Source organism: Streptopelia decaocto, assembly GCF_964273445.1.
Source record: "Streptopelia decaocto genome assembly, chromosome: 7".
In the NCBI taxonomy this organism is placed as follows: Eukaryota; Metazoa; Chordata; class Aves; order Columbiformes; family Columbidae; genus Streptopelia; species Streptopelia decaocto.
The window spans coordinates 19,341,093-19,471,723 of record NC_138661.1 but is presented as its reverse complement, the minus strand read 5'-3'; the positions used below and the strand labels follow the sequence as shown (position 1 = coordinate 19,471,723).

General features: G+C 39.0%; 3 protein-coding genes and 1 long non-coding RNA gene across 6 annotated transcripts in view; 2 read left to right on the top strand and 2 right to left on the bottom strand.

Annotated features, from left to right (window-relative positions):
- The first annotated feature begins 16,380 nt into the window (after positions 1 to 16,380).
- Positions 16,381 to 59,500, top strand: SPATA7 (spermatogenesis associated 7). Its single transcript, XM_082059121.1, has 12 exons — positions 16,381 to 16,450; positions 28,021 to 28,101; positions 28,763 to 28,855; positions 30,406 to 30,453; positions 41,187 to 41,320; positions 51,234 to 51,706; positions 52,799 to 52,865; positions 54,465 to 54,535; positions 55,423 to 55,476; positions 56,891 to 56,968; positions 58,298 to 58,355; positions 58,683 to 59,500. The coding sequence occupies exons 1-12, from the start codon at positions 16,411 to 16,413 to the stop codon at positions 59,172 to 59,174; spliced, it is 1,689 nt and encodes a 562-aa protein (XP_081915247.1). The 5' UTR covers positions 16,381 to 16,410; the 3' UTR covers positions 59,175 to 59,500.
- A 2,896-nt stretch (positions 59,501 to 62,396) lies between these two features.
- LOC309442689 lies at positions 62,397 to 67,798 on the bottom strand. Its single transcript, XR_014184653.1, has 3 exons — positions 67,670 to 67,798; positions 63,384 to 63,626; positions 62,397 to 62,611 (listed from the first exon to the last, which is right to left on the bottom strand). It is a non-coding gene; the product is annotated as an uncharacterized lncRNA (long non-coding RNA).
- Positions 67,799 to 69,180: 1,382 nt separating this feature from the next.
- On the bottom strand, positions 69,181 to 115,998 carry PTPN21 (protein tyrosine phosphatase non-receptor type 21). Of its 2 annotated transcripts, XM_082059188.1 has the most exons (20): positions 115,619 to 115,998; positions 111,663 to 112,036; positions 100,398 to 100,567; positions 97,727 to 97,824; positions 95,176 to 95,243; positions 94,659 to 94,729; positions 93,252 to 93,339; positions 92,962 to 93,050; positions 90,616 to 90,703; positions 89,794 to 89,873; positions 88,540 to 88,641; positions 87,814 to 87,874; positions 87,209 to 87,293; positions 84,006 to 85,471; positions 81,556 to 81,693; positions 78,582 to 78,803; positions 77,796 to 77,924; positions 77,252 to 77,486; positions 76,572 to 76,732; positions 69,181 to 75,712 (listed from the first exon to the last, which is right to left on the bottom strand). In XM_082059188.1, exons 2-20 carry the CDS (start codon positions 111,840 to 111,842, stop codon positions 75,584 to 75,586), a joined length of 3,660 nt encoding a protein of 1,219 aa, XP_081915314.1. In that variant the 5' UTR covers positions 111,843 to 112,036; positions 115,619 to 115,998; the 3' UTR covers positions 69,181 to 75,583. The 2 variants fall into 2 exon arrangements, with proteins under 2 accessions (XP_081915314.1, XP_081915315.1); XM_082059189.1 differs by lacking the exon at positions 88,540 to 88,641.
- A 4,391-nt stretch (positions 115,999 to 120,389) lies between these two features.
- The window catches only part of ZC3H14 (zinc finger CCCH-type containing 14), a 20,410-nt gene continuing 10,168 nt past the window's right edge, over positions 120,390 to 130,631 (top strand). The window contains exons 1-8 of one of the 2 annotated variants that reach the window (XM_082058013.1): positions 120,390 to 120,520; positions 121,365 to 121,407; positions 124,717 to 124,831; positions 125,880 to 125,920; positions 126,272 to 126,467; positions 126,818 to 127,238; positions 129,007 to 129,167; positions 129,973 to 130,073. In XM_082058013.1, the coding sequence (XP_081914139.1) occupies positions 120,485 to 120,520; positions 121,365 to 121,407; positions 124,717 to 124,831; positions 125,880 to 125,920; positions 126,272 to 126,467; positions 126,818 to 127,238; positions 129,007 to 129,167; positions 129,973 to 130,073 (1,114 nt within the window). In that variant the 5' untranslated portion in view covers positions 120,390 to 120,484. The remainder of the gene's footprint in view (positions 120,521 to 121,364; positions 121,408 to 124,716; positions 124,832 to 125,879; positions 125,921 to 126,271; positions 126,468 to 126,817; positions 127,239 to 129,006; positions 129,168 to 129,972; positions 130,074 to 130,631) is intronic. The other variant, XM_082058014.1, reaches the window with a different exon arrangement.

The following is a 130,631-nucleotide window of genomic DNA, read 5'->3' as shown; positions in this document are numbered from 1 at the left end:
CACCTGCAGATGTCAGGGTGGCGGGGTCCCCGCTGCAGCCCGGCCCCTCTGCTGCGCCCACCTGACGGGGCACCCGGGCTGGCGAGCCCGCAGCCTTGCAGAGATGGGGGAGTCGGCCAGCCCCCCCGCACGCCCCCAGGACACCTCCCACACGCACACATGCTCAGCCACCCCCCAGAAATGAGCCCACCTCAGTTCAGCCCCGGGCACTACAGGGGTAACAAAAGTCAGCCATAGGCAGTGAGCTGCAGCGGCATGGCTGGGGCGAGGCTGGGGACCACCCCCGTCTGAATGAATGCACCAGCAGCCTGGCTCGTCGGGGAGAGCCGGAGTAGGAAAAGAAGACGGAGGAGGAGGGAGCCACTCTATAGCTTTGGAGGGAATTCACGGAGCCCCTCTCTGCACTGGCTTTAAGAGGGGGTGGGGTGAGGAAGCGAGGGGAAGAGGCTGCGAGTCCCTTTGTACGAGGCGGCGGCGGGGTGCCCTAGGGCGGGGGCAGCTCCGGCTGGTACTTACTAGGTATCTTTTCCCGGAGGAGGATGCAGGCTTGTTTGGTGGAGTTTGCAGCCGGAGACACGCTCGCGTAAGCTACGAGCAGCGGCAGCAGCACATGGCAGGAGTACGGCAGCATCCAGAGGCTCTGCAGCGCAGGGGGAGGGGAAGGGCAGGCGATCGCCCGAGCGCCCGCAAGTTCCGGGGGACCAGGACCGAGCAGCCCGAAAGCCAGGGCACTCCTGCGCCCCTTTCCGTCCGCGCTGTGGACGGGGTCAGACACCTGGCATCAAGGCAAAGGCTGGCACGGCGGAGCTGAAAGATGTGGCCAGGCTGCGGGGAGGGGGCGGGAGGGCTAGGAGGGGATATTTGGCTTCACCTCGTGCAATTACCAGACCCTCGCGATTTGCCAAGTCTGCATTCTTTTCCTGCTCCAGGCTTTCCATCAGACCCAGAGCAGGCTGGTAGCACCAGGAAGGTCTCCACTTCCAGTTACAATGTATGCCCCAGCTCCCCTCCCTTAGCCGGCAAGACAAAACCGAGCCCCTCTGGGGGCCTGAAGGAACACTGTGCGAGGTTAACCCTGTCCTGCCTCCTCTCTTCCACAGTGAAGATCAGCTCCTTGTGTGAAGGGGATCATTGGCTGGGGATGGTTTAGGGGAGAGATCCACAAATGCACGTGGGTCATGGGTCAGAGACAGAATCACTGCTGAGGTCCATAGCCATGATCTTCTGAATTTTCAAGACACATGGTTGTGGCAGGACTTGGTGCCTGAGACAATTTGTCCCTTGCTTTTTGCCTCGTACTCTTTTTTTGTGCAACTACCCTCTCTGTCTTGCCTTTCTATCTGTTGCTCAGATGCTAGTTAACCAAAGGGATACATCTACCCAGGTGAAAAAAAAAACAACAACAGCAGCAAAAACCCAGTCTGAAATGTGTTGCTCTCCTCCGGAAACTCTTATTGTGGAGGCTGGCACACTCTTTTCATATCCATATTCAGGAAGCTAAATAAATAGACATGTTCACGCCTGTCTCCAGTCTTTGTTCAGTCCTAAACTGGAAGGGGAAATCAACATTTGTGAATGCACCGCCTTCATTTAGTGGTGGTGTGCGAGGTCCTGGAAAGCAATATGGTTTGAAGGAACTAGATGGAAGTAGTGCAGCAAGTTTTCTTGGGGGGAGGTGCTCGCTGTCTCTTCTTTGCCTAATCCAAGTGCCCCTGTGGCTCTTGTTTTGTGCTGTACAGGAGGAGGCGGGAGAGGCTGCTCTAAGAGGGGACATGGTGAGAATGATAATGAGCCTGCTCAGTCAGACTTGAATTTGAAATTATTGCAATGATGACATCAGGACCACAAGGTATTTCCCTTGCAAGCAAACCACGATGCATTCTGAATAGGCTTCGGGATTTCCGTTGACGTTACTTCTGCAAACTGAATGGAAACAAAAGTGAGAGTAGGCTTTGCTAATTGTACTGTGAGATGACTTGAATCATGATTAGGAAACCTTTTCAATATTCTAATAACCAAAAAGGCTTCAAAGAAGGCTTCTGAGCCCCACAAAAGATCACTTATCAAATATGTATAAATAAAGAACTACTTACATATTTATACACACAAATATATCACCTATATATGCATGTCTATAACTTTTCCTTTGCATTCAAAACAGATGCAAGTTTACTGGCATCTTCCTTGTACATTACGGGGAAAAACTGACATATAGATATATATTACCCAATTGTGATTTGGAGCTCAGTCACCCTAACACAAGCACTACTTTGTCTTTGTGCCATAACTGTTCACTGATGAGGTTAGTATTGAGCCACAGACACCTGTTCACTGAGAGCTCACCTAAGATCACCAAACATCAAACAGGTTACTAAAAGGCCAACAGCAATAAATTCCTGCTAACATACACAGGAAGTCTGTAGCCTAGAGGTGAAATCTTTAGGTACTTCATTACCAGAAGCAGATCATGATTGTTACTGTCTAAAGAAGAGGAATTTTCATGTGGCCATATGAATCCTCTGTTATTAAACTGATCTTAGAGGGACATCTCATATTTGTTTGACTTACAGTAACATTAAGTAGAGAATAAGGACACAATACCGTATTCCTGTTTCTTGTATCATCTTAATGTTCCCATAGTATCAAAAAGTTAAAAACCTTGTGGCAAATCAATTGTGATCTGTCAGGTACATAAATGCATGACATCATGTAATTGTTTCGCAATTTTTTACCATGTTGTGTTCATGCAAATCTTGCTCAATTATTTCGATGCCTCAGACCTGCAGTTTTATCTAGTGGACAAATTTATTCCCAAAGTAACTCATTTGAAATCAATAGGGTTACTCCAGAGATGGATTTGGCACAATGAGCGCATCTTTCTCTGACAGCACAGCTGTTGCATAGAAACGTAACTGTTATCTTATGCAAATAAAAGGCCTTTCACCCCTCAGTGATGTTGAATTCTCATAATAGGGAGAACTAGTGCCTTGAAGCTATAGTGTTTCAAGCTGTTACTCTGTCAACTTTTATAAATTAAATGGATTCAGTAATGTTTAATATTTAACTGAAAGATCACCAAGAGAAAAAACTAAATATACCATGATCAATCTACTTTAGTACCTGCCTAAGAATTTTCAGGATACAACTTCCTATCAGTAGTTTATCAAACTGGTCTGCCTTTTCATTTAGGGTTTGTTGTTCAGACTTAATGTCCTCAGAGTTGGTATTAGATGAGAATAAGCACCTTAGAGGACTCGGCCTGTGACAGTCACAACAAAATAGACAAGAGGCTTTCTAATACAAGCAATCTCACTGAAAGAAAAAATGAAATGCTAACTTCCCTTTTACCGTTCATTACTAATATGGCATGAGTGACTTAGAAGCTGTTCTGATGTAACTCAAAGAAAGACACAGCAAAATAGATAAATAAATAGTTCTTATACCTACTTAAATCCAGTGAGTAGAAATGGAAAAATGCATCAAGAGTAGACAGAAATCATCTGTAACTTGTATGTTCCACTTTTTGAATGCACTGAAGAGACGAGACATGGTTAGATGAAGTCTAGAAAGTCTTTGTGTCATCACTTTGCAAGATGCTCATTTGTTTATACAACTATTCAGTTTAGGGTGAACTATATGGTTGTTTGAAATCCGGTATTTCTGATTGTGAAGTTCATTCTTCATTCAGTTCATCACCACAGGACTTTTGGTATTTACACTCAGACCAAGAGAGACAGAGAATAACCCAAGTGAAGTGCATCCTGTTCTTTATATTCTATTGACCCATCCCTCAGTACTAAGAATTTGGACAGGATCCAGTGCAGAATCCTTTTATAACTTCTTTACTCTCTAGGAAGCCTTTTGTCTAGGAGGATATTTAAAGCCTTCTCTCTAGGATAACCTGAAGGTCTTTTTTTCAGATGGTTTTCAGAAACTTTAGTATAGTTAGGAATCAAGTTAACTAAGAATCAGGACTACTATGTACCATGTAAGGAAAAGCAGCTTACTATTTTTATTGTCTTCCATTGCATGCAGTTTCTTAGCACTTTTAAAGTCATAGCATGCAGTGCTGTGTCTTTATTCATTCAGGGATTAATCCCCAGAACAGAAAATTTGTTTATTGGCAGAAATGGTTTCAATGAAACCATTGAGTCTACCTGAGGCAACTACACCTCAGTAACAACCTTTGCCACGATGCTATCTTCTCAGATCTCACCTGTTTGAGTTACCACGGCCCGTCTGCAGGTTCCTTTGGTCAGTGACACTGACCAGAATACACTATGGATCCTGCGTCTCATATCCTTACACATCATTCATATCCTCAGACCCACTTTAAGCATCTACCCTCTAAATGCCAGGAGAGGAGAGGGGGTACCTGGTTCACAGTTTGTAATTATCTTCTTCATCCTCAGTTCTTTTCTGGTAGCCATTCCTCATTAGCCAGACTCCATATTTCAGACACCTGCTATATCAATCTTTTTGTATGGCCAGCAAGGACTACAGTACAGTAGTTTACCTCACTTTGTTATTCTATCTGAAAAAGTACAGAACATGCACAGTATTAGTGTAATATGATAATGTAGCATTTTTTTCAGTTAAGATCTGGCATGTAAAAAAGTATTAACTCAAGCATAGTATTGAGTCTCTGTCTGAGCCCACTTACATCTCTTTCACATTAGTTTAATTTGACTTCAGTACAATCACTCCTGAATCATAGTCATGGGAGAATTACAATCTGGTTCTTAGTTTTTTCCATGATGTCCCTGAAGAATCCTCATAAGATCAAAAGCTGATATCTGACAAAAATAGCAAACCTGATTAATAAAAACAAGCCGCCAATTTCATTTTCTAGCAGGACTATTCTCTTCCCACGTGTCATTTTTTTTAAGATTTCTTACTAGATAGATACATGATGCTTTACCTTAGCAGGTTGATAACTTTCCTCTATATTAAACAGGAAATTTGGAGGCTAGCTTTCGCCGATACCCATTTTTCTTTGACATTTTCTCCGCTAAGGGAGGGTGGAGGCGAAGCCAGCCCAGGCTGCTGACGCCGTTCAGGACCCTGGCCAGTTCCGCTCCCGGGCCTCCCCACAGCCGGGCCCGGGCGGACCCGGGGGGCTGGTCCTGGGCCAGAAGCAGGGGATGCAAGAGAACCCGGGTCTGAGCCTCCCTGGTCCGTAAGCTTCCTGGCCCATGTGAGAGCTTGGCCTGCCAAGGCAATGCAGTGTCAATGCAGTGACAATGCAGACTTTGGAAAGGAACATAGCAGCAGGCTCAGGGGAAGAGCAGCACACAAAACGGCCGAGAGGGAAAACGAGGGGCAGCAGATGAAGGGCATTCAATGTCAGGAACATATTGACAGAAATACAGGCAGCCATCCTAGTAACAAGGTAAAAAAGGAACAGGAAAACCCCAACCACAGTGATACAAATTAAGAAGTGAAGAATAGATGGCCTTGACATAAAAAGGGTAAGGGTAAAAAGGTGGGACACACGCTCTTCAGCTTGAAGGCCGAATGGGACATAAATAAATGGAAATGTTTAATGCATGATGGAAATATATTAAACCACACCTGCACATATAGGAGTCACTCAAGGAGTGGTATAAAATTGGACTACTTCAATATCAAGGAAGATGGGGCCAAGGAGTATGTTTTTATGCATATGCTGGTAGCTCTAATGCTCTTTTGTCTAATGCCTCCAAGTGTAAGAAATACACTTACAAAGCTTTGTACTTAGAACATGCCGGAATCTTGGGCAAAGACTTTGGTTTGTTTTATGAATTGCTGTAGAGCCTGACTATTCCCTTCTTAATCTGCAGGACTAGTAGAACTAATCCAGCTACCTGGAAGGATGTTTATCCTGTACTCTGACTTTACTTCCCACAGATATGACAGCAGCCTTATCAGCCAGTGGGGCAGGGTCAGGGGCCCTACACACCGAAGACTTTAATGCTGTCCTCAGCAGCATTGTCTTAGAACCTATTTTACTGAGAACTTTCATCATTTCTTAAAATCATGTATGGCCCTAACTGCAGCTGTTCCTGTCAGTGTTTTTTAATGCAGGGTATCATCTCAGCAGCCGATAAAATGTGAGGATTAATGCAGCTATAGAAAAGTTAAAGTAGGGAGGAACAATCTGCACAGACACAATCCACTGTGTCCAGTCCTCCTATAGCTTTTAGTCATGCCTGTTTCTTTTCTACTCTGAACAGCAGGGGAAGAAAGAAGCTATACTGAGCATTTAAAGGGCTGACTACAACTCTTGCATTAATGATTGCTGTTACAGTACTTAGAAGAGCCTTACTACTTTCTAAATTAGGTAACATATTTCTCACATGGCTCGTGTAGTAAGAAGCTGTTCCCAAAATATGGAATATTAGTATGCAGCTGTGGAATAAGGAATGAGATGAGGCTTCCTATTCAGTTTGACTACGAGAATTCTCCTGCACCTTCCCTCAACTTTGTGGCTCAGGACGTGTCTTTTCAGCCACACAGATGTGTAACTTTTGTAACCAGTAGTTTAGCCACTGTTTGAAAGCCTAACATGCTGAACTGCCTGAGTCTCTGTACCTGCACACCAGTGACACCTCCAGTGCTGGATCTCTCAGGGGAAAATGACTTTGAAATAGGATGCTATTTCAAGCAAAATCGAAACAATAAATTATTATTCTGTTGTAGGAACAATGGGGGGCTATGTTCTCAGTGTAAATTATAAAACATTAGCATTAATTATAGGAACAGTGTGTCAGGTACTATAATAACAATCAGGAAAACAGTTCACAACTGCATGTCTTAATGTAACAGCAAGGAAAAAGCTATTCTTGCATTTGTCAAGATGTGTAGCCTAACACTAGGTGCATCCCAATTTGAGTTTCTACACCAACTATACACACACACACACATATATAGTCATGAACAAGAAACACAAATACAAAGCCGTGAGGGGAATCTAGTGGACTTGGTAAAAAAGAAAGCAATAAAAAGACTGGATCCATCCTAGTACACAGCATGACCTTCTACAACACCTACCCTGATTATCATATTCTACATTTCATTAACTGTTTCATAGTATTTTGTGGGAGCAGATATAGTGGAATTACAACAGTTTAGATGCAACATGGCAAGAGACTGCAGTGTTATTCACACATGACATACTCTCAGCAAAGTGAGAAGCTCACTGTGAATCAACCCATAGGCAGTGGCTTCTTACAGTTAGCAGATCTGCTACAGCCTACAAACCAACAGGTGACATGCATTTCATTCTGTTACCCATGGAAAGAAATGTGTCGCCATATATAATTATAGTAAGCTTCTGGACTATATGTAGTCTGGGAATATAAAGGCAGTAAACAGGTTATGGGAGCTGGGAAGTGTACTGAGATAACATATTTATATGTTGAATAATGGAAAAATGTATTATACATTAACTTCTTATAAGCTAACTGTTGCAGAGTGTCTACAACCAGCCTCTTTTATCCGTTTACATTTTGAACGCACACATTCTTTAAGCCGTTTATGGAGTAATTGAGGAATGCATCCTTACAGCTCTAAACCAGCTGCACTTACTTTTGTATGCAAAACATAGGAAAGTCTTGGGATCTTCTTTTTAAAAGGAGCAATATAAATCATTTTATATATTTTACATCTTTACATTGTATTTGTCCATAAAGATCACGTTTCTAGTTCTATACAAAATAATGCTACACGGATTATCTCTAGTCCCAGTGTCTTAACATGGTTGATGAACAGCCAGATCAAAATAATTTGTACTACAAAATGCATGTACAACTCAGATAAGCACTCTGTGGGTTTGTTTTTTGTTTGTTTGCTTGTTTTTGTTTTTTTCCTATTGTCACAAAGAAATAGTTTCACAAGGCTGTCTATTAAGGGAAAGACCTCTACCTCATTTAGAGCACTTCTTTGAAATACTAAAGAGTACTGGGCATTAGTGACTATTTTTGCTACAGAGGCCGTCAACTAAAGCTTTCAAAAGTGACAAGTGATTTTCCATACCCAGTTGAAGACACCTTGAAAAAAAACAGTTTTCAAACAGTGCTGAGTACTCATTCTGAGAAAAAGTTTAAATCATTAAAGCATCTCCAGTTGACCATTCAAGAACTCCGGGATCCAAAACAACTAGTCCTGATCCATACTTATAAATGAACGTAGCACAAGTTCATGAAGGTATTTAGGCAAGCAACACCGAATGAGTAAATGGCAGTTAGGCACTTATGTACCTTGTGGATCTCATTTTAAGTACACACCACTCAATCCAACAGTATTATAAACATGCTAGTGGAATGAAAGAAGAAAATAATTTAGCACAGAACTATGTTGGTGAGTTTTTGAGTGAAGAAAGGCAATGGAATGAATGATCGCCATCATAATTAGCTCTCTGCACAGAAAGCGATGAAAATGGACTCCATCGCAGAGCTCAGAAGTAGTGCAAAAGTGTACATCTATGGTGCAAGTTTTCTGAATGTCAAGTTGGAACTCAGAGCAGCTATGGTTATAAAAATGTTGACAGAAATTTGACTCTACTGCCATTAGATGCTGCTAAATATATAAAGAGGTGTGGAAGTTTGCCATTACATGTCCTGCTAGATAGATCAATAACTTGCCTTTGCCAATGCCTGTACTTGATATTTCAAAGAGAAACATAACACAGCTAATTGTATTTTCTTTAGAATCTTCCAGCTGAGTATCTGAAAACACTCTACCAGCAAAAGTGAATCACGGAAACCTTTTAGAATAAATATTATTATGGCCATTTACAGATGAGGTAATTGGTGTATAGAATGGTCTAGCATCTCATGTAATTTCATGAGAGTCCTGAATACAGTGAAAAATGAAAATGAGATTTTCCAAAGCCCAGCCACTTAATCAGGAAAAAAATGGTAATTTTATGATGTAAGAAGCCAGCCTGCTATACTGAAAAATATTGCTGTTAAAGAAGTAATATAAGAATCATGACTTATACATATCTGTTACTCTCATATTGCTTGGTAAAAATATACCTCTTATTCCAGTAGTTTATTCCCTAAAAATCTTTGCATAAACCTTGTACGTCAACTCACTCCTGAAATTCTCTTTGTCTTTTCAATCTTTATTCTGCTGTCTTGAAAAGCAGCGGCCAAAACCTGAATGAAATAAAGATGCATTCATTGAAGATATATTGCAATTTTATTTACAAAGGAAACTTTTTTTCATCATTTTCCATGTTTTTCAATATTGTAAAGCATTTTATTTCTTTCGTAACTAGGTAAAGACATATACTCAAGGTAAGCTACAGAAAAGCTGAGATCCTATTGTTTCTTTGTTTCTTGTAGGAATCTCATGTTTTTTCTTCTTCAGAGGTGTGGCATCATCATGGAAGACAGGACCTGGTTTGTTTCTGGTCCACTGTGATTTGGGATGGATATTTAAACAAGTGGGGTTTACCAAACAACAGGTTTGAGATACAGTGGACAGCTGCTTTGTGCATGAAAAATCTCTAAGATTGCGGCTGTTTGTCATGAAATTTTCCAAAATGAATAATATTTCAGTTTTGGATTTAGGAATGATGTCACTAAAACAAACATCTATTTTTGGCTTACTTTATCTTCTACCATGACATTCATTATTCATTAATCAGGGGTTAGTAATAAAAGGCAGTCAACTTCCTTTTGTTAGCAGTTGTTTCTGATTCACACATAGTGGTAGGAGGAAATCCAGCTGTTGCAAAGATTGGATACACAACAGTCTGACAGCCCATAGCATCTTTAGAGCTGGAGAGGCTGCCATGGGAACCAACAAAAGTAAACCAATGTAGCTATACATTTCATTATTTTGGAGAAACAAGTTTTCAGATCAGTGACAGTGCAGCAGCCGCAACACAGCAAACATAAGCTCGTTACCAGTAATGTAATCCTCAAAACCTACAGAGATCCAAAAGAAATGGCCACTGAAATCTTCAAATGAAAAGAAAATTACCAGTATCCAAAAAAGGCAGTCTAGCTCTCTTTTCAGCAAATGAAATTGCAATCATTTTCTCTTACAAAGAAAAAGGAGCAGAATTGATGTGTCTGAACTACCCCATCCCCATTGGTACTTTGTAAATGGAAGATTTTTGCTACTATCTCAACTTCTAATAAAAGAAACAATTTATCTTCAGTCATTTCCAAAGCAACAAGGAAAATATATCTCCATATCTGCAGATCTAAAGACAATGGTCTCACGGGGTGCCTTGCCTTCACCTCCTTTTTGTTTTAGTCATGAGTGCTTTGTTTTACATGTCGTCTTCCTTAGAATCATAGAATCCTTCTCAGATAGTTTATTCCACCTAAAAAACTGCTAATGCTGTTAAGACCAGGAAAAACTGAGGCTATTTAAAACTTACATTAGGGTTTAATCAATCAAGTAACGTGTCTTAAATCGCTATCTCCTCAATCCCTAGACTTAGAGATAGGATTAACAAACACCATTAAGAATCATTTACTACACTTCCAGTAAATTGAACAGAAATTCCTTCCCCATAACTTCTGCTGAGGTGGAAAGAGTCTGACAATATTTTCTAACTCACGGTATTAATTTATATTTGACTGGATACTTGGTGAAGAGCATGTTGCCTCATGGTTGTCAGGTGTGCCAGTTGTGTCAGTCCTTTACAGACAAAGGTGAGGACAATGGTCCTTACCTATCAGACAGTGTGAGCTTGTGAAGTTTCACAACACAATGAAGTTTCTCAAGAAATCCTTCCATAGTTCTGAGAAAACTGAAAAAAAAAGCAAAAGATGGAGGTGAGCATGACTAGCCATAACCAAGTTACCAAGTTCAAGGTGACACCAAATAACTGGAAAATTGTGAACATAGTATCTGTAATCTAGAAAGGAGAAAAATTATTCACGTAGTGACAGGCCTGCTAGTTTGACCTCAACACTTTTCAAGGATGTATTTTTAAGAAAGCAGAAGCCAAGGGCATGTGGAGGTAATTCGTAAACACAACAAAACCTAATAAGTTTTATTAACCAAACAGAACCTGAGAGTTTCTTGAAATGCACTTAGCTAAAAGGGAGACAAAACAGGTTTTCTTGATACATAAACTACAAGGATTGGAGAGAGATTACTGGCGATGATCATGGAAGACCAATCTTGGAAGACTTTTGATACTTTCACAGTATGTTTTGTAAAATAGGTAATTGCGCATATTTATAATATATGGGATGTAGGAATGGCAGAAATTGGAAGGTATTGCCAATACTGAGAAGGGTTGAATTTATGCTGAGTAAGCAAATCAGTTATACAATGCAGAACTAAAGGAAAACAGGACTAGGAAGGGAAGAAGTATTATATATCTCTGCTTAAGTCTCATCCGTATCACGTAATCTGCAGTTTTGATATTTATTATACAAAGGACAGATGTCATTTCCATTGCTTTTGATGATAAGCACAGTGCAAAAAGACTCACCCCAAAAATGCAAGCAAGTGCACTAACTCTTTATCCATTTTTACTATCGATCATGAATCACATTAAGGTGATTTAGACTGCAGCCTACTCAGGCACCTGAACCAGTGTACATAAGGTCACAAAAGTCACTGACAAAGCTATAAACAGACCCTGAGTATCGTGACGCTTGGGCCTGTGAAACATCCATCAAACTGAAGTCCCTTTCTTTTCTGATGCATGTCTGCAGCAAGGGGGGAAAAAAACCCCAAACTTGTATACCAAATTTTAAAACAGTAAAATTCAGGTTCTCTGTAAATCTGAACATGGATATTCCTGAAGTTTTATGATATCAGCACCAACATACACATTTAGTAAGTAGCAGATGCTTTCCTTGGAATGTAACTTTTAGCTGAAGGGAAGGCCTAGGCCATATAACAGAAAATACAGTAATTCTTCCTAAGATTTTTTTTACTATTAATGATTCAACAGAAAAATTATTCTTAGAGGACTTCACTGCAACAGTTTAACTTCACACCCTCCATTTTGTTTTCTGTCATTTTCTTGCCCATCTCTTTCCTTCACACATAGTTATGAGTGGTCAACATGACCAAAATTGCTACTACTTCTCAGTCTGCATTCTTCATCTTCCAGTATGCAAAACCACACAAGCAATGTCATTACAGTGCCTTTATAAAGTGAAATAAACCCCTCAAACTATTCTAGTTGGGAGTTTCAGCCTGTTTCTAGTAAAACTGTATTTCACTTTCATGCAGATACATCAAAGTGCTGTGGAAAATCACAATATATCTATATGGACTTTTGTAGGCAATTCTAAAGCTGCCCACAAGAACTCCTCCTCTTGACCTTGGCAAAGTTAAAGGAAGGCTCTTCAGCACACAGGATCCCATTTGTTCTAGCACACGCATGGATTAATACACTGCTAGGCAAGCCTGAGCATGCTGCGGTAGCCATGCAGAAGGTGGATGTGCCACACAAAGTGTCACACTGACCTTCCCTTGTCTGCCTGCCATGGGCTGGGTAGACATATAATAGATGATCCATCTTGGCCTAAGAAGGAATAGATTCACTGGATTTAATGGGATTGTGTCATTTATATTTATCTAATCAGAGTCCTAGTTTTCTGGTATTAACTGAAATATTAAAAATTTGGTTTCATCCTTTTTCTCATTAATTACTATGATTAAGCATTTCCATGTGGCACACTAGGTAAATCTATTAGAAAATAAAGCATTTCTTCTGGTCTAGACAACTGAATTATGACATTTATGTAGTTTTTCCCCTTTAAAATTCCACTTAATCCATTAGTTACTGCAGTCTCTATTCTTTAATACCTAATAGTTCAAGTAAAGTAATGAGGAAAGAGCAGCTCTCAGCAGTCAGCTAATAAAGGACAGTTTTTCACATACAAGCCTCATCTACAAACTTTCATGGGAACAGTAGATAAACAGAAAATGACACAGTATAAGAATAAATATAAGCAGATTTTGAGTCACTCCAGCTACTAGGTTTTACATTACAGCTGGGAATAATATCTTATACAATTTATAGAAGTTTCTTCCTTGCCATATTTAAAATACTCTTGTACCACAGGGATAGGCACTTTATAAGACTTTGTATAGAACTGAAGAGAAAAAGTAGTTGTACCAGAGTATGCCTGCACCTGAACTTGAATGGGTTTTGGTAGTAGTTATCTGTGTTGCAGGGGAGACTTTTTCTTCTAAGATGATAAATAGCACGGTGGTTTAACACTGTGCTCATATAAACCTTATGTCATTAGATATTCCTATAGTTCTCCTCATCTTCCTTATCACATTCCCTCTTACTTTAAATTAGCTCCCGTATTGCATTCTATATTACAGAGTATTAAAACCTGCAGTTTTAAAGACGTGGACCATCTCCTCTGAATTGTTCCTGCACCATCTTTCTCACTGGAGCCCCAGCTCTACAAAAATCTCTGACTACTATTGCCATACAGACAATAACGTTTCCACAGCAGTTAGGTGCCTACGTTGGATGATACCCATGGCAGAGGCAGTAGGCAAGACAGCGATAGATCTATAGGCCTGTGTCAGGGTAGGGACAGATGCCCACCTACACTTGCCGATGTGACTCTCATATTCCCACTGCTTTCACTCCTAGCCAGTGTAGTTGCATTTAAAATTCCTGTTCTGCTGCAATGCATTCTAAGGAAAAGGGGGAAATGCTCTGCTGAAAGAGATAGAAAACAACAGTCAGTGCTGTGTTTCCTCTTTTGAAATTGGGAAAGGGAGACTGTAGAGGGTTTGTCATATTATTGCTTCTTCAACAATGGTAGGCTCTCTGCAGCAATATGCGTTATTTATTTCTGTATTTGTTCGGGTGGATCAAAGTCCAGGACTTATTCCATTTTTGTGAAGGCTTATTTTTATTTAGTACATGTTACATGACTTAATGTGTTAGCACATTGCTATACATCTGGGTTACTTTTTAATTACACTTAAAATATATACACTCTCACAGACCAAAGGGAGCCAAAGGCCAAAGGACCACAAGTCACACCAATTAGAAATACATACAGCTTTTGTATGTGTTGCTGTTGGAGGTCAAAAATTTGAGAGCCAGGACACCTCCAGCATTCTCTGGCTGCTGATTGAGAGAGAACTAGTAGAAATCACCACATTTTCTCAGTGTTGCCTAGAAACAAGGGCAATAGTTGTGATATGTTTCTAAAAGCACTCATATTTGGGTGTTTTAATTATCTGCATGGTGGAAAAAAATATCGGAATAGAGAGGAGACTATGAGAAATACATCATTTGGGTTGGACAGAACAGCTTACTTACTTAGTGCATGTTGAGTACAACACACTGAGAATTCAGGAACTTGAAATTCAGAATTTGGACAATGAAACAAAAAAAGTATTTTAAAAGTATAAAAATATTACTATGAGCAGCTCATCTAAAAAAAAAAAAAAGAAAGAAAAAAGAGAGAAGAGAGAAGTGTTTTCAGTAGCATAATCTCTGCAGTCAATAAAGCTTATTACAGCTAATGGTTACAATACCACATAAAGGTAAGACTCTTGTACTTACATTCTCTCTAGTATTTTCAGGTGTTTGAAATGGAAGCTATTGAAATCTCTGCCTCTAAAATATACTGATTTAACTATTTGTATTATATCAAAAAAGTATAAACCAGAGACCCTGAAATACAAGAACTATGATAACTAATTTCCTGAAGTCCTTTCCCCAAATCTCTAATTTCAGGTGCAATCAAAAATCTGCTTTAGAGAAAAATAAACAAACAAACTAACAAAAACAGCAAACGAACAAAAAAGGCCAAAAAAGCCACACCAAACCCAAGCCAAACAAAACAAAACCACAGAACTGTTGATTTGGGGGCTTTCTGGATTTGTAAGTTGTGTGTAGAGGAGTGAGAACAGATACTCTCCATGACATTGCCCTCACATCCAAGAGACATAAGAGCAAATGACAAAATGTCATCAAATTATTTTATTTTGACAAAAAGTTAAGGTATTCATGGCATCATGGTTGACAGTAGTTGAAACGCCATAGAAATAAGTTCTTTGTAAAAAAAAAAGTAGTCAGAAAGACAGACAATCACCACAGGATGGAGGATGGACAGGTTTCCAAGGCATATATTCCCTCTCCTGACCTCTCCCAGACATATTTAACACCAACTACATGTACAAATGATTTTACAGAACTGCCAAAAATGATTGCTGCAACATGGAGCAGAAGGACTAAGGCCACATCCAAACAATACTTCATACAACTAATGGGAACATCTGAAATTATAAGGGAAATCACACGCTGACCACCAACAGCTAGGGGTTAGCAAGACATTTCAGCTACTGTGCAATAGTTGACTACTGAAAGTTTTGGGAAGCACTTGGTAGAGCCTACACAAAGTATTGGGGTAGATAAACTACAGGTTTCATGCAGCATGAAACGTTTGTGTGACTTACTGTGAGCTTTGAATGAGGCAGAAATAGGAAAGAAAAATTGTTCTAAAATACCATCCCTTGATTTTGCTGTGATGTTGAACTACACGCAAACTATTTTTCCTGGCATGTAAAGAAGGGTAGCAAATCGCTTAAGAAACTGTATTTAGCTTGTAATTAACAATCATTTCTAGATGGTGAAGGGGAAAGTCGCAACACAGCCTTGTTTGAGGTGTCTGGCCATGGAGGTGACTGCAGTACCCTGGCTGATCAGTGAGAAAAAGCTTCACACAAAAAGGTTTTCCTTCAAAAATCCTCTGAGATTTCACTATAAGGAAAATAGCAACCTGCCTGACAAAAAATACAAGCCTACAGCTTCCTCAAAAAGTTAAAATCCAGCACATCAGCATGAATGCATTTATCAGTGATGGGATCAAATGCTGCTTTTCAAAAGTTTACTTTTGTGTTTCATTTCTAAGCTGCTCTTTATTTTGAAAGATACTGAGAATGGATTTCCTCAGCATAACACACTGGGAATGCTCAAGGCTCTCGATTTGTCATTTGCTTCTTTGAGCTATGAGCAACCCGCCTTAAGTCACTCCCTGGCATCCATTATTCTTCGACTTCCTGTCAAGTTACAGGAAAAAAAGCTTAAATATTTAGGACACCTTTTGCTATCGGGGCGAAAGTTTCGCTGGGCTGTAATGCACCGCTTGAAGAGACATCTGGGGGCCGAGCCCGAGGGGAGAGCGAGCCCCCGCAGCGCCCTGCGCCGCCTCCGCACGCCAGCCCGGGGCTGGGGGAGCGCCCCCCGCGCAGGGCGAGGCCCGGAGAACGCGGCTGCGGCCTGTCCGCCCGGCACCGCCCGGCGCCGCGTTCCCGCGGCCATGGCAACGCGTGGGGCGGCCGAGAGAGGCCGCGGCGGCCCAGGCCCAGCGCCCCGCCCCGCCCGCCGCGGGGGACGAGCAGCCGCCGCGGAGCGGAACGCCGGTTCGCGCCGCCCCTGCGGGCCCGGCCGGGAGCATGGGGCTGAGGATGGAGAGCGGCGGCAGGCGGAGCCGAGGTGCGGGGGGCTCGGTCGCGGCTCCGCTGCTGAGCGGGGTGGAAGGGAGCGGGAGGCGCCGGGGCGGGAGCTGCTTGGGCGGGTTGCGCTGGCGTCCGGCCTCTCCCGGCCGTGCCGGCCGTGGGGTGCCGACAGCGGCCCCTCTCCCCGTCTTCCGCCTGGGGCTGGGGGCGGGCGGGGTGCCCCCCCTCCCCGCCGCCATGGCGGAGGCCGCCCGGGCCATGCGGCCGGCGCTGGGGGTTCGGGACCGGCTCTTTTCACAGCCGGCTGCCCTTCGCTGTGCCGCCCTGTCTGTCACGCGTGGGGAGCCTGGCCCGTGCTGTGGGGCATCCCTGCGGCCGTGAAAACAACCAGGTGCAGGCTCAGCGAACGGGGCTTGGCTGCTGGGGCCGCGGAGCATTACACGTAAAACCCCTAGAAGGATTTTACCCCTAGAAATATGGCCTTACATTGTCCAGCTTACAGCCATCATCACAAACCTGTGTGTGTTTTAACGGGTGCTGCCGTGATGAATGTTTCAGGCTTTCAGTATCAGCCACTTGGTTTTTGAGGCCTAAATTTCTGTGCCATTTGGAGTCAACTTTCTTCATCTCCACAACTGGTATCCATGGATTATAGTGGATTTTACCCTGTGTGTAGAACATCACTTACATGGCATTTGGATGTAGATCCAAGTTTTTTGGTTTGGTGTGATTTTAATGCAAGTTTAGTTGAAAAACTAAAAGACTTGAAAGCTTTGAAGCTCTTATAAAGTGAGGCCTTCCCCAGCCGTGGTCTGCTCTTGGGCTCTATTCGTATGGATAATCTCAAGAGCATTTGTCATTCATGATAAAAATAGGCATAAACTTGTAAAAATGTTCGCACAAGCTAACTCTGGCTGTTGGAAAATACCTAAAATATTTTTAGATGTGAACTGGATGACATGCATAACATAAAACAATGGTAGGAATTATTCAGTGCTGCGCTATAATGTCAAATCACACATCGCTGCGTAAGGTCAGATCCTGTGAGGTAACGTTATGCTTTTATGTTACATCTCAGTGTCAGTTCCAGTCTTTGGAGATGGTGACGGATGTCACTCTGGAAGATGTCTGATATCAAAGTAGAGTTTTAACATGAATTCTAATACTGCATGGGAATATGAAATTCAGAATAAAAGCTAGTATCTCGTGCATCTAATTTTTTATTCTCTCTTATATAGTGTCAAGGCCATTTAATGATAAATTTATCCTTTTTCTGGCTACTCGTATTTTTGATTGTCAAAATATTTTTATGGTCAATCAGAAAATATGCTTGATTGTTGACCGCAAAATTTGAATAAATAGGATGTAAGGTCTGAATTGCATTCAGGTTGCAGCAAGCTTTATGTGAATGAGTCCTGTTTTTAAAGAATTTAAAAGTAGGAAAGAATGAGTGTTATGTCTCTTCACATGGGAAGCAATTGGTTGTCTGCATAGGATGTTATCACAGAGTCAGCAGTGTGTGAATGAACAGCCCCATGTCTAGTTTCATGGACACACAGGAAGAATCCATACAGACAACAGGGATTAGCACAGATAGGGATACTAATTCCTTAAGGTGAGCTAACCTAGGAATGTGTGCCTGAGCAAACTTGGCAGAACAGCTTGCAGACAGTTTATGACAGAGCCAGAACTCATCATGTTTGCGGTTTTGGTAGAAAATTGTCTATCCAGAACATTAATACAGAAGTGGGACATCCTATTTCATGTCGTAGTGTACTCTGCAAAGTTTCTTGTTCAGACCTGGCCTTGTCATTTTAAAGAATGCACCAAAATTTTATACTTATTTTCTATCAGAGTTTCTGTTTTTTTCTAGTGAGAATACTGAGCAGAAATATTTTATTATATATTTTTTTTTTAAATGTTGGATTATATAGGATTTGCATTTAGGACTTTTCAAAGTTCAAATAAGGCTGAGATTTTTCCCTGATAAAAATATTGAAGAATTAATCCTTTGTGTTTTTTCCTAATTCCAGGTATAAACCTTCAAGTTATTTACTGTAGTAATTTTAGGAGTCAGTTAATATAGTCTCAGATTTATAGTATGACCTCAAATAATCTGAATACTGTAACTCTAAACCAGCTTTGTTGTTTAAATCCAGTCTTCTGCATTGGGCTGTTCAATTCCCACAGCCAGTGATTGGCACATAACTGAACAGCAATGAAATCATATGCTTATTGTTAATCAATGACATGCATTTGTGTCACTTTTCTGTTACAATGATGAGGAAGTCATCATCAGTGTTGTATGGAGGCTGCTCTTAAGTTTAGGCAGTTTACACAGACTTCAAAGATTCTAAACCAAAATTAAATATTTTGCGTCATTACAGGCAACACCATCTTATTTAGATTTTCCTTGCATTGCAGGAAATCCTTGCACTGATCTGACAGGAGCTGGAAGGGTGCTAACACGCAGCAATTACTTCCAAGCTGCTTTTTTTTCTTTGTATTCCTTCATTTGCCACTTGAACAAATAGTTTTTTGAAACTCAAGCATTAGTTTGGTAAAACTAATTTGAATTTTCAGAAGGGAGGGAAGCTGGAAAAGAACGTATTTGTATCTTCAAAGAAGGAAGAGCGTTTAGAAGTTATATTTGAAACAAAATAGTACATTTTAACTGCAATTGCGAAATATTAATCTCCTTCCTTAACTTTTTACTAAATTAAAACCTTGGCTCAGCAAATCACTTAAACCTATCATTGATTTGACCATTAATCAAAGAGTCTGTTAAGTGAGTTTTGGTCACCCTATGTGACTAATCCCATCTCCGTTCAGCAAATAATTTAAATTTGTAATAGAACTTAAGTATCTGGTTGGTCCCATGTCATCGAAGATTTCTTGCATGCTTCAAGTGAAATATGTGGTAAACTAAACAGGATTCACATCATTAACCCTACTAGCTGTTTTGCTCTAGATTATATCCTACAACATCTGTGGAGCACAGAGGTTCAAGGTTGCGCTGCTCTCCATTCTGGGTGAGGTTGGTTGTGCATTAGAGTTTTGCTAATGTATTTTTCAGTTAGAAATATGAGAGGGTGGAAGTCCCAACTTGAATGGGGAGGGACTTCCTTGTAGGCACAAATTCTAATAACAATCTCTGAACTGTGATATGAGTATTGATAGTTATACGTGTACCACTTACCAGTAGTATGGTCACTTCTGGAACACAAGCCCTTATACCTGCAAAATCAGCAACTGCTGGTACCACTGTTAACTGTAGAGGTGCTGCCCAAGCAAATGGCAATGGGACTAACTTAGATTCATTTGCTTCTGCCTGCTATTTGTGTCACAAAAGGTGCTGCTGACAGACACAGACATTTGTTTCTGCTTTTGGAGTATGAATAGAGCAATAATCTGCATCTAAATCTTCCCTTATTGTTCATGCGAAGCTTGTAGCTAGGACAGTTGTAACAAACATTTGTCAAGAATTATTTTGTCAAGTATAATTCAATTAGCATATTTTAAGGCTACTGTATGCTACTATTTTATTAGATTTCTTAAATTTATCAGAAGCAGGTTGGACTCTGAAACTGAAGCATAATTTTGGTTAAATGGTTTTAATTTATGCTAGATTTATGTTAGATTATTAGTTGTAAAGGACTGAGAGACCTAGCTTTTAGGCACTGGGAGTAGGTGGAAAGGAGAGCTTTTTTGTAATCCAGTGTAGTAAGGGTATAAATAGCGCCCATCTAATTAGTGGCTTAGAAGATTATGTATGGTGCATACGTCAGGGAGTGATACATTGTATCACGTTCATCATGTTTTTCTTCTGACACAAATGATCCCGTGCAAAATTCAGATGGAACGTTTGTGACTTTATTTCAAAATTGGGGTATTCTAGCTTCCTGGGACTTTATTCATTAAGTTTTGCGTCACAGAATTTATAAAATAACAACTATATTTTTTCCTCTGGTGGATTCTGCCACTTCTTAATAAACTTTAAATTTTATTCTGTTAAAGCCAGTTTCGCATCTAAGACTATGTACTCTCAGAATTGATGTGAGCTTTGTTCCTATTGAAACCAGAAATGGGTCCAAGACACTTCTCTTTTGCTTGCCTGAACTGGAAAAAATACCACTGTGACTATGAAGTGCTCCATTTTGCCCCACTGTAACTTCCAAATAAAATGGAACACAGTGCATTCAGCAACCAGCTAAATCTAAAGTCATTACTGAAGGTCTCTTGTGATTGCACAGGTGCTTCAGAAAAGCAGCGGAGACTTGCCATGTTTTAACTTGGTGTGCTAAAGAAGGAGTCTGTGGGTGGGTCACTGTTCTCTGCCAGCTTTTTCCTCTTTCCAGTTCTGCATCTTGTAGTTGATTTCACCCAGCTGTGAGTAAGAAGTAGGAGTCTTAGTGGTACAAAGGTCAGTGGCTGGGCAGGAGAAAATCCAGCCAATTAACATACGTTTTTTTAAGTGAAAGTCATTCTGGTCTGTGTGCATTTTCAGATACTCATGTAGAGGATAAGAAATAGTCAGCCAAGAACAAGCAATCAGAGAAGCTTAAACTAGACGACCGATTATAACACCTATACCACCTCAGCAGCCACAGCTGAGCAAGCAAGGGAGGTCAGAGTGAGGGAAAGAATGACCATGGAAAAGGCAACAAATTGGGGAAAGTGAAAGAAGTTCAGGGGGTATGGTAGGAAGATGTAAGCTGCATCAGTAGGAAAGGAGACCTCATTAGCAGTGCATCCTATTCTTCTTCTTCTTCTTCTTTTTTTTTAAGTATATAATCGTGCTAATATAAAAGAAAAATAGTTAAAAATATAAAAAAATAGTTTCTAATTGAAATAAAGTTTAAATCCAGTGTGGATTTTCGTAACCAGGTTAATCTCTTAATGTACTTTGAGATAGTGGTGTTTGCTCTGTACACTTCTGTGTTGTATTCATATGCACAACAATTTCCGTAGCATAAAGAGTTAATGGATACTTTGATTTAAAAATTCTCATAGTACCAAAACCAGAGAAACCTACATTTTGGGTCCTAATTTCATTCCTTTAAATATGACCTTTTCAGATGTGTTAGATTAGATGCTTGAAGGATTTTCTGTCACTGCTCCTAAGTCATTTAGAATTTCACATGGGTAATTTAAACTACTTCTGTTCCTCAGGATATGTACAGCATTAGTGCTGTAGTGTACTGTTAGTGTGTGCAGAGTTGAAAGAGTGACTTCGTAACAAGAAGCTCACTGAAAAGATCACTTAACTAGTTGGTAGAATAAGGGTGATAGTGGTAGAGCATCCGTGACTTACATTAAAGTCACAGCACAAACCTCCTTCCACATGTAGTTGCTAGAATTATCCACTTGGACAAAGGTATCTCACTATTTTTGGTTTAGAGCATTGAGGTATTGCAGAAGGCGAGAAAAAAAGGAGGTGGCAGTGGGAAGTGGAAGAAGGAACAACACCAAAACTTTATAAATCTGAGTAGTGGCTGGAGTGGCAAAGCATTTGTCAGCTTGGGTTGAGTGACCTTATCAGCCTCAGGGAGATCAAATTGCCAAATCTCATGCAAATGCTGCAGTTCTAGTCCATTAGAGACAGAGGTGTTTCCTACATTTCCTGCTGTGAAGAGGCCACTGTGCAGCCAGGAATGCAAGAGTCCTGGAGCCACCAAAAATCAGTGCACAAAAGGGTCAGGGTCTTGGAGGGGTGATGAGCATATTCCTCAGGGACAGATGGGGAGACCAGAGGTCTAAATCCACCTGGGGCTGGGGGCTCTTTGAACCCAAGGTAAAGTGTATGAGCTGCTCATCGGAAAACACGGTGTTTGTATATCTCCACACAGTTAAGTGGAGGTTTTGTGGCTTCTAGTGCTGGATTTAGATGCCTGTATCCAATATCCCACCTAAGGTCTCTGTATTTTTTTGTGGATTATCCTTTAAGTAACAGGTCTTGGTGGGTAAGGGTAGTCTGATTGGATTTTTTCAGTATTTTTTATTTGCTATGCCTGAAGTACAGTTTTGTTATAAATATAGTAAGTCTAATATTTGTGTTTAAAATCCTTCTTATGAGAATGGTGTAATGAAAGACCGGGCTTCTTTCCAGTATTTATTCACGTTCCAAATCTGAATGGCTTTGTAGAAAAATAATTTCCATAAATTCTGCGTATCCATTAACAACTGGGAAACAAAGTAACAAATTGAAACCACCAATTTCCATCGTTTTTAAGATTGTAAAATTAGAAATAAAGATAGGATAAGTTTTAAATGAAAAGATAATTTAAACAAAATAACTTAAAAATATATTTGGAATAATATAATTATTGCTTACCCTATATACCAGTTGGAAAGAATTCCAGAGAAAGGGTTTTTAATTTTTTTTTTCTTATTTATTGTGTAGTGTCACACACAGGGAAGCTTACAAGAAGGAAACAGAAGCAGTAATAAGGAACCGAAAGATCTAATTGATTGTTAGAAATATTTAATTTATTTGCTCTCTGTTCTTTAGGACAACACAGAGCATGAGAATCCTGATTTTTATATTCAGTATGTATAGTCCACTTACATCTATGAGGAAACGTATGTTTAGATCACATAGGTACATGTATAGTATATGAAAGATAGGAGTCCATTATATGTCTCAGTTTCCAAGTTTTAAATCTCAGGAAATAATTTCTTAAATGAAATTATCTTGAAAAGTTTGCAGTCCAGTTCTGGAAATATATTTACATAGACCTTTAAATTGTGGCTGAAAGTTTTTTATTGTAAGTAGTGGAAAGTGTTCATTTTAGTCAGGAAACCTAATTGCTAAAACTGCTATAGTACTGCAAGTACTGGGATCAGTTCTGCTAAGTTTGGTTCAGACAAGTACCCCTATTCGCAAATAATGTATTATTTAAGAACCATCAAAATAAGTAGAAATATTTTCTCTGAAAAAATTCTTGCTCTCATGCATGGTTTTGAGAAAATAGGCAAAGTAGGCAAAATGCATATTACTTTCATGCTGCTCCCAGTCCTACACCAATACTGTCCCAGGTTGCCTAGAGAGGTGGTAGATGCCCCATCCCTGGAGACATTCAAATCCAGGCTCGACAGGGTTCTGAGCAACCTGATCTAGTTGAAGATGTCCCTGCTCATTGCAGGGGGGTTGGACTAGACGACCTTTGAAGGTCCCTTCCAATCCAAACTATTCTGTGATTCTATGAATAAAGCTTCCACCACTCCTGTAGCTATCCAGGTGCTCTAATTACTGTGCTTTGTAGTTATCGTCTTTTTGTGAGGTTTATATTTGGTTACTATGTAATTTGATGGAAATCTCGTGTTCTTTGAAATTCCCTTCACATATCTGAGCCTTCAATTTAAGTTTAGTTTCTGCTGTTGTGCAAATCACTTGGAAAACGGAATGAATCTAAACAAATACCTGTTTGAGTCAGAGACAACCTGAAATTATACTTGTGAAACATTTGAACGTTAACGCTTTCAGTTGTTTTGTAGAAATACTAAAATGTACCAGATATCCTCCACATAGCAAACCCTCCACTTTCTCCTCTGACATTAGCAAACGTACGTCTTAATTGTAAGTATTTGACACTATAAAAAGCAGGTTTGAGTTTCAGACTGAATATTTAGGGAGGGTATTATAAGTTGAATTTAGTGTAGAAATTATACATTTGATGGAATGTCCATGTGAAACAGCCTGGGATCCTAAGAAAAGAAAGGTTTCCTTATTATTCTTTGCCTCTTCTATTTTCAATAGTGCTAAGCGTTATTTCTGCCAAAAATATGTCTTTGACCATTTTTCTCTGATAAATTTTCAACATGTTTTGTGAAAAAGGTGGTTTGCAGAGAGAGAGCCTCAAACAGGGTACAAAAATGTCTCAGCCCTTTTGGAATGAGAGTCACAGAGTGTAGGAGCAAGAACTGTGGGACACCATGGGACGACCATAGGAAGCCTTCAGCACAAGTTCTGCCCTTAATGGAAATATTTTTAAATTGAAGACTCTTACATTCTTTAGTTGAAGCCATAAGAAAAATGTACAGTTCACCAGGACAGAGCCCCAAGAATCCAACTAGATATTAAAAAGAAATTAAGCTGTTCAGCATAACATTTTGCCTGACAAGGAAATATTCTAAACAGCAAGAAAATGTCATTTGTTAAAGGTATGAAAGTTTTCAACAGGTCCAGGTACTAAGGGTGCTGCAACCCTGGCATTTCAAGGGCATCCTAAAATCTGACCAGTCAGGAATGCTTTTATTCAAGGTCCTAAACTTCCTGGAAAACGGGTCAACATTGTAACAGCCTAGGAATTTCCTGAAGGAGTTCAGAGATACCTGTGGCAGCAGAGCAGGGAGGTGTTAACCTGCAATTAGCAGGAGTTGGGCTGCAAATCCAGCTGGTTGGATGGGAGACTGGAAACTTCCTCGGTGTCACAGAAGTTCCAGCATGTAGGAGGAGCAGAGGTTTGGGGACATAGCATTGGGGACATAAACACCTGCACAAAGGCAAATGGTGCTGTGTTTCCAGTGCCTTTGTGACTTGTGCTAATTGGGGATTTCTGCATGGATTGGGAGTGATTTCTGTGCTGTCCATGTGTCCATAATCAAAATAGAGGAGGCAGAAATATTTTAATTTCTCCCTTCTGACCATTTCTGACAGTTTTTCTGGACTATGAAATCGTGATGCTGGATGGATGGGGAAGAAAGCTGACTTTATTTTTTCTTCCACCCCACCGTCCCCCAAGCCCATTAGGGATGAATTGTAAAGGACAAAACCAGTCGACAGTCGTTTTTCCCGTGGCGTTTATCCGTGTGCCATCTGCTGGTGATGCAAAGCAAGTGAACATCTCAAAATTGTCTGTTTTTCCCGTAGTGCTCAACAGACGCATCTCCAGCTGAAGACAGTAAAAGCAACAGGTTTCTGAGCATCTCTGATCATCCTTAACTCAGAGCAAAGTAATTTACTTTACCTGAGAAGAGTCAACCGCAGTAGTAACAATGTCTCTGCTTTTTTACAATGCCCAGACTTATTTGTTTATGATTCTGCCACATAAAAATGAGTTAAATGTTGTGTTAGTATAACAGTATCTCATGTGTGTCCTTCTGGAATTAGAGCCTAGCTCTGAAATACAAAAATACTGGGATATTTAGGTTATTTTGAGTAACTGTGAATGAAAACTTTCTGATGCTCGGGTGTCTGCTATAATCTAGATTCCTGACATGTATGTAGGTTTTTTTCAATCATTAGGACAAACTTTTATCTACTGAAATACTACAATCTAACGTGCAAGTCCTCCCAAAGACTTGCATTCTCTAACCCTATGAACATTGTACTTCAGGAAGTCATGGGTTTCAGGGTGGGTATCCAGCTAGACAGAGAATGCCACTCGTATCTAATAGTGTACAGTGGAAGAATATAATACTTAAACAAGAAAGAAAGCTATTATTCACACAGGTTTACAGTCTTTATGGAGACAGTCATTCTATATCTGATAAATTCTTACTGTATGTTTGGAATTTTAATATTTTAAAAGTAATTTAGCATTGTTTGCTCATATGTATGTATAAGTCACAAATCAAGGTTAGGAAGAATTGTACCCCAAGGAAAATTTAAAATGAGCCACTTGAGATTGATACAGATAAGCAGGAACCTTCAGCTTTAAAGAGAACAGCATAAAGATAAAACAACTGCAGGACAGGGTTGAAAAAATCTGCAGTAGTGTTCTCTTTTTTTTTCTCTTTTTCCCCTTGTTGCGTTCCTACTGCTGATGTGGCAACTTCACAGCAAAGAATAGTGAGAGCACTATTATTGCAGACATTGCCTCTAATACTGTAAAGCTGCAGAAGCCTGTGCTATATAAAGGCTGGCTTTTCTAAGTGTGAAATCCTCACACTAATTCAAAATTGCCTGGATATTGTTTGGCTTCATAAGACTGGGGACTGAGTTTATTGATCCAGATTTAGTGTAATTTCACAACAGAGTCCCAAGAAAGTACTTAAAAAATTTCCACATATGCTCATGATTTTTATTTTATTTATTTTCTCAAGACACATTTTGTTGCTTCCCAAATGGATCCTAGTCACTTGAAATTTATAAGGTCTTTTTGTAAGACCTTTGGTGGAATGATGTTAAAACATTATTAAAGAAACTATTTGTTTTGCTGCAATTTCTGTGAATTAATAGTCAGACGCTATGTTAACCATCTTGTGCAATACGCTGTTGCACTTGAAGTGGAGCTACAGAATGTAGTAGTTACATATGTAATTGAAGTAATACTGCAACAGTCATCACACAGCAGTGGGAAATAGGAAAACCTGGAAAGCCAGATGCTGGGCATGGAGGACGTAAGAAGCCATGAGAGGTAGAATAAAGTGGCTTTTAACATGTGTGGTGTAGATTCTTGCCCCCCCCCGCCCCAGTCAGTCTGTAATTATGCCAGCCTTTGTCGACCCAGCTGAAGGACACTGAGAAGAGATTCCCTGTCATCTTGGGCAGGCCCAGCTTGCTTTTCCACCTGATGTAGGGTGGGAAGCTGGAGGGGGCCAGTGAGTGTAGAGCAGAGGAGTTACTGCCCCAGAGCTGTGGTGCCTTCAGTTGCAAGGAGATGCTTACATGGCAATTGCAGACTTTTGAACTGACAGGTGAGAAGTGGGATGGGAATGGGAAGACCATATGCACCTTAATAAAAAGAATACATTTGCAGAAATTGACTGCATGGTTTTATAATTGATGTTAAGTAAGCATGGTATGTTTACTCCATTAAAGAAATCCTGTTTGTTTTGGTTTACATTTTAAGCAGTGTTTTGGAAACCTTAGAGGAATGCTTTATCTACACTAGTATTTGTAGTAATAGGATATCTCTTGTTAAAATTTACACTAAAAATGGTGCAGATTCTTAATTAATTCAGATGCAGATTTTTAAATTGTAGGTTGTGTAACAGACAGTGGTTGTGAGCCTGACAGTACAACATTTATTTTCAAGGAGGAGCCTTTCATTCCCATTCCTTCATGTTTTAGTTAAGTTTTGTCAGCATCTGCTCCCAGTCTATCGAACTGCCAGAAAACTGAATTCCAAACCAAATTCCTCTTGGATTAACAACAGATTTTTGAAATAGTGTGTCCTCATTGATACAATGATTTTCACACAAACATTATTCCTTCAATCTATTAAGCTTGCATTTTAGAGTAATAGTGACCACAATCACTGCCTATGTACAGAATATTTTTCACATTAGTCATTTGATGTAATGATGGAATTCAATCAATAAAACTTTAAAACATAGGTTAGCATAGGTACAAAACTGCGGCCATATTTCTGTGTAGTTTAATGAGCAATGTAAAGTTCAGACTGAAGTAATCTAGTGATTTCTTCTGGTTTTTAACTCTGTGAACCACTGCCTACATATCTTGGTGTTTAGATTGAGTTACTTAACTACAGTGTTGTACTTCAGTAATAGTATAATGTTTAAATACAATTTTTTTCCTCTGTGAAAAAGCTCCACTGCAGTAATTCGTGAGTTCTTTGGTGAAAGATTCTCTGCTTTATCTTGTTTGCCAAAATATATATTTTCTTTTTTCTAATGTTTTGTTTTGACACTTTGTTACAGTGAGTGAATACCCAGCTGTTGGTGTTCCCAGATGTGGTCCAGCAAGTCCATTTAAAGGCCACTTGAGTACTAAGAGTAATGGTAAGTAACACGTGCTTTTATCAGCAGGCAGACATGGTTCCTTTTACATTAATTCATTGATTTTTATGATAAAGATGGTTTTATAATTAAAACCTTTGCATTGAGCTCAATTGGTGAACTTTAATAGTACTTACATTTAATCTGTGTTACTGAAAATACTTTTGAGGAGTGAGTTTTGCATTGACTGTACTACTAGCTAGAAACAGGAAGATATCCAGATATGTATAGATGCCACCTCTTTATTAGCTGGAATATAGGTATGGTTACTGCTTTAAAGAACCCTTGAGGTTAAGTGTATTCCTTTACAGTCAGTAGTTTACATGGGCTCATGTGTTTCTGTGCCGTACTGCCACCTCAGACACTCTTTTCAAAAGAGCATGGAATGGAGAAACAGGAAGTTTCCATGGTGGCATTTTCATAGGCCAACTTCAGCCATTTCTGCAGCTATTGATTGAGTTGATGGCTCAATGGGGAAAAAATAAAGGAGACAAGATGATTTCATGGGATAGTAGTGGCTAAAGAAAAATGACTGCCATTGGGCAAAGAAGTTAAGCACACAGTAATTTAGTTTGTGGCTTTGAATTGCAGCTAATAACTGTTAAAAATGTTAGTATTCCTGTGCCTGCCTTTATAATGTTTAAGTATGTTTTAATCTTAACAGCTTTCTGCATTGACTCCTCCCGAAGTCTAACCAGCCAGTACCTGATCAGAGATCACATGATGTTTCATTATAGTAAAATCCTTTCAGCCAAAGGTAAAAATGTGCATATATGAATGAACTTTCTATTCCCAGATTTAACTCATTCTTTCAGAATAGGCTCATATCAAGGGGGAATTAATTGGATTGTAGGAAGTGTAGTTTACATCCTGTTCCATACTCAGACTGATGTCACCAAGGAGATATGGCTGCTACTGTATAAGATTTTTATGTTATTGGAGTGGGAAGTTTTGTATGAAAACATTTTCCTTAAATGCCACCAAATATGCTACTTTAATTTTGGGGTACTTTATGCTGTGTTCTCTTCATTCAGCTTTTATTGAAATAATGAATTATGAACTAATATGTTGAAATGAAAATTTTGGAGATAGTTACAATACCAAATGTACAGAATTTATTTTAGGAATGAATGCAGAACATTTTCAGTTCAACTCAGACCACTGTGTCTTGTCTTTTTTATTTTAAAAAAGTTCATTATTATTTGTTCATCTTTTGATCAATGGCACTAGGTAGTTTTAAGGACTTTGAAAATTAACCCGTGTGTTTGCACATGAGAAAATCCTGTTACTAATCTGTTACTGAGCACCAAAATGTATATGATTTGTTGCACACATTTTAATGTTAGGAGGTACTTATATTTATGAAAAGACAAATATTATGAAATATGGAAGTTAAAAGCCTACTGAACTTCCACATGTTTGTTTCTTTCTTAGTTATGGTGAGATCCTGGTCAAAAATATTTCTGATTTAGAAATGTGTGTTTACTCCACTATGAACTGCCAATGCGTTGTTGTCAGTGCTACGATTGAAAACAAACTGTATCACAGCCAGAGTTATTTTTTAAAGGTCTTATAAGGAGAATGAAGTACTGTGTTTAAAAAGTTAATATGATGCAGAGAGTTAAGAAATATCTGTAGATAGTTGTTAATGTTGTTTGCAGTTCACAGCCTATTTTCATTCTTCATGGCATAAACTTATCTTGGGGATCTCAGTCCTAGAGATATTAATGCTAGCGTTTGGCTGGAGGTCCTGAGTATTTAAATTAAATGCGTAAAAGTTTGCAGGATATGAGTTACAAATGTCTTTTGAATGACTCCCAAAACACTGTACACTCTTTTTCTAGGTATTTTCAGAAACAGGGTTTTAGAGGTGGTTCTGCTGATTCTCTTCATATCCCTCTTTTTCTTAATATCTGCTTTAAAGGGAGGTACATGGAGGCTTCAATTTTTGCCAGTCCGTCCTCACAAACATACTGTCGTCTGTCTACTGTGTAACATACTTATTATCTTCAGGTGCGCAGTTAAATACCATCTGCACAAAATATATAGAAACCTTTTGTAAGAAATCTTCATTTAAATGATTACTGCTTCAAGTATATATTTTACTTCTACATCTCAAAAATTCTCTGACTGTATTAATATCAATCTAATACCTTAAATACACAGTAACTAGCATATTTTAAAATAGAGAAAAATTGCTGTGCTTTAATTAATCTTTTTTTCTGTGTTGTTTTATTGCTACGTTTTTTCTATCCACCACAAATACTAAGTAAATACTGAATCACTCACTTTTTTTTTTATTTTCAGCAGCCGTAGACTGTTCAGTGCCCAAAAGTAGGTTGACCAGCATCAAACGTAAGTATTTGTGATGTATTAACTTTGCAAAAGCTTCTGTAAAGTAACATAATGAAAGAACTAGAGGAATAGGAGAGTAACAACAGAATATAATCCTTAATAAAGCATACATGCATCTGCTTGTTTCTTCAGCCTTTTGTATACTGCTCCAGCTATTTGTAAGAATCTGCAGTGAATGTACTGCTAGGGAGATGGATCTAGTCTGTCAGTGATTAGCTGTGCTTAGGATCCCAACTAATTTTGCTTAGGATCCTTTTTATCCACACAGTTAATGGAGCACACAAGGAGCATTTCAGCATTTTCTCTTTCCTGTCTTGTGATATGATGTGAGCTTGAACTTTCAAGAGAGCTTACCAGTGCAAGGTCAAGAGGAATTTTGAGAGTGTGGGCACTGGGACTGAAATTTCTTGTTCCATTTCACAGAAAACAGAGCCAGCCCCAAGCACACAGCCCCATAGCCTGGATTAAACTGCAGTTACTTTTTCTGGGAGTTGTCTCATTTCTTAACACTCTTTAAAGATACCACTACTGTAGCCTTTCTTCATAGTGTTAGCTGAAGTGCAGTGCTTTCAAACCACTGATTTATGGAATACTAAGTGAAGTGTATTAGTCAAAGAGGATAAATAGCAGCTGTTTGTTAAAATAACAAAGGTATATTTATGTCTTTAAGGCAATCAGAGAAAGTTTTGTTTTTTTCTCTAATTCAATATTTAGTTAAAACCGCTGAGGTACTGCAAAAAAATAAAGTATTCTTTTCTGATGGAAAGATAAATCTTCTGAGGATGGAATGCTTTGTGGTTATTCTCAAATCCAGTCAAGCCAGAGTGATACTGCCTTGTAAAATGATCAGAGTAACTAGAGGTTATGCAGGAAATCAGTCATCCTTTTGGTAGAAAGACACAATTTTATTAGAATTTTTTCAGTACTTCTGCGTAATGGGTTGAGACTGAATTAAGCAACAAGCTGCACCCAGATCAAAGGTGCTGTATGTGGGCTTTCCTTCTGCTTTCAAAAGGTGCAGCACAAATAGCAACATTATTGCTGGAATATCTGGAGTCTGCAGATTGCAGTAGGAATTTCAGATCACCTGTTCTGCATAGTCATCTGAAAAAAAATTGTCCTTCTTATGCTTCAGCTCTACCAAGGTTTGCTTTGAAACAAGCATGAAAATACAGGGTTGGTGTAAGAAGAAAAGTTTCACCTATGTGTTTGTGTAATAAAACTCTCATGTAGGTTTCCTTTCTGCATCTGCTAGAATCTTTCTTAAGCTCCCTAATTAACCATACCTTTTCAAGTATCGGGTCTTTCTCAACACCAACAAATGCCCATTTATTTTAGTCTGCTGTTTTTACAGATAAAATGCTTCTGAGCTGATAGCTTGTGTATTTCACACCAGAATGACTTTCCCCGAATAATGTGTTCATTTGGGGAGACAGCAGCAGCGCCATAACCTGAACAGATAATTGTTATGACACTAGCAGGTGTGCTTGGTAGTGAGGTAGTTTCCATTTCAGATAGCAAGGCTTTGTGCAATATGTTTCTCTTTGAGTTCATCTTAACTTAGAGTGGTGTCTGAATATGTAACTCTGTCCTGGTCACAGACAGAACACTAATCTCCTGTACAGGCTGTGACGGAAACATTTCACCTTTGTTGTCGCTTCTGTTTTTACCCATCTGTTTGATAAAATTAGTACACTAAATCCTCGCTAAATTGCTCTTTCACCTATTTTCAGACTGGACTGGAAAAAGCTGCTGGTGTGTTTTATCTTGTTAGAATGTGCATACAACCAGCACAGCCCTAGATGATGTTTCCTCTTCACAAAGGAAAAAACCTTAAAGCTAAGGGGAAAAAAAATAAAGCTTTTGATTAAAAAAAAAAAAACACCCTCAATTTACCTACTGTTATTGTAGCCTAAGACTTGAGAATCCAAATTGTTACTTAGTTGAAGTTTATTATATTCCTAAAATAGAGCTAGCTCATAAAGTGAAGCTGAGCATCATAGCTCAAGGATTGGGATCCTATTCAGTAGCACAGAATTTCTTTAGAAGAAATGTTGGACTGACTTCTCCATCTCCTAGAGCTGAGTATGCAGTGTAGTTAGAGTGCTTGATCCTTTGTTTTAGCTCAGCTCTAACATACAGTTTGTTTGCTTGATGTTCTGCACTGAGAGGAACTGAGCAATTATAAAGTGACAACGAAATTCCCATTTTTAAAAATCTGTTTAACAAAGCAGTAAATATTTTGTTTGTTGTTTTGTCATTATTGTTGTTTTTCCCTGAAAGTGACTTTTCAAGACAGTGTTATGTCTCTGCCTGTGTTCAGGTTTTATTTTGTGAGGCGTTTGATGTTCTCTAATAAAAATGAGAGAGTGCCAAGTGAAAGATAGAAAGCAAGTTAATAAAGCAAACATGTAAACACATTTTTTTCATTAGAACATTCCTCAACCTAGTGTTTTTAATTTGCGATGTTGAAAAATGTTCTCAAATACATTTTAATCTTAAATTGTCTGTATAAAATGCTACAAAACCTTTTTTTGCAGTAGGAGATTCCCTTTTTTTTTTTTTTTTTTCTTTCTGCAAGACTGAGAGAAATGTCTCAACATCTGATTTTACTGAAGTTCAGCACTTGCCCCAGGCATAAGGCTGGAAGTTACAGAGCTTGGTTGCTGGTTCTGGTTAGCATTTCAGAAGGGGGTCATTCTACTCAATAGAGGTGAGAGACACAGGTTCATAGATTTCCTGTCTAGTGATTTATCTTCAACAGCTCAGTCTGTATGTATTATTGTTTCTCCTAATGTTTCAGAAACTCAACTTCTGTCACGTACCTGCTTTCATGTAATCACAAAAATGTTGGTTGTAAGGGACCTTCAAAGGTCATTTAGTCCTCCCTGAGCTTGCTACCCAAGATAGGACTTGTGCCAACACCAGATCAGTCAGCCAAGTCTTGGAAACCTCTGGGGATGGAGATTCTGCAGCCTGAGTATCCTGTTCCGATGTTGCAGTATCTGTGTAGCTAATAGATTTTGTCCAGATGTCCAATTCAAACATCGTCAGGATTACAACTGAATTTACTTGAAAGCATTTATCCTGGTAATTCCAGTTTTAAAAGACAAGTTTTGAATGGTGGAGTAATAAGGGGTTTAGATGGCATAGCTGAAATTGTTTCATGATGATCACCCTCAAAAGTATCTGAACTTCAGTAGATCCAGGATTTTCGTGTATGCGTTTGTACCAGATACTTAAGATTATCCTAAGAAAAATCTTTGAGTATTGATACTTAATATGTGCATGTAATTGATTTTTTCCAACCTGTTTTCTTCATATGTTTTGTCACCTGACTGAGATCACTTTATAAACAAGTGAGAAACTCTGCCACACAGGCTGAAATTTGAGTAGTAACTCAAGGGATAATTCCTTGGGGCACATCTACTTTCAAATTCTCCGTTATTGGTCTCACTGCCTTCAAGGCATTTAAGGTTAAGACTACTCAGGCATCCCTTGCCCAGTGGTTGGGTTTTTTCCTAGTATTCTATATATTATTCATCAAGAACTACAGATTTCTGTTCTGTAATAATAGCGCAACCAAGTGTTACATGTTCAGGTGTTAAGCTCAGTGCAAGGTATCATTTGCGGTGTCTCTGGCAATCCACCAGATAATAGTTTTTCTTCCTCTGTCTTTATGAAACATGTGGAGATGACAGCCAGTAGTTCAGGCTTTGAGAGTATTGAAAAAGTACTGAAGAAGCAAGTAAGAGCAAAAGATTTTTAGAATATTTTCAAACCTTTCTTTTTTTTCCTGGAGATAGTAATACATAAATTATCCAGGCACAGTTGCAACATCAATATGACTGAATATCTTTGGAACCTCTATAGTGTCACTGAGATTGAGGGGTTTACAGTTTTATTCTCCCAGTAGTTCTGTGCATGTCACTGCCCCAACTGAAGCATATTTATACTTTTTATTTTTGTTTTCCTTGTCTTATTACTTATTGCATACCAAATAAGGTTTCCGTTCCCTCTCTATTTCCAAAGAGTTTCTCTTCAAAAAGAGAATTTTCAGTTTGAAATGCTAAGATTTATTAACAGCATACAGTTACCAAATAGAGTTCCTGCAGACAGCGTTAAAAACATCCCCTGAGAATGTGCTTCATGTACTGCTAAAATAGCAGGTGAGTGTTTCCCTTTGGGGTTGTTGCCATGAATCAGTCATTAGTGTTCAAGAATTAAACATGATACTGTAGTTGGCATTCTCCCTGCCCAACTGAATGTGTTCTGTCCTTAAAGTGGATTTAGTTTCCACTGTTCTTTTCCTGGTATCTCAGCTGGCAGCACAGCGGGCGAGCTGCCACGGCACTGGGCTCGCAGTGAGCATGCTCTTGGGTATTAGATCAACCTTATTGACTTAAAATAGTTGTTAAAATGTGAAACTTCTTGAAATGTGAAACTTCTATGTTCAGAATTAGTCCAAGCATGTTGATTGATACCAGTGGCCATCAGAAGTCTGTGGTTGTGAAATTTGTGCCAGAAAACTTGATAAAAGCTATGCCAAGTAAGACAGCTGCTGCTACACATGCCTGGTTTCTAACAGTACTAACTTTTCAACCCATGTGTTTAGAGGTTTTTCCACAGGGCATATTGATAGTACAGCCTGATCTCAGTGATTAGTGTGCTTGGGAATGCAGATCTCTTTAATACTGGGGGAGGAGGGGGGAAGAAGAAGCAGGGAGGAAAGTATTCTGAGATGTTACCCACCAGAAATCTGTTCTAGCACTCATGGAACCTAAATACTTAGGGGGAGTGAGGGATTAGGGCAGATAATAATTCAGACTTGTAGGGCTCTTGGGGGTTATGTTAAAGTAAAAATATAAATAAATGTATATTGTTATGTAATTCTGTGTTGAAATTTAATTTTTTTATGTGATCACATACATATTTTACATCATATCTGTCTACTCTTTATGCCATGAAAATCAGAGATTTATGAAAAACTCTCTGACCTATCTTGTTGCTGCTGTTTTACAGGAAGCTTTCAAAAGATCTCCCCGCCTTTGAATCTTTTCTGTTGCGTCTTGTCCCTACATATGCATTTCTGAAAATGAAAGTCATAAGCAACTAAAATAATGTATGTTTTCAGAGTTCACCTATGACTTTGGAAAGATACTCTAGTATATTTAACAAGCCTGAATTTTTGAAGAGCAGGAAAACCCACTGTCTAAAAAAAAATCTTTAGAAGCTTGTACTTTTAACTGTAGTAATTTTTCTTTCTTTTTACAGAAGTTATTTACTTTAAAGTTTTTTCTACAGAAAGGTTTTATTTATTTTTTTACAAGAGGTAATTAATTTTAGATATGTATTCAGTACATCATAAATAAATTTTTCACAGTTTGTGGTAGCAAAGGGCATTAGATCATCCAGTCTGACATCATGGGTTAAGCAGACCAAAAATTTCATCCAGTTGTGCTAATATGGAACTCAGCAGTACTGAGTATGGTAAGCAGAGCACATAAGCAAGAAAGACCTGCAGTCTTGACCTTTACAGGTCAAACACAGAAAATGTAATTGCCTTTTATGGTTGTTTCACTAGTTAGTCATCATTATAATTGAAAATGTCTATGATTTTGAACTGAATTTACCCAGTTTTACCATCTGTCCATTGCGGGGATTATTGTTTTTATACGATTTTCTGCTGTTACTTAGGATCACAAAATAGCTGTAGGATACCCGAGAACAGGGATAAAATTATGCTTTCCACTGATTCTCAGCATTAGCTCAGTCCAATATGTCTAAATTGTCCTTGGGGGCTGGCCCAGTGGTACCCTGAGACAAAATCCACTGTTCAAGCCCACCTAGAAGTCAGCTGGACCTCTCTCTAGGGTGCACAAATGGGGGTTTACCTGAGTAGATTCGGAAGCTTTCCTCAGCCTTGGTGCAGCGTTTCACCATTTCTGTATAGTAGGTTGTGCACGGGCTGCCGTGTTCTTCATGTGGCTGACAGAAGTATCTGCGAGATGTCTGTGGGATGATGATCAGAGGTGGGGGGATTTGGGATAATCCTGTGCTTCTAGCCTCTCCTGGAATTCCTCTGAAGGGTTCATGTCTCACCGTTAGACTTTCTTTCCAAGCTTTAGCAATGGAAATTACTACCCACATTCTGCCATTAGTAGATTTGCCAAGCGGTTTCACATTTCTGAAGTACATACCCTGATACAAACACTACTTTCTGTTTGATACAAGCGAGGCTGTAGTATCAAGCCTTTAATAAATCCTTTGGCACCTTTTTTCATGGTGATTCCTCCCTTATTTGATGAAACAGTGCTACTGATAATAGATGTGAAGAAGGACTACAGAATTGTCTCTTACGATTATGAAAATTAGAATTTCTGTGTCAAGAAATACAGATTTAGATTTATGAGAAACCCCAACTTCTCATCCAATGGCAAAATTGAGTTTGCATTTGATGAGGTTTCACCCCAGGTCCTTAAATCATGGTGTACTGGGGATTTGTGCAAAGCCAATAGGAAAAATTCTTACAGAAGGAATACTTGCTTACAGAATTAACATCACCAGCTGATGTGCTGAACATTTTAATTATGGTCACTGCAGGCACTTCAAGCTCAGCAGAAATAAGGTTGATGTTTGCATTGTTTCTCTAAGAGAATTCGTAAGGGAAATAATAATCAGAAGCGTGTTACTGCAAAAATAGCTGATACAAAAACACAATGGAGAAAAGCTCAGTGTTGAACAATTCTTTTGAGACACATTGTTCTGCAAGCTGATCTCAATTTAAATCTAACTTAGTATTTCATTGTCTGCCATGGATTATTTACAACAAAAATGAAGTAACTTGAAAGTTAACTGCCAATTGCATTGTGATGTGACATGATAAATTTAGAGATTGGAAATTCAGGGCAAAGGACAACCACTGCCATTCCAAATTGTACTGTCCTTGTGAGCACAGAGCTTTCAGGCCGCTTAGGAGTGCATTATGTATGATTGTTTTGTTTCTTCCAGGTTTACGACATTGGTTTTATAACTCCAAGCATGTGTCTAGAAATATTAATACTACTGCAGCTCAGGCTTAAGGGAAAAAGGAGCAAGCCCATAGAGGGAGTATTCTAACAGGGAAATATATCAATGTGATCTCTAGTTTGGAAGTGTTGTGTACTCATTGCGAAAATGGTATTTGTCTAGGCATAAGGGTTACTTCTGTGACAGACTGATCAGCATTTTATAGGTAGCTCTTAATGGGTCTTTTGCTTCCTCTCATTGCTGGCAGAATTAAGAAAACATTCAGTTTCACAGACTGAATTTGTCTGATACACAAAAATTACTAGTTTGTTTATATTCTAATACATTTTCTCTTTACTATAAATCTTTGTGGTTTTGAGCACAGCAGTTAATGAGATTTAATTAATCTCAAAGTCTCTAATAAGGCTTTAAAAGGGACTCATTATTTGGATTTATTTTTTTATTCCTAAACATTTCGCTTTTCCCTTTTTAAAGAGATAAAATAACCTAGTAGTTTTCTTTTTTATTTGTCACAATGTACATACTGTCTTGAACTTTTCCCATGTTTGACTCTACAAATGTGATATGTTTCTGGAGCCAGTGTACAGTAAAAGCTACTTGCAGTGAAATCATTAAGTCTCTGTTAACAAATGCAGTTGATATTAGCTTCCTGCTAGTTTATGACAGTGTGCCAAGGGCACTCCTGTCACATTTAGTTTAACCTCACTGAAAATGAAAGAAGCTGTATCTGTGATTGATTTGAAGCAGAAGATATCTCAAACAGTGAGCAACCTTTCCAGTTAACAGATAAATCTCTGTTTTAAAACTGCACATTTTTTCCTGAATGCTCATCTCCTTCTTCCTGCGTTTGAGATATTTACAGCTGCAGGGCAAGTGGTTATGTACTGCAGCCTTAAGTATCTTTAACACCCATCAATTGTAATATTACTTGTTCGAGCCATTTGTAAGATGCCATTTTCTGTCTGGCTAAAGCCAAACAGAAAGACTGGATTCTCCGGTCCCTGCTTGGGGAAAGGACATGTGCAGCGAGGGGAGGTAGGTCGGTGACATGCCTGTTCTTGTGGCTGTGCCCTTGTCTGTGTTGCTTGGTGGCTCCTCAGGGCTATGCTAACTTACCCCTGTTTACATCTACATTAACTCTGTTCCAGAAGGATTTCTCTGTCTCTGGATTTGCTGGTTTCACAGTTCCTGGCTTTTACAGCAGACCTGGCCTGAAAATTCCTGATTTGCAACACGCTGTGTTGCTGCTGCGATTTTTCTGCCATTCTGTTTTGCATATGTCTGCTCTGCCTTTTAGTGCGTGAGGGACTTCATAGTTTCTGGAACACACATGGTGGATCAGGTGAGCAAAGCTCACTATGTAACTGGTGTCAGGCAAAGACTTTACATTGCCCACGCAGGTGACAGTAGCCCAAATGGGTTGTTCTGACAACCAAAGACAGTCTCAGCGTCCTGACTCGCTTACTGCTCTGGCTTTACGCATGGGCACAAGCCTTGCTTTGGCTGAGGAGAGTTGTAGCGCGCGGTCCTGGAGGAAATTTGTAGTAGTTGGCTTTTACAGCTTTGAATTTCGCTAGTAAAGGCAGAGTCTGTCCATGTATATTAAATCTCAGACTTTATCCTGTAAAAAGCAGTATAAGGACAACGCGAGAACTCAGTTTTGTGTTAATATTCACATTGCTTTGCACCTTGGCTAGAAACTCGCATTAAGCCATGGTATGCAGGTAGAACATGCAGAGAAGTGTTTAAGCCTGTCTTGTCTTAGACAAACCCAGTTTTCACCTAAATACTTGAGTGTAAGGAAATAGGCATCTACTTGCAGTTACAAAATAAGAAGCCCATATTTCTGTATGATTTGCATTTTTGCTGTAGTGCTCTCATTCATTCATCGTTTCCCTAGATATTTATTCAACACTAATTTCAGCCATCACTGTTTTACCTGAGCAGTAGGCAAGACTTTAGTTTAATCAGCTTCCATGCATGTGGACACACACACACTGTTGGCCCAGCATAATTTTTTATCTCAAACATATAAAACTTCTTATCTGTAGCTAATATTGCACGCTCGTCTTTAGCTTTTAAGACAAACACAATTAGAAATAATAGTGATTTAGAATAGCCATATAATAATAAATCAGTGTAGGAAGAACAATATTGAGTTTTAATTATTTAATAGTACAGCATATTTTTTCCGTTACAAGGCCTATTTTTAATTCAGAGTTGTATAAATCTAGCGTATCTTAACTTCAGCTAATGTTTTTCCAGTAATAAAAGCAACTTCATATTCTAGGTTCTCTAATGGAATATGCTGAATAAATCATCAGCCATAAAATAAATTACTTTGTATTTTACATATCAATTGTAAGAATTGAAAGAAAGAGAAAGAGGAATTTCCTTGAGGAATGAGAGCAAGGATTTTGCATTGGAAAGAATAATTTCTAGTGTAAAAGGGGACTAAAGCACTTAACAAAATGAATACACGTACTTAAATAATTCCTAGAGAAATATGTGGCTGTAAGGTTAATGTACACAGATGAATATATTTTAAAGTTTGATTAGATGCCCTCAGATTGCTGCAGTTCCCAGCTATCTAGAAGAATGTACTACACTAATCCACAAAGTTATTTACATTTTCATGAGTTAGGTATAGTAATATGTGTGAAGATTGTACCAGAGTATGATATAAATACATTATGAAACTGAAGAAGAAATCCACAAAGGCCTCTGTGTCTGTATCAAACCATTTGTACACTTTGGTCTGTGTTAAGTGAATGAGGAATGTAGTCAAGAGTTAAAACAGGTTTTGTTGCGTATATAGACTTCAAAATTGTGCTTGCTTATAAATCCTGTTCTCTCCCATTTGGGAAGGAAGTTACTTGTGTTTTTCGTCAGTCTCATTTGGATTTTTCAACTTGTGGACTTCATCTGTGGCACCTCGGTGCTCACCATGTACAAAAACTTTGGGCTGTATTATGCAAGATACCAAATGTAGGTGACTGATAGAAAACTCAAACACAGAAAACTTACCCATCTTTTGGGCTTCTCTCTTTATCTGATGGTGCAGACATGTAACTCATCTTCTGTGCTGCATGGACACTTGAACAAGGTCTGGGACTGCAGACCAATGTAAACTGACAGCAGTTTACCCCCTTGATCTGACAGTGGCCCTTACACAGTGTTTGCCTTCGTTTTTAATATTCTTGACATGAACATGCTTATTTTGCTATGGATTTCTGTACTTGGGAGACTACTCACTGTTTTTCCATGGTGTGATCATGTATTTCTTACCTGTCAAATTTATTAACAGGAAACACTTTTTTTTCCTGAAATACTGGATAAGAATATAGTCAAAGAAAGTAAAAAAAACGAAAGCAAACTTGTGAGCTTTTGGAGCAGAGTGCTCTGTTAGTAATGCTGATCTTGGAATTCCAGCACAGTGGTGTATTTGTTTGTGAGGTGAAAATACTTCAGGGAAGCTGAAGTACAACTTCAGCTATGATACAGCTTCAGCAACCAGCATACTCTTTAATATTTTTCTTATAAGAAGAGAGGTAAATTTTTATAATTGCTCTGTGGTAGACACAGAGCATATCTCAGTGGTCTGCTGACCAACTGGAAACCCCTATGATGTTTTCAAATCACTTAAGACAAAAAAAAGAATAATATTACAGTTTGGATCTGACAAACTTTGTCTCTTTCCTAAGTTGCCGACCAGCAAAGAAGAGAGAAACTGAAAAAGAAGATAGCCAGGTGTGAAGAGGAAATGAGCGTGGGTAAAACTGTCCCGCGATCCAGCTCAAGAGAGAGTGGAAGGCTGCTGCCATCCCCTTTTGGAAAGGTAGATATTTAAATTTGGTTTAGTAGATATGATAGTCTACTTGCCTCCCATAATAACAGCTGATCACTGCCGTGCAGCAGCTCTAGAGGGAGAGCAGGTGTGTTTCAAGCAGCAAAAAATAGCCAAGGGTCTTCCTGGCACATGCCCAACCCCAAATGCACATTTCAACCCTCTGACAAAGCTGCTGAAATCCAGATGGAGAGTGATTGTGGTAAATCCAAGCTCTAGTTACCCATGAATTCTCTCGCTTTCATCTCAGCTGAAATTCCCATGTCCTCTCTGTCATTCTAGAGCTTTCTACCATTTCCTAAGGCAGAACTCTAGTTACCACTAACTTTCCTAGCAGAAGTACCAGGAATCTTGTATTTTTTTTTCTGTATCATGGACATCCTACTTTGGAAATACATTTCATATCCAACAGTGTACTACATACTCAAGTTGCAGTTATTGAAAGTGTAAATAATACTTAAACTATCAAAATAAGTGCTTTTCTGTCTGTATACACAGGTTCACCTGTTTTGGCTGGCATTTCATCCAGATATGTGGTGTGTCTTTCCAAGTAGTAAATAAATAAATAGCCTAATAAATTATATTATCTTCTTCATCACTGTAAGGGAGCAATTGCAATTTAAAACAATGATGTTTTAACTCTGATTTTAACAGCAAATGCTTTGTATGTTGTTTAAATATCTCTAGAGCTGGAGAACATTTCCAAGTAGTACAGAAAACTCGCCACTAGTTTATGTGACTGTTTTTTGCAGGAGGCAGTCTGTGTGTGACCTTATTGCAATGCAGGGAACTAATGCTTTAAAACTCAGTACATGGCTCTTAGTTACGGTGCAGGCATGCATAGGAAAATGAAGGAAATGTCATATTTAAAATCCAAATTTTATTTTTTATTAATACCATGTTTGATCTTCCATGATATTTTCTGCAAACTGGGGACAGGAGAAATTCCTTAAATTATTTTTTCACGAAACCAAGTAAAGTGTGCTCTAAAATCTCTCTCTAATTACTGCATAAATTCTCAGTTTTAAAATGAAAGGATACACTTGTGGTCTTTAGTGTAGCATTATAAGACACTGATGATTTTTTCCTTTGTTTTAATCTTTTGCAAAACAAGGTATTTCTAAAATATCTGTCCCAATTCCTCTAATTACTTACAGGTGCTTTCCGACCAACACTTGTCTTGAAAGCTTGGTCTGTATCACGCTAACAGAAACTGCAGCTTTCTTTGTGTGTGCCAGCCTCAGGGTATAATTCAACAAACTGTCTGAATCTGAATTACTAGTTATCAGCTGAAATGTGTTATTTTAGCAAGTGATGTTGGGAGACTTGCAAATCAATGTTTAATCACTCATAGGAAGTAATCTTTGGATATATACTTCTTTGCCTCTAGTTTGATTTTGGGGGTTGCTTGGTGGTTTTTTTGTTTGGTTTAGGTTGTTTTTGTTTTTTTGACTTTACAAATGCAAAGTGTAATCTTCACTGAAATACTGTTTGACACTTTGTAATCAAATTATTGACTGCTGGCCTTAGAAAATATGTTTCACTCTAAAATATGTTTCACTGTAGAATAAACAAGAGCACCAGTGAGTTAAAAAGAAGTAAAAATCTGTGAGTGAGCCTTCTGGTGTAAGGGTAGGCAGTAGCATTGGGCTGTCATATTTTCATGCTAAAAATGAAACCCTATTTAAATTTTACTTCATTTGCCAAAATATACACTGATTTCCTATGCTTGTTTATATACTAAAGGAGTATTCTTCTACTTCAGTGATTAGATGTTGTCTAATGCATTGTGAGGATTAGTTTGTCATTCTAATTGTGTTTCTCTAGCCATCAGGATATATCAACAGGAGACAGCTGGAAAACAAATTCTAAGGATGCCTATTAAGAGCATATGATAACATAGAGGATTTTTGCCACACATATTGTTTCTGTCACTGTTGCCATTGGGAAAAAGCTGATTATACGTCATCTATTTGTGGAACAGCTCCAAAAACTGTTTCGTTGAATTAGGATATTCCTGGGTTGGGATAAGATTCAGCACAAATTTGAGGCAGTCAGCCCTGGAACACTCCAGGTCTCCAAGGAGGGAATGGCAAGAGTAGCGTGTGGTCCTGTGCTTAATAAGCATCTTACAACATTACAGGAGGAATGTAAGAATAAAAGACAAGTACAATTCTGCTGTCTTTGACACTGTTACATTTAAATGTAAGAATACAAAAGTTAAAGGAATTACTTTGAAAAGGCATAATTTCTTGCCTAATAAAATGTGGGTCTTGCAAAATGTGTGTCAGTTTAAGAGTAACATACACACATATATATGAATATAAAAATATAATAACACTTGTAACTCTGACAGGGTCAATGTCAGACTAGATTATAGGCTAAATACATGCTAACTGGCTTTGATGTATGCACCTGACTTTCTCTTTTCAAAAGGTTTCATTTATTAGCTTTCACTTTTTATGCATTCTGGTAAGTCTACTGCCTTTATTTCATCATTTTAATTTTTCACATACCTGCATTTATTATTATTTAATGCTGCAGTAGAGCACAGGAACTGTTTTCAATTGAGGTTGTGAAAAAAAAAGTATAAATAATTCTTCTAAATTATATAATACAAGTTATACATTCTTAAAGCTTCTGTGATTTAGCCAGTGTGTTTTAGTATACACTGAGCCAACTATAAAACTGAATACCTATAATGTGTCTTGAACATTATAGGGCTGCTTTTTGACTACTATGTACAACAGTTTAAATGCACAAGAGCAGTAAATTCTTTCCCTGTTATATCTAGTTACAAATGTAAAGTTACTGTAATGTAAGAATTTTCTTTGATATATAATGAACTGAGAACGTTATTTGTGTTGTGGCTACCTAGATGTCATTACTGTCTTTTTAAAATAATGATTTTAATAAAAGAGAGTATTTTGATCACAGAGCTAAAAGGATTCCATCTGTGGGTTAAGATGTGGTAGATGTTTATGATGCGTCACACGTTTCTCTGCTTTTAGCAGAAGACCTAGTGAGAAGCTAAGGAGCAGGCTCATTTGCAAATGGCACAACAGAGCAGTCTTTGGATGGGATCTCTAGCAAATAAATTACCTCAAGGATGGTAGTTTATCTCTCACAGTCAAGTAGAGGGGCAGGGAATGCATAAGATGTCCTGGGGCAGCTGTACTTCTCTTCTGCTCCTCTCTTTCCATGTAGAGTAATAATGATGGTTGACACCGTGTGTGAAAGTTAATCAAAATAGGATGATAAACTATAGACATGGACACTGAAAGGACTGCTCACTTGCGCGTCTCTGTGAATATGTCAATTTTGAGTGAGTATTTAGAGACTTACTTAGATTGAAAAGCTTGAGGATGGTTAAGCAGCACATTTGTGGGTATCCACTGGTTTATCTGTCAGGAAATGACTCATATATACTCTTCTTTATTGAATTATTTTAAGTTTTCTCACAATAGAAAAGGCTGTTTGACACAGCATGGAAAATACCATGATGGCTGTGCACAGGATGCCACTACCATGTAGTCTTTCCAACTGCTGCCAGTGATGGAAAGCTATATCGTAGTGAAATCCCTAGATTTTTCACTTTTATTTTTTGTACAAAGCTGATTTGGGTTTTTAAAACTTCATCTGAGTCATTCAGTGGGTCAAACTGCATGAAGATCAATATGATTTATCACTGAAGCTAAAAAGTCTGAATTGAGCTGGCATTGAGTAAAATCTCTGATTTGGGCAAGGCTTGGTATGTCTTATCCCATGTTCAGATAATCCTGTTAATAGGCATTTCTGGCTGCTAAAGAAATTTTTTAAAGAAATTCATGCCACAAGTCAGTTGGGGGAAGGCTGCTCCACAGAAGTGTACATTTTCTCTTTTAACCATTTTAAGTATAGTTGTCATTATCTTGACATTTCAAGATCCATTTCAGCCCGATTCTTGAGATCTTTTTGATTTCTAAGGAATGACAGTTATGACGATCTGCTTGTGCATGTGAAACAGAGATTAGGAAACACCATTAACTGTTTCTAGTCTCTCTTGTTAATTTTGTATGCAGCATACATGCTTACCTATGGGAGTTGCCTACTCAAGTGCTTTATATTTAAAGTTTTATTATACTGTTATATTAACAGTCTGAAGATGTATTGTGCTTGAATTAGTTCTGTCAGAATGAGAGATGTGACTGAGGAAAGCAGAACAACTGTCTGAGCATCAAAGAAAGATGTTTTCATCAGGAATGTTCAGTACAGATTTCCTTTCAGGGTTCATAGAGACAATCACCTCTCATGCTGGTTGTTTGAATTAGTACATTTCCAAATGCACATTCCGGAATACCCTGTATTAATAACATCACAGTATTTTATGAAAGTAGGAATGTACCACATTATACAACTGACTATCACACACACAAAAGCAAAGAATGTAACAGGAACAGAGTTTTGAATGAGAAAAATGGCTATAATTGATGCCAGTTGCAAACTGATTATATTCGTACAGGTCTTATTTGTTCACGTATTTGTGTGAATTTTCTCTTGCCTTTCTCAATTTTTAACTAATTATCAAAATATGCATTGAAATGAACAGATGAGATACAAGGGGGTTATGAGGGCAGCTTGTCACTTACTACAGGAGACCTTTGCGTAAGCAGCACAGAGCAGGCGCTCAGCCCCGTTACAACAAGCTTAAAGTGGCTGTCTCAAGTTAAAAGAATCAGACACTCCTTTATTACGAAATTGGAGCTTCTGTATCTTGCCAGTGCAGTTCATAAAATGTCTCTGTGACTTCATTTTATGACGGTAGATGGCTATTCTATTGGAAGACCTTTTCATACAAGAATAAGTTAATTTCAAGACTTAAGTTCATCTTGGTGTAACTTCAGCGACCCCAATGAGAAGTGCCTTTGGACCTTTTATGTAAAAATAGATTTAACAAGTTTTCTTTTGGAAGCTTGTATTTTATAAGGCAGCTGGTACCTCAGTGGCTTTTGAGTTGAGAAACTAAACTTCTTTTAGAAAGTAAGAATTTGAGATTCTTTATGTTGCTTCTCTTGCGCATCAGATGACAGCCTTATGCTTTGATCTGTTTTTACTGAATTTTCTCTTACACAGAGAACGTGAACATTCAGGAGTCCTCTCCATACAAGCTTACTGCAAGTATTATAATATTCCATTTACCACAGGTTTTGACTAACAAAATTGAAGCATAAATATGTAATTTATGAAACTTTTTCAAGGGGGTTATTATTGCTGAAATATATCACTGAGTAAATTTATATGTTTCAAAACAAATTACAGTTGGTTGAATGAATAGACTAGGAACATATATTGGTAAAAAAGGTAGGTGTCAAGATTCTTGACACCTCATGATGGTGCTAATGTCCAAAGCCATGGTACCTCTGTGGAATAGTTTTTTTTTTTAACTGTATGAAGGATAGAGCTAAAAGTCTTCCAATCAGTGTGTTACTGTGTATTTGTAAGCATGTTTTGGTCTTTCTGATTTTTTTTTTTCCCCCCAGCTGAGCATCTGATGTTTTTATACATACAGGTCAGAGAAGAACATGAACATACCTGCTTGCAGTTTATTGCCTATACCAACACGGGTGTACAAATAATTTTCTGAAAGCTTAGTGACAAATGGAAGACAAACAGCATTCTCTGACACTCCTTCAAATATTTTTTGAAGTCATCAACATAGTTCCATGTTCCTAATATTGGTTTTTTGTGTATCCGAAGGCTGAACTGCCCACCTGTTTGGGCAGTAAAGGTTTATCTTAGGATAAGGGCTTCCAAAGACGTTCTTCTTCCTTAGTACTTGAATGGATACGTCTAAAGACTGATACAAATACAGCTTTGTTTTGCAGTTCTTCTATCTAGACACTATGTTAACTACGTGGTCAGTTCTACTTATGATATTCATTTTAGGAGAAAAAAAGAACTGCCCTAAGCTTACTCATAAATAAGGAATTCTTAAATTTAGGATATTATGGTGTTTACACTGTATGTTTGTCTTGTTCTAGGATCAATTCAACAGATTCCAATGAACAGAACATGCGTTTTTCATGAAGTGTAGTTGTTTAATTGGCTAATATCACTGAGTATTTTTTTACTTATTATTTTGTATATTGCAGAGAAGCAGTCATAGTATGTTCACAAATGCTTCTACAATCTGATTTATATTGCAGTTCCATGAATTGTTGTAAACCATGAGAGTAAAACGTATGCAAGAAGAATTAAGCTGTTTATAATACATACTGAAGGATATGGAATTAGCTTTTCAAAACAGCTATGTAGGTGGATTCTGAAACTTTCCAGTCTTATCTGTTTTCTCTAGTGCTGAGCTACCACTGCAACTACTTTATATGCAAACAATCGCACTGGTAAGCCTTGTTACATGGCTTGCTAACACAAGCATTGTTACTACATGTTACCAGTTCAGCATTTAATTATGCTGTAGTAGTAAAATAAAGTGGACTCACATGAGACACCATCAAGAAGGGCTTATTTTGGCTTAGCTAACTGAAAAAAAACCCCTCTTTGCATTAGGAATCAGCAACTATAAATGTTGTGAGGTACTGGCATAGTATAGGTAGGTCTTAACTGATTTGAGAGAAAGATTTTGTATGGAATTGTTGTGAAGGAAATATATGGTATAATAGCAGTGTGTTCTGTGACTTAATACTGATGGTAAACTATCTGCAAATGTACAAGGATTTCCGAGTCTGTTGGTTTGGGTTTTTTTGGTTTGGTTTGGGTTTTTTTGGCTTGGTTTGTTGTTTGTTTGTTTTTTTTTCTTGTTTGGTTGGTTGGTTTTTGTTTTTTAAATTTCCTACCCCACCTTCCCCAGTTGGAGAATTCTAAAGTCTCACAAGTATTAATTATCTTGCGGAATTCCCACAGGTACTTTCTTTCACAGTTGATTTTGCTGCTTTTGTTGGCATTCAGTCCACTGTGAGTGGTAGGGAAAATCCATCATCCAGCCTTCAATCCACATCTTAATCATCTGATTATTTTAAAAAAGCTAAAGTGTTCTTGAGGATTTTCTCCAGATTTGTGTTGTGCTTAGGCAATGAAGCGCCACTGGAAATCCACTGAATCCATGCTTCAGCTTCTCAAAATAATTTCCACGGGGATAAATTAAAAGATCAGGATGGGCAGCTTGGTGAATCTGGATGTTTTCAGCTGGCAGTTCAGCCTATCGCAGCACTTGTTTGAGTCATATCATACTGGATCTGCTCTTTCTCAGGCTTTCCATAAGGCAGCTGTTCCTTCAGTGACTTCAGTAATGTGTCTACTTAATAGTTTTTTCTCTTGTTTGATAAAAGCATAATAAAGAGATGAAAGGAACATATATGTAAATCCCTTTCTCCCTTTTTTCACTGCGGAGCTTTGTGACCTGCACAGGTCTCTCTTTATCTTCCTGTTATTTGTTCAGATGGTGGAGGTACATCAACAAGTTAATCCATGTTAGCGTATCTGAACCTAAACTTCAGGTTTGTTAAAAGTCTGGTCCCTACTTGGCCTCAGAAATTGAATTTTCTTTTTAGGTGTTTCCTACAGTAAACAGGAACAGTAAAATCATTATTTTAAAAAGTCTGAGTAGTTAGTTAAAAATGAACTGAATTAACTTGGGTTTGTTAGCCCTTGATTTTTAATTGGGTTTTCTCAGATGCCGTTTTATTTTGTTATTTTTGCCTTGTATTGTACTGATTCCACAGTGTGGCAGTGAGATTTTCCAGAATGGCACTGTCCTCAGCTTGTGTCCCTCGGTGCTGCAGGACCTCGGTGCAGGCAGCGTCTCTGGGAGGTGTACACACTGTGTGAGTCACCTCTTCTCCATCATACAGTTCTGTGTAACAGAAGTGAATTGCATAAATAGCTATACATGTGGATGAAATAAATTTGTTTTTACAAAGCTATGATTGCTTTTAGGCTTCTGGTTTAATCTTCTAAATCTGCAATATTGCCATCCTTAGGGATCATAGGATGTTGTACAAGCCTTTCGCTGACTGACAGAATATTCAGTGGATGGCTGTATCCCAGACAGGAAAAGAATATACAACAGCTGTCTTGCTAAGATGCTTCCTATCTTTTCAGACACATTGTAAAGCATGTTCACTAGTGCACGTACCCTGTCCATGTATTTATGCTTTGAACTTGCAAACTTTTCAAAATTCTCTCTAGGACAGAAATAAAATTCCTTTCTATTGAATTGTTCTTTCTCAAAAAAAACCTTAAAATGTCACTTAGATTTAGTTGTGTTTCTATCTTGTCTTTGTCACAGTGTCATAATATGATTCAGGAGTAATGTTGAATTTTTAAGTGGTTGGTTGTTTTTTGGTGTTTTTTGGTTGGTTTTGGTTTTGGTTTTTTTCAGAAAGCAGAAAAAATAGCATGGTCTTTCCAAAGAATTCATTCTAGTTGGCTTCCTCTGTATTAACCACTCTTAATATTTGTTGCATTGCTTCATTTACCTGACTTTGACTCAAGACTTAAAAATAATGTTACAGATCTCTAATGAAAAGGAAGAGATGCATAGATGAGCTTTTGCTCTAAGGTTTCCCATTTGTTGTGGTCGTCCTCCACATCATTGAGGTTTATTGGTTAGATCCTATACCAAATAGATGGTTACTGAAAACTGTAGCTAGGTGTTCTTACTAAGTAAATTTGACACACCTGGACTTCAACCTGCATATAAAATAGACTTTGTGAGGAATGAATTAGCTGACCGTAATTTTAGTCTGAACCACACACTGCCCACATCTTACCGTAGCCACACAACCATGTACCACTGATTTGTCTCTTAGTTTTTTGTCTAACTAGTAGCCTTTTAACTGCATCCTCTTAAAGTAACATTAAATATAAGTTTGCTTCTGAGAACTGAAGTACATTTTTAAACTCTAATGTCTTGAACAGTTAAGAAGCAGGAGCAGTAATACCATTTCTCTACCATCACCTGTAATCTAGTATATCTATTCATAAACTCAGCACGTTGTTATCTGTCCTGTTTAACTGCAGTAAGCTAACCACTTGCACTATTGGCTTTCTGTGGTGTTAGAGGCAAAGTTCCACAGCTGCCTATGTACCTGCTGGGTTGAGAAACCCAAAGGAGAAGAGGATAGAAACCCGACTGTGTCTGCTGGAGAACATTAGGATTGTTTGTATTATCAAAGCAATTAGGACATTTCCCATGGAGCAAGATGCCATTACACAAGGTATCATCCTGTGTTTGTACAGCCCTACCAGACATGTGCATCTTCCACCTGCAGGAAGAAAAAGGTCATACAGGGAATAAACTGTTAGTTACAGTTTTCTTATTCTGTGTCCCAAACCACATTACAGTATTTTCCATGTTGATCTAAGTTGAATCAGTGGGCAGTGCCCCTTAGAGAATATAAAGATAGCCGGTGTGTGATACATTTCAACGCTAATAGGGTTTGGAGAGAGGAAACAACTCCACGCTTGAAGAGAACATACTATGAACTAGCCAGTAGGATAATTACAGATAATTCCTCCTTTACCTTGCCCAGGTGGTATGAACAGAGCATACCCAGCTGAAGTAATTGGCTTCAATGCAATGATTCTGTGACTTTTAAAAATGTGTTGAGCCTCTGGACTCAAATGATTGAAACACCTGGTTTGATACAGCCATCAATACTCTGTGACAAAGCACCAATGTTTTGCCACTGAAGTAAACCATTTTCTTATTACTCTTTTATTTCCAATTACTAGGTTTTAAAATGTGTTAGCACTAGGGCTGCTCTGAAATAAGTTTGATTTTACAAAATGGAAAGTTTTTACATAGAAAATACCTCCAGGTTGGTAACAGTAACAGGTGGAAGTGCCACCTTGAGCAAAACTGGTGACTTGCAAAGCAATCGAATCTTGTTTTATTTTTTTCTAGAGTTTCGTGGAAGCAGAAGACAAAGATGATCTCTTTCGCCGTGCTCAGCAGGCACAGTACCTATCGAGAGTACTGTCTCCTTATGGGGAGCATGGCTTGGTTCACTCCAGTCCAATAAAATACACCGGAAAAGGTTCTCGGAATGCATCTAACGCATCTAACTCAAGTGTTAGTACATCAAGTACACCAAGGAAACGTTCTGGATTTTCATCCAGTGGTTCCACTGATAGTTTTGTGAGCGTTAGTCAATCCCAGAGGCATCACGGAAGCAACTCCAAAGTACACAGTGGGGATCTTCTAGACAGGCACGCTGAATTTTTTACTCATAGCCGAAAACCTTTTACTCCACGCACCTTAATATCAAATGCTAAATCTTCCCTGTCAGAATACAGATATTACACTCCTGCTCGAAAGAAAAAGAAAAATCACTACAAGCAGCGTGTGGAAGCTCAAACACAGACTGATATGATCAGGTACGGAGATTAAAGCTTTATTTTCAAACTGTGGAATTTAGATGTCATCATAACAGCATCTTCATAAAAGCAACATGTTTTGCTCTCATTTACATTTGTATAAAACCAGAGTAATTATTCTGAAATTATTCTAGATATGCCCAGGCACAAGCTAGAATAGAATGCGATTTTTCAGTGGCACATTTTGTCATCATCTCTCTTGAGAGACTGGTTTCATCTAAACAGATTGGATACAAAGTGCCACTAAATCCAAACTGTGGGATCTCGCATGTGCTGGGGATACTCGCTCCCTCTCTCATTTCTTTGCTCTCTCTAGTGTATAGTTGTACTTTCTGTCTTCTAAATAATTAATCCCTATAAGCATGCAGGTAGTTCCCTACCGTTCCCTCGGTAGTATCATACTTTCCCATTCATTAATTAATACATCATGCAAAGGTTTGTTTTCCTTTTTCAATTCTCAAATGCAGCTCTTCATTGTCTTTTTAGAATTTTAATTTAAATGTCTTCAGATGTACCCTACATGAAATATACAGAATTACTGTCCTTCTCTTGCATTGAACTCCTTCTAAGCAAATTAAACAGCTTTGATTCAGTTTTGTTTTTACTGATATTAGCTCATCATGAGAAATCTTTTCTCATTTGTGTCCTGAGTGCCTGCATGTCTAACTCTGGTTTCGTCCTAGAACAAAGTGGGTATTTCATAAGACAGGAATTATGATAGGATAGCTTTGGTTCTGTATTGCAACCATGGATTTTCTGGCGGTGGATCATATATTTTCCTGGTGTACTTTTAATGTAGAGGATCATCTCCATTCTATATTTTGAATAGATCCATATTCCCCTTTGAATATGCAGCCAAATAATGGATTTGGATCACCTCTGTATGACTATTTTCAGCCTTCAAATTGAACTATAACTTAGTTTTATTATGTGAATGGAAGTCTGGCAGAAATTTTCTAAACTGTCCAAGACATTTTAGTACTAGGTCTTGTTCAGATTGATTGGAAGTTTCCACAGTGGCACTGGTATTTTCATCCTGCATATTTCCAAAGTAGCTTTCTTGGAAATCTAATACCTGTCTAAATTTTTTAGCTTTCCATCTGCAGACAAAGCACCTGAGATAAAAGTTGTGACTGAACAACAGAAGATCACCTTGAAGGTAATACAGTCATCATCTATCAATCATCTGCTACTCTTACCACACCCTTCACTGTCATTTTGGAGTATATACTTCATCTCTGCCACAGCAGCGCACAGCTGATTTAAGGTTCATTTTCTTTATTGTCATGAAATGAATTAGTTTTGTAGAGGAGAGAGAGTTTCTGAAGAATGAGTGGAAAAAATAAGAAAAATTACTTTGGCATGTGAAGAGATCTTAGGATATTACAATATTTTTTTCCCAACTTTTTTTATAAGTGCACTATCACTTAAATATCTGTTAAAGACATAGATAATTGGTACATTACTTTTCAGCAGCAGAAGCTCTCTCTTTTTCAAGGATTTTATTTTCTTCATTTTTATATTGGATAACATATTCCAAAAAGCCCTCAACAGAAAAATTGAAACTGAGGTGTCTCTTCCTCTGAGGAAGCACCCAAACCAGCAAGTGGTGAAGTTTTCCTTGATACTGCTTACTCTCTGTCTTGCTGAATGTATCAGGAATGGTTTAATGAAAAATCACACGACTTCAAACTCTACTATCTCTCAGTATTTTTTGTCATAATCTCAGAAATGTTTACATCCATCATTTTGATTTGAATTGCAAAGTATTTCTGACAGTTGAACTTTTTTTTTTGGTTGCTTGGTCTTTCAGAAATTGCCTTAGGGTGTGGTGGTTTAAGATTATTAAATTTTAAAGATGAAGTAAAATACAAGCATCCTTGGGAGGTGGAGGGAAGCAGGCATAAGAGCTGAAATCTTTGTACTAATAATTGCATGGAAGAGTTTGAACAGAAGTTAGGATCTTACTTTGTGCTTTATCTTGTAGCTGCTATACAGACAAGTCCTTAAACAACTCACCCTGTAAAACATAAGTGAAGTATCGAATACCTGTGGACTTTCTTCCTGAAAAAAGGCTACAGGGTCAGATTCTTCATCTCTCTTGCTTAATGAGGCAAATAATTATGCTTTAGTCATTGGAGAGTGGTGAGAGACAATGGGTATTTCTAGCTTTACTGAAAATAGGAGAGAGGTCTCCTGAATTAATATGGATCTGCAGCTGACCTCATTAAGAAAAGGTTAAATGATTTATTCAGAAGGCTTCATTCCAGTTCCATTGGAGAAAAACTGATTTCATTTCAAAACTTTCATCTCTGACTTTTTGTTTGGCTGTTGTGAAAGTGCCAGCAGTGAGTCAGGTAGCTTTACAGTGGCCCTTTCAGAGCATTGTCATTTAAAATGCAGGTAGTCAGCGACTTCACCTTCCATCAGTTTTGTGCAAGCAGCTCAAGACATGTGACTTAAGAGTGCTGGTTCCTGGTTTTGCATACCAAATTTTACTCTTGTTGGTGACATCAATTCCCTCTGGCTTTTAGAGATTCAATCTTTGACACTCTTGTCAGAGGAGGAATGTTCCACAACTTCTGTTGCCCCTGACTACAATTTTAGATGTCAAAGCTGATGACCCTTTCCTGCTATGTGTCTCGAAGACATAAAATTTTTAGGTCTACTACATCACAGGTAGTTATTAGGTTCATTTTAAGGGCAAAATATGCTGTGTATTTGCACTGATAATAAATGTCTTATCTCTGTGTTGTAGGCTGAAGATAGAAGATGCACTGTGGATAAGCCTGTGAGAGGCATAGCTGCTTTTCCATACTCCTTCCTAAGGTGCCTGATTTACAGCAGGAATGAATATATGAAACATTCCTTCTTGCTTTCTATACATCTGCTTCTTAGGCCATAAGTCTTCGCTACTTATAAGTCTCTTCTCACAAGACGTTTGTTTGGGCTTTTTAGATCAATGTTATTTCCCAACTTCAAAATTCATTAATTACTTATGATAAGGTTCCACTGGGAAGCCAGTTAAGAAAGAGAGTTCTGAAATATATGAATATTTTTGTCAGGGGTGAGAGCAATGACACGTTAATACAGCTGTTAGTTCTGTACATCCAAGCATACATCTGAGCTTACAGGCTATACATTTCTCATACCGTACTAGACCTAAATACTGGATTGGTATTCCAGTTGTTATTTCCTTTCAGGCAAAGAGGTCTCTAGACATCCAGCCCTTTGAATCCATGATCTGCAAGAATTGCAGACCAGAGGCATTCCCCACATCTTTTTCTGAAAATGTAACACTGAGATTCAGAATATTGTCTACAACACAAGAACAGGGTTGGAAATCAGGCCAGAACCCAAGGGCTCCCAGCTGATTCTCCTCATTGTTGACCTGATTTGCTCTCTGGCCTTTTCATAGAAAGGCATTTTTAACTGAGGAGAAAATTTTACTCCGAGTAAAAAAAAAAAAAGCACTTATGGCTAGTGGAGAGGTGTGTACGGCATCTGAAGAACACTGAGGCCTTCTGAGGTGTGAGAGCGCTGCATCTACTCAGGTGTTGTAATACTCTTGAACCACAGTCTTTAAGGCTTCAATGTAAGCAGTGGATTTTGCTACTGGAGCAGAGTGGGTTTTTTTTCCAAGTGAGATGCAAGGTAGTGGAAAGGGTTTTTGGAATGTTGCTCTCTTCCCTACCCTCTGATTTTCTTCTCATTAGAGAGACATCGTTGTATTCTCAGCCACCTTCAGCAAGGAGGACTATAGATTATGAGTAAGTATGCTTAGACCACTTTTCTGATAGTTTGCAACATTAAACTAGAAACTCTTCCTCAAAACTGAATTTGAAACAGTAAATATGGACTGAGAATAAACTGGTGTTCACAATTTCCAGTAGAATTGACATGGCTGTGATTTGTTCAATAATACTTAAAAATTTCTATGTGACTCTAAAAATGAAGAAAATTCAGTATAACTTTGGAAGATAGATAGACTTTTCTTCTTGTCCAGTGGCTATACTTGAAACATTTCCAGTTCTTTTTTGGTCTGTAATCTCTGAAGCAATTGTTGGCAAGACAATGTATCAAGTTGAAGAGCATTCTTACCATGCTTCTGCTCTGAAATTTGAGGAGAATTAGAAGAGGTTTGTGTTATATTCAGAAACACTGCCAATGCCTTATTGTGGGACCTTGGGAAAGTAATTTAATTCTTTGGGCTTTAGGACAGGCTTGTTCTTGCGTAACTTTAAGGATGTAATATATAGGTATCAGCTATAGATACCTTTCTTGACTATAGAGGGAACCAAAATTACAATCTTCAGGCTGGATGATGAATTTTACATAATGAAAGCCATGCAAGATGTATCCCATTTTTTATTTTCTGTTTATTAGGACTGGAGGATGATGTGATTGGATTGGACATTTTGGGATACTTTGGATGATTGGATACTTTGGGATACTTAAAAAATGCTATGAAAGAGAAACAGCACTGGAATCTTTTATCTGAGGGGTTTTTTGCTTGCTTTTTTCCAAGCAGAACTCCAAACTCTCCAAACTCTCGGAGAGTCTCACATTTAGAGAAATTGGCATCAAAAAGGCTTTAAGAGGTATTAAAATAGAGAGAAATTTGATCAAAGAGCTGAAAGCCACATCTCACACTAACAAGGGATTTTGTACATCAAAGAGTTGAAGTTTGAAAGGAATAAAGGCTGTCAAATAACCACATTTATTTTTCTGAACTTCCATTGAGGACTAGCAGTTTTCAGCTGCCGTCAGATTCTCTAGGAGCTCAGAGCATCAAACTGCAATTTTACACTTTCTTCCCAGTCAGCACTCAGTGTTCTTGAGTGCCAGGCAGGGTCTGAATGCTTTCCAGGATGTGCTGATTTTCTCACTCAGGATCTCTGTGCTAATTTATACCACAACAAAAAGTTCACATAAACACAAAGCACCATGGCGACCTTTCTAACAGTCTGACATGTTACACGGGGGTTTTTATTATTATTCAAATTGAAGGAAAGGCTTAGTTGGTCATGACAGAATTACCTTTTGGAAAAATAGCAGCTGCAGCCAAGAACTATACAATCTTTTTAATGACATTTCCCATAAAGGTAATTGGGCCTATTGTATTGCATAATATGTGTCTCTATTTTATAACATGTATCATTGGGTTTTCTTTTCTCCCCGCAGAGAAGAAGAGCTTTTATATTTAGCTTTCATGGAAGATGTAACAAATGAAATTCTGAGCCTTGGGCTATTTTCAAACAGGTAGGTTACAGTTGGTTTCAAATTGTTAATGCTGTGTCAGAAGCACATGGACTCTGTAAGAAAGGGAAATAGTGTTTAGTAATAATTTCTTTGCCTTTAAGAATATATAGATACACAGATAGCTCTTGCATTTGTTTTACTTCCTTTTCTCTTTTCGCTTTATGTAAGAAAGGAGAACTAGGAAACACCTGTTGGTCATCTGCTTTGATCTGTTCCTATGTACCGTGAGATAAAGCCTCTCTTAGAAGGTGGAGTGATGCTAAGACGTAATCATTTTACACTGCAATATCTCTTTTGCTAAATAAACCAAGTTACTGACCTTTTATACAACAGATCCTCCGTCTCCCTTCTGCCCTTGTTCCTGTTCCAACATTAACTCAATCTTCAACATGGGTTGTCTGGATTACATACTGTTTCAGATAAAGGTTCACCAGTTGCTAAATCAGATTTTTTTCAATAATTAAACAATAACTTCTGATTCAATTCAAGTATTTCAGTAATAGTCCCAAATTGTTTTCCATACAAGTTCATTCTGATAAAGAAATCTTCATTTATAGCAAAACAAAACAAAAACTGCAGTATTTCTGATACAGAATTTTAATCCATTTCTGTAACTCGATCTTCAGGACAGTCTAATTCCAGCATAATGCACTGATCTTCCTATGTGCTGATAATATTTCCAGCTCTTTTTCTATTCTGTGCAGTCACTTTTTTTATCTTTTTTTTTTTAAGTCAAGGCTAGAAATGAGAAATTTCACAAGCAGTCTCCCTCTGGTTATTTTTTACAAGAATGGTGTCTTCCATTAAAATGCTGCTTGTACTTTTTTTTTTTTAATAATTTCTCATATAAGCTAGATTAAGTTCACTTGACCTTCTGCAAGTCTGGGCTAGTGACCATGTACTGTAGTTGTCACAGAACACTTCCTCTGTGCAGCAAGTTTTTTCCTCATCCAGCTTAAGGAATGGAAAAGAGCTCTTGGGACTGAGGCCTTGTCTCTGAATTTTTTTCTGGAGCTGGATTTAATTCTTTCCCTTTATTTCCACTTGTGTATATCAGCCACTATGGTGCACCTGAGAGATTGCTGGTTTCTCTACAAATCGTCCCATGGTCACCATCTGCTGCCCAAGGCCGCTCTGCCCACTGAGCACATGGCCGGCAGGACACCGGCCTCACACCGGCCTCTTTGTGACACAGCGTAACTGAAACAATCTGAGAGGTCCCGCTCAGCTAAGAAAGAAAAATCAAAAACTGAAGTTGTTAATTTATGTAGATCGGTTAAAAGATTTTTTTTTTCTTCTCCTGTTAAATCTTTTAATTGTTCCTTGTAGAGTTCTGGAACAACTGTTTGAGTGTCATATACAAGAAAATAAGAACCGTTTGGATGAGGTAGGTGCTGCCCCTATAATATTTTCCCTCTCAGTGATGTTTCCAAAGTAGGGTGGAAATGCACTGGTATATTTGCGAGTGCAGCCAACCAGAGTGCTCAGTGGGGAGCATTTCTCACCATAAATGAGACTTGCAGACTCCTGATCTACTGCAATCTATGAGTCAACAAAAAAAAATTACAATAGCAAGTGAGTTTGGTGAAACTTGCTGTATCATTTACTCAGGTGATCGTAAGCAGCTTCTCATGTCAGAACTAAGCTGTGAGTTCTGGGCAGGTGGGGCTGTGGGGCTGGAGAAGTGTCACCTCTTTCTCCCTTCACCCCCCAGAGCAAAATGCGGCACTTGCTGGATGTGCTGAAAGCAGATCTTGGCTACAGTGGCCCAGAGCAAAGCCGTGCGGACTGGGAAGCCTGCGACTCGCTGGATCTGCAGGCGTTTGATGCGATGGAAGAGCTCGAGTTTACCGGTGACAGTCAGAGGCAAAGAAAAGCTACAAGAAGCGAAGAATTCTTGGAGACCATGGACTTACTGTTAAAGGAACCAAACGAATGTGAGTCACCAGTATGTGGGGAAAGTTCAAAGGAGACACAAAGCAAGGGTGACTTTTCGGAAGATGCTGCTGAAATGATGGATGCTGGGACAGAATTGCAAGCTGGTGTGAAATCTGAAGAAGACACAGATGCTTCACCCTCATGTGAGGCAACTTTAAACATGATTACTTGTGATGGTGATTTGGAAGCCAACAGGGAACTTGATGATCTGGAGGAAAACTTTGCAGAGGCCCTTCAGATCTCACATGATGACTCAGCCAAAATTTAGCTGATAAATAGGGATGGAGCTATTTGTGTGGAGAACTGCCATTTGTTAAATAGTAGTAAATTATTTGTTTCAGTTTATTTCTGTTTAAACACTGCTAAAAAAGTCTCTCGAGTAGGGTATTATTAATTGAGCATTAATTAATCTCCACAGTAATGTCAACTGTAAAGGGTAAAGTTTCAATTATTAAAAAATTTTGTATATTTTTGGCTATAATTATATAATTCAGAACTCACTTTTGAGAATATTAAAATAGATGTATATTTTCAGAAAGTTGTAATAGTAAGTTATAAAATATTTATTGTTTTTTATTTATAATAAATAAATTCATTGGCAACACATTGCTAGTGCAGTTGTGGTACTGCTAGAAAGATCCAGGATTTTTGTAGTCTGCAAGAATTTGGCTTATCCACATCAGAGATGGAACTCTGTCCATCCTGGAAGAGGGCAGTATTTTTTTTCCTCTCTTAGTGTTCAGTCTCTTGTTTGATGTTAAATGCCATGGAAACCTGAAGTTTTTATAATCCACATTTTTCCTTTCACAAAACCTGTCCTGAAAAGGACATTTATCTCCAGCTACTACATATGGCAGCTCTCCTGTTTATTTGTTTTTATACACAGCTCTTGAGCTGTTTGATCCTGGTTGTCTGTGATTCAGCTGATTCTTCAGGAACATGAAGACTATAATGATGTTCAAACTGCACAACACTAGAATACGTGGTTCAGTTTCCTGCATTTATGACAACCTTGGCATAGCTTTGAGCTTTGGCTTTGGAAAAAGATTGGGTTGGTTACTGATTGGCAACGAGGACTATCTAGCAGAACAGACACATCAGGTGTCTCGTACAGCAAATGGAGAAAAGGTAGTCTATTTCATGGTTGAATTTTAAATTGAGGTTGGTGCCCGCATTGCACAAAATCACCCTGAAGTCCTCTGTCTAATTGGAGAACAGTTGTTACCTGGCATTCACAGAATCACAGAATGTCAGGGATTGGAAGGGACCTCAAGAGATCATCCAGTTCAATCCCCCTGCCGGAGCAGGAACACCCAGATGAGGTTACACAGAAATGTGTCCAGGTGGGTTTTGAATGTCTCTGGAGTAGGAGACTCCACAACCCCCCTGGGCAGCCTGTTCCAGTGTTCTGTCACCCTCACTGAGAAGAAGTTTCTTCCCATATTTAAGTGGAATCTCTTGTGTTCCAGTTTGAACCCATTACCCCGTTGGTTGCTACCAAGAGCCTGGCTCCATCCTCGTGACACTCCCCCTTTATGTATTTGTAAACATTAATAAGGTCACCCCTCAGTCTCCTCCAAGCTAAAGAGCCCCAGCTCCCTCAGCCTTTCCTCATAAGGGAGATGCTCCACTCCCTTCATCATCTTTGTTGCCCTGTGCTGGACTCCCTCCAGCAGTTCTCCGTCCTTCTTGATTCACGTTACTGCGGAATGCTGGGAAGATATCTTGTCTTGCTGTAGGTGAGGAACTATAAGAAGCCTTAGGAACTGGCTAAAGCATGTCTCCAAAACCTCTTGGGGTCAGTCTTAATCTGCTTCTCCCAAGGACAAACCCAAGTGGTGGCAGCTCATACGCTGAGCTGCCACCACCTGCTCCCCTGTGGCTCATGTCTACCAAAGGCTATTGATTCTAGAAGCTGGATGATTGATCACAGCTGTTAAGTAGCTCCAGTAGACATAGACTTCTGCTTCACTTGTCCATAAACTTCTTTTGGGGGAGGGGTTGTGGGGATAGGAAATCTCCCAAAATCTCTAGAGAAACCAGTCAAACAAAACCAACATTTCTGGCACAGTCATCATCATTGCAGTGTAGAACAGAACATAATTTCCCCCCCCAAAAAAGCAAAAGGCACTTTCCTGGCTGCCTTGGCCACAATAACAAATTACACCTCTTGACAACAACAGCAGACTGGAGTTTGTTTTAACCGTGTACACGCAGCTTTGCAGATGGGCTGGAGCCTGTCATCTGCCACACACAGCTGGTGATCTTGTAAATCTGGACTGCAGCTTGAGTGCTCTGGCTGGCTGAAAAGTAGGGCAGAGAATGGGAAGATTTTCACTTACTCCATCAGAGCTTGTCTTGTCAAAAAGACACACAGACACAGGACTGATGCAGCACGGTGTAGGGATGGATTGTCCCCGATCACAAGTGAGCAAAGCCCTTCTCCCATCCCCAAAGAAACGCCCTCTCTGCTCCTCACGCCACAGGATGCACCAAAGGAACTATTGCTTGTATTGTATAAACAATTTTAACATGGAGGGACTGGTTAGAAAACTAGAGTGTGGTTAGACATGTCCAAGCTTCTCCACTCCTCAGCAAGGACTTCACCTGCTTTGGGGGCCCTACATTCTGCGTTCTCCAGCCTCGGTCAACAGTGGAATTTAGGAGGCTTTTTCCTCCCTCCTGCCCCATCACTACACTCTGGAACTTGCGCATCATAAAAAAAAGATCACTCAGAACACTTCGTCTTGTGGTCAACATGAGTCTGATTAAAGATTAATAAGAATTTCATATTTTAACTCCACAAATTAAAAAAAAAAATAGCACGGCAGTGAAAGTGGTCATGACATGACCTCATGGGTGCAAATAATGACAGTCATTTCCTGTAGTATGAGTCACATGAAAATAAACAAAACCAGTTCCTTGACCATATTTCCTGTTGATGAGCTGTCTGACCATCAATGACATTTTTTTTCTGGGTAGATAGAACTTAAAAGAGTAAATACATTCGTTAAAACAGACCTTTCACAAAGAAAGCTTCTGTCTGCCTAAACCGTAACTGTGCACATTTATTGGATCCAGAGTGAAATTTCTGGTAAAGAACCAGATAATTGCACACTCCAGCATCTTAGCAGCTGGAGCAGTCAGCAGCTGTGATCTGCCATGTAAAGACTTATTTCTGCCTAGATTTATGTGGGCAATGAACAGATGAAGAATAATATCAATTTTTACTTCTAATAGACAAAAGCCCACTATATTTTCCATCGCTCTATAGCAAACTGGTCTCTTTAAACCGTACAGTTCTATCATCACTGCGCTTGTTTTCACAGGTAGGATTCTGCTTATTTACAAAGAAAAGTGGAGCTTTTGGTCATTTGAAGTAAAGATTCATGTGATGAAAGAAAAGGTGCTTAAATGTCTTCAGGTTGACCAGAAAACAGAAGCCTGCGAGTAAAACCCAAGCAACCATTTTATTCCTGATCAGCTCCCATGTCTAAGACACCTATGCATTTTTCATTTAGGTTTAGCTCCAGAATGACTCCGGGGTCCTGTTTCTTTGCATTTCTGTACCTTTTTACATCATTTATGGCTATGCATCAGTAGTTGTAGAATGATCCAACTCACCTGATAACATTTCATAATGCAAGTAGAAATGGCTTCATCGGACAGTGGGGAAGGAAAGGACGCTTCTTCCTTAGCAATGATCTGTGCAAGGTATGTGAACATGAGTGCTGGAGCTTTAACATAAATAAAAATTAGGTCCAGAAACTTCATTTGTAGCAGCTAATGGGGGTTTTTTCACTGCAGTGAAGGCACAGCTTCCACCCAGCGAGACATCCCAGTATCGCCACTGCACTGCTGCTCTTCCTCTGTGCCTGAGCACCAGTGAAAAGTAGCGGTACTGGGACACAGCCCGGGGGGAGGAGAAATAACAATAGAAAATTAATTTTAAAGGGAACTTAGGAAGAAAGGAAAGGGAAAGTGTTATTTATTCCATCTTTAAAAAAATGGTGAGACCTATTATCAAGTAGAACACAGGTGCAGAACTTTAGATGGCACTTGTTAACATTGATCTTCAAACATATTTTAGAGCTCCTTCAATTTTTCCACCTTTGTATTGTAGCATTTGTATTTGAGTATTTGGGACATAAAAATTAATGGAAAAGGGAAAACCCACAAAATCGTAGCTGAGGGTGTGCTTCAGGGAGCTATGGGAAGCTCCAGCATCCCACTTCAGTTTTTGACCACCCAAGGCAGGAGCACAGGCTGACAGGCAAGCGCAGGACCCTGCAGACACAGGATGTCTCCAGAGCCACCAAACCTTTCCCTCAGGCACTTCTCGGGCAGTTCACTGCTGTTCCCGTGGCTCAGGAGCCAACATCTGGTACATACGCAGACTACGGGGCACAGACCAGCAACCAGTGACTTAAATAAAAACAATTTCTCACCTTCCAAGACAACCAAACCAGATACTCACCAGCAGTCCAATCTTCCTGTTGCCTTTATCAATAGTGAAATCTGCTTCATTCAGAAACCACCATCTTCAGTTTCTATTCCAAGTAGCAAAGCAAGTGATACGCAAACAGGTGAGTGGTAAATTAATCCACCACACCAGCCATTGCACCTGCATGGGTCACACCAGTCAAGGGATCCAGTTTCAAAGCCTGAAAGCAGGTCGTGGGCCAGCGGAAGATGAGCATGTCACAGGGATAAAGCATGGCTGGGAAGGGAAAGAAGAACCAGCAGTTATCACTGGCATGATGATTCATCTGTTGAGCCGTAGAGCACCCATAGCTCATCTTCTCAGCCATCTGAGTGAAAACCTAGGAGGATGTCAGGCAATCCATGAGTAGCAACAAAAAGAGTTAAATCATGTGAAGGGAACCAGAATTAACAAAGTTGTGTCTACCGTGCACGGGACTTTCTGTTCTCTGTAGAAAGCCTCCAGAGCAGCTGGGCTCTGTCTTCAGGCCTCCCAAAGGAACAGATTCCTCTAGCTGCCCCGCTGAGGTAACTCCAGCAGAGAGCAAAGAGCCAGAGGTGCGCCCGACACCCAGCAGACAGCACACTGAAGTTACAATTGCACTCCAATTTTGAGCTGTGAGGCTGGCCTGCAAAGGGTGTGGGCTCTCAAACCAGCCCTGTGTTTCGGGCTGGAGGAATGCCCGAGGTGCTGAACACCCATCCCCACCAGGCACGGGCTGCTGCTCTGTCCTGGTTGCTCCCGTAGATCGCAGGCTTCAGCACACAGCGCCCACACGGTCCTTCCAGCTCTACCACATGGGGGAATGAAATTAGACCTTGAGAAGGGCAAGTGAAGGCAACATAAATGGAGAAGGGAGACATCTGAAACTCGAGAAACTCAGACACAGCCTCAGCCTGGCAGGCCACAGAGCTCTGCTGTCCCATTCTCACAGAGGACGGGCAGCGTGATCTGTAGCACGAGGTGCAGAGCTCTCCGCAGTTATCCGGAGAATCCAGCACGCCCGTAGGACTCCCATTACAGTATCTGTGCAAGGGCTGCGGCATGCCTCACATCTACCAGCAGCCAGAGCCCCAACCCAGGAGATGAGTAACACAACTAGGAGGTGACCCCAGCTCTTCCCAGCTGTTTCTCTCACCCAGAAGCAGTCTCACATGCCAAATAAGAAGCGAAGAAATGTGTCAAAGGCCATCAGCTCTGCTGTCAGCCTAAGAATTCCTCACAGGACCTGCAAGGAGTAGAGTCTCCAACCAGAAATTCAGTTCAGAGGCATTTGGCACCCTGATTTTTCCTGGCATTTGACACAGGCAAGACCAGAGATGATACAGATAGCTTAGGTTTGGGAGGTGGCTTCCCAAACACTGCACACAACCATCTCGGGTAACAGTGGACTGTGAAAGGAAGACAGATGAGCTCCTCGAGCTCTCATCTCGGTTTTCCTTTTCCCAGGAACAAAAGCTCGCATGATGGGTCTTCCCCTGCCACCTTGAAAGTCTTAAGCCTTATGCAAGGTCTTTCAGCTCAAACGTAGGTCTGTCAAAGGCCCTTGCAAAGCTTTCAATAGCGTCTGCTTTCCCTATGGCTGTTCCTCAGTGTTGGAACTTCTTGGAGCCTTTGTTCAGTTCACTTCAGGGTGCAATCAGATCTCCCCAAAGGGTTCTTGGGCACATCTCCATGACCAGTTCCCTATTGTCCCTCCCTTCACCTGAAGAAGCAACTGAGGGGTGCGAGCCCACCCCTGCCGCAAAGCACCCATGCTGCAGCCTCAGGAGCGCTCCAGCAGTAACGCAATGGGGCAGGAGAGTGATGGGACAGGCCAGCTCACGGCCCAAGTTGGCTTCACAGGTAACAAGACAATTCAGTCTGTAGTATTAGTGCAGCATTTCCAATTTCTTTCAACAGAGAATGTAAATTAGCCTCAGTTCTGCTTATTTGTCATCATTTAACCACCAGCATTGTGCAGAGGGATAAGGCTGACCTTCTGTCCTCAAAACAGACTGAAATAGAACATTTTATTTCCAGCTGGATGGCACAAATGCACTGAAAGTGCTAAAATTACCTTGCCGGCATTCCTAACCAACACATGGCACTGAGGATAAATTTTGCTCTGACTGCAGAAAGCAAACACTCAGCAATGCTCCTTATCTTAGGTAGATTGCTTTTTTTCACAGTGCACCAAAGCTACTGCATCGAATACCTGTCATTCGGGTTCCTATTGCTCTTCTGATTGAGGAGGCTGAGGAACAGCTGCTTCTGCCATGTAAAGCCTAAGAAGAACATGGAAAGAAGTAAAATCCTTCCTCAATCATCTACTTTTTTATTATTATTTTTTTTTTTTTTTTCTGAACAACTGCACTTTCCTGCTCTTTCCTAATTGCTGATCCTGACTGCTAACATAGTGCAGTTTCTGCTCTCCTTACAAAGGATAAACCAGATGCCCTCATTTGGACAGGGTGTTGCTACAGGAGCCCAGGCGCTCTGGCAAGGGACACAGCACATCTGCAGAAGGTGGCAGGATCATTTTCAGGCAATGCTGCAAGAGCCACCCAGCAGGACAGAGGCGGACAGAATCACCTGCCAGCACCCTGGAAGGAGCAAGTCCCTGGGCCCAGCGTCCCAGGGGGATAATTGGGCACAGCCAGTGGGACCAGCAGGCCTGTCGCATGTGAGCTCACTGCTGCTGGAGCTGCTGTCAGGAGCTGCATCATAACCCTCCATTTTGACAGGCTTGATTCTTGTCTAGACACTTCACTGTTTCAAACCAGAAGCCACCACCAAGGAAAACCTTATCAGAGTTACCAATTATCATAGCTGGTGTACCTCTGCAAGAGAGCTTTTGGGAGTACAAGAATCAGGAAATAAAAATAATGTCATATTTTTAGTGTGCCAGTGAAAGGATGGCTTAAAAAGGAAATCTGAGGCAGTACAATTCCATAAGATTAGTAGTTTCAAATTAAATTGCTCCCCCAAATTCACAGAGAGACGAAAACTTTTGGAACTTTTGGTGCCTGATAGCATTTAAAGTGACAGAGACCTACAGCTCCTGGTCTTCAGGAGACAGTCCAAATTTTTTAAATACAGAGTAAGCATTTGCTCTTTCTAGAGGCTCAGAGACAGTCGCTTCAGAACAAATTCATTTATTTTGCTACTGTTCTCATAAATCTGCTAAAATAATATCTTCCATATTATTAACTTAAAACCAAACTGTCTTCTAATTTCCTGAGGTCTTTTGCTAAAGACTTTGTCAATGCAAAGATATTTTCAGCTTCAACCCGTCATGAACAGCAGAGCATGCAGACAGAAGAAATCAGATACACACATGCACACACCAAGTATGCAGTTCCTTCAAATCACTGATTATCAGTATTAGCCGGGCTTGACAGGGGCTTTCTCCATTGGTACTTAACACCAGTGAAAATTCCTAGTTTGTATCTGGGTATGATAATTCGGGGTCTGTTCGTGGAAGGATTTGATGTCCTTCTAAATTTATGTAAGGCACACAATTGCCATTTTAGAAATGGCTAATGATAATAATAATAACCTGAAATAAGTACCTTAGTTTAAGAAACCTCATCTGCAAGCCCTCCAAGTCTTTTCTGTTTGTTTTGTTTATTACAGCACATACCTTACATCCACAGAATAAGCACAACAGCAAATAATACTGGTTTGGTATGTTGAGGATGGCAGATGTTTCATTTAAACATAGAAGTCTGTTGGAAAGATTGTCATGGAGATCACTTTTGGAGATGCAGTGATTGATCAGAAAGGGGACAGAATTTTTCTAAGCTCTACCCCTTCTAGTTACCACATTTGCTAGCAGAGACCCCAAGAACGTGGATGTGCCCTGAAGTCCTTTCTTCAGAAAAGCTCCCAAAAATGCCACGAACTCAAACATTACAACAGTCTTCAACCCTGTGCACCTCTGAAAGTTAAAGAAGCTTTGTGGTAAAATAGTTCCAGGCTCACCCTTTTCCTACTTAGGCTTGGGGATTTTTTCAAATAATAAGGCTAGTTTAAACCAATTGTAATAACAACAGAACCAGCCTTTGAGTACCAAAGCCACTATTTCGCTGAACATGATGTTCCGTGGAGCAACAGAAATGCCATCGCTCAAACACAAGTGCTGACAACAGAAGGTTCAACTTGCCTGAGAGTCAGACTGTGCCAATGCTCAGTCAATACAATGACACAAAATAATCTTAGTCCAGAGCTGAGGAGCATTCTCTTTTCAGTCCTCACTCAGCTCCAGCTCTCCCACACCCCCATTCTCCTGTCAGTACCTGTGTAAGTGACGTTCCCATCATAGTCACAGATCGTGATCACCCACAAGTAGTTCCTGGGCTGCGGGAGATAAACTGGCAACATTTCTGTGGTACTTGGCAGCTTTTGTCTTCATGCAGAGTCCAGCCTTCCAGGGGATGCTCATAAAAATAGTGGAGAGAAAGAACACATGTTGATATGCTGTCATTGACCCCTCAGGGAAAACGAATGGGTGTCAAAAAACTCCATCAAACAGAGCAAGTGTCACATGTAAAGCTTTCAGCTGGGTACCTAGCATTGCTGAGTTTCATGTTACCTCCGCCTATCCCAGCCATTCCAGATTTAAACCAGCCCAATGGCTGAGTGAGAGCTACTTCAGCTTCCCTCGTCCAGGCACTGGGTGAGGAAGCTCTCTCCTCAATTCCCCGCAGGGTCTCTTGTGCCAGGTCCTGGAGCTCCTGCCCAGGAAAGCTGCTGTGGGACACCCAGGAGCTGAGACGCGTCCCTGCCAGCCAGCAGAAGGCTCTGCTGGGGGTTTACAGTGGCTGGAAAATAACAGCTACAGTTTAGAGCAACTGGCATTTAGGGGAAATTTAGGTTGCTGCAGAGACCTTGGCCTCTGGTCTAAACCCAGTATAGATGTCAAGTCTGAGCAGAACTGCTGGGTGTTTTTACCACATGCCTAGCACCCCGACTAGTCACACTTTCCTCCTCTGATTTTGAATCCATGGCAAATAAGAGAGTTTTGCCTACACTGACCATTCCACAGAACATTCCCCAGGATCTGAGAACTGCTCACACAGCTACATAGCTAGCTGGCATGTTACTGCCTTACCTTAATTAATGCCATCAAATTGAGCATACCTGGAAGACAAATTTTAAATAAAAATCTGGTTGTTTCTGATATAGTTAAGTGGCCAGCACATTAGGCATTTATCAAAGACAGGGGAAATGTAATTGTCCAGTGTGAAATTGTAATGTCCAACATGCAATTCATTTATCATGACATTATGCGGTCTTGTGCTACACCTGGTGTTAATACAGCAAGGATTTTGCACCACCTCTCTTCTTGACTAAATGTCAATTACAAAATGAAGAAAATCTTTACTGTTAGTTATCGGTAGCAGCTGCAATGACACTAAATACACAATCAACTGTATCCTTTCTCACATACTTTTGGACAGGGCTTTTCAACTTTAATTTTTTTTTTTTTTTATCCCTCCTCCACATAAAGGTTGCAGGGAAATGGAATGTTCAATACTAAAAATAGCTCTAGAAAATGCAAAACATTATAACCAATAATTGTAAGGTAGCGGTAGCAGGCGTAAGACTTTCCTGCCACAAAGATGACAGCTATTGGTATTTGACAGCACAACTTTTATCTTTGTACTGAGATGCAGGGCAGTACTTGAAGCACTTGAGAAGCGGGATCACACCTTTGTGTACAGAAGGCCAAGTCCCAAGCTAGAACTACACATTAAAATGAAGTTCACCGATTTTTCTTTTAACAATGGAACAATAAAAACTCACAGTTGCTTCAAATATTTATTTCCATGGCAAAAATAGACTATAATATATTCATTTAACATATATTACATTCAGTAAAACAAGCTTTTCTGTCTATGAAACACAATTTGTACATTGTTTTACAAACCAATTTAAGTTTTACAAGAATTAAAGCTGGTTTGATTATACATTTTTACAGTATTGGTGGCAAGACAGCAAAAATAGACATGTTTACCAATAGCTTAGTACTAGAAAATAATACTTTATTTTTGCTACTGTTTAAACAAAGTCCCCTTTAAATCCTTGCATACTGGCTTAAATAAAAACGGAAGAAAATGGAGCCAGACCCTGCATTCCTCTGACATTAAGTCCTACAACACTGCTGAAAGGACTTCACACCCCCATTTGCTTTAACTGAATGAAGAGATTTCAGCAACGTGCAGGAACATCCATACTTAGCGATTTGACAGGTCAAGCTTTTCAAATTTCCACCCAGGTCCCCCCAGATTAGCCATAAAGAGGACAGATATATTGGATATTTCAAAGCAATTTAAGAAATTATCTTTGTAAAGAGCATATATACCTTGTCTGTCAGAATCCGGGATTAGCAAGGTGACAGACTGGGGGATTTTACATGTTTTTTCCCCGTCAAGTTTCCTACCATTCTAAAAATTAACGGCATTTGCAAAGTCTTTAAAGTATTTTACAAGTCTCCTAATTTTACCCAAATATTTCCAAATGGAAAAACAGCATTTAAATTCCCTTTATAAAGGTTAGGCACCTTCTGAAACTCATAAATATAGTAATTTGGTAGTTTTGATTGCCACATTTCTGAATCAAAATAATGTTACAGTATCCACAGACTTGCTCTCTAACTCACCACAACCTGGATCTGTCCTAAGCTCTATTCATTAGCTTCTTTGCATTTGATTCCCATCTTTGTTCCCTAATTAGAGCTGAAGAATGGACTTTTAAGGAACAAATATACCGGAGGTTATTCTTCCCCACCAAATGCAGCATCAGCTGGAAAACAGCAAAGAATACAACTAAAGTCCATTTAGCAACTGATTTTTTAAATGCTCATTGATGTTAACAAATCTTCCTTTTTCCAGCCCCTGTAGACCTTAAAGTAACACATGTGATGCCAAAAGAATGCACCAAGTTAGCTGGTCCCCAACAGGGTCTTATTAAGATTTCTTTTTTTTTATTAGAGACATCTTTGCAACAGCTGTTAAAAGCTTAAGATTTTCCTCTCTTATCTTAGCCCAGTATTAGAGATCCTCTGAGCTGTAATATCACTGTATTGCAAATGCTGCATTACAACGATTTCTAAGCACATGTTAAATTCCACATTTCAAGGGCCTGATTTTCCACCCAGCCTTATCCTGGTGCAGTTTGTACCTACAGTAAACACCGGGCTGCATTCATGTTCATAAAGTATTTAGACTTTCAAATCATCTAACCTGTGTCCATTAGCAGTTATCGCTGCAAAACTGCACGGATGACTATTCCCTCCGCAGTTTGCAAGTGTAAAACCAGAGGGCATGGTTTGAAAAATGTGACCTTTAATAAGTAAACAGAAACTGAGTTGACAGATTGCATTAAATACACTTGGAAAGGAAGACGTGTAAAAATAACAGAGGCTCTGAAAAATATATTTGGAGTTTCAAAAATCACATTTAAAAAAGCCAGTAAAAATAACACCTATGACTATGTCTGCGCTTACCCTGCCATGCCATGGAAAACATACCACATGAATCAAGTCCTTCTAGCAGCTCTACTGTGGACACAAAATGTTCCAAATCCTCCTCCAAATGCCTTCAGCCATTCCTCAAGTCCTCGCTATTTCCTCCATTTTGTACTTTCACAAGAGAATTTCTTCCATACTATCTTAGCCACTTTTCCTTTGAATGCTGTAGTTCCATGTATGCACATTTCTGCTGCATTCTTTTGGTTAATTCTTGTAATCTGTATTTAAATTTAAAGCAGACATGAGTATTCACGCTTTAAGGGCTCAAACTTTCACTGGCAATAAGCCCATTTTAATTCCTACAGTAGCAGGAAGAACTGCAGGAATTTTGCATCTTGCAGGACTGGACTCAGGCTTTGCAAGACTGAGTATTCAAAAAATAGAACAACCCAAAGCCTAAACTCTAAAGCACAGAGTTCTTGGCAATTGCAGTGTTGCTTCTTTTAAATTAATAATTTGAATTAACAATTGAAACACAGTAATGAGTTCACTACTTTTTAAGTCCAGAGTTTTAGCAACGCTACTGATATTAAAACTGAGGTCTCATTACACAGCTAGCTTGTATGATAAACTACCCTGCAGTTACCAGTTTTGGTCCAGAGGCATTGAAATCTATGAGCCACTCAACTTCAACAGCTGCTCCAACAAGAAAGATGTAGCGGCAGCATCAGGTGGTCTTACTTATTAAATTTAAGAAGCTGCTTTTGGAGATAATTGCTCCAAATGTCATCCACTTCAAAAAAGATACACAGGATTACAAGAGAAGCCAAAAATACGTTTCTCAATATGCCAAAAGTTTTTTTCCATTTTAGTACACATTTATCTTACTTTTTGTCCTAAATTTTGCTGATAACTTCAAGCAGCATTTCATCCACAGAAATAACAGGAACTCTGCCTTGCTCACCTGCTTTGAATTAAGTATATTTCTAGATATAACCCGCATCACCCTGCACTTGCATTTTTTACCATTCAAAAGGTGTCACAGTGAGAGCAACACTACAGCATCAAACTTGTGCTCTTCACGGGGGACAGCAAAGAAAGGCGAGTCCTGCAGGGCAGGCTGCGGGAAAGTCACGCAAAACTCCTGGTGCACCATGGAGCTTCTCCCTCGTGGAACTGGGTGGGAGCGACTTGCTGAGCCAATGACACCTTTGCAATGATGACGGCTCTGACTGATGTTCTTAAAGAGCTGCCAGCCCAAGACTACAAAGATTCACTGGCCAAAAAAATCTCTCATCATAGCAACCATGGAAGAAATCAAATGTGCAGAAGCTCTTACTACAGTTTGTGAGTACTTCTCCCAACTCTTCATAGAATTTGATCCTAAAAAGTATTTTCCACCTAACCGACAAAGGACAGTCAAATCTGCCTCTCAACAGTATATAGCACCTTTATTTATCCCTGAGAGCTCTGACATCCCTAGAGATCAGCATCATCTTTGCCATTTACTGCAAGAACATCTTCATACAACTTTTCTTACTAAACAAAGTCAGCTCAAATCTTGCATGATAATCTGGTTTCATCCCCATAAAAACAGAAGCATATTTGGCAAAATGGACAGGCTTATAGTGGAATTTTAAGCTTCTGACAAATAAATCCACCTCCAATTCACATTGTGACTGGATATGGACAGCAGCTGTTCTTACAACATCCAACACTTCATGAAGCACCCAGCACAACTACATGTAAAAGCATCCCTTTGCAAGGCTCAGAACAAAGTGCTAAAAACTGAGTTTTCTTTTAAAAGTTATCTGAAACACTTAATGATTTTTAAAATTAATTTTGTTCCAGGAGGTTGTGAGGTTTATTTTCATTTGGTATCTTTATAACAGAAATTCCTTATTTTTTGCTTCCATGCAAAAGCAATCCTGCTATCTTCAGTTGGAAAACTCATATAAAGTTGGTTAAGGTCAAGTTTATTAATGCAAAACCAGATTGCTGATGGACAGTACTAAAGCTGAAGTGGAGGAGGTAGCAGTGTTACACTTAGAAAAATAAATCAAGACTGTGACTCCTAGGTTAGAGAGCAATCACTTCTGAAAGTGAACACAAGTTCTTTCAGCAAAACAGAAAAGAAAGCCAAAAGAGAGACATTTCCTCACCCATCTCAGATAATCCCATAAATTTTGATTCAATTGTTTGCTTTAACTGCTCCTTTTAATGCCTCACAGCTGATGTTCTGTCCCAGTAACTACTGAACAGCTACAAATTTTTGCTTGAAGTTATGGTTGCATATGATGTCATTAAAGCTGCATGTATCAGAGTACGAAAATCACAGTCCAAACTTCAGAAATGGAAATGGCACAAGGTACATTTTAGAGCATACCTTTTCATTCAAAAATATTTCTGAAGATAGAAGTGAACTGTGGCAAAAAGTAGCAATTTTTAAAAAATACAGCATGATACAAATAGCTAACTATGTTTGTTTCTTTCAATACTTCTGTTAACAGAGATATGTCTAATTGGTTTGTTTGAAAGTTTTATATATAAAAATCAGTCTTCGGTCACTGGTTTCCTCTGGACTTTCAGTTTCACATTTGGCAGTTAATGCTTCCTGGGCATTTTATAGTTAGGAAAAGAACATTCTTTTCCCTCTTCTGAAATATTCATTCTAATCTTACTGAGAGCAGAACAGTTCGGACTGCCTGAAAGCAGACCAAATGCACTACATCACTGTATTGTACTTCAAGGTAATATATTTTGTATAGAACGACATATCAGCACAATGCCATTTGGACCGTGTGTTTTTCTTTGTAGAAGTAGCTTATTATAGGGGCAATTGAGGCAACCTACTTATAATTCTAAATTAATGTTTTGGGAGACACTTATTATTTTGAAGGGGTTTTAATTATTCATAATCGTTTCCAAACCCTTGTTACGGCTCAGAAAAATAACATAATTTCACCAGTGATAAAAAGGGCTTTCAGTCTCATTTCATTTTGCTAAGCAGGTATCAAGGGAAATGGACACATTAATGTTCCTGCAGACTGCTCTGCCATAGGGGTTTTTTGAAATTAAAGCAGATATCTACAAACTGACAGCTCACTTTTGAATAGGGAGTTTCAATTCAGCAGCTCGGAACACTTGAAGAAGCAGGTAAAACCACATGTGAAAACCACAGAGAGAGGATTATTTAGGGATACCCTGATTAAACCAGACTCATGGGACAAAATGGAAACTACCAAACTTATCTTCAGGTCCACACCACAGCCATTGACTCAGCCACCTTCACAGCTTCTAAAATACTCCAGTGCCACCTCTAAGAGCTCTTACATTCTGCAGGTGTTCCCAAACGGCTTCTGTGGATATTCTTCATTGCAACGCTGCACAGCATTAGCAAAACCTGTTCTAGCACCAACAAAATAATCTGGAGGATTCTACAGAAACTTTAAAGGCTTTCTTGACTGGGAACATCGACATTTTTAATGGTCATCTTTGTGTAAACCAAACCATTTTTAATGGTCACCACTGTGTAAACCAGCAGTCATAGCCGCCACACCTCCTACATTATGTTTCATACAATCATTTCCACTTCACCACTATGCACCTTCTTACTCCGATTTTGGCTCTCTCACTTCATCAACTTTAAAGGCTCTTCCTAAAATAACAGGTTAGTAAAGGTAAATTACCATATGAAACAATGCATGATTATAGTTTCTATGTTTAACTACATAAATAACAGAGGAAAAAAGTGCTTAAAACATTTGCATCCACTTTGATTTCAGCCAGTAAAATCAAACTGTCCTCTAAATATATGAATAATACTGCATACATACTTTCATCCATTTGTTTCCAATAACCTTGTAGATAATTAGAATACTTTTCCCTGGCTCCTTGCCGACAAACCAATAGGTAAACATGCCTCTGCTCAAATGGAACTTATTAACAAGTAACATCATCTTTCACCTGTCAGTACTATTCCACGGCACTACAACTAACTACCAATAGCTTCCCCTAGTACTTTCTGCAAAATTTTTTTGAAAAGTGAGTTCAAACATTGTCAGTCTTCTCCTCTGAAAATATTATGCTGTTAAAAAAGTTTTAGGTTGTGGTGTTGTTTGGGAGGCGGGGGGGAGGAGGTTAATTAAAAAATGCTGAATATAAAAATAACTGTCCTTAAAGCAACAGCTTAAAATATCTAAGAGCTGCTAATTCGCTGAGTAAGCTAGAGGAAACCAAAAGTTCGTTTTAAAAAATATAGATGTATAGTTCTAAATATAAAATTGAAAGCAGAATGAAACTGCATAAGACCTTGACGTTTCCAAGGAGCAGGTTTTTCACCCTATGTGCATGTTACAGATTTCAGCTTGCACACAGTTAAAAATTATGTTTTAAAACATAATGCAAATAAAATTGTGCCATGTACTTCCATTTCATAAGATACTTATTTTGCCCAGAATAAGACCACCCTAAAGAAGTATGCAAGTACTACAGACTGGTATGAGTAAAATCATTCCCTAATATGACTGCAGCTGAATACAGGAAGAATTTAGTCCAGCAGAGATCCTGCTTTGCAGGTACTGTTAGACTGACTCTCATTTAACAGTCAGATTCCAGCCCTAAAAAGGTAACTGTGTGATTCATCACATAAAGAAAATGTCAGTGAGAGCAGGTCTGCCTGGACAACTGTAATTTTCTTTCTGTAAACCACTGCAGTTTCCTGTAGGAAGTGGCAGGATTATATAAGTCTAGAACTTTTGAGAAACTGAATGAGAACTCCATAGACGAACGTGTACTGCGAAAGAGTCTGCACCATCATCATTCTCTGCTGCCTCAACATGTCCAGCACTCGTGGGATGTCCAGCATCTGGAGGAAGAAAACAAACCATTACTAGTGGCTGGGGAGCAAGCAGACTGCTTTGCACTTTCACAGCAGGAGGTTCAAAGCAGTACCAGTGATCTAAGGGTAGAACCAGCTGCTCTGAGTTCAGCTCTGACAACTCACTGCCCACACGGACTGCACTGCCCCACTGATCGCGCCCACCTCAACGTCCTCATCTGTGAAATATGTGGAATGTTAAACTTGCCCGTCTCATGGTGTAATGGTCTTCACAAATCTAATGGCTGCAGAAGTCTGTTGCAGCATTAGGACAGGGATGCAGAATAAACCAATCAGTTTGTGGAGTCTCAGCTGGCATATTATATTATTAATAAACACTTTACAACTGTTCACTTCTGGCTAAAAGCTCATAAGACCAGGTTGTATTCTATTAAACTACTGCTTTGCCCTCTGCTGAGACATATTGCAAATACTACTACACCTAGGAACAAAATATTTAATAACAAGCATAAAGACTGGCTACAAAGCATGTTCTTGAATATTATCCATTAAAACTATGCCATGAACTAGAAGCTGTAAAGTCAGGGCGAAATCCTGAAATAAGCTCAGTAGTCTCGGACATGCCTTGTTCCACTCAGTTATTCAACATCTTACGGAGTCAAGAATCCAAATAAGCAACCCAGTACCCAATGTGTAAGTGGGCAACTCTGGAAGATTATTAACTTCTGTTGAATTGCTGACAGCTCTTTGAACCATAGTTGTACGGGCTTTTCCAAAAGCCATATCTTGGGAAAGCTCAGATGACCAGCCATAAAATATTTATTATGCAGATTATTTACTCTTCCACTACCCAACATCATTTAAAGCATGAGAAAGAAGAGATCACCTCATTATGTTCCAAGCAAGCGATCATGATCTCTGACAGTATGACCACTCCTGTCCGTCCTACACCTGCGCTGCAATGTACCAGTACAGGAGGATTCGGGTTTTTAGGATCCGCAGTGCTGTTCGTATGGCGCCGCACTGACTGTATCTCTTCTAAGTATGCTATTAAGTTCAACAACATAAGAAGAATAAATTCAGGAGATGAAGCCCCATAAGCCATGCTATTATTCTAAATAATGCTATATGCTACAGAAAAGCAGTCATTTAACAAATGACATCCCACAGAAAAATGACACACTGTACAAATCACAAGTCATATCCCAAACAAAGCAATGCAATCACCCAACTTCTGTAAGGCCTTCCTTGCCTTATTCCCCTACTCCCCCACCAAATGTGGCTCATGGCCATCTTGCAACTGCTGGAACACACTCGAATGTGTAGTATGTGATGCAATTATGTTTTAATCTGTATGACCTTTTAGTAAATTATACATTTGACTTTAGACATAAACAATCACTTTATCAAACTGGCAGTTATATCCCTGCCAAAAATAAAATTCAGTATCTCTTGCTGGTGTGAACAAACCTTTTACAGCAGAATCCTTGGTATACTGATGAAAAGGTCATTCAGTTAAAGCAGCCATTTTAGGAGGTATTAAAAAAAATGTTAAATATAACTTACAGAGAAATCCCTTTAAATCCTCTGGACAGCCATGTTCTGGCCAGTCAGTATACTGCAGATGCCAAACTGTTCTCTCCTGCCCTGTGAGAAGATGTTTAATCTTCAAACCCGTAGTTGCATAGCAGCCTGAGTCAGTTCGGAATCGTGTGGTAATCTTAAATCTTCCATATGTCACAGTGTTGTGTCTTGAACCAAGACGCGGCCAGTATCTGAAGCTTTTTTCTCGCCCGCTTTCCTTAAAAGTAAAAAGCTTGCTTAACAAGAAACATGCGAACACTCATACAAGCAATGATCCTGTAACAACTGCATCTCTCCTCTATTAAGTACTACTACAGTTTTTCACTGAGTAAACCAGCCTTCCAGCAGAAAGAGTTTGCAAATTTACATCTTTCTGCCAAGGAAGGCAAGACAGAAGGGCAAGGGGGTTACTAGAAATTTATCTTTAATTGGTCTTCTTGTTGGAGCCAAGATCCCTTTCCTCTTACAGATCATAACAAAATCACTGCAGAATTTCTGGGAGAAACCTGACTCAGTTTATACTCACTTCCTCGGCTGTCACCATAGCTATGATGGCAATCCCTTGTTCCCAGATCATCTGCCAGAAGTCCTGACACGTATTCTGCAAAGGGCCCTGAGTAGCAATGTAATCCCATTCTATGCCACCAACAGAGATCTGCAAAAAGGAAGACATTAGATTAGTAATTATTGAAATTTCCCTTTCCTCAATTCTTCAGGTGCACAAACTTAAAAAAAAGACAGCAACACTGCAGAAGTAGGAGCCCGCTGTGAGTTATGTCTGCCTTCCATTTTTCAGCTGCACCTTGGCACATTAGATGCAGGAAAGACACAATGCTACATTATATAGGCACAGAGCTAAACAAATGTATTTTACATCATAAGTGTAATGTAAAAGTAAGTAGATAAAACTGTATTCCTCTTTTGTGAACTAGCTGTTGTAGGTCTATTCTGAGAGCACAGAAGAGGAAGATATAAAAAGGATTGTTACTGCAGTTCAAAAATATCATTGCAAAAGATCCCAGTTTGATATGAGTGTTCGCCTTCTTAACTCTGGGAAGAATGGACATGCCTTCTGTTAGCACCAATCCACAGAGAGAGCAGATGAACATAGAAACAGAATGCAGAAGACCTCTGCAATAATTTATCCTCCATTATTCTAGGTAATGAGAATAAACAGGTCCCTCCTTTCCCCAAAGAAACCTCTGGAGAAGGAGGGGAAGAGATCACATCCGATCACATCAATATTGATAGCCAAATACATTTTTCCTTACCACAGACCTGGAAAATATTTCTCCAACAGTATTTTTCTCACCTTGATATGAGATGCATTGATGTACCCTGTGTTATTTTCTTTGGTTGGGACTAGCTCTACTCTGGTGTCATCATAAGGAAGGACGTCCTGGAATCGGTTTCTTTCAGCATTTTCAGGAAGCCGAGCTATTGAGCACTCACCATCTATAAGTCTTTTTTTCTGAATGCGCTCATATTCAGTAAACACCATGCCCTGCTCTAATCGTTGTTCCAGAACTTTACACTGAAAGACAGAACACAGGTAACCATAACAAGTCACATTCTAAGATGAGTATATTTTAACAGAGAATTCATGAAGGATAAAATGTATGTATTTTCCTCTCCTACATACTTTTTCAATGCTTTTACAGGTATTCATATTTTTACAAACATACCAGAATAAATTAGAAGCAACTCTAACCAGCACGAATTTTTTTGAGGTGGAAACTAAGAAGCCTGCTATATTTCATTAGGTCACAAAGACTGCGGATACCACTGGTGAAAGTAAAATTACCTCGGAGTGTCTATAAAGACAACCCAGCTGCGCAAAGAAATATTTGGCCAAACCAGGTAGCTATGCTATACTACAAACCACCTGAAATACCTTTGAACAAAAAATACACAATTAATCCTCCTCCTCGATATAGCACATTAGATTATAACATTTGGAAATGTCTCCTCTAGCTTTGTAATTGGGGGGGGGGAGTTGACTTTGTCATTTGTACAGGGAAAACCTCAAAAACATAAAGCAAAACACCTGCCTCAATCAATGAGTTAATCATTCACTATCAATATTCCACATTTTCTTAGGCTGAAAATACTGAGCTGAAATACAGCAGCAAAGTCTTCTTAGAAATTTTTGGTGCAACTGAGGTATAAACCCAGGGTTTTTTCTACTAATATAATTAAAGCTGTTTTATTCAATAAGCTGCTCTGTCCCCTTCCCCCCTTTCTTCTTTCGAAACCAAGTTCTTTCCAAATCATAAGACACTTCTGGAATTCCACAATCTCTTTGCCAACAATAATTAGAGGAATAACATGTAAGATTTCAGCCAGAATATTTCATCTATGTCACATGTCTGCAGCCTCTCACAGCAACTGCTCTGTGGTATCAGATCAGAAAAGTATCTTGTATCAAATAACAGTAATGCCAAATGTTGCAGAGGAACCTCAATCATACACAATTTGCACATCATTACATCAACTGTACAAACTCCTATGTAATATTTCGGCTAAATTCCTTCATTTAAACTGATAATAACATGAAGTTGAGCAATGAAACAGGCATTGAATCAATTTTAAAGTCATCTTCTAAAATATCTGCAGTCTGGACTTTCTTTCATGTCACATGTCTGCTTTGCATTGCCTCTTCTCAACTGCTTTAGGAATTACTCCCATTTCATGATACATATTCTGCCTCTACACGACTGCCTGAAGAGAAAGCGTAGTGACATGCCTTTTTCATAACTTGACTTCATGGGTTTTTCTTTTACCTCAACACTTTGGGCAGAGCTACCCCATTTCCCCAAAAATAACACAGGGTCTTATATTAATTTTTGCTCCAAAACTCATTGCTTTTTTACATGTATAGGTGCCTGGACACTATTTAAATTTACTTTTTTTTAACTGTAACTAGGGCTTATTTTTTGAGTAGGGCTTATATCTTGAGCATCATCAAAAATCCTGAGAAGTCATGCTAGGGCTTATTTTGGGGAAAACAGGGTAGCTGAATAAGAATAATAATAATAGTAATAATAATAATCATAATAATAATACAGCTGAATTCAATAAAGGTCAATCCAGGAAGAGATGATGGCTATAAGCAAGAGGAAATTACCAACACAGATACTAAATGTAGGATTCTATTTAATAACAAAATGTTCATGTCTGTCCCTTAGCATCTTTAAGGAGGATATATAAAGGTCAAAAAGAACTTCGCCTGTGTTGAAAATGAACGGTCCAATCTCCCTCCTATGGATCTCATTCCAAGCCTTCAAACTCCAAGACCGTATTTCTACTGTGTAACCTGCAATTAATTTTCTTGGCCTGTTCCTTATAATCATGGCTGGTGAGAGCAGGAGTGTTCCTCCAGGTTCTAATCCCTGCCCAGTGACTGTCAATAAACTGAGCCAGAGGGATTCTGCAACTGAGGATGCCCAACCACACTCAGAACAGTATTTCAAAGAGACAGAACGTACAATAATCAGTGTAGACCTTGGTGTATGGAGCTGTTGCCCGGTCAGATGTGTGATGACAGCACTGTTCTACACAGCCCTTCACAGGCTGGATATTGACTGTATTTCACTACCCTGTACCAATGCAAAGGTACATAAGGCAGCCTGAAGTCTACTTACTGATGCTGGTAACCCTGATACATGCAGATGGAATAATATATTTCTCAAAGAACAAACCTCAAATTCTAGAACCTGATGTCCTCTCAATGATCTGAGATCTTTTAGTGAATTTAAAATTTCTGCAGATCGCACAAGTTCCACCTATATTGTCAGGAATCACCTGGGGGAATACAATCTGCACAAGTTGTGCCCTGGGGATGCAATTTAACTACAAAATTTATTGTAAAAATTGTATGAACTACTAATAATTACAACGAAGTTCAATCTCACACTCATAATTTTTATTTTCATATGTTTTAAGTCTGCAAAATCCACAAATTAAGAGAGAAGACAGAAGGTCTTGGCACAAAAAATGTATTAGTAGATACCAGTTAATTTGCCTCCTATAGGTTCAAAGGGTAAACTATAATTTGAATCACTGTCATCTTAAATATTAAAGACAAATCTGAGTTACACCTAATACTTCTAGAAATGAAATATCAATCAGAAGTCTCATTCTTCATTTTGTTTCTGTTCTCAGTATTTGAATTGCTTTGAATCTGAAGCATTTTAAAGTCAACACAAAGCACCATTCATATACATTTCGTTTTGAAAAATCACTAGTGGGAAAGAGAAATCAAGCATTAAAAACCTTCAACATACCCGTTCATCATTTGTTGCTCTTGTTGGTTCTTCTTTCCTCTCATCTGGTAGAGGCATTCTAGTCAAAGTTAGTCCATTCAGGGCAGCTAGCTTTAGAGGCCCTATTTTTTTTGCATCATTTTTGTTCTTTTTCATACCCTGCAAAAGAAGAGCTAAAACTCGTAAACATACCTAAACACCTGATGAAGTTATAAAGTAGAAACCAAATGAGTTCAGTTAAGTAAAGGATACTTTTTTGACCCCTTCTGCAAACAGCTCTGACCTTTTTTCTTTGATAAGCACTGCAGTGAGAGATTACGGTGGTGAGACTACATTCCTCCAAGTACACCACACAAGTCTGTCTTCATTCCAGACAGGTTAATGAAACTGCACGAGAATTACAACTATGGTTCCCTACAAAGCTCACAACTGAGGGTGCGACGTGACAACTCTGAACAATTAACATTCTTGGACAGAACTGCAATCACTTTCCACCCTAGAAATACATACAAGTGATTCCTTACTGGACTGTTCAGTGTGCAGGCATTATTCTTCCCTGTAAGTGGGCATAACAATGAGCACATACCTTAAGATATTTGGATATAGTTACATGTTTGAATAGGTTTGCAACAGACTGCACATACAAAATATGAACACAGAACTGCAGACAGATCTGAGCCCTGAACCAGGCCATGAATCTAAATTATTGAAGTCACCATTCATTATTTGAGAAAAATACTAAAGGGGAATTTTTATGAAAGAAAAAAGTCAGATGATTCTTTTAAAAAGTGTAAAAGAAAACTTAATAATTCCTGCAGTTGCTAAGTTTGGTTGTTAACAAAAATACACTGAAAATATGAGCATATATGCTGCTTGAATGATAATCCTTTCAAAAGCTAAATGGTGGTAAGGAGTATGACAACAAAGCTAAGAGGATGAGACCACATTTAAAAACAAAAGAAACACAAACACAACACTAAGAGTTCATTGGAAAGCAAAATGTGCGAATATGGATAGGGACCAGCTCTATTACCAGGATATTTATCTCAATATTGAATACAGAAAGGTAATATTCTCTATTATGCAATAGCACTCCTAAATATTACTGAACTAGAAAGTATTTTACTGAACACTTCCAGTGAAAAAGTTTGAATATCAATTTCATTTCAAAGGTTGACTTGAACATTTAAATAGCTATCAGGAGGAAAAGGCAGGGTATAATTTTGGCAGACACATCTGGGTCTGTAAATGTATCTTTTGGAAAACAAAATACTGACTACCTAAATGTGAACACAAGGAGAAAGGCATCACCTTCTTTCCCCTATATCCACATAATAAGCAGGAAGAAGGAGATTTAGAAAAACATACACAATTATAAAATTAATTGATGCTGATGAAGGTTCACTTCATTGTGTTCAGCTCCATGTACAGGAAGTCTGACAGACAAAAAATTGTGAGAGCAGAAACAATTTAAATACATGGCTTACTCTAGATTAGCTTTCATAGCATCAGCTATAACAGTTACTATAGCAGTAGGAGTTAGATGGTAGTTCCACTGCAGTCCAACTTGTGCAGAAAACTAACACTAACTCAGTCTGGCAAAGTTAACAATAACCAATTTTAAAAGCCAAAATAATAATAAGAATGGTCTCCCTCCATCAGCACCTGAAATATGCCATGGGCTACATATAACTGAACAAAAGTTTAAAACAAAGTGAGTGGTAAGGACTGCCAGTGAAATTGTACAGTCCCATACAGACCTTGATGTTTCTATCAGGTGGGAATTACAGATAAGGTGAAACTTGCAGTTGTTCACTATTTATGGCTTCCTAAGATTGGAGTAGGAGAAAGACACATGACAAGCAAGAAATAGTGAGATAAAAATAGCTTTAAGGCAAGGTAAAATGGAAAGGATATGAAAATACGAAGGAATGGAGGAAAGAAGAGAATACAAGGAAAGAATTTATTGCCTAATGCATCACGTCCCCCCTCGTAGGTCAGAACGAGACAACAAATGAATTTTTAAAAGTAAACATTCAGCTACATCAATTTTTTCAGTGAAAAGAAGATTAGAAAACTTGTACTGAAATGGAAACAGTTGCTTCTGTTCCAGATAAGGATAGGTAGGGCAAAATTCAGGATCTAGAACTGACTTTAAATGAGCTCATTCTACAGTTGCTGTCCATGATAGCTGTATCAGATGGATGGAAGCTGCACAGCTGGATTTGTGTGGGAGGACTATACAAACAGAACTCAGACGTGGCAGAGAAGGGGACAAAAGATAGCTAAGCGAAGATAGCCAGGGCAAAACAGAACAATAAAGGCCAAGCTTAAGGTAGCTTTTAATTCACGTGTTTTAAAAGCATCTCAGACTCATTAAAACAAAACAAATCTCAAACAAAAACCCCAAACAACTGCTGGTACAGAACAAATCAAAACAACCCAAAACAAGAGGAATAATATCCACTTACACCTAGCGGGGGAAGGCCTTCCACAATATTCTTCTTCCCAGACAAAAGATCGGACACAGGTCTCTTCTTTACTGAATCTTTCCTTATTCTGTATCTCCCTGATGTTGTAAGGTCAGATTCTGACATAGATGGAGTAAGCAGTCCTTCCCCTCTTCTCTGTACCTGGCTTTCTACTAGTAAATGAACAGGACTCATATCTTTCATTCTCTTTTCTGTCTCAGTAATATGTAATTTAGGCTCAAGAATATGCAAAGGGCCAGCAGATGAAGCAACAGAGCTATAAGGGTAGTTCAGTACTGAATCATGAGAATAACCACCCATAACAGATGACAGTTGGGTTTGATCTTCAGGGAGTGAAGAAAGACCTGTAGCAGCCTTGTTTTCTTCTTCAAATTCTTCTTCTTCCTCACTACTGTGAATCAGCATAGTAGCATCTGAGAGGGTTTTCTTATGATCACAGTTCACACCTTCTTCTTCCTCATTTTCTTTTTGCTTTGTTCTTTCCATCAGAATGTTGGGCTGTGACCCTTCTGAGATAACTCTTGGAAGAGCCACATCTGCTGCAGAAGCTGACATGGTCCTCTCTTTAATTCTTATTCCTTCAAAGCTGGGAGTCAAGCCTGCTATTTCAATACTGTTCCTTTTCTGCAGCTGAGCATGGTGTGCTGATGTTAGAGGTTCACTGACCTCCTGAAGAGAATGTGCCACGGGCAGGCTGTCTTCCTGAAATGTCTGGACAGAATGGTGCACTCGCCTCGTGATAAGGTCTGGATTGCTGCTGCTAATGTAGATATGTCGTGAAAGGTCTGGAGTACTATTTGCAGGTCTCGGGTAGGGGTATGGGGGAGGTGGTCGGTAGACTTGAGTCTTCATTATATTTGGTGCTGGATAGTCCTGAGCCTGGAGCTGCACGTTTGTCAGCTCAGGCACACTGACCGCCCCGACAACTGGGCGCTTTTCGGCAGGGTAGGGATAGGGGGACTGGCTGTGAAAACTGTAGTTCAGGTTAAATGGATAATGGTTCGATTGTGGAGAAGCAAAGTGAGCATGTTCTCGTATTTCAGGCTGACTGTACACTAAGGCATCAGGCCTGCTGTAAGCATAAGAATTGCTGATGTTAAGGTTTCTCATCGAGTGACTCTGCCTATTGCTGTGCACCATCCCCCTGTTGAGCTGTCTCATCACGGTTTCATAGTCTGGTGTGGGACGATAAGAAGGTGGTATTAGTGCACTGTGTCTATGTGATGGGATGTAATCGGTCCTGAGGACATCACTTCCAGTAATGCTTGGGTTAGAGGACATGGGGGACGGCTGCAAGTAATGTTGTGGGTTGTTCAAGGAGTTTGTGCTGTGTGCGCTATAGACACTACCATTGCGGATCCGACCACTGTAGTCATGAGGGGCTCTATCCAAGCTAGTCTGAGAGTGACAGTAGTATCCATTATGATTGCTCACAAAGAGGTTATCTGAAAGTAAAGTTTAACAACAATCTTTATGTCTAAGACATCATACAAAGATATCCACAATTAAGACGTAGCTAACTCATGTTGGAGATTTTCAAAATCTCAGTTATTCTTCGCTATGTATTAAGTGTGAAAGAAAAAAAAAAACCACCAGATTTTTTTTGTTTTGTTGATACCTAAGGTATGTATAGCAGAATAACCTATTATGTTCATTTAAATGATGCAAATTTCTATTGGAAAACATTGTCTAAGAATGGCTTTTTTTTGTTTAGGAGAGGTTTGCTAAATTTCAGTTCAAGTTAAACAAAACCCATACCAATGGGCAGAATGTCTGCCCCAGGGTTTGCACTAATCTAATGAGATTAGTTTAAACAGAAAACAAGAAAAACAAAAAGCACCATGAATAAAAAATGCACCAAAACCCTAAAATTACCCCACAGCAACCAAACAAAACCCCCTCACTCTTCAACTACCCTTAGGACATAAGTAGGTATAGTACTACAAGACCTTAAAAACAAAACAAAACAGATTTTCTCCAGAAATTTTGGAGACTGTTTAAACCACTATCATATTGTTTGCACATTAATATATATTCATTGTCCTGGGTAAATACACACTTAATAATTTAACTATTACTTAATTGGAGGTACAATCTGCCAAGGTCCAGAAGACAACAATTCAATCATTGCTCTATATACCTTCCAAGACTGAACTCTACAGGTTCACCAGAAGAATTGCCACACATACGTTAATGAATTTGCTGACAAGCAAAAATTATTTTGCTTGTGAAAAATTGTTCAAAAATAGGATATGTGCAGTAGCAAACATCCAGCAATAATTCCAACATTATATTGGAAACAATCCAGCTACATTCTGAATTTAAATACCTGTACCTTCATGAATATTTGTGTAACTCTATTTAGATAGAAAATGGGCTTATTCCATTACCAGTGAGTTGTTAAGAGTATTTTTTTTAAGCAGCTGAGTTGTAGGACATGAAGGTCCCTGTCAAAACTGAGGCAACTTTTCAAAAGTTCAGATTAAGCCCTTCAGGGCAGTAGCTTTGTTAATTAAAGACACAGCGTGTAAGAATAAAAAAAAAAAAAAAAAAGAGAAAGCAGCCATGACTCCACTGCAAACCACTTGGATTAGGAGTGTGCATCCCTTGAGAATTCTAATTAGGGTTTGTTTTAGTGTTTTTGTTCCCTTTTTTGCAAACAAATGTATACCAGTCCCATAACTTGCAGACTTCCTTAGCCTTTGAATTCCCCACCACCCTGTGGCCTAGTGAACTCTGAGAGAAACTGCTCTCTTCCTGCATCCTGGGTTTAATATTTTTCTAAATTTATTTTTGAATTGTCTGAATTGTCTGAGGGCCCAGTTACTCTTTGCAGCAAGGATCTCAGAAGGAAGAATCTCTTTGCAAGGATCTCAGGATGCCATACTGTACAAATTTGGTTCATGAACCAAAAAACAGACCAGTCAGCTTAAACTCACACAAGGGACCACAGTCTCTAGGTGCTGTATATGCTATCCTTACTAACTTGCTCATATCCCATATTTCACATTAGCCTCTATGCCTAGAGTAGCAGCAGGCACTTCAAATGACGGTCGTATTACAAACCTGTTCCATGCTCGCTCAATGAATTCATTCAGCTCTAGCTAAAGTAGCTATAAATGCAAATTATAGCTTTTAACTTCTGAAGTTGTGTAGTGTAGCCTTGGATTTAATGAACTTACCTTGGGAGGACGCATATGGTTCCGTATAATGACCATTGTAATGCAGCTGAGGTGGTGGAGGCATCATATAAGGCTGAGGCTTGGGCTAAGAAATAAAGCATCTTATTGTTAGTTAAAAACTCATGTTTTATTTTCAAAATAAGTCTTGAAGATTTTTTATATATAATACATAATATCTTATACCTTATATCTTATATTTTATATATAATACACACACATGAATCTCAGTCTTAAACCATTTCTCTAAATCTGAAATGTAAGCTCCTCCTGTGAGGTCATACAAGACATAATTAAAAAAAAAAAAAAAGGAAAAACTCAGAACCACACACCCCCAACTCAAGAGTCTATCTTGCCATCTGACATCTAGGAGAATCTCTCAGAGACAGAGCAATCAAACTAAAATATTCTGCATTGCAATTATTAATATTTTAATTCCATTTTTCAGATATTACATACCAGCTTTTTCTACAAGTCAGAAACTGTTCCTCAATACTATACTCATCTTTTTCACTGCTCATTTTATTTCACTGAAGGAAACTAATGTCTGAACCAAAGTCAATTAAAATCCATAAAAATGCAAATATAAAATTTTCTGCTATCCTTACCATAGCCATCCTGGAGGAAGACCGCCTTCTAACAGGATTCACTGTAATGGGCTGGGTTTGTCTACAGAAGAAATTTTATGGAGACAAATGATTCTTAACAACACCAAGACTCATTTCAAACTTTGGAAAGTGCTCAGTTAAAACCACTCTACATTTCTTGGAGCCAGGCCTTGCATTACATAGTCCCCCCCAACAGTCTCAAAAGGAAAGAGCTCTGTGCATAAACCACCATCGCAGACAGTATGAGGAGAATAACAAAATCAGCATCAAAATACCTCAGTTATTTCTTTGCCTCCTTTCAATGCAGCATAAAAAGAAGATGTCCCTGAAGCACTGCAGCAGGGTAGACAAAGCAGTGGAGTAACTGGGGACTTGTTCCAAATTTGAGCCCCATATAAAATCTCATACTCTAAATTACCTGTTCTACAAGACCAGGCATCAGATATTTTACAGAATGTAATGTTGCTCATGTTACGGGAACTGGAAAGCGTGACTCTACTGCATGACCATTTGTTTGCTCGAACATTCAAGCTAACAGCAACAATTTTTCATAATTTGTTGGATTGCCTCCAGGATGTAAGGCTCAGAAACCTTAAGTTCCTTTTTCCCCACCCCACGCTGTGCCTGTATTCTGCATCTTGCAGCACCACAGAGGTCAAAAGACAGCTGAATAACACAAATGCAGGAACTGCCAGATTTCCGAAAGAATATGATTTTTCAGCTCACCCTTTGGGAAGTGAAGGACGAGAAAGGATTGGAAAGCGCGGAAGGGAAAGAATGAGGGAAGATTTCTGAGAGCCCTCCTCAGGTGGAGAGTCCAGGGAGTCTCTAAAGACAAGGTATGTACAGATAAAGAAAAAAAAAAATCGGAACTTAATACAGGTGTGCATAAGACAGTTGTCAGCGGCAGGAACAGATGCCAGGGAATCTTAGAGATAATCAGAAAAGTTTTTTGAGGACTTTTCCTATCAATAAAACCATGTTGTGGTGAAAGGGTTAAAATAAGTAATCCTAGGGACTGGCATTCAACATGGAACTACATATCGAACATTATTCAGACAGCAATGCACAAGTCCCACCAATGCAGTGCTACTACCAATATTTCTTATCCCACTCAAAAGACAGCCTGGTTTACAAGCTTAGGGGTATGAGGTCTGCTCTGAAATTAATCTTACTCTTTAAACACACTAAGAAGTCATTGGTGCTACAAAATATTCCAGTCTTTCCACTGGCCTCAGCAAATTTTGGACCAACCCCTCCATAGCTATCTTCTTGTGTACAGAGAAAAGGAATGGAACACCTGGGAAACATGCTTTTTTATGACAGACTATTCAGTGGGTCAAATTCTCTGTTCTTTGGCTCAAGTAAGTTAATCAAAGGAAAGCTGTACCAGTAGAATAACTCAAATTCCAGCCTTTGATTTACAAGTTGGAGAAGAGCCCATTTAAATTTAATTTGATGAATTGTATTAAATTTACTTTGCACTGGTGCCACTTGAGCTGTACAGATTCCACGGATATCCAAAGGACCACATACCTCTCAGCTGCCAATCCAGCACATTTCAGGAGTGCTTCACATACACTTCCCTCTCTTTTAAAGGCCTCTAGTGTGTCCTTTCAGAGCAGTTCACCCAACCCAGGCCAAAACCCCAGTGATTCCAACAGCTCACAAACATCCTGGCAATAGTAGCCCCCAAAGCCACTGAAGTCTGTCAACAGCACTGAGATCCAGCAGCAGGGGCTAAACACTATTACTTTTGGTAAGATTTCGATGCTTAATATTTTCCTCTGTTAGAAGGCAGAACGTGTTTGAGAAACTAGTCATAAATATTTTCTCAAGAAAGATTAAGAAAAAAGGCCCAAGTCATTAATTACTACCTTCTAAAAATGACAGTGAAGACATTACAGAGGTTATAAAAGATTTCACTTCCCCACAGAAGCTTCAAGGGCACCAAGAGTTGCGCTGATGTATTCTACTTACAGGCTGCATTTATTTAGTCTGTAAAATTTATGTCTAGCCACACACATCCTCCACACATATTTTGCTGTTTCCATATCTTCCTGCCAAAAAATAAAACAAAAATTTGCATATTAGGCCAAATACATATACCCATCACTTGTTTTCAGACAAATCATTAAAATTTTTAATATTAAATTAGCATTGACTGATTTTGTCTTAATTTAATTTCATTACTGTCAAGAGGTTTGCCTTAAAACTGTACTTTGTGGGCCCGAACATGCACTCTATCCTAACAATTGTATTAGATTGATGAAAGTTGAAAGTAGAAGCTTTTTGTTGAAGACACTCTTATCACCTATAATACTAACACAATTTGCAACAAATGTATATATATATATATGTATATATATACACACACATATATATAACACTGCAAGACTGTCAAGAGCTGCCTTCTTGACAAAGGCAACTGGTAGAAGCTACATAAAATTAATTATTCATGGCATGCCATTGCCCACTCCAGCAAAGTTCTAAGACAATATTTATCTTTAAATACCACTGATTTAAAAGTCAAAAAAACATGCCAGAAATTTTACTGGAATGGATGAAAGTTTTTATGACCACCTCAAACAAACCTGTCAATGTACTAAACATAACCAGTCAGATTTTTAATGCCTTCCTGTAGAAAGCCAGCCAGAGACAGTATTGTTACTTTTGACTCACTCATACAGTTCAAAGTTGCTAAATATATAAAAAGTAGCTTTTATACTTTGTGTTAAATCAGCAGTCTTAATTTGTGTTTTTATTTATTTAGTGAAAAAACAAAAGTAAAGATCTACTCACAGTTTGGAATTGGATCGTCTCTTCTTTGTTTGCCAGCTCTAATGTGAAAAAGGATTTATTGTGGGACATGTTGGCAATATCGTGCCACCTACAGACAGAAGGGACAGAACATGACTGGCAAGCCCTGATCTTCAAACCACAGAAAATGCAACTGAAGAACAGAACCACCACCAAGAATATGGATAAATAAAAAGTTCATCAGTCTATCTGAACAAGTTGCAGAGCATCATTAAATAACTGCTGAAAGGAAATATGTACATGACTAACTCTTTACAGGATGCACAATATGTACAGTAATAAGTTTACTACTTCTCTTCCACTTCAAATTCTGCCATATGTGGGGCATTTTTTTATTGTTTTTTGTTTATTTGTTCGTTTTTTAAAGTCAAATTTAGTTATCAGTAAATTATAATGTCCTGACTGCTTGAAAGGAAACCACACTTTTGGGGTGGGGGGAATCTACACTCAACAAAGCCATTAAGACATGATTATACATATTTTCTAGAACTCTCCTGCATATTGACAGATGAGAAAAAGTAGAAGTTAGATTGCAAGAAATATAATACCTTATATTTATTCAGTTTCCTGTTCAATATAAATGTAGCTTGATCCATTAATATTATGTTAGTATAAACAAAGTCTATATCATTGATATATTAAAAGAATATTCTGCAGTGCATAAACACACGGAAAAAGCATGATCTAGAGACAAGATTCTCTCTAAAAGTATTTACGCTACTTCCATTTTCATTATATAGATGTGACTGATAGCATGTCCTATAGCTACTTCACCATCATACGCATGAGGCAGAGAAACAATAATGTCACCAGTGTGATGTAGAAGAAAGATCCCTGAAATTTAAGGTCTTGGTTCACTGGCATTTATGGATGCAGTTACAAAATTACTTGAACCAATATGAACATTACACAGCCTTTGTAATTTGTACGCATGGGTCATCTGTCTACCCTTTTTTGCCACCCAAAGACCACGATGTATCTATCCCTGGTAGAACTGCCCATAGTCATGCAACAAATAAGCAATAGAGCAGAAACTGGATACTGGACTTGGAATACGAATACCTTCTGATGCCCTCCAATGTGCAACTTTTTCCTTATGTTTACAAGAATGCATCCACAATTCTTTGGGTCTCAATATTAAATATTTCCAAACACGTCTGCTTTTAAAAAGGAACTTTGGTTTTCAAACAGCTGGAACCATGATATAGCAAAAAAATAACATGCATAAAGCCACTCATGCTATCCTAAGGAGTAACTCTCTAACAGATAAAAAGACATTTTGCCTTATGTGAAATGCACAGACAAAGATTTTTTCCTCTCCCTTACATGCTTGGAAAGTCAGACAGCAGAGCTGCTCTTGCTTCATTCTGCAAGAAAGCAGAGTGGGGCACTTGTACCACTCTACACAGTTAAAAATAATTTGTCATCAGCTCTCCTGTCAGCAGAAGAAATAGAGATTTTTGTGAAGGACAGTTAACGGTACTGAATTTAAAAATCCTATTAAACGAAACCACTAACAGAAAGAACCTCAGTTGCTACTTTCTCTAAGCCCAGAAATTCACCACAAGTTTCAGTAACTGTTGGTGTTGGGCCATACAATTTCAAGACTGTTAATATTCAGGCCAAAATTCAATGCTAGAAGATTAAAGTTCACTAAGAATAAAGCTTTTCTTGCTCTAGCAATAAATACAGATTACTAAGATTAATTTTTTAAAAAAATCTTTATTTGTATTTTTTGAAATTTATTCCAAATTCTGTCTGAAGATGCCAGAGAAACCCCTCTTGAAGTCAGTAGGAACCGGGACATTTCACATGAAGACTGAATTTTAACTGTTAAGTGAGTTGCAGACACACCTATGTCTACAATTCAACCATCAGAACATTAAATAATAAACTAAAACAATGTATAAATCAAAAATAACGAAACAAATGTTATCATGTGACTCTCCTTTATTTCTTTTATATGTAATATACAAAAGGAACTCATGGATAATTTTACAATTGAATATTTCTGAATAAATTGATGTGCCCATTTCAGGACTGAAGATGTTCTATGTGCAGAGAAATGCTACATTTTTGACTCACTAAATGTTTTGTAACAGTATATTAAATGCTCACCACTTACAATTAATCTGGCTTCAAAAGGATTCATCTTGCAGTCAATACATTGAAAAATTCCCATGGTATTCACTGTAGCATGACTACTACAAGTATGTTCAGGCTTATCAAAAGAATAAATACACGATACCTAACAGTCATTCCTGCTAGTGAGGAACACACAAAAAATGTGAAGTGTGCAAAGATATTTTAAGAAAGAACAATACTAACCTAAATACAACGGGAGGACGACCATTTTTGTGTTTGACAAAGATACCATCAAGACATGCTCCAATGAATATGTCACTTCCTTGGCTGTCCTGTAAAAAGTTGCAAAAAATTATGCAAATACAGAAAAAAAGTCTTTGAAAGCAAAGTTACATAAGCAGCAGTTACTTTTACAATTCTGGGGGAGAAAAAGGGTGGTGTGGTTTGGGGGTTCTATTTATTTTTGGCAGGAAGGAACCCTTTTTACATAGGGGAAATAAAGGAACTGAGACAAAGATCAAAGCCCTGTTTACCTTTGCAGGATAGGTCTCTTCACCGTAGCCCTCCATTCTCTCTACTTCTTGCATATATAACATTTCTGCATCAGGAGGAATAAGGCCTCTACAAATGAAAACAATGATCACATAGTACTGTCAATAAGAAAAAATAATCTTTGTTTTACTCTGATTGACACCGTCAAAGCTTGAAAAGCAACCAAAGACATCCAGACAACCATCAGATCACGCTGTTTTCATTAGTATCAATGGCTGATAAATTTGTCTCAGCCTTCATACTTGGATTCTAGTAACTTCTTTCTCTCAGGCATCTCTCAGGGTAAAGAGCAACAAAGACCAGTTAAAATAATCATGTCTGCTAATGGCAGCCAGTCATCACATCCTTCTTCATATCCACCTTTGTCGCCCTATTTTCTCACTTTATCAGAATTATTATTCTGGTACACGTGTTCAAGACCTGAATTTCTCCTATTGCAGTATGCATGTTTAGGACCAATATGAACTTTGACACTTCTTATTTCAGGAAAGTGAGGCTCATTTTCTAAATGCTGACAAAGTTTTAACTGTAACAGCTTGAAAACATGAGAGGGACAAGATCTGTAGGGAAAAGGCTTTTTTTCATTAGACCAACTGGCAAAGACAGTTTTCTCAGACTTGCAGCAGTGTTACAGGGATTAAAAGTTTGTGCTTCCCCACCTACATGACTTCTCTCATAAAAGACATTATCTCTATATGCAAAGTCCTGTCATGCTCATTCTTATGTCTCTCATCACTTTTTTCAATCATCAATTTCTGTTTCTTTACTTTTTCCTAATGTCATGAAGATTAAGCTTTCTTTGCTGAATCTTAACCATGCAATCCTGTTATGAAAGTATTTCAAAGATAAACGGATTTGAAACTTTCAAACTGTTGTTTTCAAGCAATAAAAATAATTAGTATTACTCGCATACTCACAAACATTTTTCACGGATTAACTGAGAGAGAACTTAACTTGCCTTTGTCTTGGACTACTGCACCTTGGCTGCCATTTACTGAAGACAATAAGCATTCTGGCACAGTGACTGTCTCTGTATTTCTACTGCCCTCAGTATCTGCCAATGTCGTTTATCAAGAAACATCCTTACTGGGGCCACAACTTCATATAAAAAAGTTTCAGAAACATCACATAGGTGAAATCACACTATTTAGTTGTGTCCTGTACTCTTAATTTTCAAGCAGTATCCTGTCATTTATTGTAACTGTCATTCTGTTCTCTTCTCAGTTTCATTCAACAACAAACTTGTAACTTCAGTGCAGATATATCAGTGCAAAACTCATTTAAATGGGAGGTGAAATTAGTTCAACTGTTTCCTGAAATTCCCAAATTCCTGAGCTACTGAAGCAACCACAACAAAATTAAGCAATAAAGAGTTTTAGAAATGTTACCTGTACTTCTGATGTAGCAAGGCAACTTTTTGTGTTGCTTCTTCCAATATTTTTTCTTCTTGTAGCCAACCCTTAATGTAAGATAGCATTTATAGAATGAAATACAAAAAACTCTACAAAATTCAATGGTTACAGTTTTTTTATACAGACAAATCAACCCTCCACTCTAGTCTTGGAGCTCAGATGCTGTAATACGCACACAAACAAAACCAAAAAGCACACTGTTTTGAAGTGATTTTACTCACTTTCCTATACCAATCACAAACATCTTTTCTGTGTAATATACAATAAAATCGAAAAAATCTTGCAACAACTTTTCTTCTGTGTAATATGAAGTATCACATCTCATTCCAGTCTCAAATAAAACCTTTACTGCTTTTGACAATCTAGGGAGGAGTAAACTAGATGGATCATGGAGTCTTTAATAATTATTTGCATTTACCAGTCTAAAGAAAGATTTAAATATAAATGTATCTATTTAATAATTTAAATTTCTCAGTCTAAAGAAAGTACTTACCACTGGAAACAAAGCAAATCTTTGTAGAAACTCCTGAGATTCATACTGATCATAGTCTCCAAAATCAGCTAAAAAAAAAAAAAAAACAAAACTTGGATTCAAACACACTTGTAACAAAATGATTTGATACCCAGTTAACTGGAGCAGGATTTCCAAGTAGCAAATCTCCATCCTGTTGAACTATTATATGAAAGTAAAACAATGGAACAAACTAACCAGCCGTGTTTATGAAGAGGAAAAGTAAAAACACATCCCATCTTTCTACCTTGTTCAGAAAAAATCACAACACTCCTTGTGGACAGGAAAGGAGAAGAAATAATAAAACAATTACAGTGTGGCTCCAAGCTCCTAAGTTCCTCAGGTTTTTATTTGTTTGGTTTTGTTAATCACAGAATGGTGGAGGTTGGAAGGGGCATCTGTGTCTCCCCCCAGCCCCAAGCAGGATCAGCTACAGCCGATTGTCTCAGAGCCTTCTCCAGTCACGTGTGGAATACAGAGGATGGAGACTTTACAGTTTCTCTGGGCAACCTGTAACAGTCTCACCACTCGTACAGCAGAAAACTTCTATTTTGTTCAGATGAAATTTCCTGTGTTGTGAAAAGTCTGGCTCCATCTTCTTTGCTCCCTCCTGTCAGACACTGAATGACGTGCAGCCCAGCACCGGCTGACAGCTCAAACCTGCAGCTGGACTCAAATGCTGCTCAGAGCACCTGGGGCACCTGGAGCAGCCTGGGCATCAGCTCCTTCTGCTCCCTGCACCCACACACGCAGCAAGGGCACCCAGAAGCCGTCCTGGACTCAAGGGCATGCTCAAAAGGGACTTAATGAAAGTTTTGATTTTAATAACAGTTTTGATTTTGCATCATGACAAAGAGCATCCCGAAGAATTTGCCTCTTTTTCTGTTTCCAGGTAAAAACTGGCCAAAGTTTCAAAAAGAAATGAAATGGTCTGAACTGGCCAAGTTATGCACCAATCTCAGAGGAGAAACTGTGGAACAGCAGTCTGTACAGAACAGCTGCTCCCAAATATATAAACACAATTCCCAAGTGTACAGATCCTATTTACATTACCACATATTCTTGTCCATAGTAGTATAATTTTAGAGACATTTAGGAACAAAATTTGTATTAAGCATTGACAATTAATACGCAAGTTATTTATGATGAAAGGGGAGAGCTTGTGACACACTATACCGCCACAGCACTTGAGATAAAGCAGTTTTTGGAATTAGCCTATTGCAATTATTTCAAATGCAGATCATTCTTGAAACCAGTTCATTCAAAACAGCAAATAACTGCTTCTGTTTGTTCCCAGCTAAAATTAACTAACCTACCTGGTATAAGCTACTTCGGTCATCAGAGCACATTAATTTAGAACCTGCATTTTTTCGGAGTTGTTTTTTCACTGTGTTATCAACACATACAGTTTCTCTCTTACACAAGACTGAAAATGGAATGTGAAAGCTAAAAGGATAAATATTTTCCATCTGGAAAGAGGATTATATTGGAAGATTTCTATAAACAACTGACTGAGCAGAGAGAAATTTACACTGTCCAAAGACACGAAAATAACAAAGCACAATTTTTTCAGTTGAAGAGCATTAAATCCTGGCTTGGATTAAACAGATTCACTGTTATATAAACAAGGCACTAATATAATTCAACCTACTTCACTGGTAACTACATTTTCGAAAGCATAATCATCATCTTTAACATGATGCTATCAACAGATATAATTAAAAAAAAAAAGTTTTATCTACTGCTAATGATTTTTAAGTCCCTTTCGCCTTTGGCAGATTTACAATTCCTGTTAGATATACTAGAGTGGCATTCCCTGTGAAGCAATCTATAAACATGCTAAACAAAGCTGTTGCCATTAAAAACTTTTAGAGATTTAAGATCAAACAAGCACGTTAGCAGGGAACACCAGGCCTGATCAGTGCAGACAGACATAGGATTGGTGGTTCTCTGGTGTATACTCTACCCCATCTGATCCCAGCTAGAAAAAACAAACAAGTCATTTTCATGTGGGCATCGCAGAAATGGGTCTTTGGGATTTTTGAACACAGGAATTGTTAACAGACTTGCATGATAACTTGAAATAATTTTAGGCGTTAGGATATTTGGGAGAAAAAGTGGACAAACAACTACTACTGTATATTCAAATTTGCTTATTCATTCAAACATGTCTCTCTTGTTTATGGTGTCAGAAAACAGTCTTAATTAACAGAAACAGACGAAAGGTCTGTCAATGTAAGCAGATGACTAAAGCCTTTGCCGCAAAGGAACTTCGATGTCTAATTCAAACTCAACTCCTGAAAATACATTTGGATACCCAGGTACATCTCTGAGGACTGCACCAAAATACCAGCAAGTTCAGGGCCACTGACCCAACTGTTCCCCCTCCTCAGCATATGTGACGAAGTTCTAAGGAGCAAGCCTTTCATAACTGAATGGAGTCTTTGAACAATAAACAGAAAACATGATAGAAAAATATGTCACCAAAGTTTCTAATGCAACATTAGCTAATTGGCACAATTGCATTACTTACCCTGAACAGCTAAACCAGCCAGATTTATTGCTTGTTCCAGTGTGCAAGGAATGTTGCCCTCCAAGATATCTTTCTTCAATTGCAAATAATACTGATACCTACATGGGAAAAAAAAGAAAAAGCTAACATGGGCTTCTTAATTTAAAGAGAGTGAAGATGAATATGCTGGCATTTCCTATTCCTCCCTGCATTCCCCAGTGTGTGAGTAGAGTAGTCTTCCTCATCATTCGGACCCATTATTTCATGGTCTTTGTTAACTCCTCCCCCAGCTTTCACGTATCACTTCAGAATCAAGTACTACTACTTCTTAAAGAATATCCACAATTTCTACCTATTGCTATAACCTTCTAATTTTTTTTTTACCTCTTCCTTAATATTTTTATTATCTCCTCTTTACAATGTTCAATACACTGCTTCTGTATTGCTGCATTCTCTTGCAACAGATCTAACATTGCACATCCCTTCAATCACAATAGTGACCTTCATTTCTGCATTATGACTTCTGAGTACACTTTGTTCTCACTTTCAAAACACCATTTCTTTTCCTTTAATCTGACCTTTTCCTGGTTCATCTCTTGCATATGCAACCACTACTGGCTGTACCATTTGTCTGCAGTCTGAACCGCTATTTTCTTGCATTCTTCTGCCCCTTTCAGTCATCTATGGAACATCCTGTCTTGAGCCCAAAACACCTCAAAACTCAAAAATATCATTATAATTACACAGACTTTGTAAAGAAGGATATTTGTCTTCTATAAGCCTAGTTTTAAAGGCTTCTTAACTTCCTCATATTGCACGTTAACTCTTGTGAAGTAAGGCTTTATTACTCAGAACATGGAAATGTGCTGCAACTCATTCAGTGATTAGAAAGGTCTGATGAACTCTGCACAAATTTTCATCAGTCTAAAAGACTGCTCTCTTCCCTTACTATGTAATGTCCTAAGAAATTAAATACATGCCATTTTATAAATATTTTTTAGACTCTTTCTGGATCCTACTACAAAAAAAGCAGTATGCCACTAGGACAGCTGGGACTAAACCCAGGCCTTAAAAAAAGAAAAAGGAAAGAGCCACCACATATTAAAGCCTTTGGGGAAATAAATCTCCCCAGTCAAGCAGTAGAACATAAGCTCTTTCCATAGAACTTCTAGTAAAAGTAAACATACAGATGAAGAATTTTCATACTACCTCGTGATACTGCAAGTACCATCTCCTTTGTCTATGACATTTCCATTTCGTGGTATACATTAAACATATAATTTGCTTAAACATGCTCAATCTCATTTATATTGAAAAGGCATGAAAAATTCCACAGATTTCTGAAACTAATCCAGACTTTCACTATCATACATCAAAGCAAGTACTATCTTCCAGAACTTGAGTATAAATGTTGTCACATAAATTCCTGCCTTCTATGTGGCAGCACACTGCAAAATTGCTGTTAAAACTCCAGCATAAACACCATATTCTTTAAATAAATGCCAGAGAAGAATGTTAAAGGTTTTTCAGGCAATTCAGCTATTCAGTGCAACACCATGACATTTATCTTACTCTAATGCATCCTATTACATCAACTGGCACAGAATCTGAACAAAAGATCGGGAGAAGGGAAAAGGGAAAAAGGACCACTAGAATGACTTTTTAAGCCAGTGAAATTGCTGCTAAAAAGCCCCAAACTTCAGAGTTTTCAGAAAGAAAATAATCTTAGAGAAATTATACATAAACCAAAAACTAAAGCTGCCAAGCATTGAGCAACACATTACAGCACCAGTGACTGCACCAAGAGGCCCATTTCCCCAACAACCTTTCACACCACAATTTACGTGAAAGGTGTCTGGCAACGTATTTTAGTACCAAAGTATAGAAAGACAATTTCATGTAACCACAGAATAAAGGAAGCTCAAAGGACCTCTGAGCAATTATGTGGCTCAACTCCATACTCAAAGCACAGCCAACTTGAAGTTACCAGCTTAAATGGGTTAACTAATGCAAGCACATATTTCTGAAGTAACAAATATACGCTTGTAATCCAGTTACTGTTTTTGTACTCATTTGCCTGTTAAAAATAATAATTAAATCAGAACAACTATATACATTAAGACACTAGAAGCCAATGTATAGGCCCATAGGAATAACTGGCCGGTATATGTGCTCAGTTTTACTTTTCCCCTGCAGTCAGCACCCCTTGTGTGTTGTTCCCCTAATTCACATCACAATTCACATCCATCTTCATTGCCCAGTGATACACAGAAAATCACAAGCTGAAGCACAGCCTGTAGTTGCTGATGTATTGTACTGAAAGTACAGAAAGTCCTGAAAGCAAAATAAAGGAAAGCACAGCTCAACAAAATCTGCATGTGCTTTGTGAAGGATGGACGTCCCTGAAAGCAACATATGGTTCTTCAAAGCAAAAGAAGAGACAAACATGTGTGACCATGCAAGTATGCCTGTTATTGAAAAGAGGTTTGAATAGATTCCCAAGATCACCAAAAAGTTAGTTGTTTGCTTAGTTTATCACATATCTTAAATATTCAAAAGCAAAAGAAATAGACAGTTTGAACATAAATTCTACCTAAAGTAGCAGTGGAGGAGGGGAAACCAGACAATTCTAAATAAACCATACATCTCAGAATGCTGAAAGCAAAGTCATAGGCACATGTATGAAGTTCACCTGGTAATTTCCTGCTGAAGCTGAGAAACCGTAGGCACATAGAACACTACTCCAAAGTACACAGTTGGCTCCACGGCATATTTGTCCAGCTGCTTTTTCAGAGGCTTGTCCAAATCTACCCATCTGCGCTGATTCTGCTTATTATAATACCACAGACTGAAATATGTAATCTGAAAAAGAGGCATTTAAATGATGAGAAAAAGTTAATATTGCAATATTGGATAAAATATATTGTATGAAAGACCTGCTACTTAGAAATAAAGGTTTTAACACACTGACTAAGGTTATGGCTTATTGAAAACTTAGAGAACGGAAGAGAACTTTTAATATCAAAAGCAGGCATTACTTCCAGATAAATAATCCACATACATAAGGTTCCTCAACTAAAACAGTACCAAACCTACTCTTGATTTGCAAACAGTCCCTGTCCCTGTTGTGGCAACTCACACACATTTCCGTGCAACAGGAAAACTAAGGAAAGTGGGGAAGGCAAACAGAAAATGACACTGGGCAGCAGGAACACCAAGTATGGCTTCTCCGGGCAACGGGCAGGCAGGTTCACAGGGGATGCTGAGGGACAAAAGAGCACAGGACAGCTGGGCAATCCAAGCCAAGCTCATTAAAGCACATGTACGGCTCATCCCAGCAGCAAGAACAGGAGCCGGTACAGCCACAAGCGACCTTGCCTGAGCAGGCAACTCCTGACCAAGCCAAAATACAAACCCCAGTGTGCACTGAACAGACCACCCCAAGGGGCTGAGGGTTGTCCATCCCAAGAATGTCAAAATGCCACTGGATACATCTTGAGCAACACAATATAACTGTGATTAGATCGCCTCTGAGAAAGAGTTTGGACCAGAATATTTTTCTGTCACTCCACAGTATAGTTCTAAATCCACACCACAGAGCCAATTGTTCAAACTTAAATTTCTCCACTACATTTAAACTTATTAAAATCCACTCCTGCAGGACTTATTCAGTTCTGGGCCAACAAACAGATGTGGAGTGAAAAAGTATTCATACCCAAACTAGAAATCATAATTGCATGGTTTTTAATTGAGGAGGGAGATAAGGGAATGTTACAAACTACCTCTGTACACATGTACATGGAAATTCTTCAAGTCCTTGCTACATACATATTATTGTACGTAGAAATGGTAGAAATACCAACAGCTTTAATCCAACACTTTTCTTTATATATTTTCAGATGTTTTAAACTTACACAAAATAAAACCACTAAGGATCAAGTTTTACAAAAGAAAGAACCATTCATCATAATGATTTTTTTCACTAATTTCTGTGAATTAGATTTGGAAAAATGGTCTACCTAGCAAACAAAGTATTTACAGTTGTTTTCTTAGAAGCTCCTGCACTTGGATGCTTTGGAGCAGAGATTTGAAATTCATTGGCGAGCAACATCTGGTAGTAGAGAAAGGCCACTTCGGTACTTTTCTGTGAAAACTCACCTGTATATACATCTGAAAATTCACATATATACTTCTTAGTTTGTATTCTAAAGAGGATGAAGAGTCTACCCTGATGGGATGCTGGCTGCCCTTACAGCTCCAACAGGCTGACTACACGTCACGACCACAGCCCGCATCAGTGTGCTGCGCCTCAGACTGCACTGATAGCACTGGAGTCAATGCTCCCTATCAGCACAGAACAGCAAGTAACTTGGGGCACATTAAATTAATAATACCTTCTATGCCATAAAAGCATTTTCTCTAGGAAATTTGCAAAACTGGGAAATTAGAGACAATTCTAAGGTATAATGTTCCTTTGACGTTGCATACTGGCAAAATGTATTTCTTTGCCCCTCTCTAAAGTAGCATCAACATAGTTTTCAGTGATTGGTGGTGGTCTTTTCTCCCATTGTTAAAAAAAAAATAATAAAAAACCTCCAAATTAAAATTATTGTTACCATGCAATCGCAAAATCAGTATTCAGAAGATAAAAGAAAATGTTAAGATAAAGTCTGTCCATTTAAACCTTAACTGAGATCCTTTCTGCAAACTAAGATAACGCTGGTCCTATTTGATCAAAAGGTAGGCTGTAATGCAAAAATTAAATTGAATTAAAACTGTTCATAGAAGAAAAAAGCAGGTTTTTCATATAGCAGAAGATATCTGGAGGGAAGGTAGAATGCTGACATATGCAAAATAGTTTCATAGTTCGGAAAGTTTAAAAATCACCACAGAGAAACAGACTGTGTTCCCACATCACAATCACAGTTCTCTTGTAAACTGAATCTTCAAGCCCAATTTTTCACAGGTGGACACTGTGTTCTTCACTTCTGAATTCTGAAAACCAAGAACCAAATTTAAGAAGTCATAAGGCCAAACAAAATATGGCTTTGAATACAAACACTATAAACAACACCTTTTTCTAAATTTCTAAGTCCAGGCACAGTTTGCTTTTACCTTAGGCAACATTTGCTTTTATTTCTGTGCTTCAATCCCCCAACCATGAGAGAGAGCGTGTGGTAACCTCCACTAGCCCACGAGGATACTGAGAAGACATTATCTTAAGATTCCATAAGATGTTAAGAATTACAACAGTAGTACCACACAAGCTCCATTAGGAAAGAAATTGTATGTTCACTGCAACAACACACATGGAAAAGGACAAAATGTATCAAATGACTGCTCCTCAATGGTTTGAGCCAACTGAATAAAAGGAATGCCTCTAAAAAGGTGTATTTCTCTTTCATGACAAGACTTTTACCACCACGTGCACAGTGACAGAAGCCAAAGTCAGACTGTGATGCTGACATCCCGTCACTTCCAAGCGTTACAAATGTAATGTATACATAACGCAAGACGGTAAGTAAACTAGAGGACCAAAAAACGAAAATAACAGTTAAAGTTGAACTATACGCCATGAGCTACTTGATCTCACTTGCTAGGAAGAGCTCAGAAAAGCAAACCCACTGTGCTAGGCCAGCCCCCCAGCCCCCAGGCTGGGCACGATCTGAAATGCTGAACCACAACCTGCTGGGGGGAGCAGCGGCCAGGGCAGAGACAATAACCAAAGGGTAACAGCTATGGAGGCACGCCAGAAAGGCTGAAAACCTTCTACAAAAGATACCACAGAAATACTTTTAGAAACAAACTAAAAACGTGTGCAAAAATTTCTAAGCAACTGTCTGAATAACTTTCATCTGCAGCCTTCATGTATTTAAGCCTCAAAGCAGCACAGACGTGGAACAGAAATGTATGGAGAGAAAGAGCACAAACTTGTGTTAACACCACAACTGTTTCAAACTCTCTGATGTAATATACATCTGGTTCTACAGCCTGAAGTCCAAACCAGTTGTATAGCCTATTTTTAAGACATGATGATCACTTGCACTGGTTTGTTTCTTTAAATCGCTGACCACTTTTTCTTGCCTGCGCACAGAACTGAGTAGTTACTGGCACAACAGACTAAGAAAAATGTTTCCATGTTTTAAAATACTCTCTGGAATCCAGTATATCTTTAAACAAGATTTTTCTGCCACGGTATTTTCCCTTACAAGCTCCTCCAATCTGGACTATTGAAAATAAAATGGAAAGCCAAGCAAAACACTGTGAACCAAAGCTTGTCTTCTGACTTGTATGCAAACCTTTCACTTGACTTCAAGGGCAGAATTTGATCCTGTGAATTTTCAGAGGAGCCTATGCACTCCAGAATATTCACACTGATTAAAATAGAATCCAATTTTATTCATTGCTAAAACATTTTATTATTAGTAGCTCAGGACAACACCCAGTTCTAAAAAGCACATTGTGATATAATTCTTAAAATATGTTAAGCTGTTAAGATTAACGCTACTTTAAGGTTCATTTATTTTAGTGACTTATTAATGGCCAAACCCTTTTGAAGAAAATCAAATAGAAATAAAAAGAACATATGATTTCTGCACAGTTACTTTCTACCTAGCTGCTTCCTGTCATTGTGGGCAGGAATAGCAAGCATTTTTGCATAAATGTTCAAAAGTTATCAGAACACAGAAGTACCAAAAGCCCAGTACAGCATTCCAGCTCACAAGTCGGTGGGAGTGACTTCATCTATGAAGTCAACCAGGCTTCCTAAGCTAAGCTGAGGAGCTTCCTCAGCTATGAGTGTCACAAAACTACATTATCGTGGGTGACTATATTCTGTCTTTTGACATGATGTATGATGAGAGTCAGAGAAGTGGGGCTGAGCAGTCCTGAGAAGAGACTAAAGTAAAATCTTACTGTGGGCTTCAGCTGCCTAACAGCAGGGTTTAGAGAAGACAGAGCCAGACTCTTCTTGGAAGTGCTCACTGCAAGTATGAGAAGCACTGGGCACAAGCTGCAATGTGGGAAATTCCAATTAGATCAGAAAAAAATTCACAAGACAACTAGGCAGACACTGGAACATGTAGCCAAAAAAAGGTGTAAAATCTGTATCCTTGGAGGCACTTTAACTCACCCAGGAATCCCTGAGCCACCCACTCCAAACCGGCCTTTTGGAGCAGAGGGCAGGATCGCTCAACCCTCAGAGGTCCCTTCCAACTTAAAGTACTATCTGATTCTACATTATTATGGAATTGGTGCTGACAAAGAGAAACAGCTTACTGAGAAATTATTGGATGTAAATTAAATAACAATTTTTTTTTAAGTGTTATCTGTTACAAACCCATTAAAAACTGATCATAAAATCTTAACGTTCTCATCAGTTTCTACATCTATTGAGGATGCTTTGCTGTTCCTCACCTGTTTTATAATTTGAAATTGAATCTATGAGATAGTCCTTCCCTGTGTCAAGTGCCTGATATTAGTTAGTTACAACTAATTGCTGCACTTCATTTTGTTTTCCTTAATATGGATCAACCTCATCTCTAATGTAATTCCACTTCGGCACTAATCTAAACATAACTCGTATATATCAGTTGTTCTGATTAGCAGTACGCAAAAACATTTTAATATAGAATCTCAGGGTCTATTTTGGTCACAATTTACACTATCTAGAAAATAAATAAAAATGGCAAATGCATATGCCAGATATCAGATGTGTGTTATCTTCTCACTTGAGCTTAACAGCACCTATTATGATCCCCAAACTCGAATGTGCCTTCATTTTTTGCCAATATAAAGAAAAAGTTATGTTCCCCAGGATTTTGAGAAAGCACTAGTAGTGCCATCTTTACAAAAAACAAACAAACATGAACCAATCAAACAAACAAAAAAAACCCAACACAACACAAAACCCCTAACATTCTATAGAAAACCTCAGACTAAAGGAAAAAAAAATCAACCAACCAACCACTTTTAGTAGATGGAGGCAAGGAGGACAAATAGACTTTACCACACATTCCCTTGAGGCATAGCAGTGTTCAAAGTTTACTTTTAACTTATGTATTTAATTATATGTTTCCCAGCTAATTTCCATATCCTATATTATAAATCTTACAGAGTATCTCACAGGTTACAAATAGACTGGAAAAGAGAACTGTTTTCTAGTTGTTAATACCGTGCCTTCTAATTAAAGCAGTTTGCTACGTGCCTCTAGGGCAGTAACCTGAGGGACCAACATCCGAAAATGTGAGGCAATAAATTTAAAAAAAAAAGAAAAAAAGAACACGGTTTACAGAATAATGCAATCAAAATATATTTTCAGGATTTTCCTTTTTTCCACTGGTACATACAAATAAAACAAGCCATAAGGCTTTCCTGAACAGAGTGCTGAAAACACCTCCTCATTATACAAGGATAAGCTCTGCAGATGGACTTACAAAATCCCAGTTAGCCCAAGGGCTCCACTGCGTCTAGGTTTATTGTATGCTTGGATACAAAACAGCTTCTGCCATCAGGATATCACAGCTTAAACAAGCCGCATGTAGGAGAACGGGGTCAATAATCCTGTACTACGCATGGCTGTCAGATACCAAGTGAAAGCTTTACTCTATCTCCAATGTTAAGAACTATGGAAGGAGACAAGAGGCCCTGAAAATTCTCCAGAAACTGAACTCTTATCACAGCAGCTACACTCCTCCACAAATCTTCCCGCTCTCTAGGGGAGAAAGTATCTGGAGCAGTCTGGACTGGCTGGTGTACAAGATCCAGAGCTTTCTGGAAGTGGTGGAGACAGAAGCCTGTGAGTCTTGCCATGTACCAGTGGGAAGCTGCCCCCTCTACACACCACCTCTTGCAGAAAAAGGAGGACCGCTGTCTTGCCTCACAAAAATCCCTCCCTTTCCCCACCTTGAAGCTACTCACTTCAGGTTACTTCTGCTTAGACTAGTTTTGTTGTTCTAGTGCTGACGAGACCTTCAACTGCAGCTGCAGAAAGGAGTATTTAGCAGAGCAGTGATATGAATATAGAGAAGTCACTCTGAAGACTTAGTTCTTTCACAATGTATACCTTTTTTCTCAATATCCCATACACACAATTATTTTCTCCTAACTACTCAAATGTGGGTTTCACAAATGCTATTTAAAAAAGCAATTGCCAAGTATTGATTATAGCAAAACAGCAGGGATAGGAAATAAACAAACAAAATCAAAATTTTGCAAAGTAATCTGACATAATCTAATTTATTCAACTTAAAACATTGCACAAATCAGAATACACCGTGTTCTACACCCTTCAAATATTTTGAATAAACAGTCTCTAATAGGCAAGGCAAATTGTACTCATTGGTACATTAGATAAAGGTAAACTGGCTAATTTACAAGCCAAAGAGCAATACCTTTACAGTGCACAGAAGACATATCCCATCAAAACATGTTTTAACCTCACACAGAAACACATCAGTTATCAATTAAAGTGCCCAAGAAATGCAGAATCATACTTTTTGTTTGTTTGTTTTTTACGTCATGTTACTTTTTTGCACCACTGTCCAAGGCTCTGAGAAAGATGGACTCACCTGCTTTTGACTCACATCTTACAGAGCGTTGACACTAAAAGAAATGTGAAGAGACTTAAATTCGGATTGCTTTACAATGGGGAAAAGCAAAATTTCAAAGTAGTCTAAAAATGCTAAACAATAAACTAATGCATTTGCTTCAAAAGTAAAGAAAACCTGTCAACATTTGCATAAAATTATAGAGCAATTCAAAGACATTGTGACAGTGACAAAATACAATCAGGTGGTACATTCAAATTCTGACCAAATGTTATTAAAAAAGCCTAAGAAATCAGGGGCAAGGCTTCCTAATTAACACTATTGCTTTAATGGAAAAACCTTGATTTTGTGGTGCTCAATGTAATAAGACTAGGTGCTAATTCTATACCTGAATGTATAGCTTTTTTCCTTCGGAAAAAGGAAGAACTACAATAAATGCACTGAGGCAATTACTGATTTTTGGCTGTCTGCTCTGTCCTTCAATCTATCTTGGCTCCTAATTTACAATTACAGCACACTTATAGTTTATATATGTTTCAGATGGAGTCAAGTTTGTTTTTCGATGAAGTAGCACCTTTTAAATTGATCATTTTTAGATATATTCCTCCATGACAATTTTTCCTAATTTTAAGGAAGATTTGGTTCACAGAAGCAACCATAGCAGTTCACCTATGAGCACTGCTTCTCCTCTTATTTCTCCGAGCATTAGCTAAAATTGCTGTCAGACTTTGATACAAGGCATAAACACAATTATGTTAGTGACATGGCCCAACTTTTAATTCCCAGTCAATATGTTTGCTGATACATATACATGTAAGAACATAGTTGCAATTGCTCTTATTTTATTTATGTATGCAAACCACATATTTAAGAAACCACCACACTGAAATAGAAGTATTTTTATGTGTTTTCTCCAAACAAGAGCTGATACTTGAATTCAGAGCAAAGTTTCACAAGCACTGCTTCAGAACTTCAAACTTATTCAGGATCCGGATAACCTTGGTTCCTTTTTCCCTAGTCACGTCCAAAATAAACACAGGAACTTGCATATGCACAACACATACTCTCCACAGAGGTTCCCTCCCATTAGTTCTTGTACTTGGGCCCAAATCTCTACCACGTATTTTATCTGCAGCTAAGTCAGACTCTGCTTGTACACAGCAGCAGAATTTGCTCCTTCATTCTGGTTTAGAAGTGACATCAGAAAACAGAAATAAAAGATTCAGCAAGAGAGGTAAATCAGTTGTAACATTTCCTGCCAAACATCCTATAGATATCTAGCTGTATCAACTGTTACAAAAAGACATTTCTATATTTCCAAGTATTTAATTCGTATACTTATGCCCTAGATGCAAGATGAACTGTGTTGCAGATACTTTTGGAGCTAGTTAACAATCAGAGCTCTCAGCAGTTCATCAAAACTTGTAATTCCAGAACAGTTTTCCGCAACAAATACAGCTTTTTGCATAAATCAAGTTTGGTTATAGTTCTCTCACAGGATAAAAGACAGGCTGCACTACAACGGGTAAGTGACTTATGTTCCTTGTTCCCTTTGGCTTCTTTCCCCAATTTCTCAGTTTGAGAGAGCTGGATAACATAACCATGCCTGAGGAGTCACCTTCTGGGAATACCAGAAGATATTAATCTTAGTTTAATGCATTAATTTCACTTTTCTGTAAAGTCTACCATAGAGTAAAAAAATAAAATTGTGAACAATTCCTAAACCCTAACATTGTGTCTGTACTAGTATACAACTTGGAAACTGAGAAGTACTAATTGGAAAAAAAAAAAAATCAAAAGAAAACCAGTGTTCAGCCACACAAAGCATAATTTGAAGACTACTTGTTCACATAAGGATGTGTTAAAACAAATATCTTAAAAGATGGCACAGCATTAAAAGTAAGCTGTTCAATTCACTGCCCGAGTTCAGTAACTGGAGACTACACCAGAGAGAAAGAGACATTTACGAATTTTACTGTTCAATGTGTGAAGAGACAGAGATTCCCCTCATACCTCCTGCAATAAACTGTTTCTAATGTGCATGCGAACCGCACGTCATAACTGCGTAGCCCATATACACTAATCCGAAACGGATGTCTCCATTTTCCTAACTGCTTAAATCCTCAGTATTAAGCAAACAGTCACCCTTTCACATTTGACACTTTGAATTCACAGTCATGCTTTAAGGATGCCTAGTCCATTTACAGTATGCAACATCTTATAGAAAGGACTTAGTATTTTATAGTATCAAGTACTAATATTGTTTTCGCAGATTTAAACAAAGTGCTGAGCCAATTTTTCTTTCTGAAACCTATCTACTAAGCCAGCACTCAGAAATGACCCAGTATCCACTTGGCAAACCTGACTATTTAAAGGCAGAACAACATTTTTTGAATGCAAGCTCTGGAAAGTAATTTATATCCCTGCTTTCCATTCCTTTTTATTGCGACACATTTTCCTGCCAAAATAATCCATGCAAGAATGCATGACTGAAGGAATCTGCTCAGAGTTCAATAGTGTACTGTCAACTCCCTCAGTCTGATATATGACTCTTAATTGAGGGAACTGCCATCTTTCTCTTTCTTTTTTTTTTTTTTTTTTAATAATACCCAGATTTTAAGGAGTAGCTACAAAGAAAGAGATAATGAAGAATATCTGGAAAAAAAAAACTTGAATCTCCAATGTGCTTTGACTAGTTCAATAAAAGCTCGCAATCATCGTTCAGGAAGACAGCCTTTGCATTTTGCAAACCAAATATAGTTAAATACTTTACCTTCTGTTGACTTAGCAGTGGCATCTGAAAGTAGATAGATAAAACTGACAAACTCTGTTCATAACATAATAAATGAATTCTAGATATATGACACCTGATGTGTTCTAAGTAAATACTAAGGTTACAAAAGTAGTTAGATTCTCTCTTTGCTAGAAGGAGCAAGATAAAAAAAAAAAGAACTGAACACACCCAAGAAAAGAAAATCTGGGCAATCTAAAAGAATGTATATTGGGATTGAAAACAACTACAGTAAACAAACACTTAGAAATTAATGGATTCACAACTATTTCATTTGTTTATTATTCTCCAAGCAAAAAGTATTTCTGAAAAAACCCTGACTGTATATAGTATTTCCTACTGAGAAATCCTGCAGTAATGCACGCTGTGTATGGTAATAAATGTTTGCAGGACTGAGTCCTACATTTATTTGCTCAGTATTTGAGCAAAGTTACACGCAGTTGCCATTGCTTGACAATGAAAACATAGCATTAAAAAAAAAAATAAATCAAAATTCTTAGATAATTATTGTCACAATTACTCTTATTTTGGTTACCTAATCTAGGGTTTTTATCCTGCATTCGAATCCCATATTCAAAACACCATTATATGGCAGACTACATAACAAAGCAAAAGCATCTTTTTCAGAAAAATGTTAGCAACACTGAACTTTTATTACAAGCTTTCTCTCTCCTGCCTCCCAAAAATGCTGTCACAGTTTAATGACTACAAAATGAACTAAACCTTTTGAGACTCTAGTGGAAAACGTTAGGTTACACAGGATCAAGACAATTCAACTATTGCAATCAAGTCCACCTGCATTCAACAAAATTATAAAACAATGACACTGGTTCATACATTGGTAATCTATGTAGATTTCTATGAACAACATTTCACCGCTCAGCATTTCAGAAGTAATTCAGGAGATGTATGAATCATTACTAAATGTGCAGGAGAAGAGTAAATTTCAGTTGCAAAAGGACCTTTCAGAATAGCAAGTAAGAATTTTTGGGGTAAAAAAGACAGGTTACACAGATACATACAGATTCAACTAGTGCAAAGCATGTTTCCTCATGAGGCCAGCACTCGATCTAAATTACTATATGCTTGCTCCAAGACAGTGTCTGCAAACGTGTTTGTGGTACTTGAACAAGCAATACAAATAGTTGGTCACTGGTACACTTATCATATTTTGTGCTTTAGGTTCTTTTCACAGCACTAATCATAAAAAAAAAAAAGAACACAAATAACACCCTCTTTTGTATCCTTAGCTAAAAGCTGTCACAAGTCTTGCAGTAATTCTTAACCACGTTGCCTAGGCAGAAATTTTTTTGTTGTTGCTTTATGTGGTTTTTTGAACAGCATTTTCAGCATTGTCAGGTTTAAAAAAAACAGTCACTTTGTTTATAGCTGTAAGCTTCTATTCCCTGCCACTTCTCACATGTCCTCCCCCTTGGGCATTCCCTAGCTCTGTAACATCAGTTTTGCAATTTGGAGCAAGCCAAGGCCCCATCAAGAAGAAACAATAAGAACATAGGATAGCTCCTTCAATAAATAAACTGAATAAATGGTAAGGATTCACCACACAGGTCATGTAGCGCGAAACAAAGATCACACCTTTGCTCAGCAGTTCACTTACCTCCCGCAATTCCAGCCTCTGAGCCACAGCTTCCAGACTCTCCTGGCCCGTGCTTTCCACCGACAGCGTGAACTCCACAAACTCATTGTTGAGCAGCTGGATACGAGCCACCAAGCAGCTCTTGCTGGATACCGTGTAACGTCGAGTTCGTTTCAATTTTAACCCAAAAGGTAGAGGCATCTTCTTTTTCCCCCACAGATGGTTACTGATAGAAAGCTACCACCACCGGGACCTTGAGAGGGGGCAAGAAGTTGTCTCCTCTCAAAACGGAAGGAGCTGTAAAGTCTCCAGAGATCAACCAGCAGCAGCAGTAGCCATTAAAGACAAGCAGGTTTTCCACCAAGAGACAGGCAGAAGGGGCATCCACTGGAATCCTAGTAAGGAGCAAAAAGAATAAATACAAGAATCAGAAATACTCTTTACTGAAAGGGGAATGGTAACATGGGAAAAATAACATGTATATTTCTTCTAAATCTAAATAATCAGTCTACTTCTCCAAAATGCAGCACTGTTATGCATTCAAATAATGAAATAAGCACCAGAGTTTCTGGTTTTTCCACAGACAACACCAATCTTTGGCAAGTTGATTTTTTTTTTTTAATACTCGCAAGTGAGTAAAGAGTCTTAATCAAATATGGCTGCAATGTCTTAAAAGGAGTATTTCTGAACTGAATCAGTATTTAAATGAAATACCTCTACAAAGTCCGAGTTGCCCTAGGTATTTCTAATACTGAACAAAGCAATTTTCTTAGAGCAAAACCAGCAATCTGCCTTGTTTTTCAGAGCAGCATGCAGCCTCAGCTGCTATCTGTTAGATTAAACACAAAATCAAGCCCCATAAATGATTAAGGAGGAAAAAAAAAAAAGAAAGGCAGGAAGGGAGGCACTAAAGCTCACACCTTAGCCATTTCCTACCAGACAATTAAAATCCAATTCCTTTTATTTTCCCTGAATTACAGCTAGCTGTACCATTAATTTTTATACTAAACTGCTGTATGATGTTTCTGGTTACACTTTGCCTCACCAAGAGAGTATGTGACCTCTGAAAACCATTTATTTTCTAATTTTTCCGTGAAAAACTTACATAAATCCCAGCCTAAAGGTAGCCACCCATTTCCCCACCTTCTGCAAACACCATCACGCCTCCTTGCCTGTCAACTCCACAACACACAGGCTTTGCCTTTCTCCTCTTTCGAGTGTCACTCTTACTAGCGCTGCTTTTCAGCGGGAGATGCAAAATCGAAACACTGTTTAAACACAGTGGGGGTTTTTTTCTGCAGAAGTACGCGCGTTGAGAGCAGTCACTCCACCGAGGCCGGGCGCTGCGGCTGCCGCTGAAGGGAAAGCGCTTCGCACACGCTGGTAAAACCACCGCCCTCACCGCGGGGCTGAGGCCATGGGTCCCCCGGCCCCGCCAAGCGCCTCCGGGCCCGCCCCGCAGCGCTGCCAGCGTGGGGCTGAGCCGGGACAGCAGCCCCTGGGCCTCAGCAGCCGCCCGAGCCGGCAGCCGCACCAGGCCGGGCCTGAGGGCCGGGCCGCCCGGGGACAGCTCGGCTTCTTCCCCTCATTGTCAGCGGCCGCCGGCGTGGGGAGCTCGGCCGGGGGGCCTCTAGTGGCAGCGCCGCACCGCCTGACAGGAAAAAGAAAACACCCACATACTTTTTTTTTTTTTTTTTTTTTTTAGGCTGGTACGTATTAGTAGCACATTTTAAAAGGCATAATTTGATTTCTGAAGACTCTTAAAATTATCAGACAGGAATAACAGGAGGATATTCATTTATTCGGGGTGGGGGAATCAGAAGAAGTAGTCTTCCTAGCACACCTGTTTCTACACTCAAAGGCAGAGCTATAAACAAATAGCCACGTACTACTTGTACATTTAGATACATATCTAAAGATTTAATGTTATTCAACACAACCACAAACTCTTTAGGTTGAAAATCTTGTATCAGACTCCCTACTCCCTTGTAAGCAGCACAGCACCGAAAGGCAGGCAGAACGACGTACCGGCCTAACACAGACGGAAAGAGGAGGCAGCTCGGCATTTCTCCTCAGTGACATCTTTGCAACTCCTCTCCAAAGAATGACCATAAGCATATTTCATGAGCACCTTTCTAGCAATCCTGAGGCAGTCCCACCATCCTACACAATCCTCATGCTCAACAGATACTACCTAAAAATCATAAAAAAAAACAACTGTCCCAAACAGTAAATAATTTATTTCTGTGTGCAGCTGCAGAATAAATGACAACCAATAGCAACAGGTTTCCCTGAAAAATTTAGGGATACGTGGGGACTCCTCACTTTATTACTCACTCTGCACTTTGATCCTCCAAATCCTGCCTCCGCAGAGCAGCACGCAAGGAATGCTCTACAGACAGAAGCTTTTAGTTCCCTGCCTGCTGCCAGCAGAATCTTGCACTGGGTTTATTCCTGGCAGAGAAACTTCTGACTGACTGACCTCAGCTCATGTCCCTGGGGCCTGTTTTCCAACACATTCTCTGTGCACAGTTACACACTTTCTTTGGTGCTGCGGCAATGAGAAAAACCAACTTCCTCATCTTTTTGAAAGCTGCAGTCAGAAGTTCAGTGCTATTTTAATCTCCATTTTCATGTAGTACCACTGAATATGAAAGATCTTCAAACTTTTATGCCACCATCAGGCCCTTGGGAAAGTATTCTATGGGCATGGAAAAAAAAATATTGAAAAAATCACTAACCAGAGGCTGACCTGACATGAAATTTCCAAACCATCTAATGCTGACATTAGGCAATCTCAGACTTTCAGTTATTTTGCTGTGCAGACAGGTTGCAATGCAAGCGCAGGAGAAAGTTTAGAGCAGAATTTTCAGAATGTGCTAGGAGTGCTCTTCAGGTTATAATTTGTTGCTTGCATTTATTGTTTTACTGAACATTTACCTCAACGATTTAATTTTAACTCAGTACATATCTGAGCTAATATCCATTACTTCTGAAACATATTTATAACAAGGGAAACTTAAGTGACTAACTTCCAGTCCATGTCACAAAAGACCAAATTAAAAAAAAATACTCCTGAAATGTAATAAATATTGTAGAATAAAAGCAAGTTTGATGAATCACACTGAGGTATCATTCAGTAACTTCTACTGCTAGCCATGTGTACTCCCTGCAAACACAGCTGTGCTGTTTTTATCCAGCAGCTGTGCATTCTGCAATGTTAGGTGCTCTCATGTTTGCCTTCTGCATTACTTCAAATTCGGATGCATCTGTATTGTTATAAAGCTACTGTAGCAAAAAGGAACTACACACAGCCAGGAGTTACAAATCCAATTGATGACCTCTGCAATAACAAACCTTTATTTAGCAAGCCCGGAATTTTCACACAACAGCTAAAAATGTCTTTAGTGGTCAAACTTTGTACATTTATATTTCAACCCAAACAGGTAGTTTCAAAAAGGTTATATTAGAATTTCAGCAACTTGGTCATAACTGACACATTATTATTGAGCACTGTAGTATCTTTTTACTTACACCTCCCACTCCTCCATCAACAATTAGTATTTTTCTTTAGAAAGATTTTTTAAATAGCCTGCATGAATGACAGCATGCAAAATAAAACTGCAATATCTGATGCTGAAAAAGGGTTCCTGTAATTTAAAATGCTTAAAACATATATATTTATTTCAGAAATATTTGGGGAGACAAACAAAACAAAACAAAACAAAAACCAACCACCAAACAAAACCAAACAGAAAGCCCCACTCTCCCCTTGTTTTACCAGTTAATATTTGACATGACTCTTGGACTGAAAGAGCAGCAAGAAGTACACATCTCAAATCTCCCCTACCTCCAGAAGCACAGTTCTACAGCCTTTACTTTTCAAAAAGTAAATGCTTGAAACTCCCCAGTCCTACAGTAAACAGCAGAGATGATCACCCGCTATTTTTCCACCGTGCCTCCTGTTTTCCCCTTACCTTGTGCAGCGATCCAAAGACACCGAGTCTGCTTTCACATATGTGTAGCCAAAAACACCTCAGAGCACTCCAAGTCTTTTTCTCCCGGAGCCATCTCATCTGTATTCCTCGGGAGCTGACTTACTGTGTTCCTCTTGTCCGAAACAGCTGCTATCTCGGCTAACCCACCTTCTTCTCAGATCACTCATAGTGAAAACATTCCTCACTTCCTGTCTCAAAAAACTTGCTCTGGATATCATTCCACTGGGTGAAGAGCTGGGGGTGGAAGAAAATATTACAACCAAATAAACCTGTGCCAGCCAGCTCTTCAGGCAGCTTTCTCTTTCATGTGACGCTGTGCTGCATGAGCGCAAATTGTGTTCTCGGGAATATTTTCAAATCGCCCGTCTCTCTGTGCCTCTGTGTGTGTGCATTTAATTTCTTTTCCTGGAGGCGTTCCCCTCGCTCTATCCATGCGGAAGGATACGCTGAAAGAATTAAAGCGAAGGCCCGTATGCTTGTAGCCCATTACCTCAGAGAGTTGGAATGCCTGGCAGGGAGAATGTCAGCAATGAACAGCTGCTTCTCTGGCTACAGGGGCATTACAGAAATAGGGGTTACAACAAATAGCAGGCAATCCTCGCTTTTTTGAATCATATGATCATATATTTTAAGCACTTCCAATTAAGGCAAACCTCTTACCAAAAATTCTGTCGGTCTTATTTTCATGCAGCTTGGAAACATTTTCAAGGTTTAATCTGTATGCGTCATATTAAATGACCTGTGCACATACATTTATGTCTGCAGCTAAAAACAAAAGTCCTTGCAAAGTTTCAGCTGTTGGTAATACAGAAACCAAGAAAACACAGACTAAAGACTCATCTTTCAGCCCTTGTTGGGACTTAAATTTCCTAAAGGTGTCAGTAGAAATTTTGCCCGTAATAAAAATTGTCTTAGCAGCTTTAAATGCATATCAATTAAGTAATATTTAGTGTTTAACCAATGCAAACATCCTATAAGGGGCTGTACTCCAGTCCCACAAATATATGGAGACCTCTGTGTGTGTGTGTTTGCATGTGTGTGAAATCAGAAATCATATGCAATTTGGAATTTTATGGCTTTCCACATTGTGTGAACCAGGCTAATGTATATACAAACTTGAAACAGGTCAGTGATGAGGAACAAGGTAAAGTGCGTGTGTGAACACTGACTCATAAGGGCAAAACTTAGAAAGTGTTTAAGTAATGTAAAGCACACAAACATGCTACTGTCTGAGCAGGTCTAACCTGCAGATCTACTACGCAAATAGCACGTTACTCAGGAGATCACTAATCTCAGCTGAAATATGTAGGTAATTTCGTACTATGCTGAACTCTTCCAAGTTATTTCTTAGACACAATGGTCTTTCCTCAGATCAGCGGAATATCCCTTTTTTTTCCCCTCTGTATATCAACCATAGTTACGATGAGCAGTCCATAAGCCAAAAAAAAAAGAACTAATCCAAGGGAATTTTATATAAAGGAAAATAAAATAACTTTGAACTAACCTAAATGAATACTCTTTTGTAATGATATCTGCTGCGGGCCAGAACTACGGTTACTCGCCAGAGAAAACGGACTGATACAACACATGACAAATTCAAGCCATGGAAATTCAGGGTAATAGCGGCAACACCTCCTATTCCTAGACAATTCATACTGGAAACAAAGTCTCAATTCTCTTACCTGTCACATTTCCTATTCTAAATCTTGATCACACCCATTTCCTGCCTTATTCCTTGCCTAGAAGTTATTGCATTTATTAGAGGTTTCTTATTTTCCATAGTTAGTCCTTGCTGCCTTTTCTTTCTTTGCATTTAAACACAACACCTCATCTTAAAAGAGACAGCTTAGACATTGTCAATATGCTCCTCTGCAGCCCACATTTTCTCCTTTTGAAGCTCATCAAACTTTTATTCCTGAATTATTTTTTCTATTTTCTGTTGTATCCTAACTTTGTGGTTTTTTGCACTTTCTCCATTTTGCCCTATCTCATTTTTTGCCTCATCAGCTCTCCGTTACCTGCTTTGCTCCAACTATCAACTCTAATAAAAAGGAGAATGAGACACGGGAGTCCATGAACGTGTGATGAACTCTGATAAAATCACATCAATAAGACATAGAGTGATTGCCCCAGGGCATTATTCTGTACTTGTGCTTTTCCTCTTTAATCCCTGGTCAACACTCAAGACATGCATGGATAGAAATGCCTGCATCTTTTACTGTACTCTTTACTCTCTTATTGAAGATTATGGGAGGAAAAGACTAATATCCTACAGCTGAATGTTGCAGCCATTGTTCTGTAAATACAAAAAAAAAGGGTTTCGCCTATTAGGTTGAATTCTGCCTGCCCATAGTGGAACAGGGATAAAGCTACTTTGTTCTTATCGACATCTTCCCTTCTGGAACAAGGTGGTGGTGTTTTTTTTTCCATCCTGGTCCAAATACGTGATTGCAGTTAACTATGTCAGCCAACAGGGTGAAGGCTGACGCAAGTATGCGCCTTGTTCTGATTCTGGGAAGTCTGTCCAGCACCAGGTCTTTGCACTGACTAATGGTAAGACAGAAAGTTGGAAGTGAGCCAAATAGGAAGCAGAATCAGTCACCCTCCGGGCACACAAGTGGTACGCATGGATGTACCGCTCAGTCTACTGGAGAGCTATCCATTTGTAATAAAAACACAGGCAGGACAATCCAGAAACTACTAGTTAAAGGGGCATTCCCAGGATGCTGAAACAATGGAGAAGTCATGTGGAAAAATATCTTGATTTACTCACTAGCCATGCAAGATAGTGACTTCATGAACTGAAAAGTCAGAATACCTCTGATTCTACATGTGACTATTAAAGCTGTTCTCTGGTCAAATTCACTTTATTCATCACTTCTGTGTTTTGCCTCTGTGTCTGAAGCCTCCCTGTTTTTTCACCATTCCATTTCTTATTTGTGCAAAAGCAAGAGAGAGATAGGTCTTTATGCATCGTTACCTGCTTCTTGGTAGTGGAGAGAATGGAAGGTGCTAGAAAAATAAGCATACAGTATGTCTGTTACATGCTTGAACCCTGAAATTTCATGGTTTCAAGATTCATTTTTACTTATAAGACACTGTAAAATGTTGAACCATGTTCTACTAAATAAGTAAGTTTATAGAATTTTCCTATTAGAAGAAAACAGGCAGTTTTCCTACACGTAATGCAGTGCTGAACTTGAAGCAATGAGCTCCTGTTGTTATTCACAAAGGATACATTTTCTTTTTAAACACCGTATGTCTTTCTAAAGTAAATCCATTAGTTAGTTATGAAATTAAACTCAAATCCTATTTCTGTCTCTCAATAATTATTTTTCTTGTTCCAATAATAAAGTAATGAAACTTATTTGAAATCTTAAGAGAGCAAAATATGTCTCTTGAAGGTTAAAACGGAATGCTGTAATTAAACTAATCTGTTACTAGTTGTATCTCGCTGTAACACCAGTATATTACAAGTACAGTCAGGCAAACAGCTCAGATCATTAGCAATAATGAGTCTAGGTTATCTCTGTATGATGTTTGGTTTATATTAGGAGCAGTGATGCAGAAAGAGATTAATACAGCTGTTAACTACAACGCCTGGAGTTTATTTTACCCACTAGCATTACTTGTAAAAGACCCTTTAGCTGTAGGCTGAGCTTTCTATAATGTTAGTACTCACTAAATCAGCTGAAGTGAAGCTGGGACACTGATGCAAAAGATAAATGGTATGCCTTATACATGACATCTTTTCTGCTTACTGTTATCTGCCCCATAGGGTTTTCTCCACATAGTTGTTCCTCCCTCTGCAAATGACTCCTTGTAGCGATATGACTAGTAGATGCTGCAACCTCCTAGAAAAAAATAAGAGCATCTTGTTTTAAGGCTTATCAATCTCAACGTGGGGTCACAGAACTAAAATTCAATACTAAAATACTTTTATAGTATAGCTATAGTACAGCACTTAAAGTTACTTGGATACCTTGTGTATTGCTGTATCATAATGTATTGGTTTTTAACAGATATTTAAATCTTCCATTTTTGTACTTTTAAAGAAGAGCATTAATGTTAAACCTTGTTAATCTTATGGTATTCATAGTTCTAAACCATGTGGCAGGGCTTCATAAACCAGTTTTATAGAAACAGGAAGAAAGAGGAAACTTAAAAAAAAAAAAAAAAAAAAAGAGCTGAATGTGACACTTGAGTGATTAAGAACAGACCCACTGTCACGCGACTATTAGAGATGTGCTGCAAGGTACATTTATTTTTCCACGTTCCGCGGCTGCCGGTGCTCGCAGCGCAGGCCGGGCCGCAGCCGTGGGCCCCGGCGGTTGGCGGTGACCGGCGGTAACAGCGGCCGCGGGCGCCCGGGCCTCCCTGCCCGCCGGCCTCCCGGCCGGGGCTGCGCGGCCCTTCTCATCCCGGCCACTGCTCCAGGGGCGCCCCGACCCACCAGGCCGCCCTCCGGCCCGGTGCCGACTGGGCACACGGAGCATTTTGTTAAGGAGCCGGAGTGCGGGGCGCGCCCCGAGGAGCTGGCGGGGGCAGCTGCCGGGGCAAGGAGAGAAGCGGGGAAAAGACGGCGGCTGCCGAGGAGCGCCGGAGTGAGACGGGGCACCTTGTGCCTTTCCGCTAGTGCCTAGGGCTCTGCCGGGGCGCGACCCCCCGCGGCTCCGCCTCACTCCCGCCGCCCCGCTCTGGGACCCCCGCGGCGGGGCTGGCGCGGAAGCACCGCCGCGGCCCGGCAGGGGGCGCTGCAGGCGGAGGCCGCGCACTCTCCGGGGCGGCGCTCCGGAGCCGGCGCGGCCTACGGCGGGAGCGGAGCGGGCACGGCTCGGCGCCGCCATGGAGATCGGCACTGAGATCAGCCGCAAGATCCGGGTGAGAGAGAAGCAGCCGGGTCGCTCCCTCTCCGCCCGCTTGCGGGAGGCAGGCCTGGCCGATGGCCCAGGCGCCGGGCTCCCTCCGGCCTCCCCTCAGGCGCGGGGTGCTGGGTTGCGGCGGGCCCCGCACCGCCCGGCCTGCTTCCCCCGGCAGGAGGGAGCCGGGCGAACCCCCAGCCGGGCCGGGGTTGGCAGGAGCTCCCGGCAGCGGGCGGCCTTCGGCCTCGGGGCTCCCCGGGAGGGACACGATCAGGAGAGTCGTTCCTGTGGGACGCGGAGCCAGGGTCCTGCCGTGCCGCAGCGGCCCGGCCGGCTCTCCGCCCGCGCCCCGCAGCGGCCAGGAGCGGCGCGGGTCCGGGACCGGGGGCTGCCCGGCAGGGGAAGCAGCTCTGGCCGGAGGCTCTGATCCGACCCCCCGTACCGCCAGGGCTGCTCCTACTCAGCAGTCACAGTTTGAAAATCCTGGCAGTTGTTTTTTTTTTCTCTGGCTGAGCCCTGAATGACCTTTTATCAAAGCACCCAGAATTTGTTTTCTTTGCACTTTATGAGCCCAGGTGGTCTCAGCAGGGGCTTGGAGGTTGTCTGGTAGCGTCAGGACGTATAGTGTGGTACAGTATATATGAAATATGGTAGAGTGTGAGATTCCTGACACTTGCTGGTCTGCTTACAGCCCCTCACTAGTACAACGTTTATATCATGAGCAGTGGAGAATAGGAAAAGTAGCATGTTAAACCAACATGTTCAAACAGTTAATGAGAAAAACTTTGCTAGGCTTCCCACCGTTTTGCAGTTAGAAATACTTTGTTGCTCCATCCCTTAAATGCTATTTCATTATTTTTTAGGGTGCTATAAAAGGAAAGTTGCAGGAGCTGGGGGCTTATGTTGGTAAGTTTTATCATACGTTTAGTAATCTTCTATAGGTTCGTTGTTAGATAGGAAACAAGTTATAGTCAATGGAATAGCATATTTACTTATTATTGTGTTACTGCATACAGAAGCCTTAAGCATGAGATGAAGTATATGAAGTGCTGGACTAGTATGAAAGAAGAAGACTTACTTCTCAAAAATATGTATAGTCAAACCATAAGAGGAGGCAGTATGTGGACATTGATGTTTGAAGAACTAAAGGGAAATAACGAAGAAGGCTAACAGTCTCCCCTTTCAAGGAGACATGTCAAGGGATTTGAAAGAAAAACAAACAGTGATGTGTCTGTGAATATTTAAGGAAGTTTCTTTGAAGCATAAGGAGAAACATGTAAAGCAAGATCCTTTCAAATATAGCAGCAGTTACCTGTGACCACTCTGAGATGGAGTCAGTCTTTCTTAGGCACGTTTTCAATAGCCTTTTGAATTTGGGGTGAGACATTTGTCAAAATTAGGAGAAAGGATATTACTGTAACACAGAGATAGGCTGTTTTAGCAGGTGGAAAGGCCATGTCAGAAACATGTAGGACAAATCTGCAAAATGTAAGAGTTTGACAGTTGACAGGAAAACTAAGAGTTATGTTAATCTTGGTGAAACATATGTAACAGAATCTTGGAGGCAGGGTGAGATTTTATTTTGGATTGCAAGGAAAGAGATATGAGCTGTGTAAATGGCTTTCTTTCTTCCCCCCCCGCCTCTTTATTTTCCTTTTTCTTTTTTTTTTTTTTCCCCCTGAAATCCAGGATTAAAGGGATGTCGCACTTAAGAGCAGCTGTTTTTTACAGCAGCAAAAGTTGGTAACAATATAGTGTTCTGTTGGAAGCCAAATACCTCAGTCCTGCAACTACCTTGTTGTCTGTGATATTTCTTGGATTTCAGTTGAAGGGAAGGAATGGAGACCATAGCTCAGAGATCCCATGAGTCGCAGGACCAAGTTCAAAGTTTGTAGTTTAACCTTGAACTCAATTCCCATTTAAAGGAGGCCATTGTATTTATCGAATCAGAATGTATTGATTCCATAGAAGGGAGCTGATGTTCCATGAAGGTGTGAACCTATGAGCTGATGTTCTGAACTCAGCAAGTGCCAAGGAACAGTGTTTAGAGTTTTTTCATTGTAAGGCCGTCTTTTTTCACCATTTCAAAAGTTGCCGTTACAGTGACTTTTTTTTTCTTTTTTACTATCATTCCAGGTTTCAGTTTCTCATTCCTTGATACTTTGTCTGCTTTTTCCTGTGTTTTTAAAAAAAAAAAAAATCTTTCTTATCTGTAATGCCAAGATGCTGATAGAATAGTAGTAATCTTTGATTCCAGCTATGGCTGATTCTTCTTTCTCTGTTTTCTTTCTGTTTCCTGTATTCAGAAGGCAGTTCCCAAGAACAGTATACAAGGTTTGCACTTTCTTCTCAGTCAGCTTTTGAACTTCTTTAAATAACTTTGTATTCTTTATCACCAAGTCTGACTTCCCTTGGCCTCTTTTTTGTTTTTAAACCATTATTTCAAAAATTATGTCATTTTCCAGGTTTATTTTCTCAAGTAGAGTATTTTGGACAACTTTTCAAGTAATGTTTTTCAAAGCCTCTTTTTTTTTCTTTTGGGTAACTGTTAAAAGTCGTTTCTCCCTCATTCTAGCCTCTGTGAGCAAGAACCATGCTTTTGTTTCTTTCTGTAATTACTAGTTCTTTTCTATCAAAAAGTATTTTGCTACAAGACGTGTTGAAACTTATTTGGTGTCTAGAACTTAGGAAAAATGTGTATCTATGAAGCAGAACAAAAATAGTTAAATGTTCATCAACTGTCAATATTTTCAAAAGTAGTTTTGCATACAATCTAAGTTGGCATAAGCCAACACAGTCACTGAGAGAAACAATTGTTTTCCTTCTTTTATTGTGCAGTTACAAGTCTATATTTAAAGTACCACCTTCTTTATCATATGGTAAACCACCTGAGGAGGTGACCAGGTTTGAAAGTAGCATGGCCAAAGAATGACGTTCATTCTAAGTTCCTGGATCTGGGTATCCATCCATCTTGTGCAGCTTGCAGCTTACATTAAAAAACAAATGAATAAATTTAAAAAACAAACAAATCAACAAAAACCATAAACAAAACACACACAAACAGTTAGTGATTAGGCTAGAGATGTGTTTTGTTGAAACACTTGAATAGTGATAGTGGAGTGCAGGTGCAGTGTATGAATGTTATTTCTGTAGTCTAGGGTACCAATTAATTATTTACAGGGTACATAGAGAGACACAGAAGAAAGGCAATTAATTTGATTTGTATTTTGATTCCTATTTAAGAGTTTTCATTTTTTTAGTTCTTTTTAATGTTGTCTACAAGCTCAACTTAATTGAAATTAGTAAAGCTATATTAATGCCTTGGTTCATATTCGCAATTTGAAGTGGATTTTCCAACTACCTTCACTTACTATTGTTATGTTTGTGTCATGGAGTGGTATTGGGGAGCACGAGGAGTTTGATTAAACTAAATTGAAGTATGTGCTCAGGAGGCATACCCAATGCCCTCGAGCAATAAATGCACCATTCAGTCCTTCAGAGTAGGTCAGAGTTAGGCCAAAGTGAAAAGCCAAATACCAAACTCCCCAAACCCTTAATGTAGTAATGTCAGATTCTGAGCACCTTCCTGTCCATTCTGATGAGCAGGTGTACCCTCTGTGAGTGAGGGAATGGATTTCTCCCTGTGTATGAAATTGCACGCGTTAGGGAGTTAGAGAATAAGACTCTTGAGGTTGCTGTTTGTGTGGTTTGCCTTTTATTTTTTTTTTAATGGCCTGGTATTAATTGTTTTTGTATATTGAAAATCTGGAAGTTAATACAGTTTTTGTTTAATGCATAAATCAGAAAGGGGTATTCATCTGTTTGATCTTTGTAACTGGAGGAAATTTGACAAGGATAATGTGCTATATTTGGCCACATTTTAAGCGGTGAAAATTGTGGGTCATTGTTACTGTTCAAGTAAAAGGATATAGGCAGCCAAGTTGCTGTCGTTTGTCTTGTCCTTTTAATGCTTTATTTACTCACCTTCAGCTTATGCTTCTGTGAAGATGACAGTCTTTCATTCCTCACTCATAGCTGACACTTGTATTGGACCTCAGAGGAAATGGAAATCTTGTTAATTTACTTACCTAATCCTCTGCCGACAGAGTCTTTATAGTAAAACTGGAGAAAAAAATCTGGTGACATGTTTAAGGATGTTTGCTATATGTTTTATGATTATTGCACTTTAAAACAACGTATTTCTTTTTCTATTAGATGAAGAGCTCCCTGATTATATTATGGTTATGGTGGCCAATAAGAAGAGTCAGGAGCAGATGACAGAAGACCTTTCTCTTTTCCTTGGAAACAACACTGTCAGGTTCACTGTCTGGTATGTTTGTAAGCTACTTGTCACGCTTCTTAGCGGCAGTCAGGACTGTTTTCTGTAAGTGAAACCTGAGAATTTAAGAAGTTACTTAGCTTCCCATTGTGTAATTTACATTAATCAAAACTTTTACTTTGCAGCCCTAGTAAGTAAATTATTTTTGGTCTGTCAACAATTAGGCTATTGCTGTGAGAATTAAGTAGCAAAGGACTGGAGGGCTTATATTCTTTGTTTGCTCAAAGGTCCAGTCAGATTTTTGAATGAAGTGCGAAATGCTCAGGTAAGTGAGGGCCATAAGTTGACTAAAAATCATTCCTGCAAAACCCACTGTGAGCACGAGAGTGTTATTTAGTGTAGTTAGATGTAAAAATGTAAAAAAAAAACCAAGACAAACTTGTTTCCTTTTGTGCTAATAGTGCTTCAAATTGCAGTTGTGCATGGGAATTACTATGTCAGGGCAGATGAGCACTGGATCTAATTCCGTATACCAAAGGCTTATGTATTCCCACCTCTCAGGCTTTTATTTGTTACCACCACTCAGCTCTACAAAACAAAGGTAGAGCCCCAGAATTATTGTGAGCAGGATGAACTAGCAACAGATGAACTCTTTTCTAAACTCCTGACAGTGTGAATTAATTTATGCTAGACTGCATGACAGCCTTAACCATTATAATATTTCTCATGCATTTTCTAATACTGAGTTTGGCTTACAGTATAAATCTTCAGTTAAGTCCATGTTTCAGAGTATCCAAACAGATATTTCATTCCAGGGAGTTTTCTTGCTTTCATAGTTGTGTATTTTTTCAAGTTAACAGTGTGATGAATGCTCTACCTGCGTGTGTGAAGACTCACTGGAGGCAAGATACTTAAAGCCTCACTTTTGAGGTTATACATGTCAGTTGATGAGAAGTGATGTCTTGGATAAATGAGATGCTTGTTATAGGGGGGAAAGGCAGTTTGTTTCCAGAAGATTATTATTCTGAATGTAAGTTAAATTTATTTTATTTTTTCCTTTTTCTCTTTTGCTTTCTTCCCTGTCCCTCATCTGTTTCAGGCTCCATGGTGTTTTGGATAAGCTGCGGTCTGTGACTACTGGTAAGTAAGAAAATTAGTTTTGAATGAAAGTAGGTTATCTTTTCTGTGTAGTGTTGCATGTCTAATGAGTTTAAAAAAATAGCTGACTGTTTTATTACTTTTCAATTTAGATGGTCCTTTGGGTCCTGACTCTTTAGAAAAATTGCTTTATATTTTCAGATAAAGAATTTATTTCTGAGTCCAGAATTTATTTCTGGGTGTTTCTTGCTAATGTTTTCAGCTGAAATAGCTTTCAGCTTGTTGTGTTTTCAGATCTGCATGATGTCTTTTTTGCAGTTTCTTAGCTACATTTACTGTAAAATCTGTATTGCTGTGCTTTGATGTAAAAATGAAAGGTACTTGTCTCCACAGAACCATCTAGTGTAAAATCTTCAGAATCTAATATCTTTGAGAGCAACCTTCCTTCCAGCAAAAGCAGTTCGTGTGCAAATGATGAGAAGAGGCGTGAAGATATCCTGCCACCTCTTGCAGTTTCCAGCACTCGGACTGAAAGAAACGACTCAAGAGTTTCAACCAGCTCACAGGAGCAAAGGAACGCTACTTCACGGTAAAGCTTCTGGTTACTTACACACATTCAGACGTTAGTAGTTGTGTGATTGTAGTAGCCATTCTGAAGAGCACAGGTACTTGGGAAGGTCAAAGTACTTTTGAAGAATAAAGTATTGCTACAATTTGTTGCATAAAAACATCATATTATGAGTTCAGTTCAATTTCTTTAAGGAGCAGTTGAGATTAGATGAATTAAGCAAACTAAAAGTAGCGATCAGTGTGTTAGATTTGTATGAACAATAGTACCTTAATGATTCTTTCCTGCTGGCTTTGTTTAAAAGACAGTTCTCATTTTCCAGAGCTTTATTTGCAGATGACTTAACAGTTGGCAATTTCTTATTTTATCAGGCAGTCTTGTGAAGATGGTTCTGCATCCCGCTTAACATCTACAGTCAAGCCTTTGAGGGAATTGTCACCTTCTGAAGCTGTAATTGACATTAAACCTGAACCAGATGATCTAATTGATGAAGACCTGAACTTTGTGCAGGAGAATCCTTTGTCACGGAAGAAACCTATTGTAACTGTAACTTACGGTTCTTCTCGTCCTTCTGCTGAAATCTACCGACCGCCAGCGAGCCGGAGTGGGGATGGCAATACACATGTGCACAGACTGTCACAGCAGGGCAGCTTACAGGGGAGCCGGCAGTCAGACACACAGAGCTGCAGGTCTCTGGAAACGGGCCAGCTGGGCAATCCAGAAGCATTTGGCAGCTTAGCAGAGAGTTACAGACCCACCTCCAAACTTAGTGCCGATAAAGCAGGTAGTGAGGTTAGTACAACCTAAACTATTGCAGTGTTTTAGACTTGCTAGGAACCTAAATTGCTATGTACACTTCCAGTGAAATCTTGACCTCAGAGAAATCAAAAGACTTCTGTTACTGATACCAGTAGATTTGGGATTTCATTCTTCAGATCCACTGCTAAAAAGAGATTGCGTAGTGTAACGTCATCACTTGACTGGTTGCTGCATGTCAGATTTAATTAGCTTGTACTTCTTCATGCTGTATGGAGTTGGACGAATGGGTTAGCACATGGTTATGATGCATGTGAGGAATCAGAAATATTAAATTTGCAACATTGCAACAGCATGATCTTCTGTATGTGCTATGTAAATCTCCAGCTCTACACAGTTCTGTAAATCTGGTTTTTGGATGCTCTTTATTCATACCTATGGTAGATATACATTAGTCCCTAAAGCTCAGATATGTTGCTTGTTAGGATTATTATACTCTTTAGAACCATGGCATTTAAGAACCCTTTGGGATAGGTGTTGTACAAGGACAAACTAAAAGGTGATTGCAGCCCTGCATACTTTGGAGGCCAGACTAAGCCAGGCAGGGTGATAATCCTAGCTGACAGTTTTAAGACTATCCATAGGAATCAGTTTAAGAGCCCTTTGTGAGAGAAATGAAGATTGTTATGGCTGCTAATTTTGTAATGAAGAGGAAATTTTACATAGCTTGTATTCCAAGTGTATCTTTGTTTGTTACCGCTCATATGGTTCTCTGTCTTTGCTAAAGGACAATGAATTTTATTCAAAAAGGGTTGTTAGGCAGTGGAACAGGCTGCCCGGGGAAGTGGTTGAGTCACCATCCCTGGAAGTGTTTAAATGACATGTAGATGTGGCACTTAGGGTCATGGTTTAGTGGTGAACTTGGCAGTGTTTGTTTTACAGGTGGTCTTGATGATCTTAAAGTTCTATTCCAACCTAAGTGATTCTTTGATTTCCTTAGGTATTGGTTTGTTGTTGTTTTTGTTTTTACTGTATGAACCTTCTGTATCGGTGTAGTCCAGGTCCATCCCTTAGGATATTTCTTTCTCCTTGGAGGATACAGGATCATTTCAAGGGTCTTGTGTACAAACCTGGCATCCAGATGCCTCATTGTGCTCATGTGTAGTTCAGTGCTGAGTGATGGTTCCTACAGGAATTATTGACACATGCTTGCTTCTGTGCTTTCACGTAGCCTGGCATTTAAATTGGTCACTACCACATGCGCTGTGGTGGTGGTGTGTGGCTGTGTCAGAACGGGGATCTTGCACTGCCTGAACTGGACCGTTCTGGCTCTGTATAGCTAGTCGTTTCCTTTGGAATATGTCAGCTTGCTAGAAATTTGCCCTTGCACTAATCTGGAATTAGAGTTGATACAGAGGGGAAAGTCATTCATACTGCTTTGACTTCTCTCTATGAGACTTTCAACAGGTACATCTTGAAGGGTAGTATTAATTTCTTTGGCAAATTCTGCTTCATCTGTAGACGTTGGATAAATTATCTGTACTTTAGATTTTTCTTCTCTGTTTCTTGGTGTTATTTACAGTTACATTTTTAATTAGATGTTTGAGTGTAAATATGTCTGATTTTCATATTCCCTACTGCTGCCACTTGTTTCTGCAGACAGTACAGTAGTCCTAGACTCATGCAGCTTGAATGGAAGTTCTCCATCTTCTGGCTTTAGGTTGAATTGCAATATTTGCTTTGCTGGCTTATTAATACATGTTTTATGCTAAATGAATTGTTTTGGCTGCTCTGTTTGTTGTAGGAAGAAAGCTCCAGGAAGAGACGGTTGCCTGTTGTGAGCTCAGTAGTCAAAGTGAAAAAGTTCTGTAATGATGGGGAAGATGAGGAGGATGAGGAAGACTATGGATTGCGAACAGGAGGCATCTCCAGCAGTGTGTCTGTACCTGCAAAGCCAGAAAGAAGGTACTTGAGATCTCAATGATTCTGTGTAGTTTCCAGAATGAATTAAATGAACAAGAACTTTGCAATTGGAAGTTGGGGAAACCTGTTTGCAGTTTTGAAAATTGACAGACAAAATTCAGTAAACCATTTTAATTTTTTTTTTTTGTAGTATCTCACAACTCTGTGGGTGAGATGTCTGGTTATACTGTCTTTTTTCCTCTAATTTTGTAACCTGTTTTTATTATTGTGCATCCGCTGCAAGAGATGGTTCTACTGACCTACGGTGCTGGCTTGTATAAATTAGTGTTAAGCTAATACACTTCATTGAATTTGTCTTCAGTGCCACAGCACATTTATCTGATTTAAACGTCCTTATTTTTGATGTTCAAAGACAAACAGAAAGCTTTTTTTTTTCAACTAATGTTTTTTTGATGGAGTCAGTTTTCAGCTGGATCTTTCTCCCTGGGGCAGCCGCATAATTCCCAGTGCCAACACAAATGCAGCAACAGGCGAGTGAGGGGCAGAGGTGGGAGGAGGTGAATGGCAGGGTTTGTATAATAGCTTTGGGATGCTGCGTGGTTTTACAGCAACTTAAGCCGAGAGGTGAAATCGCGCCTCCGGACTTCCATTTTTGAGAGCATTGTGGATCCCTAGCCACTTGGAGACTAGATTAACAAGCTGAAAACAAGTCTGGATAAAGTGATTTTAGATTATGATCTCTATCTGTATTATGAATAATTGTGTTTACCTGTTGAAATATCTGTGTTTAACATTGATACGTGTGCTGTTGCAACTAATGTACCATTATTTTTTTTATCTCCCTTAGACCTTCATTGCCGCCTTCAAAACAGGCCAATAAGAATTTAATACTGAAAGCAATCTCGGAAGCACAGGAATCGGTTACAAAAACAACCAATTATTCCACTGGTAATTAGCATTATTTTTGTTTCTGCCAAACTATAGTATTTCCAAGCCCTGTTTTATAAATCCAACCTAAAGATAGTTCTTAGAGATAAAACATAACGTTAAATAGGGCATGTCAGTGGTACATATAAGAGATTTTCTATGTCCTGTGAACATTACGTTAATCTTGAGTGATGAATTATGAAAGCATAAATGAGGAAAGAGTTTATTTAAAATACATTAATCAAGATAGTAAGTCCCAGGGAAGGGTCATTCACTAGACTACCCAAACCATGACTTTTATGCCATCTGGAGCAAAATTAAAACCTATTAAAAATCTCTCACCTGCTCTCGCTCAAAACCTGCAAACTAACTATTAAGAAACACATACCTTCCTTCTACATCAGCACATGTACAAAATGGTCATTGTGAGCTTCTTCCCTGTTTTTCTGTTGTTACTTGTATTTTCAGGGTAGCACAGGTGCTGATAAGTAGATTAAAGACATGAGATGTGTATGGAGTTTTCTGTGTTCAAAGGCTCTTGAATTGGAGATGTCTGTGCATGTTAGAAGTGGGTTGTAG

Excerpts from the sequence above, each read along its gene's own strand:
- SPATA7 (XM_082059121.1), top strand. The coding sequence starts at position 16,411 with ATGGGGCTGAGGATGGAGAGCGGCGGCAGGCGGAGCCGAG. Across the intron at positions 51,707-52,798 it reads ACACAGACTGATATGATCAG|CTTTCCATCTGCAGACAAAG; the intron begins GTACGGAGATTA and ends TAAATTTTTTAG. Across the intron at positions 58,356-58,682 it reads ATAAGAACCGTTTGGATGAG|AGCAAAATGCGGCACTTGCT; the intron begins GTAGGTGCTGCC and ends TTCACCCCCCAG.
- PTPN21 (XM_082059188.1), bottom strand. The coding sequence starts at position 111,842 with ATGCCTCTACCTTTTGGGTTAAAATTGAAACGAACTCGACGTTACACG. Across the intron at positions 93,340-94,658 it reads TTGCTACATCAGAAGTACAG|AGGCCTTATTCCTCCTGATG; the intron begins GTAACATTTCTA and ends TTTCATTTGTAG. Across the intron at positions 78,804-81,555 it reads GAGCAACAAATGATGAACGG|TGTAAAGTTCTGGAACAACG; the intron begins GTATGTTGAAGG and ends TCTGTCTTTCAG.